This window comes from Salvelinus sp. IW2-2015, unplaced genomic scaffold (genome assembly GCF_002910315.2).
Source record: "Salvelinus sp. IW2-2015 unplaced genomic scaffold, ASM291031v2 Un_scaffold768, whole genome shotgun sequence".
NCBI lineage: Eukaryota > Metazoa > Chordata > Actinopteri > Salmoniformes > Salmonidae > Salvelinus > Salvelinus sp. IW2-2015.
In genome coordinates this window covers 1-144,179 of record NW_019942607.1, presented here as the reverse complement: position 1 = coordinate 144,179, position 144,179 = coordinate 1, and the positions used below count along the sequence as shown (strand labels likewise).

General features: G+C 43.3%; 2 protein-coding genes across 3 annotated transcripts; one reads left to right on the top strand and one right to left on the bottom strand.

Moving 5' to 3' along the window:
• Positions 1-80,706: 80,706 nt before the first annotated feature.
• Positions 80,707-83,113, top strand: LOC112068846 (cbp/p300-interacting transactivator 3). 2 transcript variants are annotated; one of them, XM_024136059.2, is made up of 2 exons: positions 80,707-80,846; positions 81,784-83,113. In XM_024136059.2, the coding sequence occupies exon 2, from the start codon at positions 81,789-81,791 to the stop codon at positions 82,524-82,526; it is 738 nt and encodes a 245-aa protein (XP_023991827.1). In that variant the 5' UTR covers positions 80,707-80,846; positions 81,784-81,788; the 3' UTR covers positions 82,527-83,113. The 2 variants fall into 2 exon arrangements, with proteins under 2 accessions (XP_023991827.1, XP_023991826.1); XM_024136058.2 differs by having other exon boundaries at positions 80,736-80,846; positions 81,780-83,113.
• Positions 83,114-94,014: 10,901 nt separating this feature from the next.
• Positions 94,015-140,934, bottom strand: LOC112068849 (polycomb protein SCMH1). The gene is given in 20 exon segments (XM_070438316.1): positions 94,015-96,362; positions 97,536-97,669; positions 97,873-98,004; positions 99,679-99,800; positions 100,033-100,189; positions 100,473-100,577; positions 100,580-100,620; positions 100,622-100,676; positions 100,939-100,981; positions 100,983-101,045; positions 101,141-101,306; positions 101,529-101,628; positions 101,631-101,768; positions 114,997-115,243; positions 132,369-132,457; positions 133,050-133,284; positions 134,410-134,480; positions 136,027-136,107; positions 136,392-136,460; positions 140,850-140,934. Coding segments are annotated over 19 exon segments (2,133 nt in total). The 5' UTR covers positions 136,417-136,460; positions 140,850-140,934; the 3' UTR covers positions 94,015-96,233.
• Positions 140,935-144,179: the final 3,245 nt, after the last annotated feature.

Genomic DNA, 144,179 nt, shown 5'->3' with positions numbered 1-144,179 from the left:
TTGTGGGTGTTCATCCGAGCTTGTTTGACCGTGTTAGCCAGTGAGCTATCGTGTTGCGAGTTGCAGAACCACTGATTCTAATTTCAAAGCTGTGGCAAGTTTAGCGTAGTCATTTAGCACGTGTTGCTCTTGTAGGCGAATGAACCTTGTCACGTGTCTATTCGATGTTCGCTTCAACAGGTAAACCCTGTCAGAACCCGTAGCGTTCGGGTAGCCATCCAACGCGTCCTCTATGTCAGCTAGGAACGTCTCAGTATCGTTGGCTGACCTGGAACGGGGTCAAAGGTGGGGAAATACTTGACGAGTTTGTCAAGGTATTCCGCGTCAAGCGGGCGGAGAGGGTGGGCTTTATCCTGTGGGGAAATGGGGCCAAAAGGCCAAGAGGAGAAGCCAAGCTTTGGCTTTGTTGGCCAAGAGCGCCATATTACTCAATGCCGAATGGCCAAGCGGAGAAGACTGGGGGACACCTGACGGAGGCAATGTCTGAAACCTATCATCTTCACTCCTTTGAGTACCGGGCTCCGGTTGCTTGGATGGATAGTCACGCTGTAGAGCGTGACCCTTCTGGACTTCCTCCAGATGGTACCTAAGGGTGGTATTCTGCTGCATTGCAGAGTCCACTTGAGCGCTTAGAGTACTGAATTTGGACACGTGAGTGTCGCACTTGCTCCTTTCGGTCTCAAACTTATCTGTCATGGCTTACAGATAGATGTCTTGAGTACGGAGCGAGAGATTCAGTGATGAGATTTCTTCCGCTTGCTTAGAAATCAAGATTTCCATCTTCATCACCCGAGTTCTCTCATCATTAATTGTTCAGCGACTTCAAGATTTCTGCTGATTTGTCATCCAAATTCGTCATTGTGTTCATCAACTGATCGTCTTTGGTCTGCAGAATTTTGAGTAGAACCGTGTTACTCTGAGTAACGTTCAACAAAACTGCCTGCATGTTATCAAATTGTGCGCTCCTATTTGTAGATAACTCAACGGATTTATCTAGTTTGGAGTGGACTACCTCGTATTTAGTTTTGGCTAATTCGAGTTGTTCCTGGAGACAACGATTTTGTTGAAGAGTTTGTGCTCGTTCATCGTCATAAGTATTTGCAATTACTTTCAATTGTTCAGATTTCAAACGCAGTTCCTCGACTAGCAGAATGTTTTCATTTCCTGCTTTTGTCAATAGTTGCTCAGTTTCTCTCCACCTGTCCCCTCATGTTAGCCATGACTGGCACGTGCTTCAGCGTGCACGGTGGTATGACCGATGCCACCTTTTTATGGCGATACATCAGTGCAAAAGTGGGGAGAACCGTCACAAAGCCTGTGTTTGATGGTGGTTGTTTGGAGAGCGTTCGCAATTTCGGCTGTTTTTCGCTAATGGCATAATTAGGGTTGGTATCGCTGCTGAGGTCAGAGATCAATCCTTTTATGGGTGGAGGTTCACTACTTAGCGGAGGAGTGGTGACCACCTCCTTTGATAGCTTGCACATTATTAGAAAAAGTTAGAGGAAAAAAGTTTGGGTTTGTACTTCATTGGAAGCTGCAGAGACAAGTTTAATCTATTTATAGATGTTGACGAACTACCAGTACTGTACCAGTAATGTGGAAGTTGACGTGAATGAATTTACAAAAGCAAATTGAATTAATTAATCAATGCCAATGATTAATCCTACCTGTGTAGGCTATCTGGGTATTAAACTTTAATTAACATGAGATGTGGCTTCATCTAGGTTAATATGATAAGTTTAAAAAGTGTCTCATTTGATTGAAGAACATTAAATTATGTTCAACAATTTATTATTAAATTGAATGAGACGATAATCCATAAAATCTCGTGTGATTGGATATCATAAGTGTAAACAGTAGACCAAATGTTGGGCACATTCAACACTGTGGCACTTCTCCCTAAGCCGAAACCACATGGGATTCCCACTGGAGCGGGGCTCTGTCAGTACTGGATTACTGAATGGGTTTTGAAAAACCCACATTTTACTATTGATCAATTTAATGATAAATCAAACCTGTATAGGCAATTTGTGAATTAAACTTTAATTAACCTGAGAAGTGCTTAATCTAGGTTAATATGAGAAGTTTAAAAGTGTCTCATTTGATTGGAATAACATTAAATTATGTTCAAAAATTTGACTTATGAAATTGAATGAGACGATAATCCATACAATCTCCGTTGATTGGATATCATAAATGTAAACAGTAGACCAAATGTTGGGAACATTCAACACTCTGTCAGTGTGGATTACTGTCAGTACTGGATTACTGAATGGGTTTTGACAAACCCAAATTTTACTGATTGATCAATTTAATGATAAATCAAACCTGTATAGGCAATTTGTGAATTAAACTTTAATTAACCTGAGAAGGTGCTTCATCTAGATTAGTTTGGAAAAAGTTTGCAATGTCTTATTTAGAGAACTCAACAATTTGGATATTATTTAAAATATCTATTTCAGAATGTAAATGACCAGATTTACACTTATTAGTTCAATTGGATAAGAACATTGATATCGTCTGGATATCATAAGTAATGACTTGAGAGTGACCTGAATAATTCTGAAATAAACGGAACTACCCGGTGCGGGACTTCTGTTCCGCGAGGCGGAGGAATTTCAACGTGGCACCAGACATTTTTTGCTATTTTCCCTTGTTAGCTTTAGCACCTCGTGCCAGCTAACCCTCCTTTGTGCCTGAAAATGTAGCACGTAGATTCCCTTGCAAGGGAAAGGTTTTACTTATAACTTATTATGTTCAAACCCTTTTCGGCGTTTTTTGACGATGTTTTAACCGGAACACGCGGCAAACACGAAATGCACCGTGGTCTCCTCGCGTGGAATCGCGAGAGAGAGAGATAATTATCGCTGGTCGCGCTATATCTCCTGAATTTCAATCGGCTGGCTCTTTGTCCTCGCTCGAGAAATCAATAATGACCTCGCCTACCCGCGTATGAAACGCGCCAGGCAGAAATAGCCCTGCGTTTGGCCAAACGCTCTATTTCTCAGATTTATATAATTAGCTTTCTCAGCCTCTTACAAGAAATGTATTCGCTTACGTTATCCACTGACTGCGTCAGAGAACAACGCGGGCGGGGAATCTTCAGCACACACACCCAACAATGCTTGTCTATCACTCCAAAAATGTGTATAATAAACTTGGTATATTATGTCATCTGCTTTTCAATTATTACAGGCTGAATCAAAATGAAAGCGTCATTCTATCTTAGACTCCTCACAACGGGCAGCATTTATGTCGTGTCTTTGGCTATGCCAGATTAATTGCTATGACATGCTATTCTATAAAAAATTTCTCCGTAATTAATATTACCTGATTGAACTAATCAGGTAAATGTAATTAACTAGAGAGGGACACCATGAAAAATATTTATAGAGCTGTTATCTTCCGAAAAAACTCTTAAAGATTTAGTAATATTTTACATCCATAGCAGTCACATAATCGTCATTTTATTCAGTCTCATCTGAAAGTTGTAAATCCTTGGTTATCTGCAAGAATCCTGGCTAACAAGTTGAATCAGCAATACAAAATTGGGTTTAATTATTTATTTACTAAATACCTTACTAATCACAGAATCACACATACACAATTAAATCATAACTTGATCACAAATTGCCGTCGTAAAGGAAAACGTCCCTAGCGGGCGGAATAGATATGACAGCTTGTTACACAAAGGGAAGGGGCTGAGTTTTATGAAAGGGCGGAGACTGGGACAGGGCCGAAGCTGTGCTATCGTAAATACAGTATCTTATGCATTCTAAATTACTGCCCATTTAGAAAAGGAAAATGCAATAAATATTTACTCTGAGCTGCGCTTCAGTAGGCTGGTGGTAGATGGAGGACCGTATCGCCAACCCGAGTCCTCTTTCCTTTGAAGAATGTCTCTGGTGGTCACTGGATACGTTGGAGTAACGTCGTGTGTAGTAGACGGGATACTCTGACTGTCCTTCCTAACCTGCGTTTGTAGCAGCTGTTGCCAACTCAACGGCTAGGAGGTATCACTTCTGTAGTGAATACGAGTTCAAAGTTCATACCATTTACAACCAAAGCATGCTGAGGTTGGCTTAGTTCTGTAGTTATTATCTGAACCATTCTGACATCGGATCATCATCCTAAATGTACCCGGAACAGGAAGTTATATTTTTGTCAATGGCTTTTATAGTGGAGGGAGAGGGGTGTCTGAAAAGTTTATAACCCATGTCTTTCACAGGGGCGGGCCCCTGGTTGAGCAGAAGCCAAGCTTATGAAAACCCAAATCTCTCATTTGGAAGCTAAAATTACATTTCATCTCTTCACAAATAATTTCATATTCAAACATTTGAATTAAACAACAATTCCATGTGAATCCGATACCTCTGACGTTTAGACTTTCCACAGTAGAGTTTATGTCGTTCCATCATTGATGAGAATGTGTCAGAGGGCAACCGAACTGACATAATATACCTTAAGTACCACCGCATATGTTCAGTTGGTCGGATTACCAGAATATAGTTCATTTCCCCCCCAACTTCTGATGTTCTCAGAATCTCTATGTTAACCAATGGGTTTTCTTATGTCACATCAGTTATAGTAGGGAGAGAGAAAAAGACTTGCCAAAACTATAGTTTGTTAACAAGAAATTTGTGGAGTCGTTGAAAAACGAGTTTTAATGACTCCAACTTAAGTGTATGTAAACTTCTGACTTCAACTGTACGTGCAGCGTGAGTGGAATACGTTGAAATGGTTGCAATTTAAATACAGGCCAGGCAGCGTGGGACTGTGGCTACATGGCTGACAAATGGATTGAAGCAACAGACCAGAAAATTGTAAGACTCTGATACTCTCGAGTGAAGAAGATCGAGACTACATCGGAACATTCAGTCTGCAGCTGTTTAAGTAACTCGACCAAAGACCACCGCGTGTGGAACATTTGAAGGATCCAGTCTAACGAAGATGAGAGGAGAAGAACATTTCCCTCTCACCACCATGTTGTACATCTGAAGGATCCGGTCGAACGAACACTTTGACTTCGACGAGCCCGTCATTCGCGTGAACAGAAGGCGGAGAAAAAGGGGCCAGAGGGCGGGCTGCCTTCTGAGAATTCGTTGGCGATCAAATAAACCCCCACTTCCTTCCATTCTGCAAACGTGCAAACGTGCAATCTTTGGAAAATAAAATTGATGACCTACACGGAAGATTAACTTCTTATGGCTGCAGGGGCAGTATTGAGTAGCTTGGATGAAAAGGTGCCAAGAGGTGCCCAGAATAAACTGCCTGCTCCTCAGTCCCAGTTGCTAATATGTGCATATTATTATTAGTATTGGATAGAAAACACTCTGAAGTTTCTAAAACTGTTTGAATGAGTATAACAGAACTCATATATGGCAGGCAAAAACCTGAGAAAAAAAATCCAACCAGGAAGTGGGAAATCTGAGGTTTGTAGGTTTTCAACTCATCGCCTATCGAATACACAGTGGGATATGGGTCATTTTCACTTCCTACGGCTTCCACTAGATGTCAACAGTCTTTAGAACCTTGTCTGATGCTTCTACTGTGAAGTGGGGCCGAAGGAGAGGGGATTGAGTAAGGTCTATCATGAGCTGAACATGCGCTGACCATGCTCGTTCATGTGAGAGCAAGCTCTGTTCTATCGCATTTTCTGAAGACAAAGGAATTCTCCGGTTGGAACATTATTGAAGATTTATGTTAAAAACATCCTAAAGATTGATTCAATACATCGTTTGACATGTTTCTACTGACTGTTACGGAACTTTTTGACATTTCGTCTGCTTTTAGTGAACGCGCTTCGTGACTTTGGATTTGTTTACCAAACGCGCTAACAAAAGTAGCTATTTGGACATAAATGATGGACATTACCGAACAAAACAAACATTTCTTGTGGAAGTGGGAGTCCTGGGCGTGCATTCCGATGAAGATCAGCAAAGTGAAGATTTATAATGCTATTTCTGACTTTTGTTGACTCCACAATTTAGCGGGTAACTGTAAAGCTTGCTTTTGTGCCTGAACACAGTTCTCAGATTATTGAATATTGTGCTTTTGCCATAAAGCTTTTTTGAAATCTGACACAGCGGTTGCATTAAGAACAAGTTTATCTTTAATTCTATGTAAAACATGTATCTTTCATCAAAGTTTATGATGAGTATTTCTGTTATTTGATGTGGCTCTGCAATTTCTCTGGATATTTTGGAGGCATTTCTGAACATGGCGCCAATGTAAACTGAGGTTTTTGGATATAAATATGAACTTTATCAAACAAAACATATATGTATTGTGTAACATGAAGTCCTATGAGTGTCATCTGATGAAGATCATCAAAGGTTAGTGATTCATTTTCTCTATTTCTGCTCTTTGTGACTCCTGTCTTTGGCTGGGAAAATGGCTGTGTTTTTCTGTGATTTGGCAGTGACCTAACATAATCGTTTGTGGTGCTTTCGCTGTAAAGCCTTTTTGAAATCAGACACTGTGGTGGGAATAACAAGAAGTGTGGGATTAACAAATGGTGTGAAATACTTGTATGCTTGAGGAATTTTTATTATGAGATTTCTGTTGTTTGAATTTGGCGCCCTGCACTTTCACTGACTGTTGTCATATCGATCCCATTAACGGGATTGCAGCTCTAAGAAGTTTTAAGCTACCAACATTACATTCAAAACTGTAATATCTTATGCTTCACAGAGTTGTGGCTGAACGACGATACGCTGTATCACCAGGATAGAACAGCAGTGTCTGGTACGACAAGGTGTGGCGGACTATGTATTTTTGTAAATAACAGCTGGTGCACGATATCTAAGGAAGTCTCAAGGTTTTGTCGCATGAGGTTGAAAATCTCATGATTAGCCGTAGACCACACTAGAGAGTTTTCATCTGTATTTTTTGTAGCTGTCTACATACGTACCACCACAGACTGATGATGGCATTAAGACCACAGTGAATGAGTTGTATTCCGCCATAAGCTAACAGGACAACGCTCACCCAGACACGGCGCTCCTTGTAGCCAGGGACTTTAATGCAGGGAAACTTAAATTCGTCAGCATGTTACATTTTGGAGTCGTGCCTGGCCGTGTAGTCATGAGTGAACAGGGAGTACAGGAGGGGACTGAGCATGCACCAAAATTTCTAGGGGAAAAGGGGTGAAAAAACTGGACCACCTTTACTGCACACACAGAGACGCATACGAAGCTCTCCCTTGCCCTCCATTTGGCAAATCTGACCATAATTCTATCCTCCTAATTCCTGTTTACAAGCTAAAATGAAAGCAGGAAGCACCAGTGACTAGATCAATAAAAAAGATGGTCAGATTAAGCTGATGCTAAGCTACAGGACTGTATTGCTAGCACAGACTGGAATATGTTCCAGGATTCATCCGATGGCATTGAGGAGTACAGCACATCAGTCATTGGCATCATCAATAAGTGCATCAATGACGTCGTCCCCACTGTGACCGTACGTACATAGCCCAACCAGAAGCCAAGGATTACAGGTAACATCCGCACTGAGCTAAAGACTAGAGCTACCGCTTTCAAGGAGCGGGACTCTATCCCGGAAGCTTATAAGAAATCCCACTATGCCATCCGACGAACCATCAAACAGGCAAAGCATCAATACATGACTAAGATCGAATCATCCTACACCGGCTCTGACACTCATCGAATGTGGCAGAGCTTGCAAACCATTACAGACTACAAAGGGAAGCACAGCCAAGAGCTCCCCAGTGACACTAGCCTACCAGATGAGCTAAACTACTTCTATGCTCGCTTCAAGGCAAATAACACAGAAACATGCATGAGAGCACCAGCTGTTCCCGGAAGACTGTGTGATCACCCTCTCTGCAGCCGATGTGAATAAGACCTTTAAACAGGTCAACATTCACAAGGCCGCAAGGCCAGACAGATTACCAGGACGTGTACTGCGAGCATGCGCTGACCAACTGGCAAGTCTCTTCACTGACATTTTCAACCTCTCCCTGTCCAAGTCTGTAATACCAACATGTTTTAAGCAGACCACCCTGGTGCCTGTGCCCAAGAACACTGAGTTAACCTGCCTAAATGASTACCGATCCGTAGCACTCACATCTGTAGCCATGAAGTGCTTTGAAAGGCTGGTCATGGCTCACCATCATCCCAGAAACACTAGACCCACTCCAATTTGCATACCGCCCTATCAGATCCACAGACGATGCAATCTCTATTGCACTCCACACTGCCCTTTCCCACCTGGACAAAATTAACCCCTATGTGAGAATGCTAGTCATTGACTACAGCTCAGTGTTCAACACCATAGTTTCCTCAAAGCTCATCAACAAGCTAAGGACCCTGGGACTAAACAGCTCCCTCTGCAACTGGATCCTGATCTTCCTGACGGGCCGCCCCCATGTGATAAGGGTAGGTAACAACACATCCGCAATGCTGATCCTCAACACAGTGCATGCTCAGTCCCCTCCTGTACTCCCTGTTCACTCATGACTGCACAGCCAGGCACGACTCCAACACCATCATTAATTTTGCTGATGACACAACAGTGGTAAGCCTGATCACCGACAATGACGAGACAGCTTACAGGGAGGAGTTCAGAGACCTGGCCGTGTGGTGCCAGGACAACAACCTTTTCCTCAACATGATCAAGACAAAGGAGATGATTGTGGACTACAGGAAAAAGAGGACTGAGCACGCCCTCATTCTCATCGACGGGGCTGCAGTAAAGCAGCTTGAGAGCTTCAAGTTCCTTGGTGTCCACATCACCAACAAACTAACATGGTCCAAGCACACCAAGACAGTCGTGAAGAGGTTATGACAAACCCCCTTTAGGAGACTGACAAGATTTGGCATGGGTCCTCAGATCCTCAAAAGGTTTTACAGCTACACCATCGAGAGCATCCTGACTTCTGCATCGCTGCCTGTTATGGCAACTGTTCGGCCTTGTCAAAGACTCCAGCCACCCTAGTCATAGACTGGATAATAATTGACTGTTATTGATGTAAGAGATATTTATATCTTTAGAGTTTAAGTCGGGAGATAGTAACTCGTTAAATAACTTTTCCCGTGTTGCCCCAAGATTGCTAATGAGCTAATTGTTACATGATTAATTTAATCACGTAACAATTAAACATAGTTAATTGATTTGATAAAATAAAAGTCATCACATTGATAGTCACGTCTGTAATGAATACTCAGGGAGAAAAAGGTGTAGATTCACGCGCAGAGCGCGGCAGATGTTTATTAAGCCTTCACAGAAGGCAGTCGCAGGCAGTAGTCAAACACAGGTAGGCAGTCAAAAACAAACAATACCTCACAACCATACAAACAGAAAGAACTGAACTAAATAGGGAGCTGATGAGACCATGTGAGAAACGAACACAGGTGAAATCAATGAACAAAAATGAAAGACAGGGCTAAGTTCCAGAACACAAAGAAACAGGGCTATGTCCAAGAACGCAAAGAGAAAGAACACAAGGTTGACTAAGAAAAGAAAAGTCTTTTTCAATGACAACTCCATTGTGTCCTCCTCCCAGAGTGCTAAGAACCTTGGCGTGATCCTGGACAACACCCTGTCGTTCTCAACTAACATCAAGGCGGTGACCCGTTCCTGTAGGTTCATGCTCTACAACATTCGCAGAGTACGACCCTGCCTCACGCAGGAAGCGGCGCAGGTCCTAATCCAGGCACTTGTCATCTCCCGTCTGGATTACTGCAACTCGCTGTTGGCTGGGCTCCCTGCCTGTGCCATTAAACCCCTACAACTCATCCAGAACGCCGCAGCCCGTCTGGTGTTCAACTTTCCCAAGTTCTCTCACGTCACCCCGCTCCTCCGCTCTCTCCACTGGCTTCCAGTTGAAGCTCGCATCCGCTACAAGACCATGGTGCTTGCCTACGGAGCTGTGAGGGGAACGGCACCTCCGTACCTTCAGGCTCTGATCAGGCCCTACACCCAAACAAGGGCACTGCGTTCATCCACCTCTGGCCTGCTCGCCTCCCTACCTCTGAGGAAGTACAGTTCCCGCTCAGCCCAGTCAAAACTGTTCGCTGCTCTGGCACCCCAATGGTGGAACAAACTCCCTCACGACGCCAGGTCAGCGGAGTCAATCACCACCTTCCGGAGACACCTGAAACCCCACCTCTTTAAGGAATACCTAGGATAGGATAAAGTAATCCTTCTAACCCCCCCCCCTTAAAAGAGTTAGATGCACTATTGTAAAGTGGTTGTTCCACTGGATATCATAAGGTGAATGCACCAATTTGTAAGTCACTCTGGATAAGAGCGTCTGCTAAATGACTTAAATGTAAATGTAAATGTAAAAGCAGAACCTTACAACATTACGACACTAGTTAAATAAAGGTTGAAATATATTGTAAAAAAGCAAAATGAGTAGAATTGAAATTTGTTATAAAATTGCTACATTTTCTCTCTGTCTCATGGCATAATTGCAGGAAATTAAGATTAAAACTAAATAAAAATGTTCTATGGCATCAAGACGGGCCAGTAAAATGTTTTGCCCGCTAGTGACACAATTCCAAAAGTGGTGATTGAAGGAGTCAGGCACAGAGAGGAGACGGCAGGACTTAGAGAACCGATCCACAACGACCAGAATGGTAGTGTTTCCCTGAGATGGGGGCAGATCAGTAAGAAAGTCCACCGATAGATGAGACCAGGGCCGTTGTGGAACAGGGAGGGGCTGTAACTTCCCTCTAGGCAGGTGCCTAGGAGCCTTACTCTGCGTGCACACCGAACAGGAGGAGACATAAAGCCTCACGTCCTTAGCTAAGGTGGGCCACCAGTATTTACCCCTAAGACCACGCACCGTCCTCGCAATCCCCGGATGACCTGAAGAAGGTAGTGTGTGAGCCCACCGAATCAATTGATCACGGACACCAAGCGGCACGTACCTGAGGCCGGTCGGACACTGTGAGGGCGCAGGTTCCAACCGCAATGCCCGCTCGATGTCCGCGTCCACCTCCCATACCACCGGAGCCACCAGCCTAGAAGCTGGAAGGATGGGAGGTGGATCGATGGACCGGTCCTCAGTGTCATAGAGACGGGACAGCGCGTCGGCCTTAGTGTTAAGAGACCCTGGTCGATAAGAGATGGTAAAGAAAAGAAAAGAAAGCGCAGGGGCGGAGCTTCGGTGGCGTGCCCGAGCGCTGTGACAGCACGGCTCCAACCCCAGCCTCGGACGCATCCACCTCCACTATGAATGCTAACGAAGGGTCCGGATGCGCCAACACGGGCGCGTCAGTAAACAGAGCCTTCAGCTGGCTGAAAGGTATGGCGCTCCTCACCCACTGCGGCCCGTCATGAGGAGTTATGATTTTTTAATGGCCCCCACCCAGTGGTGATTTTAGCATGAAAATCTTGGTTGGGGCAAACTCAACAAAAACAAATGATGTATGCCAGCAAAGCAGCTGCACAACACAACACTAAACAATACATTAAATGCACTATAACGATGTCAAACGGTGCCTCCAACCTGTTATGGCCCAACAGCAGTCCCAAAACCTTATCACTGCTACACCTGGCTATCAGCGTAGCCTTGTCTGGCAGCAAAACAGTTCAATCAGCCTCATTTTATGTTATTTTGGCATTAATACGTGTCACATATCAGTTTACAAACAATGTAATTTTTGTTTTTTATATAATTGAGTTAATAAAGCTCTGCCCCACCTGTCCTGAATGACGGGTTGCCACTGCCCCTACACCATTCCTGGTCTAAAAAGTGTGCTCAATGGAGGATAATTTGCATTCTTTCTATAATCTGAGCAGACAAAGCCTCTTGGACTGTTGACTCAAACTCATGTTTCCTCTCTCTCTCTTGCTCTCTCTCCTTTGCTGCCAGACTAGCTTGGAATGCACTTGTGTGATCACTCTCCTCTGAGGATAGCAGTTAAGTTGTTGGTTAATTGTCTATTACATAAGAGTGCATTTGCACATACGACATGTAATAACAACAACAGGGCCACAGCGAGAGAATGCAGTCCGCTATTTGTAATGGCGATTGGGGCGTAAGAGAAATGGGTATGATGTTTCCGCAGATCCTTTTTACCATATGCTATGAGGCTTTTTAACACAAACTTAGATTATTATATTTATTGATGATGTGCTGTTTTTTAGTGTCTGTGTGTCCTTGTTGTGTTTTAATGGTGTATTTCTTGGTAATATATAGTTGAAGTCGTAAATTTACATACACTTAGGTTGGAGTCATTAAAACTCGTTTTTCAACCACTCCACAAATATCTTGTTAACAAACTATAGTTTTGGCAAGTCGGTTAGGACATCTACTTTGTGCATGACACAAGTAATTTTTCCAACAATTGTTTAGAGACAGATTATTTCACTTAAAATTCACTGTATCACAATTCCAGTGGGTCAGAAGTTTACATACACTAAGTTAACTGTGCCTTTAAACAGCTTGGAAAATTACAGAAAATGATGTCATGGCTTTAGAAAATTCTGATAGGCTAATTTACATAATTTGAGTCATTTGGAGGTGTAYCTGTGGATGTATTTCAAGGCCTACCTTCAAACTCAGTGCCTCTTTGCTTGACATCATGGGAAAATCAAAATAAATCAGTCACGTCCTCAGAAAAATATATATATGTAGACCTCCATAAGTCTGGTTCATCCTTGGGAGCAATTTCCAAACGCCTGAAAGTACCACGTTCATCTGTAAAAACAATAGAATACAAGTATAACCACCATGGGACCAAGCAGCCGTTATACCACTCAGGAAGGAGACGCGTTCTGTCTCCTAGAGATGAACGCACTTTGGTGCGAAAAGTGCAAATCAATCCCAGATCAATCCCAGATCAATCCCAGAACAACAGCAAAGGACCTTGTGAAGATTCTGGAGGAAACAGGTACAAAAGTTTCTATATCCACAGTAAAACGAGTCCTGTATCGACATAACCTGAAAGGCCGCTCAGCAAGGAAGAAGCCACTGCTCCAAAACCACCATAAAAAAGCCATACAACGGTTTGCAACTGCACATGGGGACAATGATCGTACTTTTTGGAGAAATATCCCCTGGTCTGATGAAACAAAAATAGAACTGTTTGGCAGTGGTGTGCCGTGGGCCTGGGGCCTGGGCCTTCAGTGAGGTCCTACACAGTCCCACCCGAATTAATCCACCTCTTATTACCATCATTATGATGCCATGGCTCTAGACACTATACATTTAGACAGAAACGCAGTATAACCAGGCGTTGCGTCACCTTGAAATTGACATTTTTATTCAGAGAATTGCAGGGGAAGAGTACAATACAGTACAGTTCAACTAATAGGCAAGAACATAGTCGAGTGCAACAGAGTTATATTAATATTCTTCTTCTATCCATTTCTGGTCCACAAACTTTGAGCTTTAAGTCCCAAAAAAATAATATACAGTGTGTTCACTAAACAGCGCATTGTCGCACCCAAAGCAGTTTCACCGTGATGATAAAGACACATAACTATTCACTGAAAATAAAAGAAAGAAAACAAATAATTTGCAACATAGGCTATTTGCCATTTTATTTTGTTAATATATAGGCTATTTAATATTAACGAAATAAAATGCGAAACATACATACACATTTAATAAAAAATAAAATGCATTGTATGCCTACTCACCAAAGACTGATTATTTGAACACAAAATCCTTCCTCCTTTCTTTCCTCAAGAAGACTTCAATGACTCTGTTGTACAGTCTATCTGTGCGTTTTAGTTCCACCAATAAGATCCCATAAGTCCTTTTCTATCGACATGGAGCTAATGCTGAAGCCGAGTCTGTCCAGTGCATTTTGGAATACGTTTTGATTCGCTTTAAGCCGAGAATGACCGCTCGACAGAAGCCGTGGACACAGGATAGTCACTGTCACACATGTCCAATGTGTAAGTTGCCCCATGTCCTCAATTCAGATTTTTCTGCTTAAGGAAATCAAGGAGATCAGAGGGACTTTTCCTTCAAAATCAGTCATAGCATACATTCAGTCAGTTCTGTTTTAGCTTGGATAGTGAACAGTGTTCCGTGACTCTCTGTTAAGCTGGAGAAGGCTGTTTGCAGGATTTTTTCCGGTAGGTCTGAAAGTGCTGGGTCCAGGAGGAGAGAAAACATACATTTTCGTGGTCTTGAACCTGTTTCGTATCTGGCAAAGAATGTTGTCCAGAATATTGCTGTGGAGTTGTTGTAGTATGTGCGAGGTCTCCTTGTCTGGGTGAACTTGAGATGCGCGCTGTGTCATCGTAGATTTGACTGAACCTGCGCCTCTCTTGCTCAATTGTGTCACAAAACTCATTCACCCTTGTCAGGCAGAATTGTACATCCAAAGTTTGTTTCTTGTAGAATTCAAAAAGCACATCTGATAATTAAAAATCCCATTGAATGTTTCAAAGCAAAAAACAAAACTCAAAATCATCCAAACGTGCATTAAATCCATCAGCCATAAGCACAGTATCCCCCGTCATGGTCATCAGGATGCTCCAGTAAGTGGTTAAACAGCTCCTTTAGGGCAACTCTCTTTTCAAAGACTGCATTGACCAATCTAGATGCTAATTGCCACCTCGTTGGTGCAACCTTAGGAAGACGACGCTTTGCAGATGTCAATCCAGCAGTTGCGTGCGCTTAGGGATCGTGAGAAAAATGCTGCAAGGCCATTGAGGTTGGCAAAAGAAGACCTGCATTCTTAAGCTTTAAGGCTCCTTCGATCAGTACTAAATTTAGTCTATGTGCTAGCAGTGAATGAATAAGGCCATCGGTGCCCTCTCCTTAACTTTAGCCTGCACCCATTGAGTCCAGATGCATGACTGCTGCGCCATCAAAACACTGTGCCACAACTTTAATCCAGACCAATTCATTTTCCTCCAAGAAACGGAAAATAAAGCGGCAATGTCATCAGCTCGCTTGCCGCTTGTCAACATCTTCAAATCGATACATCGCTCCTTGACTCCTGTGTCCGTCACATAACGCAAGACGAGTGAGATCTCCATTTTGATCTCCAGGTTTAATCTCCATTTTTCTCTTCTCCCATCACTTCAGCAATAGCATTAAATTAGGTCATTTTGTATTTTGCTGACGTCCCGAATGAACACTTTGTTAGTGGACAGGTGGTATTGTAATATCTGTGTTGCTTTCAGAAGAAAAGAAAGAAGCTCCACGTAGTTCCCTTTGTTGTGGAGTCAGCATTCATCGTGTCCCCTAAATGAAAGTTCCTGTTTACCCAAAAACATGACACAATCAATGAGTCTTTTCAATATTTCCCTATTTTTCTTCACTTTTTTATTTTATTTTTATTTTTTTAATTTTATCCCCTTTTCTCCCAATTTTTCGTGGTATCCAATCGTAGTATTACTATCTTGTCTCATCGCTACAACTCCCGTACGGGCTGGGAGAGACGAAGGTCGAAAGCCATGCGTCCTCCGAAGCACAACCCCAACCAAGCCGACTGCCGTCTTAACACAGCGCGCTTCCAAGTCAGCCGCACCAATGTGTCGGAGGAAACACCGTGCACCTGGCCCCCTTGGTTAGCGTGCACTGCGCCCGGCCCGCCACAGGAGTCGCTGGAGCGCGATGAGACAAGGATATCCCTACTGGCCAAACCCTCCCTAACCCGGACGACGCTAGCCCAATTGTGCGTCGCCCCACGGACCTCCCGGTCGCGGCCGGTTGCGACAGAGCCTGGGCGCGAACCCAGAGACTCTGGTGGCGCAGTTTTCTTCACCTTTTCATTGTGCAGCTCCGTTGCCCTGCGCGCTTGTTCGTTGAGCTGTAGATCCACTCGGGTGTCCCAAAAAGTTTTCAAAAGCACCATTGCTTGTAAGTGCCCAGCCGTACTTTGGTGTCTCGTTGCTGCCTTGGTTAGACAACTCAAGTTTGCAAAGCCAGTGTGGCTCCAAATACCAAATCGATCACTTGCAAATAATAGGCATTCCCAGCAKTACAGTTTGCAGTGCTTCTCGGAGCCTGTGAGCCATTGATAGCGCTCGTAGTTGGAACTTTGAAAGTGGCGAACGAACCCCTTTCCCGCCTGTGACAGGCTTTGTAGCGTTGGCGTCGGGCGATTTCTCCTTACAATGTCTAACTTTTCTTGAAAAGTTTGTCTTGAGAATGGCGTTTTAATTATATCCTTGACCAAATCGATATCTTCTCCTCCTTCCGCCATTGTGGGTTGAAAAAACAGCTTAGTAGTACGCAAATTAATTTGTTTATCAAATTCAATTTCCTAGTTCTGAGGTTCTGCATAGACCTGCCCATAGGACCTGCCTCTCAATATTGGTAATCCAATCAAAAGACGTGCACGCACTACGCCTGCTAGCTGGCTCCTGTGTAACACTGGAGCCAGCCAGCAGGCGTAAAATAGCCAACTCTAAAGCTGATTGGTTGACACAAAATGTTCATTTCCATTCACTTTAAGCTACAAGCGCCCGCACTGTTGATTCTGAAGGCCTGAGGGCAGATTTTAGACCCCTGGCAACACATGATGGCTGAATATGATTGGATAAAAGATCTAACATAAAGACCAGCCCTCCAAATCTCAACCTGGGGCTGGAAGCAGTGCAACCAAGAGGAAAGCTATGAAATGAAGAGTATAACTCTTACTCTGGGGAATAATTTAATACATATTTGTGGGAAAATATATTTTAAAAATGTTTTTATATTCTGATGATGTTTAGGCCAGCAGAGAAGGCCTTGTTGGCCCTGACGGCCCACCACTGCTGTTTGGCCATAATGACCATTGTTATGTTTGGAGGAAAAATGGGGAGGCTTGCAAGCCAAAGAACACCATCCCAACTGTGAAGCCCAGGGGTGGTATCATGTTGTGGGGGTGCTTTGCTGCAGGAGGGACTGGTGCACTTCACAAAATAGATGGCATCATGAGGTAGGAAAATTAGGTGGATATATTGAAGCAACATCTCAAGACATCAGTCAGGAAGATAAAGCTTGATTGCAAATGGGGTCTTCCAAATGAACAATGACCCCAAGCATACTTCCAAAGTTGTGGCAAAATGGCTTAAAGACAACAAAGTCAGAGTTTTGGAGTTGCCAACACAAAGCCCTGAACTCAATCCTATAGAAGATTTTTTGGCAGAACTGAAAAAGCGTGTGCGAGCAAAGAGGCCTACCAACTTGACTCAGTTACACCAGCTCTGTCAGGAGGAATGGGCCAAAATTCACCCAACTTATTGTAGGAAGCTTGTGGAAGGCTACCCGAAACATTTGACCCAAGTTAAACAATTTAAAAAAGGCAATGCTACCAAATACTAATTGAGTGTATGTAAACTTCTTATCCACTGGGAATGTGATGAAAGAAATAAAAGCTGAAATAAATCTTTCCCTCTAATATTATTCTGACATTTCACATTCTTAAAATAAAGTGGTGATCCTATCTGACCTAAGGCAGGGAATTTTTACTAGGATTAAATGTCAGGATTTGTGAAAAACCGAGTTTAAATGTATTTGGCTAAGGTGTATGTAAACTTCCGACTTCAACTGTATGTGGTGGCTGGTGCAATCAAATTTGTCCTCTGGGTGATTAATATAGTACTTATCTTATGGATGTGATTTCACATTAATTGCAGGCGATTGGCAAGAGAGAGAGTGTCTGTGTGTGTGTGTCCATGAGGTGGTAGGTGTTAGTCAGAGGAATTTCATAGTTATGCTGATTCCACATTTCACAGACATAGCAGTCGGTGAAATGCTTGGGTGCTTGGGTGTGTGTGCATGAATTTATTTAGCTGTGTGTGTGTTTATTTTTTTATTTTTTTTATTTCACCTTTATTTAACCAGGTAGGCAAGTTGAGAACACGTTCTCATTTACAATTGCGACCTGGCCAAGATAAAGCAAAGCAGTTCGACACATACAACAACACAGAGTTACACATGGAGTAAAACAAACATACAGTCAATAATACAGTAGAAGAATAAGTCTATATACAATGTGAGCAAGTGAGGTGAGATAAGGGAGGTGAAAAAAAAGGCCATGGTGGAGAAGTAAATACAATATAGCAAGTAAAACACTGGAATGGTTGATTTGCAGTGGAAGAATGTGCAAAGTAGAGATAGAAATAATGGGGTGCAAAGGAGCAAAATAAATAAATACAGTAGGGAAAGAGGTAGTTGTTTGGGCAAAATTATAGATGGGCTATGTACAGGTTCAGTAATCTATGAGCTGTTCTGACAGCTGGTGCTTATTAAAGCTAGTGGGGGAGATAAGTGTTTCCAGTTTCAGAGATTTTTGTAGTTCGTTCCAGTCATTGGCAGCAGAGAACTGGAAGGAGAGGCGGCCAAAGGAAGAGTTGGTTTTGGGGGTGACCAGAGAGATATACCTGCTGGAGCGCGTGCTACAGGTGGGTGCTGCTATGGTGACCAGCGAGCTGAGATAAGGGGGGACTTTACCTAGCAGGGTCTTGTAGATGACCTGGAGCCAGTGGGTTTGGCGAAGAGTATGAAGCGAGGGCCAGCCAACGAGAGTGTACAGGTTGCAGTGGTGGGTAGTATATGGGGCTATATGGTGTGTGTGTGTCTGTGTGCATGCTTGGGGGTTGTCCGTGGAATTTCAGGAGTCTGAGGATTAAAGGAACCCAGACTAAGGACAGTGACTATCTATTCTACGTCAACACAATTCCTTGCGAGGGGAGTGCCTTGTTTCTAGGAACCAAAACATCTCAGCAGCATTCAGGTAAAGATTGAAGTTTGCCACAGCCTCAACCTTTTGGTTCTTTTCTCATGTGGATGTCCTGTTTTCTGACCTGAATTTCTCTTTCTGCCTTCCATCCCTCCACTCACTGGACACCACACTGAAAACAGGAATCTTTATGCCTGGTAATTATGTAAGTAAGTGATATACAGGACAATGACACTACATTTCTAGGGAAATAAACCATGACACAGGGTTGTGATGTGGATGAGATGTATAGATTCTCCACATGTCTGTCAGCTTCTATACTTACAGTAGTACACACATCTGTACAGGTTTGAGTACTTAGGGTTACCAGGGAAGTGGACACTATTCAGTGAAACAAACAATGACTTACCATAGTTATGCAGTTAGTAGAATATAAACATTACTTTCCCTCAGTCGGAAGATCTGCTATAAGCATAACCATTATCATCAAGGTATCATTAATCGAATTGTATCCACTATAACTGGAATTATTAGGGATAGGTTAGTTTGCATTTTCACTTGACTTAATAATGTGACTGGACTAAGCCATCTGTGCTCGTGCTGTGGCCTGCGTGTTGTCAGTGTATGGTGCCCATTCTGCTGGTGGTGCATTCATCTCTTAGTCACCCAGAAGCAGACGTCACCAGGATGACGGAGCGACAGACTGCAGTGGCCAGGTTGAAGGTGTCTCCTCCCTGCAGCAGCCCACAGATGGAAGATGAGGTCATTATTTGTTGTGGAGCTTTTCTGTTCTCTCTCTGTTCTCTCCCCGTTTTCTTTCTGTAATTCCAGGTGATGGTAGTCAGATGGTAAATTCATGGAAAGTTTGAATCACATCACTGCAAAGATAAATCAATTAAATTACAATACTATGCGTCTTTGCAGACTTTAGAAAAGAACAAGCATTATCCACCAATTAATTAAAAGGATGTGAAAAGAAGCAGTGTCCGTATAAGCGATTGGAAAGTGTCCAAATATAATAAGTGTGTGTTTATTTGTTTGTTTCTCATAAATCATCACTGTGTCCCATGCATCAACACAGTGAGTGATTTCTCCCACAGCATTTTTTATAGATGGTGAGCAGGTGAGACTACAATGTTCAAAAGGTGTGTATTTTGAATAAACCCCCTGTTCAAAACAAATATACCCTGTAAACAATAGACAGGCAAAAGTGGGGCAACCTGTGCTGCTCTAGCCACTGTGGGTGGGCTGTGATTGCCATGGTGCCAGCCAGGTCCTCCAGATAAGCTGAGAACAATGAGGAGGTCATGGTGCTATGGGAGGTTGCTGTTGATCTCTGGCACACAGCCTTGCCCAAGACTAGTTCATTGGAGCTGTGGTGTTTTCTCCTTTGTTTTATTCAGCAACTGAAATGGCCAGAGAGGTGATGAGGTATAAATATTGTGCCCACATTTGAAAATGAATTCATTTATCTCTCTTTGCCTGATGGCCAGACAGCACCAGCAACATAGCTCTCATCTCAGAGTAGGAATTTACTGTTTTTATATGCCCTCACGCTTAACATTGAGCAACTTAGCAAAATAACAACTTACTGGTACTTCTACAGATTTCGATCTAGAGGTAATGGTCTAAATTGTGCTATATGTGGAATGGGACACAGGTCCACTTTGAGTTTTGATTCAATCAGTAATTATTTAGTTATCAATTATGTTGTAGCTATGCTTCTTCAATATAACTGTTTTGCTTGAAGGGTTTGATGTCAGAAACAAGAGTTATTTTCATAATTCCTGACTTTGTGGCTCACTTCAGTCTGCGCTAACGGTGGGCCTGCATGGTCCCGTCCCCCGTGGATGTAGCCTACCTTCAGGGGCAGTAGTAACCTAAAGCTCTGGGTTAAGAGGAGTGTGTGGTGAGCCCACCGCCGCGGACACCACATTAGCATGTCAAAGCCTCCCCAGGCTCTGGATATATTTGGAAAGCCAATTTGGAATGACAAAGCGCAAACAGACACAGCTGATCCACAATATAGGCCTGGTTAAGTTCTTCCTCCCATGGACCAGCTGCTCCACTGACTCACCCATCCCACAGCAGCATCTCACAATATCTCACAGCAGCATCTCACAATAATTCACAAAGTCCATGTAAAGAAAAAAGAGGGGATATTCATCCACGTGGGTAGCAACAGAGGAAGGGAAAGCAATTTTTTACACATTAAAGATGTTCTTTCCCCATGTACTCTAAACATTCATCTGATTTAAAATCTGGGACAATTGAATGGTCCTCTCGGTTTAAAAAAATATTGGTTGTCTTGTAATTGTCAAAAGGTGCTTTCATCGAGAGAAAGTTATCTTTGGTGGTGAGTGACATTATTACCCTTCTCCCTAGGCTAATGTAAATAGATGTGGCAGCTGAGATACAAACAGGCTGCTGTTTCTACTGAGTTTTATGACAGTATTTAGAATGGAAGTGATCCTTGTCTTGAGTGATTTCACCCAAGGCCGTTGCAGCTTCTGTCAGTTGGGACACTGTACATACCTTCCTCCTATTTGGGAGCACTGACACAAACTGGCTATGGGATTTGTCACTTCCCTCACTGTATTGTGTGCTGAATGACAGGATACCAGTTGGGACCTTGAGGTCCCAACATGTTTTCCTGGATTTGTGTTTGACGTCCAAATGGAAATGAACTGCTTCCTCCACTCTCAATTTCCAGCATGCCACATGCACCTGACCTATTAGACTAGAGCTACAGGAACACACACACACACAGAGAGAAATTAAACTCCTAAATAATGAACATAGCCTAGTTCCTAAGACACACACAGAAAAAGACAAACGATGAGAAGTAGAACATGTATTGGATCTGCCCCAGTGGTGCAAGCAGCTCTTCTTGCTACAAGGGGGGCATTACATAAGTGGATTTGAGCCAGGGAGAAGGGGACTTGTTTGGAATCATTGATGCGGTGATCTATATTTGGAGCCTGAGCCCGGAGAAATGGACGTGCACGGCTAAAAATAGCCCTAATACACCAGTTTGGGAAGCTTTGTTCCATTCCACTTTCCGGCCACAAGGAGACTAACTGAGCGTGCTCTTGAGAACTGCTTCTGATTGACCAATAACAGCACAGGCAGCGTGGGAGGGAGTGTGGGAAAAGCGAGAGGGGGATATGGAGGAGAAGAAAGGAGAGGATGTGGAGATAGGAAGAGGCTTGTAGTTCTGTGTTGTGAATGGCCAGTGAGAAATGGAACAGAAAGAAATGGTTGGCTCTAGTTAGATCAATTACATATGAAGATGCAATATTGAGTATACCAATACAAAAATACATGCAGTCCCCAACATTAGCCAATCATTACGGAAAGTCAGATCAGCCTTTGCATTATTGCTATTTCAGATGAATTTCATCATAGTCTACCACACATCAAATTAATTGTTTGTGGTACAATTACATTGTGTTCTAAGGAATTGTCAAACATGAAACACTTCTAAGTGGGCATTTTAAGGATCTCTGTCTTGATTCCTTGTCACAAGTAGTTACACGCCCACATAGCAAATTTTTTGAAAAACAAGATAGCTGCAGGGTCCAGAGAGAAGTTGTCTCAAGGCCTCAGCTTGCTTCAGTTCGGCTGGCGCCTAACTCAGCCGAGCAAATCAAACAAGTGTGCTCATATACCACAGGAGGTTGTTGGCACCTTATTTGGGGAGGATGGGCTCGTGGTAATGGCTGGAGCAGAATCAGTAGAACAGCATCAAATACATCAAAAACATGGTTTGATGCCATTCCATTCACGCCGTTCCAGACATTATTATGAGCCGTCCTCCCCTCAGTGGCTTGCCTCCCTTAAAACCTCTCTGGGATATGTGGGACGGTAGAGTCCCACTTGGCCAATAGCCAGGGAAAATGTAGAGCGCCAAATTCAAAAAAATGATATAAAATCAAACTTTCATTAAATCACACATGTAAGATACCAAATTAAAGCTACACTCGTTGTGAATCCAGCCACCATGTCAGATTTCAAAAAGGCTTTTCGGTGAAAGCATACGATGCTATTATCTGATGATAGCACAATGTCAACAAAGAGAGAGTAACATATTTCAACCCTGCCGGCGCTACTCAAAACGCAGATATAAAATATAAAACATGCATTACCTTTGACAAGATTATTTTGTTGGCACTTCAATATGTCCCATAAACATCACAATTGGTCCTTTTGTTCGATTAATTCCGTCCATATATATCCAAATTGTCCATTTATTTGGCGCGGTTGATCCAGAAAAAAACAGCTTCCAATTTGCGCAAAGTCACTACAAAATATCTCAAAAATTACCTCTAAACTTTGCCAAAACATTTCAAAGTACTTTTGTAATACAACTTAAGGTATTTGTAAACGTTAATAAATCGATCAAATTGAAGACGGGTCTATCTGTTTTCAATACAGGAGAGCAACAAACTAACGCTACTTTTTTTTGTCTTGGGCAACTCTCAAACAGTACACATGACGTTACATTGCTTCCTGATGGCCTTCTTCTTCATTGCACAAATGAATAACCTCAACCTATTTCCTAAGACTGGTGACATCCAGTGGAAGCAGTAGGAACTGAGAACAGAGTGATTAGAAATCTGGCTTCCCAATGAAACCTCATTGAACAGACAGTGACTTAAAAAAATAAAGAAATTAATAGTTAGTCCTCGGGGTTTTGCCTGCTACATAAGTTCTGTTATACTTACAGATATGATTCAAACTGTTTTAGAAACGTCAGAGTGTTTTCTATCCAAATATACTAATAATATGCATATCTTATATTCTGGGGATGAGTAGAAGGAAGTTGAAAATGGTGCCCGCTATTTATCCAATAGTGAATTTGCTGCCCCCTATCCTAGAGAAGTTTTAAAAGACCTTCACTTGAAAAATGAGAAAAAAGCAGCAATAGTACTGTTTCTGCATTTTGAGACGCCGTAGCCACTTCCTCAAAATAGTCAGAATTAATCTAAGATAATTACACTCTTTTGGTATTTGTTTCGTTAGTTCGTTATTGACATAGTCCAAAAATGTTTTGCTTCTCAGCAATTATTTTTTTAATGACAGATTTCTTGAGTTATCTATTTATTAATTCTGACTATTTTGTGGAAGTGTATACTGGTAATGGTGTCTCAAAATGGTGCTATTGCCGCTTTTAATTTTTTTTTCAAGCAAAGGTCTTTTAAGGGAGTACCCAAGCACCCTCGTTCAGCTCGCATAGCTAGGCGCTAGGCGCTAGCCGAACTGAAGCATGCAGACTCCTTTAAGTCACAGTCAACGCTGCTGCTGCAGATGTGGGGTTGGGTGGGTGGTATAAACCCAATCTCTGCCCATTGCCCCCAGAGAGGGGAGCAGAAACAAGAAGCCCAGCTGTCATTAACAATGGACCTGCCTCTCACCATCCAGGTCTCAAAAGGCCTCATTCACTCCCCATTTCACCAGGGACGCTTCCAATGGAGGCTCGGCAGGACATGCTCATGTGCAAGGCAGATAGGCAGACGTGTGTGTGTGTGCATAGGCGTACGTACATGTATGTGTCTGTATTGGGAGGAAAGATAGAGAATGTATTCTTGAGATGCATGATGCCACATAAAACCACTTAACAACATTTACTCTATACTGCACATACTTACTGAATGTTCATACTTCTTTCCTCCCTAAAATATTTAACTATCTGCATTATTGTAGAACTGCCCTCTCTACTTAGCAGTCATATGAGGAGACTAGACTTTGACCTTTAATCATGTCACAATCACCTCCAGGCTTTGGACCCTAATCACATCGATATGGGAGGAGGGGTCCTAGATCTGCACAGTCATGCTCTGGCAGTTGGTCCCACCCAGCCAGCCCAGAAATCACAGGGTAGACTTATTTTCTCCATTGACACGAAGTAGAACATATGTTAGTAACCTCTCTTTCTTACTTTCAATGTATCTGTCTAACATACAGTGCCCTCCGCAATTATTGGGACAGTTAAGCATTTATTCTTCTTGTTCTCTATACTCCAAAAGTTTAGATTTGAAATCAAACAATGACTACGAGGTTAAAGTGCAGACTGTCAGCTTTAATTTATGGGTATTCATCCATATCGGGTGAACTGTTTCGAAATTACAGCACTCTTTGTACATAGTCCCCCCATTTTAGGGGAGCTAAAGTATTGGAACAAATTCACTTATGTGTATTATAGTAGTAAAAAGTTAAGTATTTGGTCCCATATTCATAGCACGCAATGACTACTTGTGACTACAAATCTATAGAATATGTTTCTAAACACTTCTACATTAATGTGGATGCTACCATTATTACGAATAATCCTGAATGAATCGTGAATAATGATGAATGAGAAAGTTACAGATGCACAAATAGCATACCCCCAAGACATGCTAACCTCTCACCATTCCAATAACATGGGGAGGTTAGCATTTTGGGGGGGGAGTATGATATTTGTGCGTCTGTAACTTTCTCACTCATCATTATTCACAATTCATTCAGGATTACCCGTAATTATGGTAGCATCCACATTCATGTAGAAGTGTTTAGAAACATATTCTATTGTTATTTACAATAAAAGTGTCTCCAAAATGACACAATATGGCTCCTGACCGCGACCGTGTGGTGCCAGGAAAACAACGTCTCCCTCAATGTGATCATGACAAAGGAGATGATTGTGGACTCCAGGAAAAGGAGGACCGAGCACGCTGTCACGAATACCAYCGAAGGTGGCTCCCCTTCCTGTTCGGGTGGCGCTCGGCGGTCGTCGTCGCCGGTCTACTAGCTGCCATCGATCCCTTTTTCCTTTTCGTTTGTTTTTGTCTAATTGTTTTCACCTGTTCCTTGTTGGGGTTTTGGGATGGGTGTTATTTAAGTTTGTTTAGCCCGCTGGTGTTTGTGCAGGCTTGTTGTTATTTGACGTATGTGGTGTTTGTGTTCTTTTGGGTTTTGGGTTTGTTTGCGCCTGTGTTTTGGGCTTCACCCATGTTTGTAACTGGTTACTTTACGAAAGGACATTAAAGCGTTTTTCCCGTCAACCTTCTGCTCTCTGCGTCTGACTCCACACCCATCACTCTCCAGATGTTACACACGCCCCCATTCTCATCGACAGGGCTGCAGTGGAGCAGGTTGAGAGTTTCAAGTTCCTTGGCGTCCACATCACCAACAAACTAACATGGTCCAAGCACATCAAGACAGTCTGAAGAGGGCACGACAAAACCTATTCCACCTCAGGAGACTGAAAATATTTGGCATGGGTCCTCAGATCCTCAAAAGGTTTTACAGCTGCACCATCAAGAGCATCCTGACGGGTTGCATCACTGCCTGGTATGGCAACTGCTCGGCCTCTGACCGCAAGGCACTACAGAAGGTAGTGCGTATGGCCCAGTACATAACTGGGGCCAAGCTTCCTGCCATCCAGGACCTCTATACCAGGCAGTGTCAGAGGAAGGCCCTAAAAATTGTCAAAGACTCCAGCCACCCTAGTCATAGACCGGAGCGCCACGTCTAGATCCAATAGGCTTCTAAACAGCTTCTTCCCCCAATCCATAAGACTCCTGAACAGCTAATCAAATGGCTACCCAGACTATTTGCACCCCCCCCCCCCCCGCTACGCTGTTGCTACTCTCTGTTATTATCTATGCATAGCCATTTTAATAACCCTGCCTGCATGTACATACAGTGGGGCAAAAAAGTATTTAGTCAGCCACCAATTGTGCAAGTTCTCCCACTTAAAAAGATGAGAGAGGCCTGTAATTTTCATCATAGGTACACTTCAACACCTGTCTCTTATACACATCTAGATGTGTATAAGAGACAGGCCCAGCCACGTTTCATCTTCAATGCCCTTGCTGATGGAAGGAGGTTTTCACTCAAAATCTCACAATACATGGCCCCATTCATTCCTGTCTCTTATACACATCTAGATGTGTATAAGAGAGGTGTGTTTGGGATCATTGTCATGCTGAAAGACCCAGCCACGTTTCATCTTCAATGCCCTTGCTGATGGAAGGAGGTTTTCACTCAAAATCTCACAATACATGGCCCCATTCATTCTGTCCTTTACACGGATCAGTCGTCCTGGTCCCTTTGCAGAAAAACAGCCCCAAAGCATGATGTTTCCACCCCCATGCTTCACAGTAGGTATGGTGTTCTTTGGATGCAACTCAGCATTCTTTGTCCTCCAAACACGACGAGTTGAGTTTTTACCAAAAAGTTMTATTTTGGTTTCATCTGACCATATGACATTCTCCCAATCTTCTTCTGGATCATCCAAATGCTCTCTAGCAAACTTCAGACGGGCCTGGACATGTACTGGCTTAAGCAGGGGGACACGTCTGGCACTGCAGGATTTGAGTCCCTGGCGACGTAGTGTGTTACCGATGGTAGGCTTTGTTACTTTGGTCCCAGCTCTCTGCAGGTCATTCACTAGGTCCCCCTGTGTGGTTCTGGGAGTTTTGCTCACCGTTCTTGTGATCATTTTGACCCCACGGGGTGAGATCTTGCGTGGAGCCCAAGATCGAGGGAGATTATCAGTGGTCTTGTATGTCTTTCATTTCCTAATAATTGCTCCCACAGTTGATTTCTTCAAACCAAGCTGCTTACCTATTGCAGATTCAGTCTTCCCAGCCTGGTGCATGTCTACAATTGTGTTTCTGGTGTCCTTTGACAGCTCTTTGGTCTTGGCCATTGTGGAGTTTGGAGTGTGACTGTTTGAGGTTGTGGACAGGTGTCTTTTATACTGATAACAAGTTCAAACAGKTGCCATTAATACAGGTAATGAGTGGAGGACAGAGGAGCCTCTTAAAGAAGAAGTTACAGGTCTGTGAGAGCCAGAAATCTTGCTTGTTTGTAGGTGACCAAATACTTATTTTCCACCATCATTTGCAAATAAATTCATTAAAAATCCTACAATGTGATTTTCTGGATTTTTTTTCTCATTTTGTCTGTCATAGTTGAAGTGTACCTATGATGAAAATTACAGGCCTCTCTCATCTTTTTAAGAGGGAGAACTTGCACAATTGGTGGCTGACTAAATACTTTTTTGCCCCACCGTAATTACCTGATTTACCTTGACACCGGTGCCCCCACACATTGACACATTGTCTCTGAACCGATACCCCCTGTATATAGCCCCGCTATTGCTATTTACTGCTGCTCTTTAATTATAGTTTTTTCTTCTCTCTTACTTTTTTGGGGGGGTATTTTCTTAAAACTGCATTGTTGGTTAAGGGCTTGTAAGTAAGCATTTCACTGTGATGTTGTATTCGGCGCATGTGAGAAATAACATTTGATTTGATTTGAGTGGCGCAGGGGTCTAAGGCACTGCATTGCAGTGCTGAGGTGCCACTACAGCCTCCGGTTCGATCCCAGGCTGTTTCACAGCCGGCTGTGACTGGGAGACCCATGGGGCGGCGCACAATTAGCCCAGCATCGTCCGAGTTAAGGGAGGGTTTTTGGCCCGGCTGGGATTTCTTTGTCTCATCGTGCTCTAGCGACTCATTGTGGCAGGCCGGCTGCCATCAAGCTGACYTCGGTAGTCAGTTGGACGGTGTTTCCTCCGACACATTGGTGCGGCTGGCTTCCGGGTTAAGCGAGCAGTGTGTCAAGAAGCAGTGTGGCTTGGCAGGGTCATATTTCGGAGGACACATGGCTCTCGACCTTCGCCTCTCCCGAGTCCATAGGGGAGTTCCAGAGATGATACAAGATCGTAACAACCAATTGGATATTTATTTATTTAACCTTTATTTAACTAGGCAAGTCAGTTAAGAACAAATTCTTATTGACAATGATGGCCTACCCCGGCCAAACGCTAACCCGGACGACGCTGGGCCAATTGCGCAGATATCACGAAATTGGGGAGAAAAAAATGGATAAAAGTAAAAAAGATTATAAAAAATAGACACTACATTATTTACCATTCATTTCTATTGGGCACCAAATCTTCTGAAACACAACCAAAACATAAGCAAATGCATCCAACAAATGTGTGGAGTCACAGGCTTGATGTAGTCATTGCACGCTATGAATATGGGATCAAATACTTGAATTCTTACTACTTTAATAGACATAAGTGAATTTGTTCCAATACTTTTGCTCCCCTAAAATGGCGGGACTATTGTATGTACAAAAAGTGCTGTAATTTCAAAATGGTTCAACCACTATGGATGAAAATGCCCTCTAATTAAAGCTGTCAGTCTGCACTTTAACCTCATAGTCATTGTTTTATTTCAACACAAACTTTTGGAGTATACAGGCAACAGAAGAAAAAATTAGAGTTAGAGAGCGCACTGAGAGTTAGAGAGGGCACTGTAAATATGACTGAATTTTGATTTCTTTGATTTCTCTTTCTCACGATCATTAGGCAGTTTAGGTTTATGATAGTTTGTGTCTGGGGAAGTGCATGACAGAGCGTGCGTCTGGGAGACAGAGTAGAGACTAGACGTGTGACGTGTGTGTGTGTGTGTGTGTTTGATGGTGTTTGATGTACATGGCAGTCCCATAGGAAACTCTAAAGAGAGGTCTTTCTCATACAATACAAGCACAGGCCAGTGTTCCCCTGGGAGTCCACCAGCCTCACATACCCCTCCACCGCTTCCACCAGGAACTCCTCCTTCACATACACACATAAGCACACCCTCTTACACACATATGCGCATGCACATACACTACAGGAGGTGGCACCTTAATTGGGGGAGACGGGCTCACTACAATTAAGGTGGCACCTTAATTGGGGGAGACGGGCTCATGGTAATGGCTGGAGCAGAATTGTATCAAATACATCATCAAACACATAGTTTCCATTATGAACCGTCCTCCCCTCAGCAGCCTCCATTGACATACACACATATGCATGTGCACACACACACAGCGTGCCCCTCTCCTTCACACTCAGCTGTCCACAATGCCCTCCCTCTGTTTATTCATCTCATAATAAACCCCCCTAGTTGTAGGGGTTTATTCAACCCCTACAACTCATCCAGAACGCCGCAGCCCGTCTGGTGTTCAACCTTCCCAAGTTCTCTCACGTCACCCCGCTCCTCCGCTCTCTCCACTGGCTTCCAGTTGAAGCTCGCATCCGCTACAAGACCATGGTGCTTGCCTACGGAGCTGTGAGGGGAACGGCACCTCMGTACCTTCAGGCTCTGATCAGGCCCTACACCCAAACAAGGGCACTGCGTTCATCCACCTCTGGCCTGCTCGCCTCCCTACCWCTGAGGAAGTACAGTTCCCGCTCAGCCCAGTCAAAACTGTTCGCTGCTCTGGCCCCCCAATGGTGGAACAAACTCCCTCACGACGCCAGGACAGCGGAGTCAATCACCACCTTCCGGAGACACCTGAAACCCCACCTCTTTAAGGAATACCTAGGATAGGATAAAGTAATMCTTCTGACMCCCCCCCCCCCCCTTAAAAGATTTAGATGCACTATTGTAAAGTGGCTGTTCCACTGGATGTCATAAGGTGAATGCACCAATTTGTAAGTCGCTCTGGATAAGAGCGTCTGCTAAATGACTTAAATGTAAATGTAAAAATGTAAATGTAATGTAATGTAAATCTCGACCCTGCCAATGATACCAATCTCATTCTATATCAACTACACAAACTCAATCACTCCCTCTCTTCCCCTGAAAAACTATGTTTTCCTTCTTTTCTATTCTTCCATTCTTTCCATTCTGTAGACTCAGTAGAATATTTTGGTTTGGAAAAATAGATGTCAAACTGAGACAAGTAGTGGCCCTGAGAAAACTGAAATTGACATCTCTATTCATGCACATAGGCATAATCCTGATGATGTTGAAATTGAATCCAAACAAAGAGATACAGTACCAGTCTTCTTCAAAGTAGCCACCCTTTGCCTTGATGACAGTTTTGCACACTCTTGGCATTCTCTCAACCAAATTCACCTGGAATGCTTTTCAAACAGTCTTGAAGGAGTTCCCATATATGCTGAGCACTTGTTGGCTGCTTTTCCCTCACTCTGCAGTCCAACTCATCCCAAACCATCTCAATTGGGTTGAGGTCGGGTGATTGTGGAGGCTAGGTCACCTGATGCAGCACTCCATCACTCTCCTTGGTCAAATAGCTCTTACATAGCCTGGAGGTGTGTCGGGTCATTGTCCTGTTGAAAAACAAATGATAGTACCACTAAACACAAATCAGATGGGATGGCGTATCGCTGCAGAATGCTGTGGTAGCCATGCTGGTTAAGTGTGCCTTCAATTCTAAATAAATCACTGACAGTGTCACCAGCAGAGCACCCTCCCACCATAACACCTCCTCCTCCATGCTTCACTGTGGGAACTACACATGCAGACATCATCCATTCACCTACTCTGCATCTCACAAAGACACGGCGGTTGGAACCATAAATCAAAAATTTGGACTCATCAGACCAAGGACAGATTTACACCATTCTAATGTCCATTGCTCGTGTTTCTTGGCCCAAGCAAGTCTCTTCTTATTATTGGTGTCCTTTAGTAGTGGTTTCTTTGCAGCAATTCGACCATGAAGGCCTGATTCATGCAGTCTCCTCTGAACAGTTGATGTTGAGATGTGTCTGTTACTTGAACAATGTGAAGCATTTATTTGGGATGCGATTTCTGAGGCTGGTAACTCTAATGAACTTATCCTCTGCAGAAAAGGTAACTGGGTCTTCCTTTCCTGTGGCGTTCCTCATGAGAGCCAGTTTCGTCATAGCGCTTGATGGTTTTTGCGACTGCACTTGAAGAAACTTTCAAAGTTCTTGAAATTTTCCAGATTGACTGACCTTCATGTCTTAAAGTAATGATGGACTGTTGTTTCTCTTTGCTTATTTGAGCTGTTCTTGCCATAATTTGGACTTGGTCTTTTACCAAATAAGGCTATCTTCTGTATACCACCCCTACCTTGTCACAACACAACTGATTGACTCAAGCGCATTAAGAAAGAAAGAAATTCTGGCTCAAGCGCATTAAGAAAGAAAGAAATTCCACAAATGAACTTTTAACAAGGCACATCTGTTAATTAAAATGCATTCCAGATGACTACCTAATGAAGCTTGTTGAGAGAATGCCAAGAGTGTGCAAAGCTGTCATCAATGCAAAGGTTGGCCACTTTGAAGAATCTCAAATATAAAATAAGTTTAGATGTTTTGGTTACTACATGATTCCATATGTGTTATTTCATAGTTCTGATGTCTTCACTATTATTCTACAATTTAGAAAATAGTAAAAATTATGAAAAACCTAAGTATGTGTGTCCAAACTTTTTACTAGCACTGTATATATATTTGTTTTTATATAACTTCATAAGATTAATGTCTATGACCATAACTTGATGGCTTAATCAAAAGGATTGTGTACATCAAGGGACATGATCATGTAGTTGCATCAACACCCAACCTAGTCAAAACCATCAGGACGCTCAGCAGTTTGTACAGTATGTAAATGAGTAAATTATGAAAGAAACTGTGTGTGATCGTATTTATGCTTATGGGGATTTCACTGGTCTTTATAAATGTATTTAGTGTTATTACTTTTTTCTCATCAAAAAACATACGGAACGTTGTAAGGCAACCAAAGCAACATTATATCACCTATGTTATTTACATTGTCTCCATTAGGATATCTGTTTCATCCCAGCAATATTCCCACATTTGGCTAATCTTTACCTGCTGTATTATACCATGCTCACTTCTTCCTTGGACTTCCCAGGAGGTCCACAAAGTGACACCAAGCATTAGCACCTCTCCCACACCTGGTCTTCTCTATAAATCCCTTTTATAGATAGGATGTGTGGGATTCCCCATAATGGTTTAGATTGCCTTCAAATAGATTCCTCTCTCAGTTATTGTCTTATCAAATTGCATTTATTGGTTTCGTGCTGCTACAATATCAATAATGGCAATCTATCCAATCCATCCTATTGTTACTAGCTGTCTCGTTTGGAGTATTTTATCAATCATTGACAAAGTAACAACAAAAGCAAGCCCATGCCTGCTTCCTTCAGCCTATAAACACCTTCTTTGCCACAAACGTTATGCATGACACACACACACACACACACACACACACACACACACACACACACACACACACACACACACACACACACACACACACACACACACACACACACACACACACACACACACACACACACACACACACACACACACACCACACACAGCACACACACACACACACACACACACACACACAGGGAAATTGAAAGTCTGCTATTGAACCCCGGCAATATCAGTGCCCATCCGCATCCTCAGAGAGACAATAACAGGAAGTGATTAACAAGGTCTACGACAGCCATCCCTTCACTGGAAACACTGCAATTCCTTCCAGAGCAACATGCCTCTTTCAAACCAGAGGGTGGGCGGGTGACAACTAGAGACTCCTCCTGAAACTATTATGTTCCAGGAAAAAGCCAGATACAAAGCCATAAAGCTTGAAAAGGTGGAGTCTCACTTGTGCTCAAATAAGTTGTTTCTGTTTGGAAAAAAAGAATAGCAATGTAGTGTTTTTAGGCAGCCAGAGGCATTTGCACTCACAGCAAAAATGCAATTCACCCCATGGTTGGGGTGAACCATGATACTATATGGGAGAGCTTTCAGCTGCTGTGGGGCTCTAGGCTAGATTAGATTGTGCCCGCTTCCTAATATGTGTTACATACCAGAAAAATATCATTCATAAACAAGCTATAGGATAAACGTTTCCATGTGAATCTAATATTTGATAATAATCCTCAGGTAATTCTATAAGGGACATGATCATGACAATACAGCCAGCACATAGCCTATAATACAGCATCTTAACAATCTTCTATATGTGTCTGTAGAACGTGTGGAAAACAACTAGKGCTTCATCATTTATTTAAACATTTTTATTTAACTAGGCAAGTCAGTTAAGAACAAATTCTTATTTACGATGACGGCCTATCCCGGCTGACTTTGGGCCAATTGTGCGCGCCCTATGGGACTCCCAATCACAGCCAGCTGAGATACAGCTTGGATTTGAACCAGGTTACTGTAGTGCACTGAAATGCAGTGCCTTAGACCGCTTCGCCACTCTGGAGCCCCAGGAATAACTTCTCTCTCGTCTTGTAATTAATGTTTTTGGGGATGTGTAAATATAGTTGCTCGCTCTTTTAGCCAATTACGTAGAACATAGACGGCAGTAGTCAGCAAAAATGTCCGTGCTCAGGGACTCACAGAAACACGAGAGATGACCTTCTGAGTTTCATGCCCCCTCCTTTTCCCCACAACAGGGATTTGTTTATTATGTCATTGGTTCCTGCCTATTTCCAGGGACTAGTTGGGATACTTTGGAATCATGCGGGAACTCAAGCCTTCAATTTTCTCCTCCATAACTAGCTTTCAAAATGCACATAATGTTCTGAGAACCATTATGTTGCTTAGAGCTTGGTGAGAGTGTGGTTGTCCTATGGTTATTTTGCATTCAGCTTTTCCACAATGTTCTGGGAATGGTGCAGGATAGTTACTTGACTTTGGAACATTCTCAGCACATTTACGGAACTTGACAAAATAACATAATTTTCTTGGTATTTAACTTTAACAGAACGTATCCTAAACGTTCAAACATAGTTACATTGAATTACATGTTTGGTCATGTTCTAGGAACGTTTTCCAACTGGTTTGACATTGGGAATGTTCTCAAATAGTTAAGAGAATGTTAAGAAACAACATTCTTGTCACGTTCTGACCATAGTTCTTGTGTGTTTTACTTGTTTTAGTGTTGGTCAGGACGTGAGCTGGGTGGGCATTCTATGTTGTGTGTCTAGTTTGTCTGTTTCTATGTTTGGCCTAATATGGTTCTCAATCAGAGGCAGGTGTTTTGTGATTAGGTGGCTTGTTTTGTGTTGGGATTGTGGGTGGTTGTTTCCTGTCTTTGTGTTCGTTTCACCAGAGAGGACTGTTTCGGTTTGCCACGTTTGTTATTTTTGGTATTTTGTAAGTGTTCACGTTATTCGTCTTTATTAAATCATGTTGAGCACAAAACTACGCTGCGTTTTGGTCCGATCCTGCTACACCTCCTCTTCAGACGAAGAGGGGGAAGGCTGCCGTTACAGAACACCACCCACCAAACTCGGACCAAGCAGCGTAGTAACGGGCAGAGCGACGGCACAGCAGCAGCGGTCATTAACAGGACTCCTGGACATGGGAGGAAATTCTTGGAAGGGTAAGGGACATGGGCTAAGATTGGAGAATATCGCCTTTCTCGTGAAGAGCTGGAGGCAGCTAAAGCCGAGGAGCGGTGGTTTGAGGACGGCAGCACGGAAGCGTGGCTGGAAGCCGGAAGAACCCCCCGAAAATTGTGTTGGGGGGGGGGGGGGGGGCTTAAGGGGGGTGTGGCGAAGTCAGGTAGGGACCTGCCGCCAACTTCCGGGCTTTACCGTGGAGAGCGAGAGTGACGGGAAAACACTGTGTTATGCGGAAGAGCGCACGTGTCTCCTGTACAGGTGCATAGCCCGTTGCGGTATCCCAGCTCCACGTATCGGCCCGGGCTAGATTGAGCATTTGAGCCAGGTGCCATGAAGCCGGCTCAACGCAACTGGTCTCCAGTGCGTCTCCTCGGGCCGGTTGTACAGAGGCCTTACGCATGGTGTCCAGGTTCGCCAGCACAGCCCAGTGCGGGGGTTATTCCACCTCCCCGCACTGGTCGGGCTACGGGGAGCATTCAACCAGGTAAGTTGGACAGGCTCGGTGCTCAAGGGAGCCAGGACGCCTTCACGGTTCCGGTTGTCCGGTGCCACCGCCTCGCTCCAGTCCAGTACCACCAGTGCCAACACCACGCACCAGCTTTGTGCGTCTCCAGAACTCTGTTCCCTTCCCTGTGGTGCGTGTCTCCAGCCGTACCACCAAGCTCCGGCACCACGCACCAAGCCTACTGTACGTATCCAGAGCCCTGTACGGCATTTGTTCTCATCTCCCGCACTCGCCCTGAGGTGCGTGCCCTCAGCCGGTACCACCATAGTGCCGGGTACCACGCACCAGGCTTTAGTGCGCCCCGAGAGTCCAGTGTGCCCTGTTCTCCTGCTCCCCGCACTAGCCTTGAGGGTGCGTGTCTACAAAACGGTACCACCAGTCCGGCACCACGCACCAGCGCCTATTGTGTGCGCCTCAGCAGGTCAGAGTTCGCCGCCTGCCCAGGCATCGAGCTGCCTGCTGCCCAGCGCCATCTGAGCTGCCCGTCTGCCCAGCGTCATCTGGAGCTGCCTGTCTGCCCAGCGGCCATCTGAGCTGTTCCGTCTACCAGCGCCATCTGAGCTGCCTGTCTGCCCAGCGCCATCTGAGCTGCCTGGCTGCCCAGCGCCATCTGAGCTGCCTGCCTGCCCAGCGCGTCTGAGCTCCTGCCTGTCCCGAGCCGTCAGAGCCGCCCGTCCTGTCCCGACCGTCAGAGCGACCCGTCTGTCCCAGGCCATTAGAGCCTTCACGTCAGTTCAGGAGCCCGCCAGTAGCCGTCTGTCAGTCAGGAGCCACCAGAGCCGCCCGCCAGTCAGGAGCTGCCAGAGCCGCCAGGCCAGTCGGGAGCTGCTAGAGGCCGCCGCCAGTCGGGAGCTGCTAGAGCCGCCTGCCAATCGGGAGACTGCCAGAGCCGCCCGCCAGTCAGAGCTGCCGGAGCCGCCCGCCAGTCAGGAGCTGCCGGAGCCGCCCGCAGTCAGGAGCTGCCGGAGCCGCCCGCCAGTTCAGGAGCAGCCAGAGTTGCCTGCCAGTCATGAGCTGCCCGCCAGTCATGAGCTGCCCGCCAGAGTCATGAAGCTGCCGCCAGTCTGGCTCTTCCAGTCATGAGCTGCCCTCATCATGAGCTGCCTCCAGTCCGGAGCTGCCCTCCAGTCCGGAGCTGCCATTCAGTCCGGAGCTGCCATCAGTCCGGAGCTGCCATTCAGCTCCGGAGCTGCCCTTCAGTCCGGAGCTGCACATTCAGTCCGGGAGCTGCCATTTGTCCGGAGCTGCCCTTCTGTCCCGGAGCTACCTCTCTGCCTGAGCTGCCCCTCTGTCTTAAGCTACCTCTCTGTCATAAGCTACCTCTCTGTCCATAAGTACCTTTCTGTCATGAGCTGTCCCCAGTCCGGAGGAGTTTCCTCAATCTAGTGGGGACCTTTGTGAAAGTTCCTAGCCAAGGTCGGCGGCGAGGGTAGCCACTCAAAAGACGCTAAGGAGGGGGACTAAGACAATGGTGGAGTGGAATCCTCGTCCAGCGCCGGAGCCGCCACTGCGGACAGATGCCCACCCAGACCCTCCCCTAGAGATTTAGGTGGTGCGTTCGGAGTCCGCACCTCAGGAGGGGGTACTGTCACGTTCTGACCATAGTTCTTGTGTGTTTTACTTGTTTTAGTGTTTGGTCAGGACGTGAGCTGGGTGGGCATTCTATGTTGTGTGTCTAGTTTGTCTGTTTCTATGTTTGGCCTAATATGGTTCTCAATCAGAGGCAGGTGTTTTGTGTTGTCTCTGATTGGGAATCATATTTAGGTGGCTTGTTTTGTGTTGGGGTTTGTGGGTGGTTGTTTCCTGTCTTTGTGTTCGTTTCACCAGAGAGGACTGTTTCGGTTTGCCACATTTGTTATTTTTGTATTTTGTAAGTGTTCACGTTATTCGTCTTTATTAAATCATGTTGAGCACAAACTATGCTGCGTCTTGGTCCGATCCCTGCTACACCTCCTCAGACGAAGAGGAGGAAGGCTGCCGTTACAATTCTTCTCTGGGAATTTCAGTACTTCAGCATAACATTTTCTACAGGTTCCCTCATGGTTCTATTTAAAGTCATGTTCTCAGAAAATTAAAAAAACTTTCCATAAAAACCACAAGAAAACATTTGTAACGTTCAAAGAAAGTTCTAAGAATGTTAGGGAGTGAACGTTATTTATAATAAGGGTTACATGGAGAAAATCGGACAACTCTGAAATGAAAATGGATGGCCCTCCCTTCAGTGTAATACATTTGACCTAAACCCTCCCTAAATGCTTGAAAAACACAATTTTGACCCTCCCCTAATCCCAAAATAAGAATTATCACAAAGTGGATAGCAAAGAACATGTCTTCCGTTTACCCTCACTTCTTGGACAGACCAGAGCCTTAGCAGTTTTAGAAACTGTTCTTTGTGCTGTAAGGATTACATAGTTACTCAGGAATTTTGATAGCATACAGGGCTGCGGGCCAGAAGGTCGTGGGTTCGCAGACCACCGTGGACAAGAGAAGGGGTGGAAAGATCTACTTTATAGTAAAATAATTGCATGAATCTATTTGCAGGTCCAAGAAAAAAATTGTCTTTATTAAACATGTCATGCCATTCTATGTAATTTGACATTTTAGCGGAATCTGTTTTATACCACACAAATCAACGAAATTACAGGCTAAGAATGGAGAGGGAGATAGGCATATGTGTTCATCTTACCATATTTCTCGAAAGCCAAATCAGTGTGTCTTGTTTGCAACAAAACTGTCCGTGTTTGCAAATAATTAAATCTGAGACGTAATTAGGAATCTGAGCATGTTACTGTACTTTCAAAAGTTAGTCCAACCATTCCACCGCAGACAGAGTAGCCCGACTGACGCATAAAATATTACAGTGCATTCGGAAAGTATTCAGACCCCTTCCCTTTTTCCACATTTTGTAATGCTACAGCCTTATTCTAAAATGTATTAAATTTAAACAACAATCATCAATCTACACACAATACCCCATAAAAGTGAAAACAGGTTTTTAGCTCTTTTTGCAAATTTATAAAAAATAAAACACAGAAAAACCTTAAGTATTCAGACCCTTTGCAATGAGACTTGAAATTGAGGTCAGGTGCATCCTGTTTCCATTGATCATCCTTGAGATGTTTATACAACTTGATTGGAGTCCACCTGTGGTAAATTCAATTGTTTGGACATGATTTGGAAAGGCACACACCTGTCTATATAAGGTCCCACAGGTTGACAGTGCATGTCAGAGCAAAACCAAGCCATGAGGTCGAAGGAATTGTCCGTAGAGCTCCGAGACAGGATTGTGTCGATGCACAGATCTGGGGAAGGGTACCGAAACATTTCTGCAGCATTGAAGGTCTCCAAGAACACAGTGGCCTCCATCATTCTTGAATGGAAGAAGTTTGGAACCACAAAGACTCTTCCTAGAGCTGGCTACCCGGCCCAACTGAGCAATCGGGGGAGAAGGGCCTTGGTCAAGGAGGTGACCAAGAACCCAGTGGTTACTCTGACAGAGCTCCAGAGTTCCTCTGTAGAGATGGAAGAACCTTCCCAAAGGATAACCATCTCTGCAGCACTCCATCAATCAGGCCTTTATGGTAGAGTGGCCAGACAGAAGTCACTCCTCAGTAAAAGGCACATGACAGCCCACTTGGAGTTTGCCAAAATGACTCTCAGACCATGAGAAACAAGGTTCTTTGGTACGATGAAACCAAGATTTAACTTTTTGGCCTGAATCCCTACAGTGAAGCATGGCGATGGCAGCATCATGCTGTGGAGATGTTTTTCAGCCGCAGGGGCTGGTAGACTAGTCAAGATCGAGGGAGAGATGAACGGAGCAAAGTACAGAGAGATCCTTGATGAAAACTTGCTCCAGAGCGCTCAGGACCTCAGACTGGGGGCGAAGGCTCACCTTCCAACAGGGCAACGACCCTAAGCACACAGCCAAATACAAGTGAGCCAAGCTTGTAGAGCATTATACCCAAAAAGACTTGAAGCTGCCAAAGGTGCTTCAAGAAAGTACTGAGTAAATGAAATACGTAATACTTATGGTCTGAATACTTATGTAAATGTTATATTTAAGTTTTTTATTTGTAATACATTTGCAGAAATGTCTAAAAACCAGTTTTTGCTTTGTCATTTGGGGTTTTGTGTAAAGATTGATGTGGACAATTTTAGAATAAGGCTGTAATGTAACAAAATTTGGAAAAAGTCAAGAGGTCTCTGTCACACCCTGATCTGTTTCACCTGTCTTGTGTGTGTCTCCACCCCCCTCCACCCCCTTTTTCTCTCTAGTCCCTGTTTTCTAGTTTTCCCGGTTTTGGGCATTCTGCCTGCCCTGAGCCTGCTTGCCGTTCTGTACCTTGTGACACTGCCCTGGATTACTGAACTCTGCCTACCTTTCGGACTCTGCTCTGGTTTAGTGACCAGCCCAGGAGCTGCCTACGGATCTCGATTCGCTCATCGCCTTGACCATCCGGATTGATGGGCGGCTACAGGAATGTAGGAGGGAGAGGAGGTCTGATTCCGGTACCAATCGCCCGCCCAAGAATCCCATCTTGCCTCCGAGGAACTACGGATGTCCCAGACGTCTACGTCCCCGAGAGGATCCAAGCTTACCCGAGTTCCCCCGAGAGTCTCCGAGGTCTGCCTACTTGCCTTTTTCGGAGAGCTAGGCTGTCTCCAGCTGAACGTTTGTCAGTATTGCAGAACTGCTGGTCATTATGTGTCTATCTGTCCTTTAAAGAGACCAGGCTCATCAGTAGGTACGAGTACTCTGGTGGGGCATATGGAGAGTTTTTCTTCTCCACTTACTCGCACCCCTCTCCATGCCATCCTGCTGTGGAGCGACCAGTCTAAATCTCTCCATGTTCTCATTGACTCTGGGGCCAACGAGAGTTTCATAGATGCCACCCTGTTGTCTGAGCTGCGCATCCCCTCTTAGCCCCTCTCCAGTACCCTGGTCGTTAGAACACTGGATGGGGGCTCTATAGGCAGGGTTACCCACAATACTACTCCTATCCACCTGTGTGTCCGGTAACCACAATGAGTCTATACAGTTTATGCTCATCAAGTCTCCTTAGGTTCCCGTGGTATTGGTGTTTTCTTGGCTCCAGCACCACAATCCCCTAATCAAATGGACTGGAGCCCGTTCTGCCATTCCCACTGCCTGAAGTCGGTGCAGCCTGCCTTGGGACGTCTTCCTGTGGGCTCAGAAGAAGCCTCGGACCTTTCTGCTGTTCCAGCGGAGTACCAGGATCTCCGGGAGGTTTTCAGCAAGGCCCGGGCCACTTCGTTTCCTCCGCATCAACCCTATGACTGTGGGATCGACCTTCTACTGGGCACTACACCACCCCGGGGATGGCTGTATTCACTGTCGGGTCCGGAGAACAAGGCTATGGAGACGTACATCGAGGACTCCCTGGCTGCAGGGGGTATCAGTCCTTCTGCCTCCCCTGCCGGCACAGGGTTCTTCTTTGTGGAGAAGAAGCACAAAACTCTGCGCCCATGCATCGACTACCGGGGCCTCAATGACATTACGGTTAAGAACCGCTACCTTCTACCACTCTTTGCCTCGGCTTTCGAGGCGCTCCAGGGGGCCACTATCTTCTCTAAGTTAGAACTGCGGAACGCCTACCACCTGGTACGGATRCAGGATGGTGACGAGTGGAAGACAGCCTTCAACACTGCTAGCGGACACTATGAGTACCTGGTGATGCCATTCGGTTTGACCAATGCTCCTGCTTTGTTCCAGGCCCTGGTTATGGACGTTCTCCGGGATATGTTAATCGGGTTCGTATTCATCTACCTCGACGACATCCTCGTCTTTTCCCGCTCGGTTCAAGAACACGTTCTCCACGTCCAACAAGTCCYCCAGCATCTCCTGGAGAACCAGCATTTTGTCAAAGCTGAAAAATGCAAGTTCCATCGCTCCACCATCTCCTTCCTTGGATACATTCACTGCTAGGATTGTGCAGATGGATCCGGAAAGGTGAGAGCGGTGGTGGATTGGCCCCAACCCACATCCATATTGCAGCAGCAACGTTTCTTAGGATTCTATTGCCATTTTATCCGGAGTTACAGCACCCTGGATTCCCCCCTGTCAGCACTTACCTCTCCCAAGGTCCCGTTCACGTTGTCCTCAGCTGCTGACCGAGCGTTCCTGGACCTTTGGCACCACTTCACCACAGCTCCCATATTGATCCTTCCGGACCCGTTCCATCAGTTTGTGGTGGAGGTAGACTCTTCGGATGTCGGATTGGGGGCAGTCCTGTCCCAGCATTCTGCCCTGGGCCTTAACTTCTCTAGGGTAGGGGGCAGCATTCAGAATTTTGGATGAAAGCATGCCCAAATTAAACTGCCTGCTTCTCGGGCCCAGAAGATATGATATGCATATAACTGGTAGATTTGGATAGAAAACACAAAAGTTTCCAAAACTGTTAAAATAGTGTCTGTGAGTATAACAGAAGTGATTTGGCAGGCGAAAACATGAGAAAACTCCATTCGGGAAGTCGTTTTTCTTTTGGTTTTGTAGTTTTCTATTCAATGCCATTACAGTATCCATTGACTTAGGACTCAAATTGCAGTTCCTATGCCTTCCACTAGATGTCAACAGTCTTTAGGAATTGTTTCAGGCTTATATTCTGAAAAATGAGGGAGTAAGAGCAGTCTGAATGAGTGGACCCTGTCGTGTCACAGAGCTTTTTCATGCGCACGACCGAGAGAGTACCTTTCATGTTTACCTTTTATATTGACGACGTTATTGTCCGGTTGAAATATGATTGATTATTTAGGCTAAAAATACCTTGAGGATTGAACATAAACATCGTTTGACATGTTTCTATGAACTTTACGGATACAATTTGGATTTTCTGTCTGCCTGTTGTGACTGCGTTTGGGCCTGTGGATTACTGAAGAAAACGCGCGAACAAAACTGAGGTTTTTGGATATAAAGAGACTTTATCGAACAAAAGGAACATTTATTGAGTAAATGAATGTCTTCTGAGTGCAACCATATGAAGATCATCAAAGGTAAGGGATTAATTTTATCTCTATTTCTGACTTGTGTAACTCCTCTACTTGGCTGGTTACTGTTTGTAATGATTTGTCTGCTGGGCTATGTTCTCAAATAATCGTAAGGTATGCTTTCGCCGTAAAGCATTTTTWAAATCTGACACCGTGGTTGGATTCACAAGAAGTTAATCTTTAAACCTATGTAAAATATGTTTTGTTTTCTGAGTTTTTATAATGAGTATTTCTGTATTTGAATTTGGCGCCCTGCAGTTTCACTGGCTGTTGAAGAGGTGGGACGCTTACGTCTCACGTACCCTAGAGAGGTTAACTTCTCTAGGATAGGGGGCAGCATTTTCACTTTTGGATAAATAGCGTGCCCAATTTCAACTTCCTTCTACTCATCCCCAGAATATAAGATATGCATATTATTAGTAGATTTGGATAGAAAACACTCTGAAGTTTCTAAAACTGTTTGAATCATGTCTGTGAGTATAACAAAACTTATATAGCAGGCAAAACCCCGAGGACTAACCATTCAGAATTATTTTTTTGAGGTCACTGTCTGTTCAATGAGGTTTCATTGGGATACTAGATTTCTAAGGGACTTGTTTGCAGTTCCTACCGCTTCCACTGGATGTCACCAGTCTTTGGAAATTGGTTGAGATTATTCCTTTGTGCAATGAAGAAGTATGGCCATCTTGAATCAGTGTAACATTATGTGTACTGTTTGAGAGTTGCGCAAGACTAGAAAATTTGCGTTAGTTTGTTGTCCTCCTGTATTGAAAACAGATAGACCMGTCTTCAATTTGATCGATTATTAACGTTTTAAAATACCTAAAGTTGTATTACAAAAGTAGTTTGAAATGTTTTGGCAAAGTTTACAAGTAACTTTTGAGATATTTTGTAGTGACGTTGCGCAAATTGGAAGCTGTTATTTTTCTGGATCAAACGCGCCAAATAAATGGACATTTTGGATATATATGGACGGAATTAATTGAACAAAAGGACCATTTGTGATGTTTATGGGACATATTGGAGTGCCAACAAAAGAAGCTCGGCATGATTTATATTTTATTTCTGCGTTTTGTGTTGCGCCTGCAGGGTTGAAATATGCTACACTCTCTTTGTTTACTGTTGTACTATCATCAGATAATAGCATCTTATTCTTTCGCCGAAAAGCCTTTTTGAAATCTGACATGTTGGCTGGATTCACAACGAGTGTAGCTTTAATTTGGTATCTTACATGTGTGATTTAATGAAAGTTTGATTTTTATATCATTTTATTTGAATTTGGCGCTCTGCATTTTCCCTGGCTTTTGGCCAAGTGGGACTCAAGCGTCCCCCCTATCCCAGAGAGGTTTTTAAGCGGCATCCCTGCGCCTTCTTCTCCCATTGCCTTAATGCCACAGAGAGGTTAGAGGCGGCGAAACTTCCACTCATATTGTGGATGGATCACAAGAACCTGGAATATCTCTGCACCTCCAAGCGTCTCAACTCCTGGCAAGCTCGATGGGCCCTGTTGTTCACCCAGTTCAACTTCACCCCTGGGGGGGCCCGGCTAACCAGATGTTTGTCCCAGACGCTGCCCGCTCCCCGTTCCTGGACTGGGCTCATTCCTCCAGGCTTGCCTGCCACCCTGGCTCCCGTCGGACCCTGGCCTTTGTGTGACAACGCTTTTGGTGGCCCACCATGGTTCCGGACAGCTCTGTGTCCATCGCCGCCTGCACTGTCTGTGCTCAGAACAAGACTCCTCGGCAAGCCCCGGCTGGCCTCCTTCAACCTCTTCTTGTCCCTCACCGTCCCTGGTCACATACAGTATATCCCTGGAATTCATCACTGGTCTCCCTCCGTTTGATGGCAACACCCCTATCCTCATGGTGGTGGACAGGTTTTCCAAAGACGCTCATTTCATTCTCCTCCCCAAGCTACCTTCAGCCAAGGACACGGCCCAGCTCATGGTGCAGCACATCTTCCGGATCCATGGACTTCCGGTGGACATGGTTGCTGACTGTGGTCCTCAGTTCTCATCCCGGTTCTGGAAGGTGTTCTGCACACTCATTGGGTCGTCGGCCAGCCTGTCCTCCGTGTTTCATCTCCATTCCAATGGCCAGTCGGAGCGTGCCAATCAGGACCTGGAGAAGACTCTTCGGTGCCTCGTCTCGGCCAACCCCACCAACTGGAGCCAGCAACTCATATGGGTGGAGTACGCCCGGAACCTGCTTCCCGGCTCGACCACTGAGCTCTCGCCCTTCGAGTGTTCCACATGTTATCGCCCCCGCTCTTCCCGGAGCAAGAGGAAGAGGTCAGCATAACCTCTGTCCAGGTGTTCGTCCGCCGCTGTCGGCGTACCTGGAAGAGAGCTCAGTCCGCTCTTCTCAAGACCACCTCCAGGTATCGTTGACAGGCGGACCGCCACCGGACCCCAGCTCCAGCTATCGTCTTGGGCAGAGGGCAGGGTTGTCTACTCGGGATCTGCCCCTCCAGGTAGAGTCCCGCAAACCTTCCCCCCGTTTTATCGTCCCTTTCCCCATTTCCAAGATGCTTAGTCCCTCTGCTGTTCGTCTTCTGTTGCCCCGCACCCTCCGTATACATCCTGCGTATCATGTATCAAGGATAAAACCTCTGTCTCACAGCACTCTGTCTCCTCTTTTCTAGTTTTCCCGGTTTTGACCAATCTGCCTGCCCTGACCCTGAGCCTGCCTGCCGTACTGTACCTTTCGGACTCTGCTCTGGATTACTGACCTCTGCCTGCCCTTGACCTGTTGTTTGCCTGCCACCTGTTTTTGTAATAAACTATTGTTACTCCGAACTGTTTGCAACTGGGTCTTATCCTGAGGTCTGATAGTCTGAATAGTTTCCAAATGCACTGTAACTTTAACTGCTGGCTACTCTTCTTCCATGGCTTAACCCAATGAGAGAAGGTCACAAGTGCTTCTCTAAAATCGGTGTTAAAACAACAATCAATTGATAACGACATAATTCTATTATTTTCCAAGCAACGTCAGCCTCTGAATGTCAAAGAAACAAAACAGTGATATCCCCATATGCATCGGAGTCACGTCTTTCCCGGGTATTTTACAGCTTTACAAGTATTATGGACCAAAGGGCTGATACAGATCACTTTATATAATCGGATCTGTTTTATTGATTTTTTTTATCTTAAACTTAAAAGGGATAGGCCTGTGCTTTTTTCCATTTTCTTTAATAAAAGGTAGGCCTATGGCATACCCTCATACCCCCTCAGTTTGAGTCTTGGTTTTAACTTAACAGCCGTTCATTGACAGGCTATTTAAAGAGTGCATGGTGTAACAATAGGTGCAGAAAAACACAGCAAGCAGAGGTAAGGGTAAATCCAGAAATTTTACTTAGAGTCTTAACAGAAACAAGGCAACCACGGGCCACTGAGTAGGCCACTGGATTAATGCGCCGTAGAACCTTGAATGGCCCAATGTACCGGGGTGCAAACTTCCTTGATTCCACGCACAGAAGCAGATCCTTTGTAGACAACCAGACCATCTGGCCTAGATGCAGGAGAGGACTCGAACGGCGATGACGGTTGGCCTGCTGTTGAACCCGAGCTGAGGACCTCAGGAGCACTGAGCGAGCCCTCTTCCAGGTCCAGCAGCAACAAGAGAAGAGACGTTGAGCGGATGGAACCGCCACTTCAATCTCCTGATCTGGAAACAGAGGAGGCTGGTATCCGTACAAAACCTGGAATGGTGACAGGCTGGTGGAGGAACACTGGAGAGTGTTGTGTGCGTACTCCACCCAGGGAAGATGCGGACACACAGCATCGTAAGGCGTTCTCCAGATCCTGGTTCACCCGCTCCGTTTGATCATTGGACTGAGGGTGATAGCCCGAGGACAAACTGGCTGATGACCCCAGAAGAGTACAGAACGCCCTCCAGAATCTGGAGGCAAACTGGGGGCCCCGGGTGGAGACGATGTCCAGAGGAAGTCCTTGAAGAAGGAAAACATGCTGAATAACTAGTCGAGCAGTTTCATGGGCAGATGGAAGCTTAGGCAGCGGAATGAAATGTGTTGCCTTGGAAAAGCGGTCCACAATGACCTGGATGGCAGTGGTGGAGGTGTCCTCCTCTGAGGATGGAAGACCTGTGATGAAATCCATAGAGAGATGAGACCAGGGTCGAGAAAGTGTTGGCAGCGGATGAAGAAGCCCCAGAGGCTGCTGACGAGGAGTCTTGTACTGGGCGCATGTTGGACAGGCAGCCACAAAGATCTGAGTGTCTGCCGAGGGCCACCAAAACCTCCTCCTCAGAAACTCTAGCGTTCGCTGCCCTCCCGGATGAGAGGTGAGACGTTTTGTTGGTTTTGTCTAGAATTGATTTGTTTCAGAGGTCGGAATTGCTGAGGATGTTTACTCCTCTCCATCAAAGTGTAGATAGGGTTGGAGTGATCCAACTTCAGATACAGAAGAATGAAGGAGAAGACTGACATGCAGACAGGCGCTCTGCTAATATATCAGGGAGGTAGGTGCTGATGGCCTGTTTCCAAGGTGACATGGGCCAGTTGGGTTCTGTCTCATTTACAGATGCAAACAAGACCTCATCACTACGCTAAAGCTTCTCTGGAGGTGCAATGAAATCCCAGGAGCAGAGCTTTTAGTGTACCTGGGCTGGGGGTATATTTGCATTTCATGTTTATTTGCGATGTGTTTCTTTTGTTGATTTTTGGTTTAGTTGTCACCCAAATGTCTATCATTGCATTTTCAACTATTTTAAAAGCACAGCAATGTTCAAATGGGACTACAATGTCAGATATTTTGTTTATTTATACAACAGATGAATGTGTTATCACTGTACGTCATCTAACAGCAGAACCAAATGACCTGGATTGCCACTGAGATTACATGAAAAGTACATGGTGCAAGTGATCAATGCAGTTCGAGATTCTGCTCAGATTATTACAGCAATTGTGAAGATATCCACAGACCTGCGACAACCTATGCATGCTATCTTGAAAATGCACGCCTTATATATTTGCATTAGAAGAAATGTATAGTTACAGTAACTTCAAAATGTGGCCATTGATTTGTTACTAATTTTAAGGTTGGAATGTTTGTAAAATAGCCTTAACTTTAGGCTATTTACTGTATTACAAAAGTCATGTTGAATTGTGTTTAGTTGACAACACAACCAAAAATCAACGTTTTAAGCTGCAATATGTAACTTTTGTGACCCAACTAAATTCAAATCAAATCAAGTTTATTTTATATAGCCCTTAGTACATCAGCTAATATCTCGAAGTGCTGTACAGAAACCCAGCCTAAAACCCCAAACAGCAAGCAATGCAGGTGTAGAAGCACGGTGGCTAGGAAAAACTCCCTAGAAAGCCCAAAACCTAGGAAGAAACCTAGAGAGGAACCAGGCTATGAGGGGTGGCCAGTCCTCTTCTGGCTGTGCTGGGTGGAGATTACAACAGAACATGGCCAAGATGTTCAAATGTTCATAAATGACCAGCATGGTAAAATATAATCAGGAGTAAATGTCAGTTGGCTTTTTCGAATAACCGATCATTAAGAGTATCTCTACCGGCTCCTGCGGTCTCTAGAGAGTTGAAAACAACAGGTCTGGGACAGGTAGCACGTCAGGTGGACAGTGTGCAGGGTTGCCATAGCCGCAGTGCATAGAACAGTTGAAACTGGACCCAGCAGTCTATAGGCCAGGTGGTACTGGGTGTCTACAGCCATAGTGAGTCTGCTATCATGCCCGGTTAGTTCCTGACGCATGGTCATAGGGCTCAGGTCCTTCCGAGAGAGAGAAAGATAAGAGAGAAGGAGAGAATTAGAGAGAGCATACTTAAATTCACACAGGACACGGATAAGACAGGAGAGTAGTTACTCCAGATATAACCAACTGACCCCAGCCCCCCAACACATAATACTCTGCAGCATAAATACTGGAGGCTGTAGACAGGAGGGGTCAAGGATTGATCACTTGTGGCCCATTCCGATAATTATATCCCTACGGACAGGAGCCAAACAGGAAGTGATATAAACCTCCACCCACTTTGTCCAAAGCATAAGCCCCCAGCATTTCCACTATTGAAGGATAAACTTCAACCACCAACTTACAATCCTGAGACAAGGCCGAGTATAGCCCACAAAGATTCCACCACAGCACAAAAACCAAGGGGGGGGGGGGGGCGCCAACCACGACAGGAAGATCACGTCAGTAACCAATACCACTCAAGTGATGCACCCTCCTAGGGACGGCATGAAAGAGCACCAGTAACAGCCAGTGACTCAGACCCTGTAATAGGGTTAGAGGCAGAGATCTCAAGTTGGATAGAGGGGGAACCGGCCAGGAGCGACAGCTAGGGCGGTTCGTTGCTTCCAGAGCCTTTCCGTTCACCTTCATCACCTGGGCCAGACTACACAATCAATCATATGACCTACTGAAGAGATAAGTCTTCAGTAAAGACTTAAAGGTTGAGACCGATCTGCGTCTCTCACATGGTAGGCAGACCATTCCACATAAAAATTGAGATCTATAGGAGAAACCCTGCCTCCAGCTGTTTGCTTAGAAATTCTAAGGGACAATTAGGAGGCCTGGCGTCTTGTGACCGTAGCGTACGTGTAGGTTATCGTGCAGGACCAACTCGGAAAGATAGGTAGGAGCAAGCCCATGTAACGCTTTTATAGGTTAACAGTAAAACCTTGAAATCAGCCCTTGCCTTAACAGGAAGCCAGTGTAGGGAAGCTAGCACTGGACTATATGATCAAATTTCTTGTTCTAGTCAGGATTATAGCAGCCGTATTTAGCACTAACTGAAGTTTATTTAGTGCTTTAATCCGGGTAGCCGGAAAGTAGAGCATTGCAGTAGTCTAACCTAGAAGTAACAAAAGCATGATTAATTTTTCTGCATCATTTTGGACAGAAAGTTTCTGATTTTTGCAATGTTACGTAGATGGAAAAAAGCTGTCCTTAAACAGTCTGATATGTTCGTCAAAAGAGAGATCAGGGTCCAGAGTACGCCGAGTCCTTCACAGTTTATTTGAGACGACTTTACAACCATCAAGATTAATTGTCAGATTTAACAGAATATCTCTTTGTTTCTGGGACCTAGAACAAGCATCTCTGTTTTTGCCGAGTTTAAAGTAGAAATTTTCAGCCATCCACTTCCTTATGTCTGAAACACAGGCTTCTAGCGAGGGCAATTTTGGGGCTTCACCATGTTTCATTGAAATGTAGCTGTGTGTGTCATCCGCATGCAGTGAAAGTTAACATTATGTTTCGAATGACATCCCAAAGAGGTAAAATATATAGTGAAAACCAATATGGTCCTAAAATGGAACCTTGAGGAACACCCGAAATGTACAGTTGATTTGTCAGAGGACAAACCATTCACAGAGAGAAACTGATATCTTTCCGACAGATAAGATCTAAACCAGGCCAGAACTTGTCCGTGTAGACCAATTTGGTTTCCAGTTCTCTCCAAAAAGAATGTGGTGATCGATGGTATCAAAGTTAGTAAGAGCGAGGCACAGATCAGAACTCAGTCTGAACGCCAATTAAAAAGGTAATTTACCACCTTCACAAGTGCAGTCTCAGTGCTATGATGGTGTCTAAAACCAGACTGAAGCATTTCGTATACATTGTTTGTCTTCAGGAAGGCAGTGAGTTGCTGTGCGACAGCTTTTTCAAAAATGTCTGAGAGGAATGGAAGATTCGATATAGGCCGATAGTTTTTTATATTTTCTGGGTCAAGGTTTGGCTTTTTCAAGAGAGGCTTTATTACTGCCACTTTTAGTGAGTTTGGTACACATCCGGTGGATAGAGAGCCGTTTATTATGTTCAACATAGGAGGGCCAAGCACATGAAGCAGCTCTTTCAGTAGTTTAGTTGGAATAGGATCCAGTATGCAGCTTGAAGGTTTAGAGGCCATGATTATTTTCATCATTGTGTCAAGAGATATAGTACTAAAACACTTAAGTGTCTCCCCTGATCCTAGGCCCTGGCAGAGTTGTGCAGACTCAGGACAGCTAAGCTTTGGAGGAATACGCAGATTTAAAGAGGAGTCCGTAATTTGCTTTCTAATGATCATGATCTTTTCCTCAAAGAAGTTAATGAATTTATTACTGCTGAAGTGAAAGCGATCCTCACTTGGGGAATGCTGCTTTTTAGTTAGCTTTGCAACAGTATCAAAAATAAATTTTGGATTGTTCTTATTTTCCTCAATTAAGTTGGAAAAGTAGGATGATCGCGCAGCAGTGAGGGCTCTTCGATACTGCACGGTACTGTCTTTCCAAGCTAGTCGGAAGACTTCCAGTTTGGTGTGGCGCCATTTCCGTTCCAATTTTCTGGAAGCTTGCTTCAGAGCTCGGGTATTTTCTGTATACCAGGGAGCTAGTTTCTTATGACAAATGTTTTTAGTTTTTAGGGGTGCAACTGCATCTAGGGTATTGCGCAAGGTTAAATTGAGTTCCTCAGTTAGGTGGTTAACTGATTTTTGTCCTCTGACGTCCTTGGGTAGGCAGAAGGAGTCTGGAGGGGCATCAAGGAATCTTTGTGTTGTCTGAGAATTTATAGCACGACTTTTGATGCTCCTTGGTTGGGGTCTGAGCAGATTATTTGTTGCGATTGCAAACGTAATAAAATGGTGGTCCGATAGTCCAGGATTATGAGGAAAAACATTAAGATCTACAACATTTATTCCATGGGACAAAACTAGGTCCAGAGTATGACTTTGGCAGTTAGTAGGTTCTATAGACATGTTGGTTAAAACCCACTGAGTCGATGATGGCTCCAAAAGCCTTTTGCAGTTGGTCTGTGGACTTTTCCATATGAATATTAAAATCACCAAAAATGTGAATATTATCTGCTATGACTACAAGGTCCGATAGGAATTCAGGGAACTCAGTGAGGAACGCTGTATATGGCCCATAGAAATGTGAGTTATAGATCTGTCATTCTCATTGAAAGCAAATCTAAGAAGCGCTAGATCTTGTGTGCTATTTCTATGCATCCCATTCTTAAGGTTAGTTTTTGTGTTTTTACTTTCGGTTTTGTACACCAGCTTCAAACAGCTGAAAATACAATATTTTGGGTTATTGAAAATATATTTCACAGCGGTTTAGATGTTACAATCATTCTGTTTTGATTGTTTTTCCACATACACTGAAATTAGCGAACTATTAGAATTTTAGCAACCAGGAAATGGCAGAGCGATTTCTGCATATTGCACCTTTTAAAGGAGATATTTACTGCTTGGATAGTTCCAACTGAGCCAGTGGCTTAATCCCATTCTTTAACTTTTATTTTTGGTTGAGTTGGATACGTGAATTTGTTAATTAATTTGTTGACAAGTTAATAGGATTTATTGTATTACAAACGTGATATTGGGCTTTGACCTGTTCGACTAGAAGGCAGAAATAGCACACTCCACACCTATGGTTGCTGACCAAATTCAAGAAGATCATTTAATTTAATAAAAACATCTCAGAAAAAAAAGAAAAACTTTAAGGCTTTCTTTAATTCCAGTTTGTCTACAAACTAATAATTGATATGTTGGATTCACAACATATAAATTATTAGTTTGTAGACAAACTAGAATTAAAGGGAAAAGGGGATACCTAGTTAGTTGTACAACTGAATGCCTTCAACTGAAATGTGTCTTTTGCATTTAACCCAACCCCTCTGAATCAGAGAGGTGCGGGGGGCTGCCTTAAATTGACATCAAAGCCAGACTAAGTCAGCGGCACAGATGGAACCATCGAAGCATAAGATACATTTCCTTCAAATGTTGCGTTGACCACCAAACACAATTCAACATAATGTCAATTTAAATTAAATATCCCTAAATATCATTACATTTGAAATCAACCAGAGCTTGAAGCCCTAAGCCTATTGTATTGTCTATTTTAGTTGAATTCTGGGTTGAGTTTAAACAATAGCTGTTGATGACTTTGAAATGCTATGTAAGGCCTAATAGCCTCATTGATGATACTGTACAGTGGCAATAAAAAGTATGTGAACCCTTTGGAAATACCTGGATTTCTCCATAAATTGGTCATAAAATGTTATCTGATCTTCATCTAGGTCACAACAATATACAAACACAGTCTGCTTAAACTAATAGCACACAAACAATTATAATTGTTCATGTCTTTACTGAACACACTGTGTAAACACTCACAGTGCAGGGTGGGAAAAGTATGTGAACCCTTGGATTTAATAACTGGTTGACCCTCCTTTGGCAGCAATAACCTCAACCAAACGTTTTCTGTAGTTGCGGATCAGTCCTGCGGATCAGGAGGAATTTTGGAACATTCCTCTTTACAAAACTGTTTCAGTTCAGCAATATTCTGGTGTGAACTGCTCTCTTGAGGTCATGCCACAGCATCTCAATCAGGATGAGGTCAGGAATCTGACTGGGCCACTCCAGAAGGCATATTTTCTTCTGTTGAAGCAATTCTGTTGTTGATTTAATTCTGTGTTTTGGGTCGTTGTCTAGGTGCGTCACCCAACTTCTGTTGAGCTTCAATTGGCGGACAGATAGCCAATTGTTTTTTTGGACAGGAGTGGCTTCTTCCATGTTGTCCTCCCATGAACACCATTCTTGTTTAGTGTTTTACGTATTGTAGACTAGTCAACAGAGATGATAGCATCTTCCAGAGATTTCTGTAAGTCTTTAGCTGACACTAGGATTCTTCTTAACCTCATTGAGCATTCTGCGCTGTGCTCTTGCAGTCATCTTTGCAGGACAGCCACTCCAACATAGAGTTGGAGTGGCAATAGTGCTGAACTTTCTCAATTTATAGACAATTTGTCTTATCGTGGACTGATGAATATCAAGGCTTTTAGAGATACTTTTGTAACCCTTTCTAGCTTCATGCAAGTCAACAATTCTTAATCTTAGGTCTTCTGAGATCTCTTTTGTCCGAGGCATGGTTCACATCAGGCAATGCTTCTTGTGAATAGCAAACTCTAATTTTGTGAGTGTTTTTTATAGGACAAGGCCACTCTAACCAACATCTCTAATCTCGTCTCATTGATTTGACTCCAGGTTCATTAACTCCTGACTCCAATTAGCTTTTGGAGAAGTCATTAGCCTAGAGGTTCACATACTTTTTCCAACCTACACTGTGAATGTTTAAATGATGTATTCAATATAGACAAGAAAAATACAATAATTTGTGTATTATTAGTTTAAGCACACTATGTTTGTCCATTGTTGTGACTTAGATGAAGATCAGATCAAATTTGATGATCAATTTATGTAGAAATCCAGGTAATTCCAAATGGTTTGCATACTTTTTCTTGCCACTGTATATGAGTGTTAAAGTATGGTCATGTTTCATTTGCTCTGATTAACCTACCCTTTGGAATGACTTCAATATCAACAGAAATGTACATGATTGTCACGACTTCCGCCGAAGTCGGTCCCTCTCCTTGTACGGGCGGCGTTTGGCAATCGACGTCACCGGCCAAGTTATTCCCTCTGCAAGGCAATCAAACAAGCAAAAGGTCATTATAGAGACAAAGTGGAGTCGCAATTCAACCGCTCAGACACGAGACGTATGTGGGCAGGGTTTATAGACAATCACAGACTACAAAGAGAAAACCAGCCACGTCACGGACACCGACGTCTTTCCAGACAAACTAAACACCTTCTTTGCTCGCTTTGAGGATAATACAGTGCCACCAACGTGGCCCGCTACCAAGGACTGTGGGCTCTCCTTCTCCATGGCCGGCATGACTAAGACATTTAAATATGTTAACCCTCGCAATCTGCCGGCCCAGACGGCATGCGCAGACCAGCTGGCTGGTGTGTTTACGGTGTCACTTCTGCCGAAGTCGATTACGGTGTCACTTCTGCCGAAGTCGATGCCTCTCCTTGTTCGGGCGGTGTTCGGCGGTAGACGTCGCCGGTCTTCTAGCCATCGCCGATCCATTTTTCATTTTCCATTTGTTTTGTCTCGTTTTCCCATACACCGGGTTCTCATTTCCCTCATTATGTGTTGTGTATTTAACCCTCTGTTTCCCCCATGTCTTTGTGTGGTATTGTTAATCTGTTTTCATGTATGCGCACGCTAGGCTGGTTGCGCTGGGTTATGTTCAACCCGTATTGTTATTTCGTGTTTGTTTGTGTCGTGTGGTTTTGGTTCGCCAAATAAAAGGCTCCGTTTTGCTACCAAATATCTGCTCTCCTGCACCTGACTTCCTACAACCCTTCACGCATACCTTGACATACGGACATATCTCCCTATATCGCCACAGTTGTTCCTGTAACCAAGAAGGAAAAGGTAACTTAACTAAATGATATATCGCCACCGTTGTTCCTGTACCCAAGAAGGAAAAGGTAACTGAACTAAATGACTATCGCCCCGAAGCACTCACTTCTGTCATCATGAATTGCTTTGAGAGGCTAGTCAAGGATCAGATCACCTCCACCTCACCCTGTGTAACTGGATCCTGGGCTTCCTGACGGGCCGCCCCCAGGTGGTGAAGGTAGAAAACAACATCTCCCCACAAGGGTGCATGCTCAGCCCCCCCTGTACTCCCTGTTCACCCATGAATGTGTGGCCATCCACGCCTCCAACTCAAGTTTGCAGACGACACAACAGTAGTGGGCTTGATTACCTGATAAAACTCGGTTGAAAAAACCTACTTTATGATGTTATTATCATTTACATTTACATTTAAGTCATTTAGCAGACGCTCTTATCCAGAGCGACTTACAAATTGGTGCATTCACCTTATGATATCCAGTGGAACAACCACTTTACAATAGTGCATCTAACTCTTTTAAGGGGGGGGGTTAGAAGGATTACTTTATCCTATCCTAGGTATTCCTTAAAGAGGTGGGGTTTCAGGTGTCTCCGGAAGGTGTTGATTGACTCCGCTGACCTGGCGTCGTGAGGGAGTTTGTTCCACCATTGGGGTGCCAGAGCAGCGAACAGTTTTGACTGGGTTGAGCGGGAACTGTACTTCCTCAGAGGTAGGGAGGCGAGCAGGCCAGAGGTGGATGAACGCAGTGCCCTTGTTTTTGGCGGTAGTGCTCTGTATCAGAGCCTGAAGGTACGGAGGTCCGTTCCCCTCACAGCTCCGTAGGCAAGCACCATGGTCTTGTAGCGGATGCGAGCTTCAACTGGAAGCCAGTGGAGAGAGCGGAGGAGCGGGGTGACGTGAGAGAACTTGGGAAGGTTGAACACCAGACGGGCTGCGGCGTTCTGGATGAGTTGTAGGGGTTTAATGGCACAGGCAGGGAACCCAGCCAACAGCGAGTTGCAGTAATCCAGACGGAGATGACAAGTGCCTGGATTAGGACCTGCGCCGCTTCCTGTGTGAGGCAGGGTCGTACTCTGCAAATGTTGTTAGAGCATGAACCTACAGGAACGGTCACCGCCTTGATGTTAGTTGAGAACGACAGGGTGTTGTCCAGACACAGCCAAGGTTCTTAGCCTATCTGGAGGAGGACACAATGGAGTTGTCAACCGTGACGGCGAGATCATGAACGGGCAGTCCTTCCCCGGAGGAAGAGCAGCTCCGTCTTGCCGAGGTTCAGCTTGAGGTGGTGATCCGTCATCCACACTGATATGTCTGCCAGACATGCAGAGATGCGATTCGCCACCTGGTTATCAGAAGGGGGAAAGGAGAAGATTAATTGTGTGTCGTCTGCATAGCAATGATAGGAGAAACCATGTGAGGATATGACAGAGCCAAGTGACTTGGTGTATAGCGAGAATAGGAGAGGGCCTAGAACAGAGCCCTCGGGGGACACCAGTGAGAGCACGTGGTGCGGAGACAGATTCTCGCCACGCCACCTGTAGGAGCGACCTGTCAGGTAGGACGCATCCACAGCGTGGGCCGCGCCGGAGATGCCCAACTCGGAGAGGGTGGAGAGGAGGATCTGATGGTTCACAGTATCAAGGCAGCCGATAGGTCTAGAAGGATGAGAGCAGAGGAAGAGAGTTAGCTTTAGCAGTGCGGACGCGCCTCCGTGACACAGAGAAGAGCAGTCTCAGTTGAATGACTAGTCTGAAACCTGACTGATTGGATCAAGAAGTCATTCTGAGAGAGATAGCAGGAGAGCTGGCCAAGGACGGCACGTTCAAAGTTTTGGAGAGAAAAGAAAGAAGGGATACTGGTCTGTAGTTGTTGACATCGAGGGATCGAGTGTAGGTTTTTTCAGAAGGGGTGCAACTCTCCCTCTCTTGAAGACGGAAGGGACGTAGCCAGTGGTCAAGGATGAGTTGATGAGACGAGTGAGGTAAGGGAGAAGGTCTCCGGAAATGTCTGGAGAAGAGAGGAGGGGATAGGGTCAAGCGGGGCAGGGTGTTGGACGGCCGGCCGTCACAAGACGCGAGATTTCATCTGGAGAGAGAGCGGGAGAAAGAGTGTCAGAAGCGAGCAGTGAGGGCAAGGTTGTGGCAGAGCACCAGCGGTGTCGGTTGTAGCAACGTGTGGGCGAGAACGAGGGATCGGATTCCCGACCTTCTTTCGCAAAGAGGTTGAGCGAAGTGCATCCGAGAGAGGAGGGGAGGGAGGAGGGCGGATTCAGAGGAGGAGAAGGTGGCAAAGAGCTTCCTAGGGTTAGAGGCAGATGCTTGGACATTTAGAGTGGTAGAAATGGCTTTAGCAGCAGAGACAGAAGAGGAGAATGTAGAGAGGAGGGAGGTGAAAGGATGCCAGGTCCGCAGGGAGGAGTTTCCTCTCATTTCCGTTCGGCTGCCCGGAGCCCTGTTCTAGAGCTCGCAATGAGTCGTCGAGCCACGGAGCAGGAGGGAGGACCGATCCGGCCTGGAGGATAGGGGACATAGAGAGTCAAAGATGCAGAAAGGAGGAGAGGAGGGGGTTGAGGAGGCAGAATCAGGAATAGTTGGAGAAGGTTTGAGCAGAGAGAAGAGATGATAGGAGTGGAAGAGGAGAGAGAGCGGGGAGAGAGAGCGAAGGTTGGGACGGCGCATACCATCCGAGGTAGGGCCAGTGTGGGAACGTTTGGATAAGAGCGAAGGGAAAAGGATAAATTAGTGGTCGGAGACTTGAGGGAGTTGCAATAGATAGTGGAAGAAACACATCTAGTAAAGATGACGTCAAGCGTAATTGCCTGCCTTGTGAGTAGGGGGGAGGATGAGAGGTGAGGTCAAAAGAGGAGAGAGTGCGAAAGAAGGAGGCAGTAGAAATGAGTCAAAGTAGACGTGGGGAGGTTAAAGTCACCCAGAACTGTGAGAGGTGAGCCTTCAGGAAAGGCTATCAAGCGTCAAGCTCATTTGCATAGAACTCTCCAAGGAACCTGGAGGCGATAAATGATAAGGATGTTAAGCTTGAAAGGGCTGGTAACTGTGACAGCATGGAATTCAAAGGAGCGATAGACAGATGGGTCAGGGGAGAAAGAGAGAATGGTCCACTTGGGAGAGATGAGGATCCCAGTGCCACCACCCCGCTGACCAGAAGCTTCCGGGTGTCGAGAACACGTTGGCAGAAACGAGAAGAGCCAGTAGGATAGCAGGTTAATCTGTGGTAATCCATGTTTCCGTCAGTGCCAAGAAGTCGACGGACTGAGGAAGCATAGGCTGAGATGAACTCTGCCTTGTTGGCCGCAGATCGGCAGTTCCAGAGGCTGCCGGAGACCTGAACTCCACGTGGGCGTGCGCGCTGGAGACCACCAGGTTAGAGTGGCAGCGGCCACGCGTGTGAAGCGTTTGCTATGGTCTGTGCAGAAGGAGAGAAGAAGGATAGACAGGACACATAGTTGACAGGCTACAGAAGAGGCTACGCTAATGCACAAGGTGATTACGAATGACAAAGACAAACATGCAAACCACCAAAAAAAACAAATGACTACACGTCTCGAATGTTCCAGCCAGGTATAAGCTTACGTTGCCAAAAAATTCTTATTGACTAAAATGATACAGTACTGCTGCTGGTGAAGATGGCTAGCTAGCAGTGCTTGGACTACGTTAGAAGACGAAAATAGCTGGCTAGCTAACCTCGATAATACTCTAAACTACACAATATCGTTTTGATACAAAGAACGGCTATGTAGCTAGCTAAGAAAAAATTGCTAAGATCAAACAAATCAAACCGTTGTACTGTAATGAAATGAAATGTAATACTACCTGTGGAGCGAGCGAAATGCGAAATGCGACTACTCGCTCCAACCCGGAAGTACTCTCGCGGCGAGACGAAAATAGCTGCTAGCTAAACCTCGATAATTACTCTAAACTACACAATTATCTTAGATACAAAGACAGCAAAGACAGCAAAGACAACTATGTAGCTAGCTAACACTACACGAATCAAGTCGTTCCGTTGTAATGTAATAGTTTCTACAGTGCTGCTATTCGGTAGGAGTTGGCTAGCTGGCTAGCTGGCTAGCTAGCAGTGTATCAAATAAAATCAGAGCCGGAGATATTCGCCGTGTAAACCGAACGCTTTTCAGAAGATAATGTCGAGCTCCGCCGTGCGCCTTCGAAGACAAATGCCTGTTGACAGATGCCTGTTGACAGATGCCTGTTGACATCTAGTGGAAGGCGTATGAAGTACATGCATATCGATAAATAAAAGCCAGTTGAATAGGCAGGCCCTGAAACAGAGCCTCGTTTTCAGATTTTTCACTTCCTGTATGGAAGTTTGCTGCAAAATGAGTTCTGTTTTACTCACAGATATAATTCAAACAGTTTTAGAAACTTCTGAGTGTTTTCTATCCAATAGTAATAATAATATGCATATTGTATGATCTAGAAAAGAGTACGAGGCCGTTTCATTTGGGCACGATTTTTTCCAAAGTGAAAACAGCGCCCCCCTATTGACAAGATTAATTACCTCATTGCATTGGTCAGGGCTTAAATTCCTATTTCACTGGTTCAAAGTTCAAAACAACAACAATAAAACAGCCATTAACAAGTGAGGCCGAAATGTGCCTTTGAGAACGACACATATGCCACATCCTGAATGGCTTAATGGTCATGAATAATTAGGGCATTCTCTTACAGAGGAGATGTCTCTTTCTACCAAACACAGCCCTACAAAGAATGAACGACAGACAGAACATTTTGGCAGCAAGAATGGGTGGGGCATTCTCTTTTTAACTGGGAGAGGAGTATTCATAGAGATTGGACAGTAGCCTGTAATCCCCCCACACCACACACACACACACAGACCCTGGAACCCCTGAAGTCAGAGCAGAGAGAAGGTGGCAGAGCGAGCCTCCGCTTCACATTGATTTTGCTAGTGAAACCATCAATTATTCAACCTCCACTCAAATATTTATATGGAAATTACCATCTTGTCATCTGACAGGGAATATATAGTTAGAACCAAAACCCTTTTTTAATCTCAAATGTTTACTCACTCTCATTCTCTTCACTGAATGCATTGCCTTCTTTTGTAAACTTCACTTTCCTTAATAACAGATCAATACTGTAGGTCTTGCATAAAACATGGTTGGCTGACTGTGTTAATTCTAACAAAAATAAGTGGTGTGATGTTTTATGGTACACACCTTGGGCAAAGCTGAATGTACAAACCAACGTGATGTATCTCTCAGCAGTAGCAGCTTTGGATGTACTTGCTCGTTGAACATGCAAATGCATTAATATAATGAAAAGTTCATGTCATAATGAATTGAATTGGATGCATTCAATACTCAAGCATATTGACTCAAACTGACTAAATGTCTCCGGATATAGAAGAAAAATAACTGAGGGAAAAATGTGCAGACAAACAGATGACTGTTTGTGAAAGTACACAAGCCTGCGTTTATGATGTAGGGACACTGGGTTTCTCCACCCCATTCACAAGCACTGTGTGAAGGTCAACCAAGGAAAACATGTGACCCTCAAGATATTGACTCCTCTGTTTGGAATATTTTACTTAAGGCATGCATGTACAGGGAGGACTCAAACCTGTGGGTTTGGAGCTGGGGAAACAATAATTGGTCGTTATTTGTGAGATTGAATTACAGATTGTAGATTTGAATGGCGGAAAACATTTTAACACTTGAAACCTAGTGATTTTTCAAAGCTTTGCATATGGTTAAGAATGTGAATAGCTTTAATAGCTCCAGATCTAGTTGTCGTATGATAAGAAACAAAGAAGAGGTGAGCCAGAGGGATTTGTCACAAAGGCATTGGTGTTAGAAAGCTATCCTTTTCAGATTTTGAGTTGTCTGTTGCATTGGTGTTGGTACCTAAAAGTAGTTTGGCTGCCTATCTGTTGTGTAACTCTTTTTAGAAGGAATTCATTCATTGTCCTGATGAAAACAAATGGGTCCAAAAAGGGATACGTTTGTGACACTCCTATCCTGTTACAGGATAACTGTCATAAATCAGACTGTGGGAGAAAGAAATGTTGTTGTTGGTGTGCATGTGGATGTCATTTTTTGCAAGATGGTGACTGTGTTGTGTGAATCAAATATTTGTGAATGGAATTGAATATGTGTGAATTATTAATTTCAATTCTGAATGTGCTTTATCTCAGTGTGACTTTGTGTAATGCCTGTGATTCAAACACATCACACAATCATGTGTGTTTGCCATGGCAAGGTTGGGTGACATTATTGAGTATGTCGCCGATATCAGATAGGAGATATGTCCTGATTAGGAATGCTCCAGGGAATCCCTGTAAGAAGGCTGAGCCACCTCATCCCATCTCTGTAATAATGTCATCATTGTTCATATGGGTCGGAATGGAAATACGCTATGATCCACTCTGATAGCTTGGTAATCAAAATATTATACAATTTCCGCCAACTCCTCTCTCCTCACACTTTTTATCGCCCCTCTTTGCTCCAAAAGTATGTGGACATCTGCTCGTTGAACATCTCATTCCAAAATGGAAATCAATCATGGGCATTAATATGGAGTTTGCTGCTACAACAGCCTCCACTCTTCTAGGAAAGCTTTCCACTAGATGTTGGAACATTGCTGCAGGGACTTGYTTCCATTCAGCCACAAGAGCCTTAGTAAGTTTGGGCACTGATGTTGGGCGATTAGGCCTGGCTCGTAGTAGGTGTTTCAATTCATCCCAAAGGTGTTAGGGTTGAGGTCAGGGCTCTGTGCAGGCCAGTCAAATTCTTCCACACCGATCTCGACAAACTATTTCTGTATGGACCTCACTTTGTGCATGGGGGCATTGTCAATCTGAAACAGGAAACGTCCTTCCACAAACTATTCTCACAAAGTTGGAAGCAGAGAATCGTCTAGAATGTCATTGTATGCTGTAGCGTGAAGATTTCCCTTCACTGGAACCAAGGGGCCTAGCCTGAACCATGAAAAACTGCCCCAGACCATTATTCCTCCTCCACCAAACTTTACAGTTGGTGCTATGCATTCAGGCAGGTAGAGTTCTTCTGGCATCTGTTGGTCAATTTCTTCAAATGATCAGGTCTATATAATTATCAAACATGCATTAGTAATGGAAAGGAAACACAGACTCTTTGTTTAAGTTTTTAAATGATCCTTTAGTAATACAGTTGTAGGCAGAAGTTGGTACAGAGTACAGTATATGATAGCTCTCCCCAGGTTCTGCAAAATGTCTAAGACATCCTGTAACTCATATAGCCTCTCCCAGTCCTCCTTGCGTGAGTTTTCCTGGCAACAATATTTTTATAAATCTAACCGCCCCCTGACAGCAGCAACCATCTTATCAGCAATTAAAAGCTCAGAAGTGGGTTTGACCAAAACTTGGCCTTTCATCACAAGTATAGGGTCATAACAAGGCGAACGAGTCCACGCATCTTCTGACAGGTGGCTGTTTTCATCAGGCCTGCAGCAGTCTTCTGTTCTCAGAAAACCAGTCGTATTCTCAGAACCTCAGATAGCCAGGTGGGACCCAGACAGGAGGAGTATGTATGAACATAGGCGGTTTCCGTCTTCTGAGAATGTCTGAAGGGCACAACACTCAAAACAGGTGTTAATACATACACAGAGGTCTCCTAGAAGAGGAGACCTTACAGTTTATCATAACACAATTTATTAACCCTTTAAAAGGTATGAGGCCTTGGTTTAACCCTCTTCACATTCGCCAAACCCAGATTCGTCTGTCGAATTGCCAGACGGTGAATCAGAAAGTTGACTTTCCATATTTATTTTTTAATTTATTTTTTATTTAACCTGTTTATTCAACACTGAGACCGAGGGTCTCATTTCCAGGTGAGCCCTGTGTACACAATACACATACAATATACACATTTCAAACTACACATCCATACAGTATATTTACGTTAAAATACACAAAGATACACAAAAAGCAAAACACAATCATAAAAAACTTCTATAAAAATGTCCCCTAACAGTCTTTTGAAATGCTCTAGGGGCACCAATTCTTCCAACTTGAAAGTATTTTGGATGTCATTCCACATTTAAAGTACAAAAAAGAAAAAGGCTGATCGTCCCAACTCAATGGCAATCATAAGGATCTCCAGATTTATCAACCCCTAAGACCGGGTCCTGTATCCCGTTCTTCTTTATGTTAATAATGAAGAAAGATATGTCTGAAGTTTCTGAAATAGGGCCTTATAAACAAAAAKAATGTGATGAATCAATCTGGGACTTCAAAGAGGGCTAGCCCAAAATGCAATGAACCTATCGCCCACAACAATGCACTAACCTTTCACCCGTAATAATGCACTATGGTAAACTGCATCCAATGGCTTTAATACAGTGGCAGCTGCATTCATATAGATAATATCGCCATAGTCTGTAACTGGAATGAATGTTGACTGAATTATTTGTTTTCTGCTATTTAGYGAAAGAAATTACATATTCCTATAAAAGAAGCCCATTTTAATTCTTAATTTCTTACCTCCTCAACATGCCTTTTGTAGGAAAGCGTATCGTCAATCCAGATGCGATCAATCAGAGCACCATCCAATGTACAATGTATACATAAATTATCAGAAACATTCGTATGTGATTTAGAAAACAACATATATTTTGTTTTACTCGCATGAAGTACCAATTTTAAATCATCAAGGTCAAGCTGGAAGGCAACGAAATCAGTTTTCAGTTCTAACCTAACCTGGTTAGCAGTTGGGGCGGAAGGCGGAAGTTTACATACACTTAGRTTGGAGTCATTAAAACTCGTTTTTCAACCACTCCACAAATATCTTGTTAACAAACTATAGTTTTGGCAAGTCGGTTAGGCGTCTACTTTGTGCATGACAAGTCATTTTTCCAACAATTGTTTACAGACAGATTATTTCACTTATAATTCATTGTATCACAATTCCAGTGGGTCAGAAGTTTACATACACTAAGTTGACTGTGCCTTTAAACAACTTAGAAAATTCCAGAAAATTGTCATGGCTTTAGAAGCTTCTGATAGGCTAATTGACATCATTTGAGTCAATTGGAGGTGTACCTGTGGATATATTTCGAGGCCTACCTTCAAACTCAGTGCCTCTTTGCTTGACATCATGGGAAAATCAAAAGAAATCAGCCAAGACCTCAGAAAATAAATTATAGATCTCCACAAGTCTGGTTCATCCTTGCGAGCAATTTCAAAATGCCTGAAGGTACCACGTTCATCTGTACAAACAATAGTACGCAAGTATAAACACCATGGGACCACGCAGCCATCATACCGCTCAGGAAGGAGACGCGTTCTGTCTACTAGAGATGAACGTACTTTGGTGCGAAAAGTGAAAATCAATCCCAGAATAACAGCAAAGGACCTAGTGAAGATGCTGGAGGAAACAGGTACAAAAGCATCTCTATCCACAGTAAAACGAGTACTATATCGACATAACCTGAAAGGCCGCTCAGCAAGGAAGAAGCCACTGCTCCAAAACCACCATAAAAAAAGCCAGACTACGGTTTGCAACTGCACAAGGGGACAAAGATTGTACTTTTTAGGAAAATGTCCYCTGGTCTGATGAAACAAAAATAGAACTGTTTGGTCATAATGACATAATGTCAGTCAGGAAAATTATGTGGATATATTGAAGCAACATCTCAAGACATCAGTCAGGAAGTTCCAAATGGACAATGACCCCAAGCATACTTCCAAAGTTGTGGCAAAATGGCTTAAGGATAACAAAGTCAAGGTATTGGAGTGGCCATCACAAAGCCCTGACCTCAATCTGATAGAAAACTTRTGGCCAGAACTGAAAAAGCATGTGAGAGCAAGGAGGCCTACAAACCTTTCTCAGTTACACCGGCTCTGTCAGGAGGAATGGGCTAAAATTCACCCAACTTATTGTGCGAAGCTTGTGGAAGGCTACTCGAAATGTTTGATCCAAGTTAACAATTCAAAGGCAACGCTACCAAATACTAATTGAGTGTATGTAAACTTCTGACCCACTGGGAATGTGATGAAAGAAAGAAATTCTGAAATAAATCTTTCTCTACTATTATTCTGACATTTCACATTCTTAAAATAGAGTGGTGATCCTAACTGACCTAAGAAAAGGAATTCTTACTAGGATTAAATGTCAGGAATTGTGAAAAACTGAGTTTAAATGTATTTGGCTAAGGTGTATGTAAACTTYTGACTTCAACTGTAACAGTGTTGTCTGCATACAGATGAACGTTACAGGTTTTCACAGATTGGACAATAATATTTATTGAAGTAGTAAAAAGAACAGGTCCCAATATTGACACCTGCGGGACACCTTTCGTAATATTGACAAAATAAAAAGCACACTTGGTGTTTTCTGTCAGGATTTTTTTAACCACTTGCAAGACRCCTTGTCCAGGTTCAATTTAGACAACCTTTGAATGAGTAGGGTAGGTCAACAGTATCAAAGGCCTTAGGAAGGTCTATAAATATAGCGGCACAGTGATTTCTATGATCTAAGCAATTTACTTTCTAATAATTTAAGACAACCGTAGCTGCTGAATCAGTGCTTTGTCCAGGTCTAAAAACAGAATGGTGCACATTAAGAATAGATACTTAATGTGTTGTCTTGTTGTCTTGGCTTCTGTCCTCCCCCTCTTTATTGGAGGCTGCTGTACATGGATCTGAACACTGAACACAACACAGCATCTCTGGCACACTAACCAAAGCCAGGGCAAAATGACTTGGGCTTTCCTATGTTTCTGTTTATAGTCAACATTAAGTTTCAAGGCTCTCTTGTTGTATCTTTCCGTCTAAATTAATACTGTACCGACATGACTCACGCGTCAATTCTTGAAAGATCAGCAGGCTGGGACTTTGACGACAATGCTCTGTCCAATTGCCCATGTGCAAAATCTGGACCATCCCATTTGGAAAAAAATCATGAAAATCAAATAAGAATCTTGAATGGCAAAATATTATTTGTACAAACATCTAATAAGTAATCTAATAAGGATCTGGTAAGATTGTGTATGTTTTTCCTTATTTGTCAGTGGTGTATTTTATTTGTATATGTGTTAACTTATGTGCTTATGACATACACCATTGATTACATGATTGATGTGAATTTCCTACAAAGACATGATGTGACATATTTGAGACAAACTATATGAATTATATTAGTCATCTATGAATATTATAAGAATAGTGTATGTTTTGATAATGTAACCTTTACAAAATAACTGCTTTTCTTATACTGCCCTACCAAGAAAAAAGGAAGTAACTGCTCATAGCGTGGAACTGAGAAAAATGGCTTTTATTTACCTTGGTTTCACAGTAACTTTATGCAGTTACTGCTAACATGACCCCCAGGAAACTTTTCCACGTGATTAAGCATGTATTTAATGTAGCAAAAATGACATTAACTCATTGTCGACCAAATGAGCAGCTACTGCCTTTTTGCTTGGTAGGGCAAAGTCAACATGTAAAAAAACAAGACAATTACTCTAAGAAAAATACAACATTTGTATATACATTTAAATGTTCAGGTATGAGTTTCCATGGGCATCACCTCCTAATGGACAGCTGTTACATTAGAGACGTCCACTTGATAACTAAATAGATTCACTGCTGCTATCAAAATCATTCCTCCTTCACCCCCTCCTTCATCCCCTCCTCCTCTTCTTCTCTTCTCTCCTCTCCTCCTGTCTTTCTCTCTCCTCCTCCTCCCCCTACCCCTCCTCCTTGTCTTCTCTCCTCCTGTCCTTTTATCTTCTTACTCCTCTCCTCTTCATCCTTCTTTTCTCTCCACCTCATCCTGTCCTCCTCCTCCTCATCTCCCATCTATAGTGCCTTCGGAAATTATTCAGAASCCTTGAATTTTTCCACATGTTGTTACATTACAGCCTTATTCTAAAATGTATTAAATAAAAACAAATCCTCATCAATCTACACATAACACCCCATAATGACAAAGCGAAAACAGTTTTTTAGACATTTTTGCAAATTAATAAAAATAATAAAACAGAAATACGTAAGCATTCAGCCCCTTTTCTATGAGACTCAAAATTGAGCTCAGGTGCATCCTGTTTCCATTGATCATCATTGAGATGTTTATACAACTTGATTGGATTCCACCTGTATTAAATTCAATTGATTGGACATGATTTGGAAAGGCACACACCTGTCTATATAAGGTCCCACTGTTGACAGTGCATGTCAGAGCAAAAACCAAGCAATGAGGTCGAAGGAATTGTCCATAGAGCTCCAAGACAGGATTGTGTCGAAGCAGAGTTCTGGGGAAGGGTATCAAAAAACAATCTGCAGCATTGAAGGCCGCCAAGAACACAGTGGCCTCCATCATTCTTAAATGGAAGAAGTTTGGAACCACCAAGACTCTTCCTAGAGCTGGCCGCCCGGCCAAACTGAGCAATTGGGGGAGAAGGTGACCAAGAACCCTATGGTCCAAAACTAAGCACACAGCCAAGACAATGCAGGAGTGGCTTCGGGAAAAGTCTCTGAATGTCCTTGAGTGGCCCAGCCAGAGCCCGGACTTGAAACCGATTGAACATCTCTGGAGAGACCTGAAAATAGCTGTGCAGCAACGCTCCCCATCCAACCTGATAGAGCTTGAGAGGATCTGCAGAGAAGACTTGGAGAAACTCCACAAATACAGGTGGGCCAAGCTTGTAGCGTCATACCCAAGAAGAATTAAGACTGTAGTCGCTACCAAAGGCGCTTCAAGAAAGTACTGGGTAAAGGGTCTGAAAACTTATGTAAATGGTATATTTACATTTTTCTTTCTTTTTTTTTTACATAAAAGCTGCTTTTGCTTTGTCATTATGGGGTGTTGTGTGTAGATTGGTGAGGGGGAAAAACTATTTAATAATTGGAATAATGCTGTAATGTTAAAAATGTGGAACAAGTCATGGGGTCTGAATACTTTCCCAAATGCACTGTATGTGATAAAACCTTAGAAGGCTTAGCTTACATGTCTCATGTATGTTTTTGATATAATATATGCAACATTTCTGTTTTGTCTAAATGTTAGCCCTGACTCAGAGGAGTTGTGTTAAATGCGGAAGACACATTACTGTTTAATGCATTCAGTTATGCAACTGACTAGGTATCCCCCCTTTCTCTTTCCCTCTATCATACAGACGCTGTTGCCAATTTAATAAAGCGTGACTTTGTCAACCGTATCTCTCCTACAACTTCCTGGACAAAATGGCAACAGAGTGTGGGTGAGTGTAAAAACAGGAAGTGGACGAGGCKCTGGTGGGCAGACTGCGTTCACATTTTGCCACCTGGACACAGACACGTGCTCATCGGGACATTGCTCAACACACAGAACCCATGGTGGAAGCTAGGTAGCCTCCCCCCAGTCAGGAAGGCAGCCTGGCTGTTTCCTGTAAGTACTGGTGCAGGCTGGCTGTCAGCTCACATGTGGTATTGCTGTACCTGGCGGCAGGTAGCCTAGTGATTAGAGCATTGGGGCAGTAACTGAAAGGTTGCTGGATTGACACCCCGAGCTGAACAAGGTAAAAATCTGTCGTTTTGCCCCTGAGCAAGGCAGTTAACCCACTTTTCCTGGGCGCCAAAGACGTGGATGTCGATTATGGCAGCCCCCGCACCTCTCTGATTCAGAGGGGTTGGGTTAAAGAAGACACATTTCAGTTGAACGCATTCAGTTGTACAACTGACTAGATATCCCCCTTTACCATTTGAGGCATGATGTATTTTGAGGCAACTATTGACCAAGATATGAAGCTCCTTGTCAGTCATTCATATTCAACCATATCTCTTTGTTAACCAAGATGAAGAGGGCAGAGTTAGCAGCATGTACAGTGTATTTACACAGCATATCTTCAAGCCGTAATTGGATTGTGTCATTTTGTAAATAAAATTAGTAATAGTGGATGAAAGGCCGGACTTAGGTGTTTAACACTCCGATAGTACACACACACACAAACTGGGCGGCTGAACTGTCAGCCGTCGGGCGCTCCGGGAGACATTTGAATTCCCAGAAATCCTGTAGTATGTAGATGTCCGATGGAGATCTACCCTGAGCAAATAGCGTGTGATGCAAAACATTGGTTGCTCTATGTAGGTCATATAAAGTGGTGTAGCTACCAGCTAGGATGTCTAAATTACCCTCCTACTATTGTAACTATCTACAAAAACAAGAGCTATTGTCAATGCAGGAGAGCCCAAGTAATTCCCTTTGTAGTGAGTGGAGCGGAGCAGGAGTGGAGGGTAGAGGATGAGGGTTGGCGCCAGTGGGTGCTTTGGCCGTCTTGGCTCCTCCTGACATCTGTGTGTCAATTAGCTGACTGGAGAGAAAACATCCCTGCCCCCTCCACCAAACAACCTTTGGCCAGCTAGCAGCCCCAGCCTGCCATCCGTACTGAATGTGAATGCAGCCTGCCTGGTGAGAGGTTGGTGGGGGAGGGGTGCTATCTAGAACCAAAAAGGGTTCTTCGGCTGTCCCCACAGGAGAACCCTTTGAAGAACCCATTTTGGTTCCAGGTAGAACCCTTTTGGGTTCTAGGTAGAACCCTTTCCACAGAGGGTTCTACCTGGAACCAAAAATGGTTCTCCTATGGGGACAGCCGCAGAACCCTTTTGGAACCCTTTTTTCTAAGAGTCTACAGTAGCTAACCATGGCTCCCCATTGACTCCTGTGTAAAAACCAAAAGGCCCTTGTGCTAGCTACCTTTCTAAAGTAACACACAATGTATAAACAGGATGAACAAATTAACCCACCCACAACATACACTGCTCAAAACAATAAAGGGAACACTAAAATAACACATCCTAGATCTGAATGAATTAAATATTCTTATTAAATACTTTTTTCTTTACATAGTTGAATGTGCTGACAACAAAACCACACAAATATTTATCAATGGAAATCAAATTTATCAACCCATGGAGGTCTGGATTTGGAGTCACACTCAAAATTAAAGTGGAAAACCACACTACAGGCTGATCCAACTTTGATGTAATGTCCTTAAAACAAGTCAAAATGAGGCTCAGTAGTGTGTGTGGCCTCCACGTGCCTGTATGGCCTCCCTACAACGCCTGGGCATGCTCCTGATGAGGTGGCGGATGGTCTCCTGAGGATCTCCTCCCAGACCTGGACTAAAGCATCCGCCAACTCCTGGACAGTCTGTGGTGCAACGTGGCGTTGGTGGATGGAGCGAGACATGATGTCCCAGATGTGCTCAATTGGATTCAGGTCTGGGGAACGGGCGGGCCAGTCCATAGCATCAATGCCTTCCTCTTGCAGGAACTGCTGACACACTCCAGCCACATGAGGTCTAGCATTGTCTTTCATTAGGAGGAACCCAGGGCAACCGCACCAACATATGGTCTCACAAGGGGTCTGAGGATCTCATCTCGGTACCTAATGGCAGTCAGGCTACTTCTGGCGAGCCCATGGAGGGCTGTCGCCCCCCAAAGAAATGCCACCCCACACCATGACTGACCCACCGCCAAACCGGTCATGCTGGAGAATGTTGCAGGCAGCAGAACGTTCTCCACAGCGTCTCCAGACTGTTACGTCTGTCACATGTGCTCAGTGTGAACCTGCTTTCATCTGTGAAGAGCACAGGGCGCCAGTGGCGAATTTGCCAATCTTGGTGTCTCTGGCAAATGCCAACGTCCTGCACGGTGTTGGGCTGTTAAGCACAACCCCCACCTGTGGACGTCGGGCCCTCATACCACCCTCATGGAGTATGTTTCTGACCGTTTGAGCAGACACATGCACATTTGTGGCCTGCTGGAGGTCATTTTGCAGGGCTCTGGCAGTGCTCCACCTGCTCCTCATTGCACAAAGGCGGAGGTAGCGGTCCTGCTGCTGGGTTGTTGCCCTCCTACGGCCTCCTCCACGTCTCCTGATGTACTGGCCTGTCTCCTGGTAGCGCCTCCATGGTCTGGACACTACGCTGACAGACACAGCAAACCTTCTTGCCACAGCTCGCATTGATGTGCCATCCTGGATGAGCTGCACTACCTGAGCCACTTGTGTGGGTTGTAGACTCTGTATCATGCTACCACTAGAGTGAAAGCACCGCCAGCATTCAAAAGTGACCAAAACATCAGCCAGGAAGCATAGGAACTGAGAAGTGGTCTGTGGTCACCACCTGCAGAACCACTCCTCTATTGGGGGTGTCTTGCTAATTGCCTATAATTTCCAMCTGTTGTCTATTCCATTTGCACAACAGCATGTGAAATTTATTGTCAATCAGTGTTGCTTCCTAAGTGGACAGTTTGATTTCACAGAAGTGTGATTGACTTGGAGTTACATTGTGTTGTTTAAGTGTTCCCTTCATTTTTTTGAACAGTGTATATATACAGTCCACTCTTTCTGTTCCTCTATTTATTCTTTTTCTGGCTCACCTCTCTCTCTCAAAATACTGTACATTCACTTTGCTTATCTTTTCCTTCTCCCCCCCGGATGGTGCGCCCCACATTCCCTTCACCGTCTATCCCCGATGTCTTCCTTATCCTTGGGCTACTGCTTTGGAACTATGCTTCAGTCACATCGCTAATTATTTAAGAGCCACCACCTCATTAACAGTGCTGGGAGGTAATACATGATTTATGGGCCATTCTTCACGTCGACCGCTGTTCATGTCCCTCAGCCCTCCTCCTGCCTCACAAGTTATATCTCTGTTTTTCCACCCTGGTGTCTCTCCCCCTCATTCTCCTTGTTGGTCAGGTTCCTGGCTTTAACTCAATATGAGGACTGTGAAAATGTTGCGGCTGGATGCCGAGCAGGAAGTGCAGTGAAGAATAACAAGAGAYAGGTGTGTCTTCCCTCCAACCACCTGGGCAGGAAACACAAAAAGACAATTTTGTGTGGATTGTGGAAATGTCTTCACTACATTATTGGTACAAAAATTGATGACTCTAGCCACGTTTATACCTGGTTCTAATATGCATCTTTGTCCTGATCTTGTCCTCATTCTCATTGTGCCCACATTTTTAGATAGGTGTAGACGATTAAAAGACACAATGTGAACTGATTTTGATCAGATCTTATAGGTGTAAACAGGCAAGATTGGGACAAGATAAGGATGACGGACGCATGTTAGCAGCAGGTATAAACAGGGCTAGAGAGACTGGTCACAGATACAATGCACATTCAGAAACAGTAACTCATCACTAGACAGAATGAAACCGGCAGGCGTTGAACAATTATAAGCTTAATCATTCAAAAATATTAAATAAATGATTCAGCGTTGATATATATTCTAGGATAGACCTGTTAATTTACAACAGATATCCAATGCCTCAAAGAAATCATCTAATTCAATACCAGGCTTTCCTTACTGACCAGGTCTGTCACGCCCTGATCTGTTTCACCTGTTTTTGTTCTTGTCTGCACCCACCTCCAGGTGTCACCTGTTTTCCTCATTAGTCCCTGGGCATTTATTCCTGTGTTCCCTGTTTGTCTGTTGCCAGTTCGTCTTGTCAAGTCAACCAGCGTGGTTTTCCGTGCGCCTGATTTTTCCTTTTCTCTGTTTTTGCTAGGCCTCACGGTTTTGACTACTGCCTGCCTCTACTCTGAACCCACCTGCCTGACCATACTGCCCGTCCTGACCTCGAGCCTGCCTGCCATCATGTACCTCCTGGACTCTGACCTTGTTATGATCATTTTCCTGTCCATGACAGTTCTCTTGCCTGCCCCTTGGATTATAATAAATAGAGACTTGAACCATCTGCCTCCCGTGTCTGCATTTGGTTCTCGCCCTGTGCACTTATAAGGGCACTGTTTTCATTTAGGGATGGAGGCCAGCCTGTAGTGACAACTCAGTGGCACTGAGTATTGATCTCTAGGATTGGCTCATACCCTTTAGCTATTGAGATTGGCTTGATCGATCACTCTGCCTACAGAATTCATAAATCAACACAACCTTCATGGCTGAGGTATGGACAGTATTGGCAAGAACACTGGACTGACATTAGATTGATATCTCTTATTCTATTCCATGGCATTTTTCTGTTTACAACTTTTATGTATTATGAGCTACATAAATCAAACCATGTTTAGCACCTCAACCACTGAGTCAAACTCTTTGAATCACCACAATCAGTTGGATAGTCATTTGTTTTTGTTTTATGAAGGTAATGATGAGTGTTTCTCATGGGGCTTTCCAGACTATGGTAAGAGATTATAGAACTGAATGAAAACATGCCTAACGTGTGTCCCTAATCCTCTCTGGTAGGAATTAATAAAACTCTTGACCACTGACCAGTGATAAGAATGAGAATAACAGTTTAGTTGGCAGTCAGGAACTTCCTCAATTGTAATTGAGAAAATGAGCGCTACAAATTTGAGTGTCATTTCTCCCCCACTTTTGCCCAAGTTCCTCCTCTACCCTGGGGCCATCAAGTGACGCTTAGCAGGTTTCCCCCTATCCAAATTTCCCTCACCCACCCCACCGCAGTGCTCAAGGCAGGCAGGCTGGCTGGCAGGCCCTCCCATCCCCGAGCCTTGACTTAGCCAAACTGCACCCTCAGAGCTGTCTGTCTCACTGAACACAACACTCACTTCTGATTGGGTGCTGGATCCAAGAGGAAACTTTGAGTGTATTTATAGACGTCTCTCATTTACCAGAACAATAACAATTCCCCAACCACACCACCACCCCCAAATGAAGAAGGAGCGAGCATAGCCTGGATTTACAGTACTTTTAGTTTTGGGTTGTTGTTGAATTGCGGAAGCATGGAATTTTGGGGGAAATTAAGTTCACTTTTCTAGATTCAGATTTATTTAAATGTGTTTGGGTAGATTGTAAATAAACTTATATGGCAGCTTAATGACTTTCAAATATGTTGACCATTATGATAACATTGTGCCACAAGTAAGAGTGCTAACACCAATGACGGGAACACCAATGACAAATTTGAGGTAATTTAGGATTTTTTTTACATGGAGAGAAGAATCTCCATATGCTCAAATCTAAGGTTAAAAATAAGTTACAATAATTCACAAAGTAATATGATTAATCATTTTGATAAGAATGTAATTTCACTTAATTTAAAATGACTAAAACCAAGACACCTTTTATTTAGACACACCTAATTATCAATGGAATCCTCAAATTGACAACATAGTTGTCTGTATACAATGTCCCCCATGACCATCACTACTCTTTCTATTGCTCCGTCCATATCGTGAAAATGATTGCATATTGAACGGCCCCGTAAGAATCCTCAGTGCTGCCTTTGGTTGTTCATCCATGTGAAGATTGACTAACTATTGTATTAAAGTGTTGTTCTGTTATTTCCTTATCTCATTAACTCTTTTAAAACCCAGATTCAGTATTTTCTTTTCAGTATTACTAATAATTTTTATTTAATATAGACCCGTCACCCATAACAGTTTTCCACTGGAGGGAATGCTCAAGGTCCATGTATATATTTGTAATTAATGATTTTCAAGGCGGTAACACCAATGACATTAAATGAAGGGATACATATATATATATATTTTTTTTTAAACTGTATTTTAGTAGCCTTCTTTGTTTTTATTGATCAGTACAATATATGAAATACTTTCGAGCATTCAAAGTAATAGATATCTCTAAATCCCCAAAACATGGCACTACAACTCTACTCATCACTACAGTGGCAAGCCAATTTGCTTGTCCTTAGTACTTTTAACAATACATTTAGGTAAAGTTTTGCCGTATGAAGGAGTTTTATTATGTTTTATATTGATAAACAGTTAAATATAAACAAAATCATGTATGATGTATAACTATCTATCATTTTAAAGTGTTTTTCATGGTTACTATGCCGAGGGAGGCAAATGTCACCGCAATTCAAGAATGACCCTTTCACAACCTGTAGAAAACACAACTGGAGATTTGAACACAAGACAAGAAATATAAGACTACAGCTGCAGGATAATTATTGGTAATCTGGCTAGATCTATACTCCCCCAGCTATGTTTTTAGATGAAGTTTTAATATGATACCACATACTTTTCTATTCCCTTTCAACATGTGCTATCACCTGTTTTTATCCAGATACCCATTATCCAGAATTTAACCCATTTACTCAACAATTCAATCTCAACAGTTCACAATAAAACATTTTTACTGTCCAACAATTCACTCATCTGTGTTTTGTCAATATCTTTAACAGGTGGCCAATTAAATGAAAACCGTGGTACTTGTACAGTTTGATGAATAACCTCACAGTGTATAGTGTGTACCCTGATCAAGCGTGACCAAGTTTCTGGGCGTTACAGACAATCCCATTGAAAGAAGTGTGCAATCAGGTTGAAGCATGTGCAAGCTTTTTCCTAACCGCTCCACAATATGGCTGCTATGATAGCATAAGCTCTCCCAACCAACCATAAGGCTCAATGCTACAACTCCTGAGCAACCTTACCGATCAATACTAGCGCTCATTACCGGGTTGAGAGATAGAGTGTGTGTGAGAATTCAAGTTGAACTGCCTGTTCCTAGATCTGTGTCCGCTGGCCAGCTGATTAGCTCATTCTGTGGTGCGGCAAAGTTTCCCATCAGGCTTCCTGTCTAATCCCCTGCTTCACTGTAAACATGAGGAAACTCACACAGGCTGAGCCCATGAAACTAAGCACTTGCAGCCAGAGAGGGAGTCAGTTAGTTACTGTGGAGTAGATTCACCCAGTCAAGACCTTGTCTGCTCTGTCAGCTGTTAAATGTCAGATATAAACTCAAGCAATCAAGGATTCAGGGTCAAAGCTATATCGTTATTCAGATGAAACACGTCAAAATATCAGGAGAACAATTGGTATTTGACTTTCTTACCAAGAGAACATCCCTTCTTCTTAAAAAGAGGATCCACAGATGTAGCATATAAAATCAAATCAAATTTTATTGGCCACATACACATATTTAGCAGATGTTATTGCAGGTGCAGCAAAATGCTTGTGTTCCTAGCTGCAAACGTGCAGTAGTATCTAACAATTCACAACAATACACAAAGCTAAAAGTAAAATAATGGAATTAAGAAAAATATAAATACTAGGACGAGCAATGAAGCGTTGCATTGACTAAAATACAGTAAAATACAATACAGTATATACATATGAGATGAATAAAGCAGTATGTAAACAATATTAAAGTGACTAGTGTTCCATTATCAAAGTGGCCAATGATTCCATGTCCATGTATATAAGGCAGCAGCCTCTAAGGTGCAGGGCTTAGTAGCCGGGTGGTAGCCGGCTAGTGATGGCTATTTAACAGTCTGATGGCCTTGAGAAAGAAGCTGTTTCTCAGTATCTCGGTCCCAGCTTTGATGCACCTGTACTGACCTCGCCTTCTGGATGATAACGGGGTGAACAGGCCGTGGCTCGGGTGGTTGATGTCTTTGATGATCTTTTTGGCCTTCCTGTGATGTCGGGTGCTGTAGGTGTCCTGGAGGGCAGGCAGTGTGCCCCCGGGGATTCGTTGGGCAGACCGTACCACCCTCTGGAGAGCCCTGCGGTTGCAGGCGGTGCAGTTGCTGTACCAGGTGGTGATACAGCCCGACAGGATGCTCTCAATTATGCATCTGTAAAAGTTTGAGGGTCTTAGGGGCCAAGCTGAATTTGCGCCTTCTTCACCACACTGTCTATRTGGGTGGACCATTTCAGATTGTCAGTGATGTGTACGCCAAGGAACGAGGAACTTTCCACCTTCTCGAATGCGGTCCCGTCGATGTGGATAGGGGCATACTCCCTCTGCTGTTTCCTGAAATCCACGATCAGCTCCTTCATTTTGTTGACGTTGAGGGAGAGGTTATTTTCCTGGCACCACTCTGCCAGGGCTCTCACCTCCTCCCTGTAGGCTGTCTCGTCATTGTTGGTAATCAAATCAAATCATTTGTCACATGTGCTGAATACAACAGTGAAATGCTTACTTACAAGCTCTTAACCAACAATGCAGTTTAAAAAAATACCTAAAAAATAAGAAATAAAAGTAACAAATAATTAAAGAGCAGCAGTAAAATCAGATGCCAGTCAGATGCCATACCAGGGGGTGATGGAATCGGTCAGGATGCTCTCGATGGTGCAGCTGTAGAACCTTTTGAGGATCTGAAGACCCATGTCAAATCTTTTCAGTCTCCTGAGGGGGAATAAGTTTTATCGTTCCCTCTTCACGACTGTCTTGGTGTGCTTGGACCATGTTAGTTTGTTGGTGATGTGGACACCAAGGAACTTGAAACTCTCAACCTGCTCCACTACAGCCCTGTCGATGAGAATGGGGGCGTGCTCGGTCTTCCTTTTCCTGTAGTCCACAATCATCACCTTTGTCTTGATCACGTTGAGAGAGAGGTTGTTGTCCTGGCACCACACGGCCAGGTCTTTGACCTCCTCCCTATAGGCTGTCTCGTCGTTGATCAGGCTTAACACTGTTGTGTCATCGGCAAACTTAATGATGGTGTTGGAGTCATGCCTGGCCATGCAGTCATGAGTGAACAGAGAGTACAGGAGAGGACTGAGCATGCACCCCTCAGGCCTACTACTGTTGTGTCGTCTGCAAACGTGATGATTGAGTTGGAGGCGTGCGTGGCCACGCAGTCATGGGTGAACAGAGAGTACAGGAGGGGGCTGAGCACGTAACCCTGTGGGGCCCTTGTGTTGAGGATCAGCGAAGTGGAGGTGTTGTTTCCTACCTTCACCAAAAGTTTCAGTTTTAACACCTGTAACAAAGGTAGTTATAATGCCTGTAACAAGAGAGTGGTCTGCTTTGTTGTATATAATCATCTGATTGCAGCGCCCTCTCAGTGCTTGGGCCAATAAGTGACATGGCTGGCCGTTAAGCAATATCCAACCACACAGATTGTCACGGCTGTGAATGATTCATGATCTACATTGTGAACAACTGTCTCATCATTCTGGACTGCTGACCCTGTTCCTCAGAAAGCAGATCCCTTGTGTAAGGTGGCCTTATTGCGTCCGTCACCATGAAAATATGAATTATGGCACAGTAGAAAACATTTTGCAACAGAAATTGAAAATGAGTGTTTCTCATTGGACAAATTCAGTTATTCTCTCCCGGATTAAATGTTCTTCTGTTTGGCACATAATGAATACGCCCAAGGGCTTGGGAAAAAAGGTGGTAGTATAAGTACTGATGTATGAGAGAGGAGAAAGCTTATTGAGCTGCTCAAAAAGTAGCCACATTGCTATTGTAGGAAAGAGGAACTAAAGGAGAGTAGAGAACACACAGCAAAACAATGTCTTCAGCAGTGTTGGGGAGTAGTAAACTACATGTAGTTCAACTGGTAATTCAACTACATTTTGCAGTAGCTTGGTGGTAGTTGAACCAAATTAAAATCTTGGTCGTTTTTTCAATAGTTAATTACTTTTTTGCCATGTAGCTAACTACTGGAACTCAAACAACAACACTAATAATAATAATAACAACAACAACAACAACACAAGAGACAAAGCTACCCACTGAGCACAGACATCAATTCAATGTCTATTCCACGTTTGTTCAACGTAATTTAATTGAGATGACGTGGAAACAATGTTGATTCAACCAATGTGTGCCCAGTGGGTAAGTACACATGGTGATGATCATTATGCAAATTCAAAGGACACAAATGTGAGAAAGGTACCATCCTGTAGGTTTTTGCTCAAACCCTAATCTAGCTCACCTGATTCTAATAATTGGCTGATTGATAAACAATATCAGGTTAGTTACAACAGGTTGGAGCAAAAACCTACAGGAGGTTTGCTCCTCAGGAACAGGGTTGGAGAGCCCTGATCTAAATTGACTGTGAAGGATGCACTTTCATGACATGATATTACATGAAGCAAGTATGGAAAGGATTTTATTGTCCTCATACTCAAGCTTTGGATTGCTTTTCCAGTCCAGCAAGCGTCAGAAAACCAGTTTTGGCAAGTGAGGTAATGAACAACACTGAAGCTAAACATCTTTCCCAAACAAACAAAGACATGCTTAGACACACACACACACACACACACACACACACACACACACAGACACACACACACACACACACACACACACACACACACACACACACACATACACACACACACAGTGGAGGCTGCTGAGGGGAGGACGACTCTGAATAATGTCTATAACGGAGCAAATGGAATGGTTTGCTGTATTTGATACCCTTCCACTCATTCTACTCCAGGCAGTACCACAAGCCCGTTCTCCCCAATTAAGGTGCCACCAACCCCCTTGACACATACACACAGATAAAATAAATCAATATTTGCTACATGGCTGAGGGCAGGCTCTTTGGAAGCTCCTCCCCCAACCCTTAGGCCACAGTTTACAAGGGGAGGGAAGGAAAGACCAGTGGAGAAACATACAAACAAAGGGCACAAATTATGTTCTGAGATACCTGTGGCACAAAACTGCTGTATCTGTATATCCTATAGTCTACAACATGCCTCAAATGTTGAAGGCAAGCAATATAGAGGATATATTCAAATGTATATAGACCACCCATACTCTCCTTTTCTCTATAATATTTCTTTAACCTTTATTTAACTAGGTAAGTCAGTTAAAAACAAATTATTATTTACAATGACGACCTACTCCGGCCAAAACCTAACCCAGACGATGCTGGACCAATTGTGCACCGCCCTATGGGACTCCCAATCACAGCCGGTTGTGATACAGYCTGGAATTGACCAGGGTCTGTAGTGACACCTCTAGCACTGACATGCAGTGCCTTAGACCGCTGCACCACTCGGGAGCCCTATGACTACTGTATACAAAGATAGTCAGATTGCATTCTGCACTAGATCAAAACAGAGTGGGCAGTGCAGATTTGATTGGAGTATTCGTATCATAGACCTGAATAGGGCACTAACCAATTCTGATGCAAATTCGGGTAAAGGTTTAGGCCCTGGCAGAAAACAAAGACTAGGCAATGCACATGTGAATGTGAATGTAAAAAAACATGTACTTCTCCACATGTACATTTGTGTCAGACAGATATCGCCATGTTGAATGGGGACAGTTAGTAAACAGAAAGAGCCATGTGGATTCTCTGTAAAGCCTAACAGACAGGATTTGTGAGTTTCTCAAAGTCCACACACCTGAGGCCAAAAGTCATTAGCACCTGCTTAAAGTGACAATGACAAAGGCAAGCGTTAGGCATAAGGGTTGACCCATAAAAGATGTGCTCTACACAATGGGTTTCTCAAAATACTAAGTTGTTTTCATTCAATTGCAATTGCAGGCTAGGGTACGTGTGGTAAAAGGCGATCTGATACACGTGCATCTGCGGTCAGAGCACACTATCACAACAGCCAGAATAGCACAGGCATTCCACTGTCCCTCCCTGTCCTCACTCAGGCAATGCACAGCAGACTGGTGTGTCACATGGACTCTCAGTGATCTTCAAGATGAAACACACACACACACACATTTGCATACACACTCATGCACTCACTCACACACTTCAGTAGGTATAGACAAAAACACACACCACCTACCTATCTATTATAATTAAACACATTTCCCCCTGTAACTCTTATGAATTACATTGTATTTGTTAAACCAAAACCCAGCAACATCTTAGAAACAAGATCATGTTATTAAAACACATTGTTGTCCACATTTATCAGGGAAGGAGAGAAACCATAGTGATAGGCTCCCGAGTGGCACAGCAGTCCAAGGCACTGTATCTCATTGCAAGAGGCGTCACTACAGTCCCCGGTTTGAATCCAGGCTGTATCACATCCGGCCGTGATTGGGAGTCCCATAGGGCGGTGCACAATTGGCCCAGTGTCGTCCTGGTTTGGCCAGGGGTAGGCCGTCATTGTAAATAAGAATTTGTTCTTAACTGACTTGCCTAGTTAAATAAAGATTACATCTAAAGTTGACTACTTTAAAATGGCAGAAGCATGGTGGACGTCCTCAATGGCATTGCACATGCTAAAACTGGCCACTAGAGGCCTCTGTCATTCTCTATGGGAGAAACATTGATTATTAAAAAAAATACAGAGGGAGTATTCAAATTGGCTAGTGTACCTTTTTTCTATGCACATGCGCTATATTAAGTAGAGGCAACCGTAGCTCCACCTCTCTCCCACTGAGTTTTTTAAATATTTTTTTTATGTATAATCCCTGAGTTGACCCAGAAAATAAGCAGTCTGTGCATCGGCCCTGCTTGAGCATGAAGTGTAACCCTGTGGAATACATTCTGTAATCTGAARACACCTCGTTTTGCAAAACTAAAATAGAACGTAGCAGTAGCAAAGTCGTTGAACTTTAATCCGAGTAGATACGGGTACGTGTTTGTTTTAATATATTGTAGAATTCGCTGTCTGGCGTTTGTGTGAAGGTCTTGAGGTTGATGTTCCATTGTTAGCATTTTCGTTGTCTTTAGGAGTGTTGGAATAATTAATCGGCAATGCAATTATAGGCTAGACATAAAATAGTGGTGTGTATTAACAAGTGTAGGAAGTTGTAGACGCTATGTATTGAATTTGGGAAGCAATCCTAAATTTGAACAACCGTATAATATAGGCTACAGCTGTTTGGGAATGCATAATGTCAATGTATCGCTTCTCGCTTCTTTGTTGCAACGTGCGTAAAATAACCGAGCTGGTTTCATTTTGTGTTTGATGTGCACTGGTGGAGGGAATATAAACCAAATTATAGTTAATGCATCATCACTGACCGAGACGTCGATATCTATTAAATCAATCGAATATCCAGTTGTAAAGGTAACAAGGTTGATAGCTAGCCTACCCGTGTTTCAATCGGCAAAGCACAAAGAGGAGCATTTGCAGCGAAACTGAGGAAGACGTGGAAAGGCTTTCTAGTGTTCGCGAAAAGGAGCACAAACCCGGCGGTTCTTGACTAGGAAGCGTCTCTTGTGGTTTTACTCTGCCAGTTTAGGACATTGTAGGCCACATTCTTCCAGGAAATAATATTGCGTAATCATAATATTTTGGAGGTTTGAGAAATATATCTAAATGAATTGTCTTGTTACAAAATCAACCCATTTTTTTTCACATGTACTGCTCTTATGCATCCAAACATACGGGTTTCTCTAGTGCAGCCAAGTCAAATATGTCCATGGCATGTCACCTATTCACTAATTGGCTTCAACTGTGCCAAATGTAGGCTACTGCATGCTCACTGAACTTCTACCTACCTACATGATGGGTTGAAAATCAACTGCATCGCTCTAACGGTGTTTCCTCTGTGCTGAAAGACAGGAGCCATGGCGGATCATCTAATGATGCCCATGAACCACAGCTCTGCCGGCGGGGGCCTCCACGGCTACAGACTGGGCATGAACGGAGGCCTGCAGGCAGGCAACCAGCAGCACGTAGTGCCTCAGCCCGGCCTTCGAGCCCTGCCCAATGGCCAGATGATGCACTACGGTGGGGGACCTCAGCAGCAGGCCACCATGGAGGTGGCCATGAGGCAGCGGCAAGGCATGGTGGGGCCCGTGAACAGACAGCTCAACGGGGCTCAGATGGGCCACCACCAGATTACGTCTGGTAACATGATGTACAACAACGGGCAGGCCCAGCAGCAACACCACACCCAGCACCATCACATGAGCCTCCAGCAGCACCCGCAGCAACAACAGCAGTATATGAATGGTGGTCTCACGTCCCAGCAGCTCATGGCCAGCATGCATCTGCAAAAACTCAACACCCAGTATCAYGGACATCCACTGGGRCCCATGAACRGCAACCACAYGGGCAACGGGGCAGCCCAGTACYGCATTKGCCCGGCCCAGCTGGCTAACATGCARCAGATGGCCGGGCCGGCWCTGGCCTTGAAYGGCATGGAYGCRGACATGATTGACGAGGAKGTTTTGACATCCCTGGTCRTGGAGCTGGGCCTGGACCGCATTCAGGAGCTGCCCGAACTCTTCCTGGGCCAGAACGAGTTTGACTTCATCTCAGACTTTGTGAGCAAACAGCTGCCCAGCACCATCAGCTGCTGAGTGAGAGAGGACCTGAGTCAACGATGCTTTGAAGGGGCCTGGAAGGGTGGAGAGTTTGGAAAGACTTGAGTAGTGTGTTGCCCACTGGAAACAACTACTGCTCCGCTTTTCATTTTTGTGTTGTGCCTTTCACTCTAACAGTGCTAGGTCGCAGAGAAGAGTGAGCGAGAGACACTGGTCTGGATAGCCACAGTGCTATGGTGTCATTTTGTGAAGTGACCAGAGGTGTGGTTCTGTGTTGGGTCGCAGCTCGCCTGTAATGGGACATCGTCCTCCAGCATCTCTTCTCTCCAGAGATGAATGTAAACAAAACTGCTGAATTTGTTCAGAGTGGCTTCTCAATGTTAAGACACTGTTGCCTCCTACATTGGACTCAATGGCAGTTTAGTAGTAAGATGTATTTATTTATTACTCTCTCAGAGAAATTAATATAGAACAAACCAGAGACCGACAGATCGTCCAGAGAGAGAATCAAGTTCTGTTGGTGTTTTGGGTAAGGTCAGGGGAAGCTCTAAGTTTGTCTTTTAAAAAACATTTTTTTTTWGTAAATTGGTCTGGGCCTTCTGTTTGAAAATAAGCCCCTCAAATTCATTTTTGATCTTCCAAGAGCTTGGATTTCTCTCCAAGAATGGAGGCGGCAGTACAAGTAGAATGCCATTTCATGGATTTGAATGGAAGTCTATCATAATTGAATAGCTCACTTTTGGCAAGGATTGCTTTTAGTTGTGATGTTCTCAAACCTACTACTTGTACTGTATACATCTGTGTTAATACAGGAAAGTATGTAAGATATAGAACTACATTAATTATGCCAATTTATTTTCTTTACTGGTGGTTTTTATCTTCCCTTTGCGGTCAAGACGGGGTTTTGAGGATCAATAAAAATGGCCTGGATATAAGTGTGGCCTGCTTTTACATTCATTGCAGAGGAGAGCATTAAACGTAATCTGGGGGCTAAAGGGAATTATGCCACTTCAGGGCTTTCCAGCCTGCAGGGTCCAGGATATTAAATAACTTAATACTGAATTAATTTATCTCAAAGGTGTCCCTGTTTCTTAGGAATATCTTTATCTCCCTCAAGGTATGCACAGTCTTATGATGACAGACATTTACTGCTGTAAGCAGCAAATTACCTTCAATCCTGTCATGGAAAATGATGACTGGTGTGTTAAAATCAAACTCAAAGGTGCACTGCTATCCACCAAAAAGCTGAATTTCTAATCTGAATTTTTGACCTTTGATATGGAGAAGGACCCACATTGTGGTTTTAGTCATTGCATTCCTGATCATCCTGACACCATTAATAAAAATAGATTGAGGAATGAATTTCCTGGTTCCTATGAGTTACGGTAACTTTTCTATATGTTGCTGGGTAGAAAGTAGGTGAGACCTGGGGGAGATGGAGCGGGCCAGGGTTAATCTACGCTTACCTTGATGGGGGTTTAACTGAATTCATCCCCTGTAAATTACTACCCCACAGGGGCAAAGAAGTATGGCACACCTTTAGTGACAGTTGTTAGCTCTGAGACTGCACTTAATGGTTGGTTGGGGAAGCAAAATGAGTATAGGTTAGTGCCAATAATAAATGGCATATACAAGCATGGCTTCTTCAAAAAAAAATCTGTATAAATATCCCATGCCTTATGCAATGTTATAGCCACCTGATATTAATTCTATTAAATTCAAATGAGTTTAATATTCTATGGGGTTGGGGTTAGTATTTTACCTCAGGGCATGGAATGCTTGATTGATGTTATATGGGAATATCACCTCCACATCTAACAGTTAAAGTAGCATTATGCAGAAATAACTCAAATTTCCTGGTTGCTAAAACTCATAGTTTGCCTAATTTCAGTTAGTGACAAAAGAAGAAGATAGTGTAGAATCATTGTACCATCTAAGCTGCTGTGAAATATATTTCACATAACCAAAAATATTGTTTCAGCTGTTTGAAGATGCTGTACAAAAACAAAACGGGAAGCATAGAAATAGCGCACATAGAACAGATCTACCGCTTCTTAGACTTGCTTTCCAGTAGATTGATAGATCTATAACTCACATTTTATATGTGCATTTGGTCAGGTTGCCCAAAAAGTTACATATTGCCAGTTTAAGATACATTTTTTTGGAACTTGATGAGTAACAAGTCCTCACTTTTGTCTAACTCATTCTAAAAGAGACATCTATTTTCAGTAGTTCAATTGTGTAGAACAAGTTAGCCCTTAAAGCCAAATTGAAACATGGAATCAACTSGAGGTTTGCTCTAAATGAAACTCACTTGATCTTAATGTAACTTACATTTGTGTTTGCCAAACACAAAAACTCTAGATTCAGCCGAGGGCATGTGGGGTTACTTGGGTTGTCATGAGAAAGGCTGGGGCATAAGCTACAATTGCGCTGCCTCTTGGCACCATCCTTAGTAAAGGTTGCAGGGTCCATGCCCAGTCTACAGGGTCTTCCTGGAAACTGCCAGTGCAGGCTGTGCTGAGGCAGGTTGACTAACTGGCAGACCACTGGCTCCACATACTGTATATCTGAAAACACACTGCATTGCAAGGTCCCTCTTTAGCATCAATAAAAAAAGTGGTTTCTTAATCATTGTGCATCCAGAGTTAAATGGGATTATGTTCCATACACCTGTTTGCTCACTCAATCCCTTGTTATGTCTCAGTCTCCTACAGAGGGGCCAGTCTAGACATAGGCTAAGCAGGGTGTGACTGGAAGAAGTTTACAGTTAGCCTGTTTCTGTTTTTCTCTTTCTCTCAGACAAGGCAGCTCACCCACAACAACTGCTAGCTACGCAACTTGTCTTCTTCCTGTGTCGGCTTGCTGTTTTCTCGATATGTCAAAGCTCAAAACCCACATGTAGAGAAAGACTGATAGAAACAAAATACTGCATATACAGACCAAGGAAATTTTCCAATGTGAAAAAAAGTTACATTAAAAACTACTTCTTGAAATGAAGTGGATGGAGTTTTTGGTGCATGGGGATTTCTCTGTGGGATTTACCCCTAAGAGGCCCTAGGATTCCTGACAAAGACCACCCCTAAACAGTGTTCAGCACCCTCATTTGGGCAGACAGATCGCATTGTTGCATATGGAAACAAGTATAGTGCTAATATTCCTCTAATTCTCTGTTACACATGGTCCATTCTACACAAGCCTATCCATTTGTATCTCTAACAGCTCCTAGCTTCAGCACCCCCRCACTGGGGCTGAAAGATCACTATGGCTGAAAAATTCAGGTTGCATCTTGACACTATTGCATAGTGTCAATATTCTTCTCATTCTCTGCTACACCTGGTCCATTCTACACAAGCCTATCTATTTGTATCTCAAACTGCTCCTAGCTTCAGCACCCCCACACGGGCTGAGAGATCACACTGGGGCTGAAAGATCAGACTGTTGCATCTAGAAATATGTTGCGTAATGTTAATATTCTTCTCATTCTCCGTTACACATGGTAGTCAATTCTATCTACACTTTACATGTCTACCTCCTGAACAGGCCCAAGCGTTCTATTTCCAGGTACTACAGCTGGTGTGGAGGCTTCCCATGAGCTCAGTGTAATCTCCGGGCCCTGCACCAATGAGGGCACAGTGGCCATACCTAGTCACGCATGGGCTGTGGTCCCCACCCCCAACCCCTCTCTGATAAAGCAAGCTGACCAGGCCTGCAGGCTTATCAAACATGCTAACTGGATAACACTAGTATTTCGCTCTCAATAATCTGTCTCATAAAGTGCTAGCAATTCTATGCAAAAGGTTTTTTGTCATTTTTTAAATCATTGTATTGGCCCTCGTCTATACACCCTTATTTGCAGTTGTATCTCATGCTGTAGGCTATTCCCTTTGTAAATAGGACATTGAGTAAGCTTCTCTCCAACTAAAATATCCTATTCAGGGGTTTCAACCATGTAGTAGTGATTGGACCATTTTACTACAATGTTCTACATTGCATTCTTACATAACACTATCCAAACATACATTTGTTTTGGAACTTGTGCCCATTGTTACTATATGACTATATTAGCACTATATTATTCAGAAAAAAACATTGACCCAAAAGTTTGTAGTTTAGTTGATTATTTGATGACTAAGTAGAAGCCTCACGGGAATTAGGACAGAACAAACACAGGATCAGTTGCTGAGTTAATTATTGATAGCAGGGGCAGGTTCCTGAAAGCCTGGTTGAATGTGGGAGGTTGCATTATCATGCATGCCTGCATTCTGACTATTTGCAGAGAATGGTTGTTTTAGGGTTGTTTTAGGACCTGAATCTGAATTAACCTCTCTCCTAGAAGGTAAATAAACAAACTGCAGCTTCACTAGGGTGAGATAATTCAGAGGACCTCAAATTGTATTTGTCACATGCTTCTTTACGAACAGGTGTAGACTTATAGTGAAATGCTTATTTACGAACACTTCCCAACAATGCAGAGATTGTTTTTGTTATATAATAGAAAAATAGACAAATAATAACACAAGGGATAAATACACAATGAGTAGTGATAACTTGGCTATATACAGTGGGGAGAACAAGTATTTGATACACTGCCGATTTTGAAGGTTTTCCTACTTACAAAGCATGTAGAGGTCTGTAATTTTTATCATAGGTACACTTCAACTGTGAGAGACGGAATCTAAAACAAAAATCCAGAAAATCACATTGTATGATTTTTAAGTAATTAATTTGCATTTTATTGCGTGACATAAGTATTTGATCACCTACCAACCAGTAAGAATTCCGGCTCTCACAGACCTGTTAGTTTTTCTTTTAGAAGCCCTCCTGTTCTCCACTCATTAGCCTGTTTAAAACTGCACCTGTTTGAACTTGTTACCTGTATAAAAGACACCTGTACACACACTCAATCAAACAGACTCCAATCTCTCCACAATGGCCAAGACCAGAGAGCTGTGTAAGGACATCAGGGATAAAAATTGTAGACCTGCACAAGGCTGGGATGGGCTACAGGACAATAGGCAAGCAGCTTGGTGAGAAGGCAACAACTGTTGGCGCAATTATTAGAAAATGGAAGATGTTCAAGATGACGGTCAATCACCCTCGGTCTGGGGCTCCATGCAAGATCTCACCTCGTGGGGCATCAATGATCATAAGGAAGGTGAGGGATCAGCCCAAAACTACACGGCAGGACCTGGTCAATGACATGAAGAGAGCTGGGACCACAGTCTCCAGAAAAACCATTAGTAACACACTACGCTGTCATGGATTGAAATCCTGCAGCGCACGCAAGGTCCCCCTGCTCAAGCCAGCGCATGTCCAGGCCCGTCTGAAGTTTGCCAATGGACCATCTGGATGATCCAGAGAGAGGAATGGGAGAAGGTCATGTGGTCTGATGAGACAAAAATAGAGCTTTTTGGTCTAAACTCCACTCGCCGTGTTTGGAGGAAGAAGAAGGTTGAGTACAACCCCAAGAACACCCTCCCAACCGTGAAGCATGGAGGTGGAAACATAATTCTTTGGGGATGCTTTTCTGCAAAGGGGACAGGACGACTGCACCGTATTGAGGGGAGGATGGATGGGGCCATGTATCGCGAGATCTTGGCCAAAAACCTCCTCCCCTCAGTAAGAGCATTGAAGATGGGTCGTGGCTGGATCTTCCAGCATGACAACGACCCGAAACACCCAGCCAGGGCAACTAAGGAGTGGCTCCGTAAGAAGCATCTCAAGGTCCTGGAGTGGCCTAGCCAGTCTCCAGACCTGAACCCAATAGAAAATCTTTGGAGGGAGCTGAACGTCCGTATTGCCCAGCGACAGCCCCGAAACCTGAAGCATCTGGAGAAGGTATGTATGGAGGAGTGGGCCAAAATCCCTGCTGCAGTGTGTGCAAACCTGGTCAATAACTACAGGAAACGTATGATCTYTGTAATTGCAAACAAAGGTTTCTGTACCAAATATTAAGTTCTGCTTTTCTGATGTATCAAATACTTATGTCACGCAATAAAATGCAAATTAATTACTTAAAAATCATACAATGTGATTTTCTGGATTTTTGTTTTAGATTCCGTCTCTCACAGTTGAAGTGTACCTATGATACAAATTACAGACCTCTACATGCTTTGTAAGTAGGAAAACCTTCAAAATCGGCAGTGTATCAAATACTTGTTCTCCCCACTGTACATGGGGTACCAGTACCGAGTCGATGTGCGGGGGTACGAGGTAATTGAGGTAGATATGTACATCTAGGTAGTGATAAAGTGAATAGGCAAAAGGATAGATAATAAACAGTAACAGCAGCATATAGTGTATTCGGAAAGTATTGAGACACCTTCCCTTTTTCCACATTATGTTACATTACCGGCTTATTCTAAAATGTGTGTTTTTTTWAAATCCTCAATCTACACACAATACTCCATAATGACAAAGCGAAAACAGATGTTTATAAATGTTTGCAAATTTATAAAAAATAAAAACTGAAATACCTTATTTACATAAGTATTCAGACCCTTTGCTATGAGACTCAAAATTGAGCTCAGGTGCATCCTGTTTCCATTGATCATCCTTGAGATGTTTCTACAACTTCATTGGAGTCCACCTGTGGTAAATTCAATTGATTGGACATAATTTAGAAAGGCACACACCTGTCTATATAAGGTCCCACAGTTGACAGTGCATGTGAGAGCAAAAACTAAGCCATGAGGTCGAAGGAATTTCCCTGTAGAGCTCCAAGACAGGATTGTGTAGAGGCACAGATCTGGGGAAGGGTACCAAAACATTTCTGCAGCATTGAAGGCCCCCAAGAACACAGTGGCCTCCATTATTAAATGGAAGAAGTCTGGAACTACCAGGACTCTTCCTAGAACTGGCCGCCCGGCCAAACTGCAATCGGGAAGGAAGGTGACCAAGAACCCGACGGTCACTCTGACAGATCTCCCAAGGTCCTCTGTGGAGATGGGAGAACCTTACAGAAGGACAACCATCTCTGCAGCACTCCACCAATCTCGGCATTATGGTAGAGTGGCCAGATGGAAGCCACTCCTCAGGAAAAGGCACATGACAGCACGCTTGGAGTTTGCCAAAGGCACCTAAAGGACTCTCAGACCATGAAAAGTAACATTCTTTGGTCTGATGAAACCAAGATTGAACTCTTTGGCCTGAATGCCAAGCATCAAGTCTGGAGGAAACCTGGCACTATCCCTATGGTGAAGCATGGTGATGGGATCATCATGCTGTGGGGATGTTCTTCAGTGGTAGGGAGACTAGTCAGGATCGAGGGAAAGATGAACGGAGCAAAGTACAGAGATCCTTGATGAAAACCTGCTCCAGAGCGCTCAGGACCTCAGACTGGGGCGAAAGTTCACCTTCCAACAGGACGATGTCCCTAAACACACAGCCAAGACAACGCAGTAGTGGCTTCGGGACAAATATCTGACTGCCAGAGCCCGGACTTGAACTCGATCGAGCATCTCTGGAGAGACCTGAAAATAGCTGTGCAGCAACGCTCCCCATCCAACCTGACAGATCTTGAGAGGATCTGCAGAGAAGAATTGGAGAAACTCCCCAAATACAAGTGTGCAAAGCTTGTAGTGTCATACCCAAGAAGACTTGAGGCTTTAATCGCTGCCAAATGTACTTAAACGAAGTACTGAGTAAAGGATCTGAATTTTTTTATTTTTTATTTCACCTTTATTTAACCAGGTAGGCTAGTTGAGAACAAGTTCTCATTTGCAACTGCGACCTGGCCAAGATAAAGCATAGCAGTGTGAACAGACAACAACACAGAGTTACACATGGAGTAAACAATAAACAAGTCAATAACATGGTAGAAAAAAAGAGAATCTATATACAATGTGTGCAAAAGGCATGAGGTAGGCAATAAATCGAATAATTACAATTTAGCAGATTAACACTGGAGTGATAAATCATCAGATGATCATGTGCAAGTAGAGATACTGGTGTGCAAAAGAGCAGAAAAGTAAATAAATTAAAGCAGTATGGGGGGTGAGGTAGGTAAATTGGGTGGGTAGTTTACAGATGGACTATGTACAGCTGCAGCGATCGGTTAGCTGCTTGGATAGCAGATGTTTAAAGTTGTTGAGGGAGATAAAAGTCTCCAACTTCAGAGATTTTTGCAATTCGTTCCAGTCGCAGGCAGCAGAGAACTGGAAGGAAAGGCGTCCAAATTAGGTTTTGGCTTTAGGGATGATCAGTGAGATACACCTGCTGGAGCGCGTGCTACGGGTGGGTGTAGCCATCGTGACCAGTGAACTGAGATAAGGCGGCACTTTACCTAGCATAGCCTTGTAGATGACCCGGAGCCAGTGGGTCTGATGACGAACATGTAGCGAGGGTCAGCCGACTAGGGCATACAGGTCGCAGTGGTGGGTCGTATAAGGTGCTTTAGTAACAAAACGGATGGCACTGTGATAAACTGCATCCAGTTTGCTGAGTAGAGTATTGGAAGCTATTTTGTAGATGACATCGCCAAAGTCGAGGATCGGTAGGATAGTCAGTTTTACTAGGGTAAGTTTGGCGGCGTGAGTGAAGGAGGCTTTGTTGCGAAATAGAAAGCCGACTCTAGATTTGATTTTGGATTGGAGATGTTTGATATGAGTCTGGAAGGAGAGTTTGCAGTCTAGCCAGACACCTAGGTACTTATAGATGTCCACATATTCTAGGTCGGAGCCGTCCAGGGTGGTGATGCTAGTCGGGCGTGCGGGTGCAGGCAGCGAACGGTTGAAAAGCATGCATTTGGTTTTACTAGCGTTTAAGAGCAGTTGGAGGCCACGGAAGGAGTGTTGTATGGCATTGAAGCTCGTTTGGAGGTTAGATAGCACAGTGTCCAAGGAAGGGCCAGAAGTATACAGAATGGTGTTGTCTGCGTAGAGGTGGATCAGGGAATCGCCCGCAGCAAGAGCAACATCATTGATATATACAGAGAAAAGAGTCGGCCCGAGAACTGAACCCTGTGGTACCCCCATAGAGACTGCCAGAGGACCGGACAACATGCCCTCCRATTTGACACACTGAACTCTGTCTGCAAAGTAGTTGGTGAACCAGGCAAGGCAGTCATTAGAAAAACCGAGGCTACTGAGTCTGCCGATAAGAATATGGTGATTGACAGAGTCGAAAGCCTTGGCCAGGTCGATGAAGACGGCTGCACAGTAMTGTCTTTTATCGATGSCGGTTATGATATCGTTTAGTACCTTGAGCGTGGCTGAGGTGCACCCGTGACCGGCTCGGAAACCGGATTGCACAGCGGAGAAGGTACGGTGGGAWTCGAGATGGTCAGTGATCTGTTTGTTGACTTGGCTTTCGAAGACCTTAGATAGGCAGGGCAGGATGGATATAGGTCTGTAACAGTTTGGGTCCAGGGTGTCTCCCCCTTTGAAGAGGGGGATGACCGCGGCAGCTTTCCAATCCTTGGGGATCTCAGATGATACGAAGGAGAGGTTGAACAGGCTGGTAATAGGGGGTGCGACAATGGCGGCGGACAGTTTCAGAAATAGGGGGTCCAGATTGTCAAGCCAGATTGTGGATACTTATGTAAATGTGATATTTCAGTGTTTTATTTTTTAAACACTTCCAAACATTAATAAAAAACAGTTTTTGCATGTGTAATTATTGTGTGTAGATTGATGAGGACATTTAAAAAAAATCTATTTTAGAATAAGGCTGTAACGTTACAAATGTGGAAAAAGTCAAAGGGTCTGAATACTGTCCGAATGCACTGTATGACAATGGTCTATTTGCATATAGGCATACTGCAGCTCTGATTGTTTAGGTCTGTGTGTAGTACAGGCTGAGTAGTGTGTCAATGCAATAGAATCCAACTCCAATGTGTTCTGCATCCGTTTTCAAAGTCTGGAAAATACATATTTTCAACGTTTGGAAAAGACATATTTTCAGCTTTCATCAGAACCGAAAATGAACCTTGTTTCAACGCCTGGAAAATACGTGTATAATACATATTTTCAACGTAATTTTGCTCAATGGGCAGGGAATTTCCTATTCGGGTCTTTCCTAAAAGTCTCTGGCATTCCCACGAGAATGTCACCATCAGTTAGCTAAAACTGTGGGTGAGTCAGATGGCATTCTGTTAACGCCACTGTCTCTGCTCGCCTCCCTGTCAGCAGTTTAAACCCGACTCATTCATGTTTGTTCAGTTTTTGTGAAACTCACATGATGTGAGCACAACATAAAGAGCAAGGAGCTGGGAGGTCTATAAATAGCTATTTTTTCATGAATGACACCGTGGCTACTATTAGACATCAACAAACATAGCCTATACCCTTGATCTTGTTAGAATTGTCTTGCACACAGGCACACAAATACACACACAGGAACAAGTCTAACTGACACGCACGCACGCAAGCACATACACAAACCTCCCTAATCGGCACTGATCAGTGGGTTTGGTCAGTTAACCCTCACATGCACTTTCCTGTTTTTGCTGTGAGGATGTGGTCACATCCGCACTTTTAATGCTTCTGCTGCAATCGATACGTCACGCACACAGGCCTAACTCTCATTCACACTTTAATTCRTTGGAATAACTATCACTTCAAATTACGATCACTTTCCTAGCTATTTTGTCAGGGAAACGTGAAAATAATAGGCTAACTTTGATGTAAGAATTATGTTACAATTTGCTTTGGAGAATCTAGCTCACCAGTCAGAAAAGAGCTACTAAATTCAATAAGCACCCAGGTGTTACGCAACATATGGGCTAATTTACTTGTAGCATCACTTGGGACACCTCAAAGGAAAAACATTTATGCAAATAGTATGTCCAAATAGTATGTCCAAATAATTTATGCAAATAGTAAGTTGGGTCTCCAATTCAGACTAAATGACTCATGGCAGAACATGTGCCTGAGCCTCAAGGAGAGGAATCAAGGAGACAGGACTGAGTAAATCTGGATGGATGGAGCTCACCTGCCCTCTGTTGGCCAACTGTCGTCCATCAAACATTTCCTGGAGCAATAAAGAGTATGATTTCAATATTTACTCAATCTTGAGCCACTATACCAAAACTGAAAATGTACAAAAACAATTACTGCATAACTCTTCATGCTATTCACTCATCTTGAGACTTTGGCCGAGATTCAATCAGATCAAGCGTTAATGTCGATAACCGAGGTGTAACTTGTGTTGGAGATGTCAAATCGGTGAGCGGCTGTTCTAGATCATTTTCATGAAGCCACACCCGTCCCACTTGTGTTAGAAGTTCAGAACGAGAAAGTGTGGGCCATATGGAAATTACACTCCAAATGAAAATCATTAAACAAAATGAGGACTTCTATCAGCCTAGTCGAGGTGTAAATTACATCTCACATTCCAGTGTTCGAACTTGTAAACAAGGCTTCATGGGGATTTATCTCAATGACAACGTCCGCTTTAGGTATGTGGATTTGACAACTCTAACACAGTTGGACCACCCAAAAACCGCTATGTGGATGTCGGCTAAATAACTTCACGCTATGCCCATACTGTTTACAAATGAAGAAAGTATGACTGACAGATAAACAGTTATTGTATCTTTATTGAACATTAATGCCTATGATAAAGCTCTCAATGTATGAACTCTAATAATATAGTATAAAAATTAAAAAAGTACAAATAAGTCATTGTAAACATCCATAACAAGATAAAAGCAACAGTTTATCATGTCAATATTTCTTCAGCACAGTATAATGTGTTTTGATAATGTAGTGTGTCATACTGTTTGAAAACCATGCCTCCAAACAAAAATACAATTCAGAACAAATCCCAAACAGCTGGGAAAAACCTCGTTTTTTCCCCCCTGGAATTAATTACACTGAACAAAAATATAAAACGCAATGTGCAACAATTTAAAAGACTTTACTAAGTTACAGTTCATATACAGAAAAGCCCTAATCTATGGATTTCACATGACTGGCAATACAGATATGCATATGTTGGTCACAGATATCTTTAAAAAGAAAAGTAGGGGCGTGGATCAGAAAACCAGTCAGTATCTGGTGTGACCACCATTTGCCTCATCTCTTTCGCAAGGAGTTGATCAGGCTGTTGATTATGGCCTGTGGAATGTTGTCCCACTTTCAATGGCTGTGCGACGTTGCTGGATATTGGTGGGAACTGGAACACGCTGTCGTACACGTCAATCCAGAGCATCCCAAATATGCTCAATGGGTGAAATGTCTGGTGAGTATGCAGGCCATGGAAGAACTGGGACATTTTCATCTTCCAGGAACTGTGTACAGATCCTTGCGACATGGGGCCGTGCATTATCGTGATGACGGCGAATGAATGGCGTGACAATGGGCCTCAGGATCTCGTCATGATAAAAGGCAATTGTCTTCGTTGTCCGTAGCTTATGCCTGCCCATACCATAATCCCACCGCTACCATGGGGCACTCTGTTCACATTGACATCAGCAAACTGCTCGCCCACACGACACCATACACGCTATCTGCCATCTGCCCGGTAGTTGAAACCCGGGATTCATCTGTGAAGTGCACACTTCTATAGCGTGCTACTGGCCATCGAAGGTGAGCATTTTCCTACTGAAGTCGGATGCGGCGCCGAACTGCTGTCAGGTCAAGACACTGGTGAGGACGATGAGCACAAAGATGAGCTTCCCTGAGACGGTTTCTAACAGTTTGTGCAGACATTCACAGTAAACCCACAGTTTCATCAACTGTTCGGGTGGCTGGTCTCAAACGATCCCGCAGGTGAAGAAGCCAGATGTGGAGGTCCTGGGCTGGCGTGGTTACACGTGGTCTGTGGTTGTGAGGCCGGTTGGAAGTAATGCCAAATTCTCTAAAATGACGTTGGAGGCGACGTATGGTAGAGAAATGAACATTCAATTCTCTGGCAACAGCTCTGGTGGACATTCCTGCAGTCAGCATGCCAATTGAACGCTCCCTCAAAACTTGAGACATCTGTGGCAAAACAGCACATTTTAGTGGCCTTTTATTGTACCCAGCACAAGGTGCACCTGTGTAATAATCATGCTGTTTAATCAGCTTCTTGATATGCTACACCTGTCAAGTGGATGGATTATCTTGGCAAATGAAAAATGCTCACTAACAAGGATGTAAACAAATTTGTGCACAACATTTGAGAGAAATAAGCTTTTTGTGCGTATGGAACATTTCTGGGATCTTTTATTTCAGCTCATGAAACTTGGGACCAACACTTTACATGTTGCATTTGTATTTATGTTCAGTATACTTATTTCATACAAAAACAGCCAAAATGGCTTAATGCAAGTCCATATTTTCAGGGAGGGTACAAAAAAAGAAATGTACTTGATCAAACAAAAAGAAAGCCATCAAAAACAATGTAATTAAAAACTCTGGCCTAAAATGGCCATTACAGTAAAAAAAATGTCTACACACAGGGAGGGCATCATTGGTAGAGGTTGTTGTAAGAGAATATGGAATAGAAAAACAGGCAAGTAACATGATGGATGAGGAGGAGATGTGGGCGAGTCAGTCAGTCTGCATATCCCATGCTGCCGTAGGGCTGGATTGTGCCACACAACAGAAATAAAATCGAAATAAGAGAAGTTCGCCACAGGGCTTCTTAGATGCGGCAGAGAAAGGGAGGGGGATATATGACACTAGGTATCGTAGCCTAGTGGCGGAAGCTACATGTGATGGTCAGTCCAGTAGTATGCAGTGCATTATATCCTGTAGAGGGGAGGGGGGGTGAGTAGTAGTAGCAGGGTTGCGGGGTGGGGGGACGCTGATGAGCTCAATAAGGGCGTCCATGTTTGAACCTGTCGATGTGGAATGTGAGTTTGAGGGCAGGCCCGAGCTTCAAGCCCATGTATTTCATCATCATGTCGCTGCGTAGTAACAGGAGGGCTTTGCCATCAATCTCCTGCAACACATAGGAGTGGGATAACATTTTAATTTGCTATGGAGGTTATAAACTCAACAAAACACTTAAGAATAAAAACTCCTTCCACTAAAAACAATGGCATAACATACAGTGCATTCGGAATGTATTCACACCCCTTGACTTTTTCCACGTTACAGCCTTACTCTAGAAGGGATTAAAATATTTTTTCCCTCCTCAATCTACACACAATACCCCATAATGACAAAGCGAAAACAGCTTTTATAAATGTTTGCAAATGTATTAAAAAACAAAAATACCTTATTTACATAAGAATTTAGACCCTTTGCTATGACACTCAAAATTGAGCTCAGGTGCATCCTGTTTCCATTGATCATCCTTGAGATGTTTCTACAACTTCATTGGAGTCCACCTGTGGTAAATTCAATTGATTGGACATGATTTGGAAAGGCACACACCTGTCTATATAAGGTCCCACAGTTGACAGTGAATGTCAGAGCAAAAACCAAGCCACGAGGTCAAAGGAATTGTCCATAGAGCTCCAAGACAGGATTGTGTCAAGGCACAGATCTGGGAACGATTACCCAAAACATTCTGCAGCATGAAGGTCCCCAAGAACACAGTGGCCTCCATCCTTCTTAAATAAAATAAGTTTGGAACTACCAAGACTCAGGAGTGGCTTCGGGACAAGTCTCTGGATGTCCTTGACTGGCCCTGCGAGAGCCCAGACTTGAACCCAATCGAACATCTCTGGAGAGACCTGAAAATAGCTGTGCAGCGACGCTCCCCATCCAACCTGACAGAGCTTGAGAGGATCTGCAGAGAAGAATGGGAGAAACTCCCTAAATACAGGTGTGCCAAGCTTGTAGCGTCATACCCAAAAAGACTTGAGTACTGAGTAAAGGGTCTGAATACTTATGTAAATATCAGTCATAAAAATAAAAATAGATGCTAAATGTTAATAAAAACTTGTTTTTGATTTGTCATTATGGAGTATTGTGTGTAGCTTGATGAGAGGGAAAAAATGATTTAATACATTTTAGAATAAGGCTGTAACGTCACAAAATGTGGAAAAAGTCAAGGGGATGAATACTTTCCGAATGCACTGTAAATGTCCTTCTGTGCTGTCAGGCTGACATGTACATAGAGATGCAATAGGATACTACTGTTCTATTCAATTATGTAGATACATACGTGTTTTCTGAAGAGATCTGCGTGGGGGGCCAGTAGGGGGTCTATGTCTCTGATGAACTGCATGACGTCCTCTACCGTCCACAGGTTGGGGTCCTGGCCACTGGGCCGGGGGCTCTCTCTGAAACGCTCAGAGCCTGTGTCGGATGGCGGGTCAGAGTAGAGATACAGAGGAACATTAGTCACCAATCACAAGTGGGTTTTGTTATTATGGAATGACGAGCAACTCCATCTAAAGTGTTGCCGTAAAGCCATACACAATCCATAAATTAGCTTGGCTAAAAATGAAAACACATTTTTGCCTTTAATGACATGCACTGCATTAAAGATGATCCCCTACCTGAAGAGTTGAGATGTAGCAACTTGGTGGGGAACCGCAGGCCCAGAGGCTGCCCTGTCAAGCCCGGGGACAGGGGGCTCTTCTTTAAGTGCTCCGACCCCCCTACACCATTCTCCATGAGGAAGGGCTCACCTGGAACAACGTGGAGGAGAGTCAATGACAAGGCCCAAGTGACACACCTGTAGCCTGTAGTTTAACTGTAGTCAAAAAGTTTGCTTAGTGGGACATTACTGGCTACACCTAGGGCTGTTGCRGTGACTGTATTACCGCTACACCGGCAGTCTTGAGGTCTGACCGCAGTAAAATTCCATGCGACTATTAAGTCTTGGTAATCTCTTATGTCCTAATGGCCTGGTACTCAGGGCCCTATTGTCCCTCTAACCACTCTGACATCAATGCAAATTATATCGAAAATCACATCAAACACTTACTATCAAAACAGTATTGTGCTTTTAAAACTCACCTCACTGTGATGATCAATTTGAAGAAAGAAGTTCAACAGCAGGTTGAAACTGAGTGTAAAACATTGTTGATGTGGATGTTGTTTCAAAGCCTAACATAACAAAATGGACAGCGCTTCTAAGGTGATGATTCATTCAAAACACCAATACGCATTTTAGAGCTTATGCATATGCATTAGTTTATGAGCCCAAGCCCGAAAAATACCGTAATTAAAATGATGATTGTGCCGTTACACAATACATTGCCTACCACATATTACACATGGCAAAAAAACATTTTAAAAAACGTATTTAAGATGTCTTTGGTACGTAATTGGTCTAGCCTATACAAATTTGAGTAATCACCTTTGAGTGTGGACTGTATTATTATGCATACTCCAAAATGTCTATTGACGAGTCTGGGAGAGAATATATAGCCCTAGGCGATGCTGAGGGTTGTGCAGGACTGTTTACAGATAAGCCTACAATTATTGTGAATTTGTATTTGATTTTGATTATCCAGTTAATAGGGAATTTTTATATTTTCATAACTAATTGGGTGACATTACCTTTCGCTATACAGACTACCTCACCACCATGCGTTTCCACATCCTCCCTCTCTCCTTTATTCCTTTCTAGAGCGTGCAGAGGGGCTGTCAACAGTTTAGTGAAATATATTTTGTTGTGAAAACATGTCACCATCAATGTTCCCAAACAGATTTTGCTTGCCTCTGCTATAAAACTGAAGTAGCCTACCAGGCACATTCTGTTCTTCTGAAATACATTTTCTTCATATCATGTTTCTTTAGACCTAACTAAAATAAATAATGGATTTTTTTGTGATGGTGTATTTTAAATTGAATATATACCATCACAATAAATCCATTATAGTCAGGTCTAAAGAAACATTATGATTTGAAGAAAATGTATTTCAGAAGAACAGAAAATGAGTTGGCCTACTGTATGTTATCTGGCTATTCTCCATGCCATAGGCTGTAGGCTTGTTCACTTAGCTGACAAGATACAAGCTGCTGATGCGCGAGCCTTCGGAACATCTACATTTTAAAAATGTAGATGTTCCAAAGGCTCACTCATCAGCAGCTTGTATGCAGCTTGTATTCGTGGAGGCCTAGCTGGAGATGCTAAACGTGTTTATGTTAATTAACGGTCAACTATCGTGAGACCGGAAGACTTTTGCATTACAAAAACTGTCTGACCTCCACAGTCCTAGCTACACCCTAAAATAAGAGTTTTCGTTTGTACACAAATGTTTTCCATTTGTTTGTCCCATTAGAGGTGCATGTTTCTATTTTTATCAATCAAGTTATTTTAAATGAAGCGTTAAGGATTTCCTAAGGAGCTGTACCTTCCGAGGAGAGGCAGAGGTTTTTGGCCAGCTTGTGGGGGAGGGGGCTGTAGTACGATTCTTGAAGGAACCGCTTGGAGCCTCTTCCTGGACCCGTTGTGAGGCCCTCCCTAAAACTTCTCCTTTCTGGAGGGAGTCGTATCAGAAAAGAGAAACAGTGAGGAGTGAAAAGTAAATACATACATACTTGACTCAAATCGACACTGTTACAATGTTGAAAAGGCCAAAAAGAAAGACAACCCTTTTCTGTCCTGAATCAACAGAAAAGCCAAGGTTATGCCCCAGTAGTACAGTGTGTGTGTGTGTGTGTGTGTGTGTGTGTGTGTGTGTGTGTGTGTGTGAGTGTTGTGCGACTGGTAGGCGTGGCTGTCGTAATGCAGCCCCCTCTGGGATGGGCTGGCTCCCAAACAGAGGTTACAGTAGAGGTTGTGACAAGTTTCTCAGAGTGCAGGACGTGCTGACGCTGTTGACCGTGGCAGGGTGAGGGTATGGTGCTGCTGGTCAAAGTGGGCTGACGGACGAACAGAGGGTATAGGTTTAGGCTCAGACCAATACTTTCCTATTTAGTAGCAATGCCAAGTGAATAGGAGATATAGAGCTTTGGTTTGATCAATTTCGAACAAAGGCTTACAGTCTGTTTTAACCACTGGTTTGATGCAGTCATAGGGAGGCTTGAATAAATGAAGGAAACATCATGTTTTTTAGAAATGCAAAGATATTTGATTATCTCTATAACTAAACTTCTAATAAGTGTATAGAGAAAATAGCCAGACAGGAAGCAGGTATCCCAAGACCTTACCTGATATGAACCTCTCCTCCGTGACCTGGCTTGAGGCAGGAGAAGACAGAGCTCTGGTTGTGGGCACCGTCCACACAGGCCTGGACACACTGCTGTAGCCCGAGGAAGCCCGGCCTGGACCAAAGTGGTCGGGCAGCTGCTGCACGCCGCCCATCCAAGTGGGGTCCCACCTTCCCATACTTGTTCAGGTATACACACAGTGGGACACGTAGGTAGATGCAGCAGTCACGGACACAAACAGAGGCATCCAACATCAGCATGTATACCACCGGCTGAAAAAGGCAGATTCGACTTCATGCCTCCAAACATATTTAACAAATACTACATTTTCATCATATTGACTCATAAGATGTCCGAGGGCATACAAGTATTCAGAATAAATTGCATTGCGCTCCAGAAATCCATATGGATAATAATTGCACTGACGAAGTACTACTTTGTGTGTGTTGTTACTGTGCATGCAAGCGGCGCTGGGGTGGTGGCGTTGTCCAGGGGACCGTGGTCTGGTGTCTGGCTCTGGAATTACTGTTGTGGAAACGGGCACGGGTTGGGACACCCGCTGTTTTCTCTGTTCACACAGACCACACACATATACACAATGTTTAGTGGGTGGTATGCGCTCATCTCATACATTTAAAATGATAATTGTGTGTGTGTGGTTACCTTGCTGCCGGGCTTGGGCCCTCTCTTTTGGGGATTGATAGACTCCACTTGTCCCTCCTGCAATGCCATCCTCTGGGCCCAGTTGGTGGCGGCCTCTCTGGGCCGGGACACAGGTCCTCGGCCTGCCTGGCACCCTTCGCCAGCCATTCTCTCTTCGCCCAGCCAACTAACACAGAGGGGGGAGTGAGAGGACACTGTTAGGGTTAAGTCAACCATCTAGTTGTCATTGGAGGGCAAACATTACTTTTTCAGTAGCAGTGGAATTAGAATAGAAGTGAATTCTTGATTTAGTTCAACTTTGACCAATAAGGTCGTTATTATAAAAGAGTATTTGGATGCTGCGACACAGGATGACATCCAACCCTACCCACCACCTACCCTCCCCAACCCGGGTCCTTGGTCTGTACTTCTCCCCGGTTTTGGGGCCTCTCTTCTTGGGACTTGATAGGCTCCAGTCCCTTTCCGGGGGGGGGCCTGTGGTCCTACCGGCCCCTTCTGGCCCAGGGCCTTGTCGCTTGGCTTTCCTGCAGTGGCTTGCGTCCCCGTTGCAGCGGCTGTCCTGGCATGGGGTGCATGGCTGTTCCCTCGCTACCGTCTGAAAGGCAACCGAGGGTCTTGGGTAGCACTGCTGTCCCCAGAGAGAGAAAGAGATAGGGGGAGTGTAAAAAAAAGTTCAAATAGGATGTTAAGGAATCAAACAAATGCAATTTATCCTCTAGTCTAGAGATCAATATATTCATTCAAGTTTTGTAATTCATTATTTCCTTCATTCATTCAAATGCTGCCTGGCAGGAAACAATGAATGTCAGACTCAGGAAGTAGCATCAAATTGACCCCATGACTGTTTGGTAATACACAATAACACATAACAAACCAGGAAAGAGCAGCGACTTAATCAAAATCATGACATAAACAGCCACTGATCAAGTGATGCCTCTAACAACACAACACAGCAGGAGTGGTAGACCCGACCACACACAAGTGCAGATAGAACCAGACAGCTTTTGTGTTAAGGAGGGCCATGGTGACCCAGTTTGCTTTCAGCTGTGGAACAAAGGGGCAAGTTGTGTTACACACTTATGTGTTACACTATTTTACTGCCCTGCCTTCATAGGGAAGGATGAGAGACAGAGGGAGAAAGAGTGTTGCCAGGACTACATATACAAATTCCATCTAGACACTGTTGACCTAGAGCACACAACAAACTATACCTGCCTCAGCTTAAACATCAGCACCACAGGTAACTAAAAAATGAAAAGCTGAAATGTCTTGAGTCAATAAGTATTCAACCCCTTTGTTATGGCAAGCCTAAATAAGTTCAGGAGTAAAAATCTGCTTAACAAGTCACATAATAAGTTGCGTGTGTRCAATAATAGTGTTTAACATTATTTTAAATGAATACATCTCTGTGCCCCACACATACAGATAATTGTAAGGTCCCTAGGTCGAGCAGTGAATTTCAAACACAGATTAAACCACCAAGACTACTGACCAAGATTTTCCAATGCCTCGCAAAGGGCACCTATTGGTAGATTGGTTAAAAAATGTAAAATACATTTTAAAAAGCAGACATTGAATATCCCTTTGAGGATGGCGAAGTTATTCATTACACTTTGGATGGTGTATCAATACCCCCAGTCATGATTTTCAAACTTTCCATAACAAAACCATTACCTATAGAGAGATGAACCTAGAGAAGAGCAAGCAGGTCCTGGGGCTCTGTTCACAAACAGACCACACAGAGCCCCAGGGCAGCAACACAACTAGACCCAACCAAATCATGAGAAAACAAAAAGATAATTACTTGACACATTGGAAAGAATTTACGAAACAACTGAGCAAACTGCAATGCTATTTGGCCCAGAATGCCTGACCACTGTGACTGACCCAAAATTAAGGAAAGCTTTGACTATGTACAGACTCAGTGAGCATAGCCTTGCTATTGAGAGGCCACCGTAGGCAGACCTGGCTCTAGGAAGTGCAGCTCGGTTTCCACCTCATTTTGTGGGCTATGTGCACACTGCGCACAAAATGAGGTGGAAACCGAGCTGCACTTCCTAACCTCCTGACAAATGTATGATCATATTAGACACATATTTCCCTCAGATTACAAAGAATTCGAAAACAAATCAAATTTGTATAAATTCAAAAACAAATCAAATGTTTTATAAACTCCCATATCTACTAGGTGAAATACCACAGTGTGCCATCACAGCAGCAAGATGTGTGACCTGTTGCCACAAGAAAAAGGGAAACCAGTAAAACACAAACACCATTGTAAATATAACCCATATTTCTATTTATTTATTTTCCCTTTTGTACATTGTTACAACTCCATACATAGCCATAATATAACATTTGAAATGTCTCTACTCTTTTGAAACTTTTGTGAGTTTAATATTTACCGTTCTTTTCTGATTGTTTATTTTACTTTTGTTTATTATAGATTCACTTGCTTTGGCAATGTAAACATACAGTATGTTTCTCATGCCAATAAAGCCCTTTGAATGGAAATGAGAGAATTCTTCACTGAGATAGATATCAATGGCAGAACTTGCAATGAGTGATACAAAGAAACCAGCAACCTTGTCACTTCATGCACACACACGGTAAAGGGTGAGACAAACAAATACAGACCTTCCACAACAGAGGCTCCTTTGTAAAGTGGTTCTGATTTACAACCCAACAAGCCCAGACAGACAGACAAAGACAGTGAAAGTAGACAGTAGAGTTCCTCTGCTACCCGTGTGACTCGTCCTCTCTGAACACTTCCTTCCTCCCTTGAGTTTTGATACACTTGCAAGGCCTAGCCAATGGGGACCGGACAAGACCAAATTCCTCATAAACCGCAGACAGTTAACTCTCCCTCGTTGTAATCTCTGTGCAATTCTCACCAGAAGAAAAGGCAAACTAGCAGTCTAGAGGCCCATCAAGCAGACAATGCTGACACTGCCTGGGAAATAAGAGTAGTAGCAATAAAGACACAAACTGCCGACAGCTGTCAGATATGGTGTTTACATGTATCTTTAAACCTCACACCCTGTAGTACACACCCTTCCGTTATTAGGAGCCAGGCCAAGTCTAAATCACACGCTGCCTAAAGTGTACGAAGCAACCACAGCATGCAAAGTCAAACATGAATGCGGACACTCGCACTTAACACTTAGCCTGTGGGGCAATACACCAGACCTGGGTTCAAATACATGTGTATTTGAGTATCTGGTATTTAATATACTTTTTCTGTGTATTTCAGTATTTTCAAATACACAGATTAAAACAATTACTTTTATTTGAGTATTTGAATGGTTATTTGTAAAAAATAAAAAAATAAAAAACACTATTACAATTTGGTAGAGTATTTCCAAACACTTATTTCAAATGCTATTTTCAAATACCTGGGTTAAATGCATGGGAGTGTATTTGAGTCGGTGTATTTTCAAATACTTTGAGGGTATTTCCAAATACATTAAAATATTCAACTACTTGTCTTTTCAAATATAATATATTAGAATACTTAATTCACTTACATTTTAGTAATTTAGCAGGTACTCTGAAGAGGTAGGGTTTCACATGTTTTCGGAAGAAAATACAATGCTGTTCTAGCTTCAGGGGGAAGCTGGTTCCACCATTGTGGTGAAAGAGCTTGGACTGGGCTGGTGGGAGCTGCCAAGAGACCAGAGGTACATTGAATGTATGTAAAAGTAATTGAGACATTTGAAATAGTATTTGAACCCAGGTTTGTAAAATACACACACCCATAATGACATGCACGAATGTACACATACACACTATCATATGTATCCACTTGGATTTCCTTCACATTTTGTGGCGTTACAAAGAGGGATTAAAATTGATTATATTGTGATTTTTTTTGTCACCAATCTACGCAAAATACTCCTTAATGTCAAAGTGAAAACAAAATTCTATAAATGTTTACAAATTACTACAAAATAAATAACAAAAACGTCTTGGTTTAAGTATTAATTTGTTATGGCAAGCCTAAATAAGTTCAGGTGTAAAAATGTGCTTAAGAAATCACATAATAGTTTGCATGGACTCAGTCTGTGTGCAATAATAGGGGGTAACATGATTTTTGAATGACTACACCATCTACACTACATCACCAAAAGTATGTGGACATCTACTCGTCGAACATGTCATTCGAAAATCATGGGCATTAATATGGAGTTGGTCCCCCCTTTGCTGCTATAACAGCCTCCACTTTTCTGGCAAAGGCTTTCCACTAGATGTTGGAATATTGCTGCGGGGACTTGCTTCCATTCAGGCACAAGAGCATTAGTGAGGTCGGGCACTGATGTTGGGCGATTAGGTCTGGCGCGCAGTCAGCGTTCGAATTCATCCAAAAGGTGTTCGATGGGGTTGAGGTCAGGGCTCTGTGCAGGCCAGTCAAGTTCTTCCACACCGATCTCGACAAACCATTTCTGTATGGACCTTGCTTTGTGCATGTGGGCATTGTCATGCTGAAACAGGAAAGGGTATTCTCCAAACTGTTGCCACAAAGTTGGAAGCACAGAATCGTCTAGAATGTCATTGTGTGCTGTAGCGTTAAGATATCCCTTCACATGGAACTAAGGGGCCTAGACCTAACCATGAAAAACATCCCCAGACCATTATTCCTCTTCCACCAAACTTTACAGTTGGCACTATAAATTGGGGTAGGTAGCGTTCTCCTGGCATCCGCCAAACCCAGATTCGTTCTTCTGACTGCCAGATGGTGAAGCGKGATTCATTACTCCAGACAACCAGTTTCCACTGCTCCAGAGTCCAATGGCGAGCTTTACACCGCTTGGCATTGCGCATGGTGATCTTAGGCTTGTGTGCAGCTGCTCTGCCATGGAAACCCATTTCATGAAGTGAGGCACTTTTGGAACTCGGTAGTGAGTGTTGCCACCGAGGACAGTAGGTTTTTATGTGCTACGCGCTTCAGCACTCGGCGGTCCCGTTCTGTGAGCTTGTGTGGCCTACCACTTTGTGGCTGAGCCGTTGTTGCTCCTAGACTTTTCCACTTCACAATAACAGCACTTACAGTTGACCAGGGCAGCTCTAGCAGGGTAGAAATTTGACGAACTGACTTGTTGGAAAGGTGGCATCCTATGCCGGTGCCACGTTGAAAGTCACTGACCTCTTCAGTAAGGCCATTCTACTGCCAATGTTTGTGTATGGAGATTGCATGGCTGTGTGCTCGATTTTATAAATCTGTCAGCAACGGGTGTGGAATCCGCTAATTTGAAGGTGTGTCCACATACTTCTGTATATATAGTGAATGTACCTCACACACTCAATTATCTTTAAGATCCTTCAGTTGAGTAGTGAATTCTAAGCACAGATTTAACCAAAAAGACTAGGGACCTTTCCAATGCCTTGCAAAGAAGGGCACMAATTTTTTACAAAGCAAACACTGAATATCCCTTTGAGCATGGTGAAGTTATTAATGAGGATTTGGATGGTGTAGCAATACAACCAGAACATGTGCAGACCAGCTGGCTGGTGTGTTTACGGACATATTCAGTCTTCCCTATCCCAGTCTGTTGTCCACACTTGCTTCAAGATGTCCACTATTGTTCCAGTACCCAAGAAAGTGAAGGTAACTGAACTAAATGACTATCGCCCAGTAGCACTTACGTCATCATGAAGTACTTTGAGAGGCTAGTTATGGATAATATCACCTCCACCTTATCCGACACACCCCCATCAGACCCGCGATGCAAAAAGAAGAAAGTTACCCCACCCAAATAACGCAAAAGTTACATTTTAACATTCATGAGGAGAAGAGACAGTCAACGGACCATTTTGTGGTGCTGAAATGTAAAGCTGCAACCGCAGTGCAATCATGTGTAGGTGAACAGCGCCTGGTGTTGAAATTATAACTAGCTAACTTGTTATGCAAGTGGCGAACAGGAATAGATATCTTCATTTTAATTTGACTTTATAAACAAGAGAGCTTATTTGCAGCCTATTTCTTCCGAGCCTTACATAAAATAACTTGGATGAGGTAGGCTATGGCTTAACAGCATTTTTCACAAGAAAAAAATGTTGCCTAATAGAAGTGCGAGTTTTTCCAAGTGGGCCTGCTTACAATGGGAACTGGACAAAAATGTAGCATCCTACATAAAACAATAATGTAAAGAAAAAAAGGTGACGTCTGCAAATGTCTGTGTCTGAATGTCTCGGGATAGCTTGCTCCTGTAATGTCAGCATGAGACCTAAATAGCCTTGGATAAGTACTTAGTATTTGCTAAGTCATATAAGGCTACTAAGTTACTTACTCAATGGGAAAAGTTGCATTTATCCTCGGACACGATCTTGTTGATGGTGGGTGAGCTGTGATTTTGATACGCAGGCAGTCCTCGATTGACGTCTGAAATCCAGTTTCTGTCGTGAATCTAGATTGCGTTCATAGAGGAAAAGGAGGACTCACAGGTGTAAGTTGATTCAAACAATGTTAGCACATAAAATGCAAGTTTCTTTATTGTGCTGTATTCCTGAGCTTGCCACCCAAAACGCACTCAGGGACATGGCACTCCTGATTCTTCAACGTGTGTAAGCGCAGCCTTCCAGATGAAAAGTCAAAATCGAACTACTCAAGCTTCCTAGTAAAGGCCTCAAGTTTTTCCACCATGTCCACGACTGTTTTCCCTCTTCCTTGTAACTGCAGATTTAACCCGTTTAAAGTGACAGAACAGGTTAGCCAAAAAAAGAACGGAGAGGAAATCCTCATTTTCCAGAATGCGAAGGTGGTCAGCTGCTGCACATATTTAGCTTTTTCTAAGAAAACCGACAATCTGGTCATGCAGCTCACAGAACCACTCCAGCGCTTTTCCTTTACTCAGCCAGCGATTCTGTCACAAGCTTGCGGAAAAGACGGTGTTGGATGCTTGCTTCCAGACAAACTAAACACATTCTTTGCCCGCATTGAGGATAATACAGTGACACCGACGCGGCCCGCTACCAAGGACCGCGGGCCCCCCCCCTCTCCTTCTCCATGGCCGACGTAAGTAAGACATTTAAACGTGTTAACCCTCGCAAGGCTGCCGGCCCAGACAGCATCCCTTGCCGCGTCCTCAGATAATGCGCAGACCAGCTGGCTGTTTACGGACATATTCAATCTCTCCCTATCCCAGTCTGCTGTCCCCACATGCTTCAAGATGGCCACCATTGTTCCTGTACCCAAGAAGGCTTAAGGTAACTGAACTAAATGACTATCGCTTTGAGAGACTAATCAAGGATCATAATCACCTCCAACTTACTTGCCACCCTAACCCACTTCAATTTGCATACCACCCCAATAGGTCCACAGACAATGCAATCGTCATCCCACTGCACACTGCCCTGTCCCATTTGGACAAGAGGAATACCTATGTAAGAATGCTGTTCATTGACTACAGCTCAGCATTCAACACCATAGTACCCTCCAAGCTCATCATTAAGCTTGAGTTCCTGGGTCTCAACCCCGCTCTGTGCAATTGGGTCCTGGACTTCCTGACGGGCCACCCCCAGGTGGTGAAGGTAGGAAACATCTCCACTTCACTGATCCTCAACAATGGAGCCCCACAAGGGTGCATGCTCAGCCCCCTCCTGTACTCTCTGTTCACCTATGACTGCGTGGCCATGCACACCTCCAACTCAATCATCAAGTTTGCAGACGTCACAACAGTAGTGGGCTTGATTACCAACAACAACGAGACAGGAGGTGAGGGCACTCAGAGTGTGGTGTCAGGAAAACAACCTCTCAATCAACCTCAACAAAACAAAGGAGATGATCGTGGACTTCATGAAACAGCAGAGGGAGCACCCCCCTATCCACACCGACAGGACAGCAGCAGTTCCTCGGCGTACACATCACGGACAAACTGGAATGGTCCACCCACACAGACAGTCTGGTGAAGAAGGCGCAATAGCGCCTCTTAAACCTCAGGAGGCTGAAGAAATTTGGCTTGTCACCTAAAACCCTCACAAACTCTTACAGATGCACAATTGAGAGCATCCTGTYGGGCTGTATCACCGCCTGGTACGGTAACTGCACCGCTCACAACCGCAAAGCTCTCCAGAGGGTGGTGCGGTCTGCACAACGTATCACCGGGGGAAAATGACCTGCCCTCCAAGACACCTACAGCACCCGATATCACAGGAAGGCCAAAAAGATCATCACGGACAACAACCACCTGAGCCACTGCCTGTTCACCCCGCTACCATCCAGACGGTGAGGTCAGTACAGGTGCATCAAAGCTGGGACAGAGACTGAAAAACAGGCTACCAGACTGTTAAACAGCCAGACTCGAAATCATTGGCCACTTTAATAAAAGGATCACTAGTCACATTAATAATGTTTACATATCTTGAATTACTCATCTCATATGTATATACTGTATTTTACACCATCTATTGCATCTTGCCTACGTCGCTCGGTCATCGCTCATCCATATATTTATATGTATATACGTATATTGTTATTCAATCCCTTTATTTAGATTTGTGTGTATTAGGTAGTTGTGGAATTGATAGATGACTTGTTAGATATTACTGCACTGTCAGGACTAGAAGCACAAGCATTTCACTACACTCRCATTAAAATCTGCTAACCACGTGTATGTGACCAATAAAATGTGATGTCTCCCTGACAAAGTTGATTATGCGCATTACCTTATCCATTACATCTTTTAGCTCATCGTTTAGTCTGGCACACAGCACACTCTGATGGATAAGATAGTGCAAGCCATTAATTTGGGGGGCGATTTCCTTTAACCTGCTGACCAGGCCGTGTCTGCCCAACATAAAAGGAGCCCAGTCGGTAACCACAATATTGACTTTTTCGGATGACAGGCATGCTGCGTAAACAATTCTTCCAGCTTTGTGAATATGATGTCCCCGGTGGTGTGTCCTTCGAGGGGAATCCGTGCCAGCAGCTCTTGTTTAAATTCCTTTCCATCAAAATAACAGACAAATACACACACAAACAACTGTGCTACAACAGTGTTGTTAGTACACTCATCAAAAGCCAGGGCAAAAGGTTCAGCCTGATTGAGCCCCTCTAGAACGATCCTATGCACATCATCTGCCAGTGCATGGAGGGGGCGGCGGGCTGTTGATGCAGACAGGAGCACCTGTTTGACAGACGCTGTTATGCTATCCAAATCAAAAATTGTCAAGAAACTGAAGATCTCGTACAACGCTGTGTACTACTCCCTTCACAGAACAGCGCAAACGGTCTCTAACCAGAATAGAAAGCAGAGTGAGAGGCCTTGGTGCACAACTGAGCAAGAGGACAAGTACATCAGTGTGTCTAGTTTGAAAAACAGACGCCTCACAAGTCCTCAACTGGCAGCTTCATTAAATAGTATATGCAAAACACCAGTCTCAGTGTCAACAGTGAAGAGACGACTCCGGGATGCTGGCCTTCTAGGCAGAGTTCCTCTGTCCAGTGTGTGCTCTTTTGCCCATCTTAATATTTTCTTCTTATTGGCCAGTCTGAGATATTACTTTAGCTTTGCAACTCTGCCTAGAAGGCCAGCATCCCGGAGTCACCTCTTCACTGTTGAAATCGATCAATGATCAATTATCCTTTTAAAATAATAAACTTGGATTAGCTAACACAACGTGTCATTGGAACACAGGAGTGATGGTTGCTGATAATGGGCCTCTGTACGCCTATGTAGATATTCCATAAAAAAATCAGCCGTTTCCAGCTACAATAGTCATTTACAACATTAACAATGTCTACACTGTATTTCTGATCAATTTGATATTATCTTAAATGGACAAAAATGTTGGCTTTTCTTTCAAAAAACAAGGACATTGTAACGGTCTTCTACCTCGTCCTCCTCATCAGACGAGGAGAGGCGAGAAGGATCGGAGGACCAATTTGCAGCGTAGTAATTTGACATAATATTTATTCAAATGAAAATGACGAAACACGAAGAACACTTGAATTGATACAAAATAACAAAACGACGTAGACAGACCTAGACATGAGAACTTACATACAACGAAGAACGCACGAACAGGAAAATGACTACACAAACGAACGAACAAACCGAAACAGTCCCGTGTGGCGCAACATACACAGACACGGAAGACAACCACCCACAACAAACAATGTGAAACCACCTACCTTAATATGGTTCTCAATCAGAGGAGATGAAAACCACCTGCCTCTAATTGAGAACCATATCAGGTCACCCATTAACCAACATAGAAACACATAACATAGAATGCCCACCCACACTCACGCCCTGACCGACTAACACATACAAAAACAACAGGTCAGGAACGTGACAGACATTTCTAAGTGACCCCAAACTTTTGAATGGTAGTGTATACATACAGTACCAATCAAAAGTTTGGACACACCTACTCATTCAAGGATTTGTCTTTATTTGTACTATTTTCTACATTGTAGAATAATAGTGAATACATCAAAACTCCAAAATAACATATATGGAATCATGTACTAACCAAAAAAAAGTATTAAACAGATATATTTAGATTCTTCAAAGTAGCCACCCTTTGCCTTCATGACAGCTTTGCACACTTGGCATTCTCTCAACCAGCTTCATGAGGTAGTCACCTGGAATGCATTTCAATTAACAGGTGCGCCTTGTTAAAAGTTAATTTGTGGAATTTCTTTCCTTCTTAACTTAAAACCTCTACAGGATCGGTGGGTCCCCCGTGGGACAGTTGAGCCAACGAAGGCTAACGGGATTAGCATGAGGTTGTAAGTAACAAGAACATTTGCCAGGACATAGACATATCTGATATTGGGAGAAAGCTTAAATTCTTGTTAATCTAACTGCACTGTCCAATTTACATTAGCTATTACAGTAAAATAATACTATGCTATTGTTTGAGAGTGCACAGGTATGAACTTGAAACTGTATTAATAAACCAATTACTGACATTTGGGCAGTCTTGATATAACATTTTGAACTTAAATGGAATGGTTCATTGGATCAGTCTATAACTTTGCACATACACTGCTGCCAGCTAGTGGCCAAAATAAAAATTTAGCCTGGGCTGGAATGATACATTATGGCCTTTCTTTTGCATTTCAAAGATGATGGTACAAAAAAATACAAAGAAGCTTTGTATTATCTTTTATAAGAGCTAATGTGTTATATTCTCCTAATTTCCACAAACTTCAAAGTGTTTCCTTTYAAACGGTATCAAGAATATACATATCCTTGCTTCAGGTCCTTAGCTACAGACAGTTACATTTGGGTATGTCATTTTAGGCGAATATAGAAAAAAAGGGTCCGACCCTTAATAATGCATTTGAGCCAATCAGTTGTGTTGTGACAAGTGAGGTGGTATACAGAAGATAGCCCTATTTGGTAAAATACCAAGTCCATATTATAGCAAGAACAGCTCAAATAAGCAAAGAGAAATGACAGTCCATCATTACTTTAAGACATGAAGGTCAGTCAATCCGGAAAATGTAAAGAAAGCTTCTTCAAGTGCATTCTCAAAAACCCTCAAGCACTATGATGAAACTGGCTCTAATGAGGACCGCCACAGGAATGGTTTTTGGTTCCAACCACTGTGTCTTTGTGAGACGCAGGGTAGGTGAACGGATGATCTCCGCATGTGTAGTTGCCACCGTGAAGCATGGAGGAGGTAGTGTGATGGTGCTTTGCYGATGAACTTTTGACTGGTACTGTATATTGCTTATATAATTTTCAAGATGAAAAAACATTTTCAGTGTAAACTTATTAAACAACTAAAACTAGATATAATCTACAGTGCATTCGGAATGTATTCAGACCCCTTGACTTTTTCCACATTTTCTTATGTTACAGCCTTAATCTAAAATGGATTAAATAAAAATTATCATAAATCTACACACAATACCCCATAATGACAAAGCGAAAACAGGTTTTTAGAAATGTTAGCAAATGTATTAAAAAACAAAAACAGACACCTTATTTACATAAGTATTCAGACCCTTTGCTATGAGACTCAAAATTGAGCTCCTGTTTCCATTGATCATCCTTGAGATGTTTCTACAACTTGATTGGAGTCCACCTGTGGTAAATTCAATTGATTGGACATGATTTGGAAAAGGCACACATCTGTCTGTATTAAGGTCCCACAGCTGACAATGCATGTCAGAGCAAAAATCAAGCCATGAGGTCGAAGGAATTGTCCGTAGAGCTCCGAGACAGGATTGTGTCAAGGCACAGATCTGGGGAAGGGTACCAAAAAATGGCTGAAGCATTGAAGGTCCCCAAGAACACAGTGGCCTCCATCATTCTTAAATGGAAGAAGTTTGGAACCACCAAGACTCTTCCTAGAGCTGGCCATCCGGCAGAACTGAGCAATCGGGGGAGAAGGGCCTTGGTCAGGGAGGTGACTAAGAACCCGAGGGTCACTCGGTCCTAAAGGACTCTCAGACCATGAGAAACAAGATTCTCAGGACCTCAGACTGGGGAGAATGTTCATCTTCTAACAGGTCAACAACCCTAAACACACATCCAAGACAACGCAGGAGTGGCTTTGAGACAAGTCTCAGAATGCTCGTGTGGCCCAGCCAGAGCCCGGAACCTGATCGAACATCTCTTGAGAGACCTGAAAATAGCTCTGCAGTGACGCTCCCCATCCAACCTGACAGATCTTGAGAGGATCTGCAGAGAAGAATGGGAAAAACTCCCCAAATACAGGTGGGCCAAGCTTGTAGCGTCATACCGAAGAAAACGTGAGGCTGTAATTGCTGCCAAAGGTGCTTCAACAAAGTACAGAGTAAAGGGTCTGAATGCAAATGTGATATCAGTTTTTAATACATTTGCAAAATGTTTAATCCAATTTAAAAAGGCTGTAACGTAACAAAATGTGGAAAAAGTCAAGGGGTCTGAATACTTTCCGAATGCACTGTATGTAGAAAAGATAATGGACCTATATATTTTTTTATACGATTATCTTTGAGAACTAACAATCACCTATTTACAAGCTAGACAATCAGGGAAAACCCAAAAAAATTAATAATTATACATTCAGGAGCATTTTGTCTTGGGGCCGCCATTGATTTTGTAAAAATGTCAGAGTCCCTCAGATAGCATAAGCCATAGCAAAATGTGTAGAACTGCAGGAAATTAGCTTTAAAACAGCACTTTTGTCACTGTGGCTAACAGGAGGGCCTCTAAAATTTTATATCACCCTTTATTCATTTCAACTTACCCTTCTGCGGTGGAAAACCCACCCTCAATCTGCTGCACTGCTGTCCTCTCCTTCACTCTCTACTCTTTTCCAACTCTTACTCCTCTTCTCTCCTTTCCTGCCCTCCTTCACTCTCCTCCCCTCTGCTGACAAGATAATGTAAACAGCCGCTTTTCACAGACAGCTCCTTTTCCCTATTGTTTTTTTCTCCTTCTTTCTCTCAGTCTCTGGTTATCCTGGATGCCGCCTTTGCCTGGGCCCCTTTTAGTGCCAGCATGAGGACCATAGAGTGGGGCATACACTCACATAGCTTTGCCTGATCCCCCCCCTTCACAGTCCTGTGCCAAGGTCTCATAAAACACACTCTTACAAAAGTGACCCTTTCTCTTTCTCACCCTTCTGTCCTTCCTCACTCATTCACTCACATTATGTCTTCCTCCAACACAAGAGAAGGAATTTCAAAGGTGCGTTCTATTGACCTAATAAACCACTCATCTCATTCAGAGGAAATTTCAGAGCCTAACTTCAGATTTTAATTCTTTCAGTTTCTGTAAAATGTTATTTTATATGAATTAATAATGTTTAAGTCAATACCACAGGTACAAATAGCTGACAAGTCTAGAGGGTGGCAAACAAACAAACAAACAAACAAACACACATACTGTACATACACACAGACACGCACAGACCTTTGGTGCCGGGCGGCTGCAGGTTGTCCCCGGTGAGAGAGCACCAGCCCACGGGGAAGATGTCCCGGGAGTCGTAGCGGCAGTAGTAGTCGAAAGCACCCCGCCAGCCGTCGAAGGTGACGAGCACCTCCACGCCACGCAGCGCCCCCACCGTGGCCGGGCAGATGAAGTGGGGGTTCTTGCGGTCCACTGCCTCCAGCTTCATGCCCACCTGGAAGGAGTTCTGCTCTGGGACCGGGGGCTCCTGCTGGGGTATGAGGGGAAGGGAGGTGGCAGGGATGGGAGAAGTTAGTGACAACCTCCCAGAGGTTAAGATAGTCATGTCTCTCCTTGGGGGGGTGCATAGTTGTCACATGAAGTGAGGTCCAACTGCATAATGGGTGAGTGAAGACACCATGACAGGAAGCGGAGCGAGAGACAGACTAGATTCCATTGTAAGACATAGATGGGTTGGGTCTGGGAACTACTATGAACATCATAGTTGGTTTGGGGTTTAGCTGCTTTATGGGTTGATGCATCATATGATAGAGGATAGAGGGGTAATTGTACTGTGAACAATATCTTGAAGGCATTGATGTAAAAGCAGATACAGTGCTGAGTTCCCTCAAGAGGATGGAACGTGGATTATGGATACGCACTTGCATATCAGGTATGTGTGCCTATCGGGTGAAATGGAGAAGATGGGGAACAAAGTGAAAATGACATGACTTGGGAACACTTCTCGGAACCTGGGGCCTAAAGGGCAAGTCTGGGTGAAAGCATGAGGAAGCTTTTTAGAGCTTTCATTTTTGTGGAACTTATCCTGGAGGCATAGAGTCAGGTGAAGAGAGTGGGAATTGTCATGGTTTCAGACTTTGGTTTTCATGCATATATAAATATGCATAGCTTATCACGATATTAATGCTGTTATCTGTGTGTGTCGTTTTGTTGCTTTCCAAGTCTTGTGCTCTCTTAGGAACCAGAAGGGGGAAGTGGAGAAACCACAGCCGCTCCATCTGCCATTGAACAAGACGGCAGATTCAGCTGGAATGGCAATTAAATTGTGTGATCATAGTACAGAGGCCATAAGTCTCTTACATATGTAAACCTYGCGGTGTAACTGGTTGTTCATTTGTTTGTTTAATTCATGTTTTATAATAATTTGTTAGTTTTTTTATTCATGTTTTCAAGTTTATGTAAATTTTCAAGTTTATGTAAAGTGAACATTAGGACGCTATTGTTCAAGAGGAAGGACTGTTGGAWTCGGCTAAACTTTGAACATTGAGATATTAAATGAATGATAGGAAATTAAAGAGACTATGTTAGAAGTTAATGGTTCTCTGAAGAAAGACAGAAGGCTTTGGAATGTGTTTGATGGAGGAGAGGAGAGCGATGGGTTGATATAGGGAAGACAGGTGGACATCTGTGTCTTAGATGAAAGAGGGGTTGAGGTCAGGAGGTGAGGACAGATTCTCTTAAGAGAGTAATAAATGTTTGGAATCCTGTTACCCTCTTTATTAGCTTCCTGTAGAGCCATAAAATGTAAGGATTGGAGAGAAAGAGGAGTGTCTTAAGTGGGATGTATATAAACTGTGATGTCTGAAATGTTTTGCTGTCTGATTTCAGCTGTACAGAACCTTTGGGAAGAATACATCCGGTTAAAGCTTCTCTAGTGTCCGTGGGTTATTTACTCTGAAAAATAAGAACCTAACAATACGCACAAGTACACATGGGTTTTGTGTTGTAGATACCTGGTAGTGGAGTATGGGCCTAAGGGCACACAGTGTGTTGTGAATTCTGTTATGAATGTATTGGAATGTTTTTAAAATCGTATAACTGCCTTAATTTTGCTGGACCACAGGAAGAGTTGCTGCTGTCTTTTTGGGGGATTTTTTATATTATTAACCCCTCCACTCCCCCCCCCTCTTTGGAGGAAAAATATATATTTTTATAGCTTTTCTGCTACATATACATACATTGTACATATTCATATACATTTTACATACACATTTTGCATACATGGTACTTTAACATAAGCAGTCACATAACAATAATACATTGCCAAACATAGGCTCTTTAATCCCAACCCTCAGCCACTCTCAGCCCATCCCACCTATCACCATAGACCACCCTCGTTTGTGTGTCATATATTTTTCAATTGTGCCGTTTCACCAAATGTTTTACCTTTTTTAATCGTATAGTATCCACAGATGAGCTTAAGATGAAAACCTTTCCTACGAGTATTATTATATTATTTATTGACTGACTATGGGTTTCCAAATCGCCCAACACTGCTATTTGTAAGGTTCATTTAAAGTGCATAATGTGACTTTTTTTTAACCATTCCTGAACCTGTGACCAGAAACAAGATACATAGATCATTTATTCTGGTATTGCCTCTATTGATTCTGTTACTTCGCAGCAAAATCTATAGAGCTGAGATTGTTGTATGCCCCATATATATATAGTATTCTGTTGGTGGAAAACTAAGTGTTCAATCAAGTGTTGTTTTTTGTACCAGTTCATAAACAATGTGCCATGGAATCGGTTCATCAAAAATCGCTTCCCATTTATTTTGCAACCTGTATGGCTCAGCTGTCAAAATTTTGGTCCTCAAATGAAACTGGTATATTTTTCTATTTATTCCAGTACCTTTCAGCTAATTTGTATCTTTAATATATGGCAGGCAAACAAGTTCCCTACCTTCTCCATTTTCAACTTGCCGCCTTCATTTTTGTGGTAATGCTGCAATCAGTTGATTGTAATTTTTGATTGAGCAGATATTCCCATATATTTTCGATAGCTGCATATGTGACATAACTCCTCCGCTTCTATTCATAATATCATTAATAAATATAATACAATTTAAAAAAAGATTCCATAATGAATGTTTAATTTATTAATCAGTATATTTGAATTTAACCTTAACATTTGTTATATCTTTTCTGGAGGATAAAACTGAAATTGTATGGCTTGTTTAAGAAAGAGTGATACTTTAAACAAAATATAATTTCCAATTAGTCGGAAATGAGAAGTTGTAATCTATATAAGGGCTAAAAGGCAATTTTTGAACAAAGGATGAGCCTTTCTTAAAAATCTACTGGAGAACCATTTTGGGTTTAAGTATAATTTATGTATGAGTGAAGCTTTTAGTGAGAGGTTTAAAGCTTTAATATTTAATCATTTTAGTCCCCAAACTCATATGCATTATATACAGTTGAAGTCGGAAGTTTACATACACTTAGGTTGGAGTCATTAAAACTTGTTTTTCAACCACTCCACAAATTTCTTGTTAACAAACTATAGTTTTGGCAAGTCTGTTAGGACATCTACTTTGTGCATGACACAAGTCATTTTTCCAACAATTGTTTACAGGCAGATTATTTCACTTATAATTCACTGTATCACAATTCCAGTGGGTCAGAAGTATACATACACTAAATTGACTGTGCCTTTAAACAGCTTGGAAAATACCAGAAAATTATGTCATGGCTTTAGACGCTTCTGATAGGCTAATTGACATAATTTGAGTCAATTGGAGGAGTACCTGTGGATGTATTTCAAACCCTACCTTCAAACTCAGTGCCTCTTTGCTTGACATCATGGGAAAATCAAAAGAAATCAGCCAAGACCACAGCAAAAAAATTGTAGACCTCCACAAGTCATGGTTCATCCTTGGGAGCAATTTCCAAATGCCTTAAGGTACCACGTTCATCAGCAGTCATACCGCTCAGGAAGGAGACGCGTTCTGTCTCCTAGAGATTAACCTCTCTAGGCTAGGGGGGCGGTATTTTCACATCCGGATGAAAAGTGTGCCCAAAGTAAACCCCCTGCTACTCAGGCCCAGAAGCTAGGATATGCATACTATTAGTAGATTTGGATAGAAAACACTCTGAAGTTTCTAAAACCGTTTGAATAATGACTGTGAGCATAACATAACTTATTTGGCAGGAGAAACCCTCTTGGTCACTCTYTTTTCAATGGGTTTTTTATGGGCACTTGCTTGCAGTTCCTATTGCTTCCACTAGATGTCAACAGTCTTTAGAAATTGGTTGATGTTTTTCCTTTGAGAAATGAAGAAGTAGGGCTGTTCAGAACGAGGGTCGAGTCTAGTGTACTGTTCGTTAGGGGCGCACGACCTGAAAGCTTGCTCCACATTCCAGAGAGACATCAGAGACTGTAACGTTCTTTGCTTCACGGAAACATGGCTCACTCGAGAGACGCTAACGGAGTCGGTGCAGCCAGCTGGTTTCTTCACGCATCGCGCCGACAGAAACAAACATCTTTCTGGTAAGAAGAGGGGCGGGGGGGTATGCCTTATGATTAACGAGACGTGGTGTGATCATAACAACATACAGGAACTCAAGTCATTCTGTTCACCTGACTTAGAATTCCTCACAATCAAATRTCGACCGCATTATCTACCAAGGGAATTCTCTTCGATTATAATCACAGCCGTATATATTCCCCCCCAAGCAGACACATCGATGGCCCTGAACGATCTTTATCTGACTATGTAAACTGGAAACCACACATCCTGAGGCTGCATTCATTGTAGCCGGGGATTTTAACACGGCTAATCTGAAAACAAAACTCCCTAAATTCTATCAGCATATCGATTGTGCTACCAGGGCTGGTAAAACCCTGGATCATTGTTATTCTAACTTCCGCGACGCATATAAGGCCCTCCCCCGCCCTCCTTTCGGAAAAGCTGACCACGACTCCATTTGTTGCTTCCAGCCTACAAACAGAAACTAAAACAAGAAGTTCCCGCGCTCAGGTCTGTTCAACGCTGGTCCGACCAATCTGATTCCACGCTTCAAGACTGCTTCGATCGCGTGGATTGGGATATGTTCCGCATTGCGTCCAACAACAACAAATACGCTGATTCGGTGAGCGAGTTCATTAGAAAATGCATCGGCGACATTATGCCCACAGCAACGATTAAAACATTCCCAAACCAGAAACCGTGGATTGATGGCAGCATTCGCGCGAAACTGAAAGCGCGAACCACTGCTTTTAACCAGGGCAAGGTGACCGGAAACATGTCCGGATACAAACAGTGTAGCTATTCCCTCCGCAAGGCAATCAAACAAGCTAAGTGCCAGTATAGAGACAAAGTAGAGTCGCAATTCAACAGCTCAGACACAAGAGGTATGTGGCAGGGTCTACAGTCAATCACGGATTACAAAAAGAAAACCAGCCCCGTCGCGGACCAGGATGTCTTGCTCCCAGACAGACTAAATAACTTTTTTGCTCACTTGGAGGACAATACAGTGCCACTGACACGGCCCGCTACCAAAACCTTCGGGCTCTCCTTCACTGCAGCCGAGCGTGAGTTAAAACATTTAAAAACGTGTTAACCCTCGCAAGGCTGCAGGCCCAGACGGCATTCCCAGCCGCGTCCTCAGAGCATGCGCAGACCAGCTGGCTGGGGTGTTTACGGACATATTCAATCAATCCTTATCCCAGTCTGCTGTTCCCACATGCTTCAAGAGGGCCACCATTGTTCCTGTTCCCAGGAAAGCTAAGGTAACTGAGCTTAAACGACTACTGCCCCGTAGCACTCACTTCAGTCATCATGAAGTGCTTTGAGAGACTAGTCAAAGACCATATCACCTCCACCCTACCTGACACCCTAGACCAGGGGTGTCAAAGTCAAATGGACGGAGGCCAAATAAAAAATTTAGCTACAAGCCGAGGCCGGACTGTTCGAATGTTCATTGAAAAAATTTTAAATGACGCATATAGTCTAGTGAACCTAATTGAACCTACTGAAAACCTAACAAATATATTCCAATATGATCAGATAAATAAAGCAATATTTTCTTATGGCTCTGTCAGTAATCTTTAATTTTCAACAGACACAAAAGACAAATTTCCTTTATATAAAAATCCCCATAACATGAACATTAAATGAAAGAAACCGGTATTCAAGGCACCATCAGTAGCCTATATTTTCTATTTTAGCAAAAGTGGGCTAAATTTACTTCAAAAAAAAACAATAATAGCAATTTTCTATCATCCACTCAACTGAAATATTTTTAAAATATATTGGATTGAAATACAATAAAATAAAGTGCAAAAATCTATTAATCAAAAAACACACTTTGTTTAAGAGAAGTAACATGCAGTGAAAACAAATATTAAACTTTAACTTTTAAACTTGAACTGAGTAAAAACTCTAAATATGTGATTGCACAGTAATTTCACTTGTTTGAGGTTGAGGGTGATACTTGGTGGTGTCCCATCTTTTCCACAAGTTCATCAATGTTGGGTAAGGCTCTGAGCTGAGGAAATCCTCAGAATTGAGTGGAGGTGTTCAGCAGTAAGTCGACTTCTGTGTTGATGTTTTGTTCAGGTTCATCAAAGAAACAGTTGTTCACACAGGTATGTGCTGCCAAACATAGACAAACGTTTGAGCAGCCTGGATGCGCAGCTGGGGCATTGTGGGGAGGAAACGGGCGAACTCCGCAGCACCCACTGCCGCATATTTTGCCCTCAGTGCATCATTGCATGGAGGTCAATCAACTCCATTTGGAGTTTGGGTTGAGCTTTCCACGTCAACAGCAAATGGGTTAACCGAAGCAGTTCCAACCTGCTTTTTTGTGCTTCAAAGTCAGCAAATCGGCGTCGAAAGGTCAGCGGCAGCATACCTATTTTATCAGCCAACTGTGCGCTCGGGAACGCACTGGTAGAGAGCTTTCTCTTCATGGTCTGGCAGCTGGAAAGTGGCTCAAATTTTCTTTCGCATCTGCGTCTCCCACAGAGTCAGTTTGGTTTTAAATGCCTTTCACTGTACTGTACATATCAGAGATGACATGATCCCGACCCTGCAGCTGCAAGTCATTGCATTCAGATGACTCGTAATGTCACACAGAAAAGCCATTTCACACAGAAACATTTCGTCTCGGAGTTGTGTTGTGTCTTTCCCTTTGCTGTCCAAGAACAGACAAAATCTCCTCACGAAGCTCGAAACATCTTTGAACACCTTTCCCTGGCTTAGCCATCGCACCTCTGTGTGTGATAAGGCAAATCACCATGCTCCGTTTCTAACTCCGTCAGAAATGCCTTGAACTGGCGTGATTCAAACCTTTGGCTCTGATAAAGTTAACTGTGCGCGTGATGATGCTCATTACATCGCTCCATTTTCAAGGCTTTACCGCACAACGCTTCCTGGTGTATGATACAATGATAAGCTGTCAGCTCACCTGTCGCGTTCTTCCTCTTGCATCTTTTCCCGTATCTTCGCCCCAGTCCGCTCCTGTGTCCACACATCGCAGGTGCTCCGTCGGTTGTCAAACCCACGAGTTTTTTCCCAAGGCAGCTCCATCTCATTTACACATCTTGACACCTCTTTCATACAAATCATGCCCCGTAGTTGTGCCATGCATAGGACGTAAAGCCAAAAACTCCTCTGTCACGCTTAGGCTGGAGTCCACTCCGCGATGAAAATTGACAACTGGGAATGTCAGAAATGTCGGTGCTCTCATTCCACAGCCAAGAATATGCAATGAAATCTTTTCCCTTTTCACAAGCTGCTCTTTAGATTGATGGACAACTGGCTCTACTCTCTCGGCAATGGTGTTTCTGCTCAGACTCACATTTAAAAGAGTTGCCTTTTTTCTGGGCAAACTTCGTCACAAACTTTAATCATGCAGTTTTTGATGAAATCCCCCTCCGTAAATGGCCGGGCTGATTTAGCGATCTCTTCTGCCAAAATAAAACTTGCCTTGACAGCAGCCTGGCCTTGTGATTTGGCTTTTTTGAACAGAGCCTGTCGAGATTTGAGGCTCGTTTTAATTCCTCTGCCTTTTGTAGCCTTTGTTCCATGTCCATATTCTTGTTTTGTCCGCGTGTTTCGTTTCATAATGTCGTCTCAGATTATACTCTTTCAGTACCGCCACACTTTCTCCAACAAGAAGACACACAGGTTTTCCAGCTACCTCCGTGAACATATACTCCGACTCCCACCTTGTTTGAAACCCCCGGTTCTCAGTGTCCACCTTCCGTTTTGCCATTTTTGATGGGTATCTGAAAGTTAATTTTACTGTGATGCTGACGACTGCTGTGCCAATAAATATTGAAATGAAGCAGCCTACCGCTCGGTGCGTCACGTTGCATTGTGGGAAATTGAGTATTGGTGCGTGTAAAAGATCTGCGGGCTGCCGGCTTGCTGCGGTCTGCGGGCCGTTCTAATAATAAATCAAGATCATCCAGGGGCCGTAAAAAACCTTCTCGCGGGCCGGATGTGGCCCGCGGGCCTTGACTCTGACATATGTGCCCTAGACCCACCCCAATTTGCTTACCGACCCAATAGGTCCACAGACGACGCAAATCGCAACCACACTGCACACTGCCCTAACCCATCTGGACAAGAGAATACCTATGTGAGAATGCTGTTCATCGACTACAGCTCAGCATTTAACACCATAGTACCCTCCAAACTCATCATCAAGCTCGAGACCCTGGGTCTCGACCCCGCCCTGTGCAACTGGGTACTGGACTTCCTGACGGGCCGCCCCCAGGTGGTGAGGGTAGGTAACAACATCTCCACCCCGCTGATCCTCAACACTGGGGCCCCACAAGGGTGTGTTCTGAGCCCTCTCCTGTACTCCCTGTTCACCCACGACTGTGTGGCCATGCACGCCTCCAACTCAATCATCAAGTTTGCGGACGACACTACAGTGGTAGGCTTGATTACCAACAACGACGAGACGGCCTACAGGGAGGAGTGAGGGCCCTCGGAGTGTGGTGTCAGGAAAATAACCTCACACTCAACGCCAACAAAACAAAGAGATGATTGTGGACTTCAGGAAACAGCAGAGGGAGCACCCCCTATCCACATCGACGGGACAGTAGTGGAGAGGGTAGTATAGTTTTAAGTTCCTCGGCGTACACATCATGGACAAACTGAATTGGTCCACCCACACAGACATGTTTGTGAAGAAGGCGCAGCAGCGCCTCTCAACCTCAGGAGGCTGAAGAAATCGGCTTGTCACCAAAAGCACTCACAAACTTCTACAGATGCACAATCGAGAGCATCCTGTTGGGCTGTATCACCGCCTGGTACGGCAACTGCTCCGCCCACAACCGTAAGGCTCTCCAGAGGGTAGTGAGGGTTGCACAACGCATCACCGGGGGCAAACTACCTGCCCTCCAGGTCACCTACACCACCCGATGTCACAGGAAGGCCATAAAGATCATCAAGGACAACAACCACCCGAGCCACTGCCTGTTCACCCCGCTATCATCCAGAAGGCGAGGTCAGTACAGGTGCATCAAAGCAGGGACCGAGAGACTGAAAAACAGCTTCTATCTCAAGGCCATCAGACTTAAACAGCCACCACTAACATTTAGTGGCTGCTGCCAACATACTGACTCAACTCCAGCCACTTTAATAAGGGATTGATGGAAAGTTATGTAAAAATGTATCACTAGCCACTTTAAACAATGACACTTAATATAATGTTTACATACCCTACATTACTCATCTCATATGTATATGTATATACTGTACTCTATATCATCTACTGCCATCTTCCATCTTTATGTAATACATGTATCACTAGCCACTTTAAACTATGCCACTTTATGTTTATATACCCTACATTACTCATCTCATATGTATATACTGTACTCTATATATATAATCTACTGCATCTTGCCTATGCCGTTCTGTACCATCACTCATTCATATATCTTTATGTCCATATTCTTTATCCCTTTACACTTATGTGTGTATAAGGTAGTAGTTGTGGAATTAATAGGTTAGATTACTCGTTGGTTATTACTGCATTGTCGGAAYTAGAAGCACAAGCATTTCGCTACACTCGCATTAACATCTGCTAACCATGTGTATGTGACAAATAACATTTTATTTTATTTGACTTTGATTTTATCCGCTATTGAACGCAGTTTACACCGTCTGAAATTTGATCGATTATTTACGTAAAAAAATACCTAAAGTTGTATTAGGAAAGTTGTTTGAAATGTTTGGACAAAGATTACAGGTAACTTATTAGATATTTTGTAGTCATGTTGCGCGAGTTTGAACCAGTGTTTTTCTGGCTCAAACGCACCAAATAAATGGACATTTTGGAGCTATAACGACGGAATTAATCAAACAAAAGGACCATTTGTGATGTTTATGGGACATATTGGAGTGCTAACAGAAGAAGCTCATCAAAGGTAAGGCATGAATTATATCGTTATTTCTGAGTTTTGTGTCGCGCCTGGAGGGATGAAATATGATTGTCTGTGTTTGTTTGAGTGGGTGCTGTCCTCAGATAATAGCATGGTTTGCTTTCGTCGTAAAGCCTTTTTGAAATCTGACACGGTGGCTGGATTAACAAGAAGTAAAGCTTTAATTTGGTGTATTACACTTGTGATTGTATGAAAGTTAAATATTTCTAATAATTTAATTTGAATTTGGCGCTCTGCCATTTCACCGGATGTTTTTAAATCGATCCCGTTAACGGGATTTGATCCCTAAGAATTAACGTACTTCGGTGCAAATCAATCCCAGAACAACAGCAAAGGACCTTGTGAAGATGCTGGAGGAAACAGGTACAAAAGTATCTATATCCACAGTAAAACAAGTCCTATATCGACATAACCTGAAAGGCTGCTCAGCAAGGAAGTAGTCACTGCTCCAAAACCACCATAAAAAAGCCAGACTACGGTTTGCAACAGCACACGGGGACAAAGATCGTACTTTTTGGAGAAATGTCCTCTGGTCTGATGAAACAAAAATAGAACTGTTTGGCCATAATGACCATCGTTATGTTTGGAGGAAAAAGGGGGAGGCTTGCAAGCCGAAGAACACCATCCCAACCTTGAAGCACGGGGGTGGCAGCATCATGTTGTGGGGATGCTTTGCTGCAGGAGAGACTGGTGCACTTCACAAATAGATGGCATCATGAGAATTAAAATTATGTGGATATATTGAAGCAACATCTCAAGACATCAGTCAGGAAGTTGAAGCTTGGTCGCAAATGGGTCTTCCAACTGACAATGACCCCAAGCATACTTCCAAAGTTGTGGCAAAATGGCTTAAGGACACAAAGTCAAGGTATTGGAGAGGACATCACAAAGCCCTGACCTCAATCCTAGAAAATGTGTGGGTAGAACTGAAAAAGCATGTGAGAGCAAGGGGGCTACAAACGCTGACTCAGTTTCACCAGCTCTGTCAGGAGGAATGGGCCAAAATTCACCCAACTTATTGTGGGAAGCTTGTGGAAGGCTACCCGAAACGTTTGACCCAAGTTAAACAACTTAAAGGCAATGCTACCAAATACTAATTGAGTGTATGTAAACTTCTGACCCACTGGGAATGTGATGAAAGAAATAAAAGCTGAAATAAATCACTCTATTATTCTGACATTTCATATTCTTAAAATAAAGTGGTGATCCTAACTGACCTAAGACAGGGAATTTTTACTAAGATGAAATGTCAGGAATTGTGAAAAACTGAGTTTAAATGTATTTGGCTAAGTTGTATGTAAACTTCAGACTTCAACTGGAAATAGACACGTTTAATTTTGTCTGGCTTAGCATTCCAAATAAAATGAAAATGTTTTTCCTCATATGATTTCAAAAACTAGTCGTCTGGAGTAGGCAGTGCCATTAGTAAGTAAGTAAACTATGATAGAACCAAAAGAGCTACGCATATAGATTTTTCAATAAATAGACAAGTATTTACCTCTCCATGTTTTTTGTTGTTGTTTTTTTTACCTTTATTTAACTAGGCAACTAGGTTATCAGAATCTTATCTATTTTTGCTAACATTCTATTGAAATTGATTGTGGTAAGTTCATTTATATTTTTGGAGATGTGAATACCAAGTACGTCTATTTTATTGGTAAACTACAAGGTAGCGTAAACACTATTTTTTAACGATCTAAAACGTAATATATCCAACACTTGTCATTAGTTTTTAGTACAGAGAGGCTAGAAAAGTKATCAAGATCTTCAATGAGACTGTGCAGGGATCCAGAATGCAGACTTAAGAAAAAACTAGAGTCATCGGCAAACATTGACACTTTTGTTTTCATCCCCTGGATTTCTATCCCCTTGATGATGTTGTTGGATCTAATATTAATAGCTAGCATTTCAATGGCCATAATATATATGGCGACAACGGACAGCCTTGTTTTACTCCTCTTAAAAGCTCAATACTTTCTGAGAAGTAAACATTATCTACTATTTTACATCTGGGATTGCTGTACATAACTTTAACCCATTATATAAGAGATTCACCAAAATTAAAGTAATCCAGGCATTTATTTATAAATTCTAGTCATACTTTATCAAACACCTTTTCAAAATCTGCTCTGAAGACCAGGCCTGGTATCTTTGATGTTTCATAATGTTCAATTGTTTCAAGTAATTGTTGTATATTATCTCCAATATATTGTCCATGTAAAAAAAAAAACTGTCTGATCAGTTTTTTTTATTCTATGTGCTATGCATTTCACCAGGATTTTCGCATCACAACATTGAAGTGTAAGAGGCCTCCAGTTTTTTAAATGGACTGGATCTTTATACTTACCACCTTGGTCCTGTTTTAGTAGTAATGAAATCCGACCTTCTTGGTGAGTACCTGAAAGTCTACCATTTGTATAGGAGWAATTAAAACATGCTAATAATGGATCTTTGAGTACATAAAAAAAGGCCTGATATACCTCTACKGGTATACCATCAAGCCCTGGTGTTTTTCCTGACTGAAAAGATTTTGTTGTCTCAAAAAGTTCCTCTTCTGTAAGTTGGCCTTCACACAGGTCTTTCTGTAAATTTGCTAATTTTACATTATTATTATGAAAGAAATCCTTACAGTTAACATCATTCAGTGGAAATGGAGGAGACTGAAAATAAAACATTTGCTTAAAATATTTTGCGTCCTCTTTCAAAATATAATTTGGTGAATCATGGATGACTCCATCATTTGTAGGGAGTTTCTTTAAATTCTTATTGGTAGCATTTCTATGTTGAAGCTACAATATTTTTTCCCCCTCACAATTTTCCATCCAATTCGCTATATTTTTCTAATACATTACACTTGATCGTTCTTGAATAACTACCTCCATTTCTTTTGGTTTTTCCTTTTGTGCCTCTATAGTACAGTGTCCATTACTAAACTGCTTTTGTTTTAATGATGAGTATTGTATTGAAAAGCCTCTAAAAGGTACATTTAAAAGTGTCCCATACAATAAGGGAACTGCCGTACCTATTTTGTGCAAAAAAAAGTCAATTATGAATTATTTTGTCTTAGTTAAGAACAAATTGTCATCAAATAGGCTTTGATAAAATGTCCAACATCCCTGTCCACGTGGAAATTCTGTAGAGTTATAAGGAGGCCAATTATTTGCATTCGTTCTCCTATTAACACTTTTAAAAAACCTTTTACTTGGAAGTAATCAAGACAGCTAGCTTGATTAAGCCTCCTTCATGTATATATCTCACTAGGCCAGGGTTTTTCAGCCTACATATAACCACTAGTTCAAATGTATACATGATCTCCTTAAGTGCTTGAGGATAGTTTGTAGAGTGATTTCCTTTACGATTCATTGAGGTACTTAAAACCGTATTATAATCTCCCACCATAATAATAGATTAATTTGTTGCTTGTGAGCTCAATAGATTATTATATACATTTTCAAAGAAGTTTGGATCATCATTATTTGCCCCATATAAATGAATTAGACAGATCTGTTTTTGGTCCAATAGCATATTTAAAATAATAATAATCTTCCTTGCAGATCTGTTTGCATAGTCAGATCAAAATGTGTATTAATTAGTATAATCACCCCTTTTGAGTTTCTTTGCCCATGACAAAAAAATATTTCTCCCTCCCAGTCCTTTTTCCACCCAACCTCATCTATATTTGTAGAATGAGTTTCTTTCTCTTTTAGCCATGTAAAAAATATATATTTTTTATGATCTGCTAAGCCATTACAATTATAACTGGCTATACTTATTTCCCCACTTACCATAATGATACTCAAGTTTCAATTATACTTACCACAACCAATGTTTGTAAACTTACCATTAAAAAGCACCATGATGATTAAGTGTCAATATAGCTGTACCATAATATTTGCACTGTTAAGCATACCGTAGCTGCAACTTGGTAAACTTTCAATTGTCCTAATATTCCATCCACTAAAACCTCCCCCCATATCTAGGTCTGTTGTCACTAAGACCATCAGACCATCTCCCTGACTCATGACGCACATTTGTGCCCTAATGCAAACCCTTGGCCGCCAATTGGCGTTGGCCAGAGGGAAATGAGGGTAGTCCCATGATAACATAAATATCTATGAGGGTGCTTTTTAGGAGAACTAACGAAATAACACAGGGAAAACAGTCTGAAAAAAAAGTTACAATAATAGATAATAGAAATAATAACAGCACAATCTTATAAATGCATGCTCATATTTAGAAAGTCCTAGCAAGGCTATAAGCATGTTAGCCCCAGCCTGCTCAGTTCAATGGATACAATTGTTTGTGAACCCTTTAGAATTACCTGGATTTCTACATAAATTGGTATCTGATCTTCATCTAGGTCACAACAATAGACAAACACAGTCTGCTTAAACTAATAGCACACAAACAATTATAATTGTTCATGTCTTTATTGAACACACTGTGTAAACACTCACAGTGCAGGTTAGAAAAAGTATGTGAACACTTGGATTTAATAACAGGTTGACCCTCCTTTGGCAGCAATAACCTCAACCAAATGTTTTCTGTAGTTGTGGATCAGACCTGCACAGTCAGGAGGAATTTTGGACCATTCCTCTTTATAAAACTGTTTCAGTTCAGCAATATTCTTGGGTTGTCTGGTGTGAACCGCTCTCGAGGTTATGCCACAGCATCTCAATCGGGTTGAGGTCAGACTGACCTGCAGAAGGCATACTTTCTTCTGTTCAAGCCATTCTGTTGTTGATTTACTTCTGTCTTTTGGGTTGTTGTCCTGTTGCGCTTCAATTGGTGGACAGATAGCCTAACATTATCCTGCAAAATGTCTTGATAAACTTGGGAATTCATTTTTCCATCGATGATAGCAAGCTGTCCAGGCCTTGAGGCAGCCCCAAACCATCATGCTCCTTCCACCATTGTTTACAGTTGGGATGAGGTTTTGATGTTGGTGTGCTGTGCCTTTTTTCCTCCACACACAGTGTTGTGTGTTCCTTCCAAACAACAACTTTAGTTTCATCTGTTTCATCTGTCCAGGTGCTCTTTTGCGAACTTCAGATGTTTCTATTTTTGGGCAGCGGTGGCTTCTTCCATGGTGTCCTCCAATGAACACCATTCTTGTTTAGTGTTTTACGTATTGTAGACTCGTCAACAGAGATGATAGCATCTTCCAGAGATTTCTGTAAGTCTTTATCTGACACTCTAAGATTCTTAWTAACCTCATTGATCATTCTGCGCTGTGCTCTTGCAGTCATCTTTGCAGGACGGCCACTCCTAGGGAGAGTAGCAAATGTGCTGAAATATCTCAATTTATAGACCATTTGTCTTATCGTGGACTGACTTTTAGAGATACTTTTGTAACCCTTTCCAGCTTTATGCAAGGCAACAATTCTTAATCTTAGGTCTTCTGACATCTCTTTTGTTCGAAGGCATAGTTCACGTCAGGCAATGCTTCTTGTGAATAGCAAACTCAAATTTTGTGAGTGTTTTTATGGAGCAGGGCAGCTCTAACCAAAATCTCCAATCTTGTCTCATTGATTTGACGCCAGGTTCGTTGACTCCTGACTCCAATTAGCTTTTGGAGAAGTCATTAGGGGTTCACATACTTTTTGCAACCTACACTGTGAATGTTTAAATTATGTATTCAACATAAACAAGAAAAATGCAATAATTTCTGTGTTAGTTTAAGCACACTGTGTTTGTCTATATTGTTGTGACTTAGATGAAGATCTGTTCAAATTTTATGTCAAATTTATGCAGAAATCAAGGTAATTCCATAGGGTTCACATACTTTTTCTTGCCACTGTATATATATAATCGCAAGACCAGTTCTTAACGTCCATTACATGCAGGACAAATTTCATGTAGTCATCATTATATCCTGTTTAATTCTGACAAAAAAACAAAGAAGGAAAAATAAACACATTCTAACGGCAATGCCGGCAAGTAATCTTGGGCATCACACTACCCATAAAGGAATACACAAGTTTAACTTACAATCGACTCTGACACAGCCATGGCACGATAGCCAAGAATACATACAGTACTGACAATCCAGAGCGAGTAAACCTGTAAAAAACCTGTAAACCTCTCTCCACCCATACACATTTAGATTTTTATTCCAGGGTCGTTGCTCTATCACCTCGGCTGTTTTACAGCTAGGCCCAGTGGCGAATTTAGGTATAGGCAACATGGGCACCCGCCCAGGGCATCGTGCCGGGGACAGCACGGTGCGGTTGCGCGATTGAACAGACATTTGCGCGATCGGTTTTCTATCGCTCATTTGCAGGTCACGTCAATGATATCATGTCACCGTGAGGGACTGTGGATCAATTAACCTTGTCGGAGTGGGCACCCTGATTCTAGTTTGTGAGCTAGGCAGGCTATGGCCTGGGAAGGTCTCCCACTCAGAAGTGTGAGATGGGGAGAGAGACGGGGGTAGGTTGACCTCAGGTCTCCCCACTGGAAGCCCGAGGTAGGGGGAGCGGGGGAATCTATCAAATAGCGCACCTCTAACTTTGTACAGTACTAATGTAATTAGTAAAATCAGTCACACTACAAAATGCTACCAATTAAACCAAAATTAATTCATTATACTGTGAATATATAGTTTCACAGACATATTGTTGCATTTTTTTCTGGTTTGTGCAAAATCGTTAAGTATAATATAAAACCAGTCTGCACACCACCAAGGTGAATTGGTTTAGTCTTGACTCCTGGTTGACAGTGTTGGGGGATGGGTAATGTATTGATGCTCAAGTGCCAAATCAACACACGTTTCCATTTGTCTTTGTTACTTCTTTTTGATATTTATGAGTCTTATTTTTGTATATATTTTTAGATTTATATAGTTTTAAAAGGTATGATTATTTATTTGTGTTGTTCCAAATGTCTGAATAAAAATTTGTTAGTGCCGAATGGTGCTTTTTTTGGGGTGGGGGGTTCGCCCTGGGAGCCATACAAGAAATATATAATATACCTCTCACTTAGAGAAGTGCTTCCATAAGCCAGTTATTGTGTTAATTGTACCGTTAAACTGATTAAAGTTATCTACAGCCATAAATACAAATGGCCATCAATGGAAAGTTTAGCTACATAGGTGTATATGCTGGGAAAGAGAGTGTGTATATGTGTACAGGTATGCCTTATAAACAGGTCTATATCGAGAGCGTGTGCAGCTTTGTGACAGGTACCTTGTGAAAGATGCGTGCTGGGGCCATTTCGGCTCCGTTGAGTGTTTTTAGAAGGAACATGGGCCAGGAGGATGCGTTCAGACGGAAGCCTGTGGGAGAAATACAGACTCTTGTCAAAAAACTCTCATCCATACACAGTAGACGAGACCCTTTACACTATTACGCAAAGGTCTACTTACTTTTTTTTTTATACCTTTTTAACTAGGCATGTCAGTTAAGAACAAATTCTTATTTACAATGACGGTCTACAACGGCCAAACCCGGACGACGTTGGGCCAATTGTGCGCCGCCCTATGGGACTCCCAACCATGGCTGTTTGTGATACAGCCTAGAAAATAAATACAGCATAGAAACCAAATGGATGCAAWTGGGCCAAAACAGGGAGGGACTTACATTAATTTGTCCAATAAGAAACTCTCATTTATTTACAAAAATATTTTCCGTTGCAAAACGTTTTGCTACAGTGTGCACTAATAAATAGACCCCAGTATATATCAGTCTGGTGTAAACCCAACTGAGGAAGATCAGTAGCACTGTGTGATAGCAAACAATTTAAAGAGCCAAGATTTTAAAAAATAGGGCGCATCATATCCATAATAGGTATGTAGTATCGAGAGTCTGACTGTGTGTGTGTGTGTGTGTGTGTGACTGTGTGAAAATGTGTTTCTCTCTCCTCCTCACCCAATGGCGGCTGCAGCATGCCCGTGTTCTTCTCGCAGTTGCCGATAGGCTGGATTTCAGACGAGTCCACCAGGCGCCAGAAGTCATTCTTGTTGTCGGAGCCGTCAAGGCGCAGACGCAGCCGCGATCCCGTCAGGCCCACCACTGTAGCAATGCAGGTTGACGTTGTATTCCGAGGGTCCTGCGCCTCCAGCTTCATGCCCACCTTGAACTCATTCACTGGAGGTGTTGCACCCTGGAGAGGTAGCGGAAGGTCAGAGAGGCATGCAATGATGCTGGACAGATTCAACATGCTGAGATAGGAAGACAGCATCAAGCAAGACTACGTATCGAAGGTGAGTTGAACTCACGCTGTGGTGATGAGGTAGCCCTGCACGCAACTTGAAATCAGTGTCACCCCTCGACCCAAGAGGGAATTTCTTCTTAGCCTAATGGTTCCCTAAAAAAAATCCCGCCACTTAGCAAATTTCAGGTCTTGTGAGTGGAAATGTGAATGTTGTGAGCATTCTGTGCAACTTGTACACGTTTACTGTGAACACTGGCTGTACCCGCTTTAATGATAGTTTTAGTCAGTGGCCAAGCAGGCTATTAGGGCATAATATAGGCCTATCAAAAAGGCCTACAAACAAAACCAATGGAGCAACATGGAAATAGCTATTGATTTCTATTATATATATATCCTACAGTCATGAAACATTATGCAGGGCTTGACATTAACCTTGACATTAACCTCCTTCAGATCAGGAGGACAGATTTTGTACCTGTCCAAAAGCTCAAGTCACCAAATAATAAATGGTTTGTAGCCTAAACACCAAATAGGTGACTGAACATTGTGTTGCATGATGGAAGAAACCACTTTACAAAATAACATTAATTATTATTACCATACAGAGAATCAAACAAAAACGCAGGCTACCCATTAGCTTCCTTGCATATTCAAGCCTGTCTCAAAATACAACACTGACCCACTTTTCAAAGAAGACTAGATATATACAGGTTTTCTGCTCTTGTAGGAAGCTATCACTCCCCCATTGTAACCCTTGCACCGCCTGTCAATTCATCAGTGCGGCAGTCCTGGTGTTGCGCAGCCAAGCAGCTTAGAGGGAACATTGGTTAAGACGTTGGTCTTCCTGAGCTACATATAGATGCTGCTCATTGTCACTGGTGAGACTTAGGCTGCCAGGGTTAACTTATATCTCATATTGCTTGTTGGTCATAATTCTTACAAACTCTGTAAATGCCATGGTTTGGAATGGCTTAAAATAATTTCAGGAGCAGAAGTTTCACATAGGGTAGTAGCATGCCCTGACATGAGATTTTGGTGAGGAGGATATACTGTAGTCTGATTAGGGGGGCTTACCTGTCTGAAGCAGTGGGCAGGTGCAGCACTAGCACCTGTTTCCTTCAGGTATTTGTCCCAACTGAAGTGCCCTGTGGGACAGAAAAAGTACAATGGCTGCTTTATGTTGTCTACCGTTATGTTTTGTGTGAATGGGTGTGGTTTTGGGGTTCAGTGTTATGGTATGTGCTATTGTTAAAGTGTCCCCATCCTTCCCAGCCGAAACCGTTCGGAAGAGTTCGTGCATATATTATGGCAACATTTTGGGACGTGTTTGTTCGTTTTGAACTTCAGTAAGGTTTTTTTCTCTCGGTTGTTCGGGGACACATATTTTTCTTGAGGCAAGCCGAAGTCGGTAGCCAAAGTCTACGCCCCTTTGTTGGTGAACAGTAGGGATTCTTCAGTAGTCTTTGCTGTCATTCAACGAGAGACGACTCATTTTCATGCACATTTTTTCATTGAGAAATACTGCACCAAATATCTTATAAAATTGCGTGACTAAGATCGCCTCTGCAAAAACTTCGAAATTAATTACAGATTTCTTGAGTTATCTTAGACTAATTCTGACTTTTGTATACTGGCTACGGCGTCTCAAAATGGACAAACAGTACTATTGCCGCTTTCTTCTTATTTGTCAAGCGAAGGTATTTTAAGGTAGAATGCTTAGCACACTTGTTTGGTTCGTCTAGCTGACTTCAGCTAGCCGCCAGTCAAACTGAAGCATGCTGACGCCTTTAGAACAGTGTTATAGCCAGGGGTTAGAACCGGTTCAGGGAACAGAACCGAAAACAACAACATTTTTCAAGGAACAGAAACGGGTTAGAAAGTGATCCATACTGTTCCGGAACAGAACCGATATTTCAAAACAATCTAAGCAAAGCCCTCACTCAGTCACGCAGAAACATATTCCAGTATCTGCTTGCAAGTTGAAAATCTTTGCCAGTGTGTGTGTGTGTTTAGCCTACCTGCCCCTCCGAAGCATAGGCTACTGTACTGACATTACAAGCGTGATTCAGATGATAGGGAGAGATTTTTAATTAGCAAGAGAAGAACGGATTAACTTTTCCAATGCTAGTTAAGGATACTATAGGCCTAGTTATCACGTTTCGCGTTAGATTTATTAACTACAAAAAGGTAAGACATGTTTTTAATTCTTGTGCCGCTTTGCTTTTTAGCTATATAGGTCAAAGGATATTCAAAGTTCCTCTATAGAAGCCGCTCCTCCTAGGTATAATTCTGGGGACCCAGATAATGCATGTCATAAGATGCCCAGCGCTTCAAGCCTCCTCCTCAACTCTCTCTTGCTCTCTCCTCACCCCGCAAAATTTCAGTCGCAATAATTTAATGAGCTAAATGTAAAAATAAATAAATGATTTAACAGGTTAAAAAAAGGAACAGAAAATAACAATATAAAGCAGTACTTTTTGGGGATTCGAACCGGTTCAGAACTTTATTTTGCTGGTCGGAACAGTGGAACGGAACAAAAAAAATGGTGGTTCTGTTCAGAACGAAACAATTGGAAAATAATTTGTTCCAACTCCTGGTTATAACTGAATATGAATGCGTTTGATTCAGAATGTTGTTTTCATTCAGCAGTGATTAATCTGAGAAAGTTGGTGTGTGTGGTAATTAATGTACCTCCTTGGTACTGCGATGGGACCCGGGAGGGACGGCCACTTCGGGCATGCTTGATCCGCCTGCCATCTCTCCACTCAACAGCTAGAGGAGAGAGCAGGGCACAACATTTCAGAGACACACTTAACCTCAAAGGCTAGCCGACACCATTCAATGAAACTATCTATTCATAACTAGAATAAATACACTTGATCTTTAGCAACAGTCAATGAGATGTGTGAGGCCAAACTATCACATCAGCATCTGAGACTTCTATACAGACATTAAAGTAGGCTAAATAGAGGACCCTTCTTGAGCAGCATCCTTAGAAGATGTACATTATGCTTTTGAAATGGACAATTGCATTCCATTTCTTAACATGACATTACCTTTTTGTGCCACTGGCTTCTTCATGCTCCAGTAATACTGACTAAGTTCAAGACACAATAGTCCACTCTCTAAAGAAGGGAAACGAGAGGGGGAAAAAACATTGAAGTAAACACAAACCATTTGATACTTCCCTCTTCATGTTAGGTTGGAATTTAGGTCCAATTTGGACCTTTCTTGTACATTATTGTGTTCAAGAAGCCAGTCTGGTGTAGCCTATACTAGTGCTAGCCTGGTTAGCCTTTTAAGGGTGATTCCAGCATTATGGACATCACATTTACACGCAAAAATCGAAATTTAATTTCTAACAGAATGGACAAAAAACATTTGAAATTAAAGTTTTGATGTGTATGTCTGTAGGGGAAGTGTATAACCCCGAAATAACTGACTTCTAAATATTGGCATGTTGGAGAAATGAAGCAAAAATTACCGTTATGGATGTTAGAGTCTATGGTGTCCAATAAAAGGTTAATCTTTTGACCAATGGGTATGTTACTTGTGTAGATACTCCCCTAAGAAAGCTAATGGTCCAAACCACATCTCTATCCTAATCCATTAAAAGGTTATTGGAGTTTTTACTCCTGTAGGATGACAAAGATTAGGGTGACTAAATCAACAAAGGCCAGAGAAGAAATGTGGTAAAAAATCTGGAAAATAGCATCGCGTCAGCTAGGCTGGATGCTGTGTGAGAACTAAGGCACTGTTGAACTTATCTTTCTTCTCAAATCCGGAGGACATAAAACAATATAATAAATGATCCCAGAAATTACCCATACGCACAAAAAGCTTTTCTCTCAAATTTCGTGCACAAGTTTTACATCCCTGTTAGTGAGCAATTCTACTTTGCTAAAGTAATCCATCCACCTGACAGGGGTGGCATATCAAGAAGCTGATTAAACAGTATGATCATTATACAGGTGCACCTTGTGCTGGGGACAATAGAAGGCCATTCCAAAATGTGCAGTTTTGTCACACAACACAATGCCACAGATGTCTCAAGTTGAGGGAGTGTGCAATTGGAATGCTGACTGCAGGAATGTCCACCAGAGCTGTTGCCAGAGAATTGAATGTATATTTCTCTACCATAAGCTGCCTCCAAACTTATTTTAGAGAATTTGGCAGTACGTCCAACCGGCCTCACAAATCACAGACCACGTGTAACCACGCTGGCCCAGGACTTCACCTGTGGAATCGTTCACCTGGACAGCTGGTTAAACTGTGGGTTTGCACAACCAAAGAATTTCTGCACAAACTGTCAGAAACCGTCTCAGGGAAGCTCGCCTGCATGCTTGTCGTCCTCACCGACTTCATAAGGCAAATGCTCACCTCCGATGGCCACTGGCACGCTAGAGAAGTGTGCTCTTTACGGTTGAATCCCAGATTCAACTGTATCGGGCAGATGGCAGACAAGCATGTATGGCATTGTGTGGGCGAGCGGTTTGCAGATGTCAATGTTGTGAACAGAGTTCCCCAAAGTGGTGGGGTAATGGTATGGGAAGGCATAAGCTACAAAAATATAAAATGCAACATGCAACCATTTCAAAGATTTTACTGAGTTACAGTTCCTAAGCAAATCAGTCAATTTAAATAAATTCATTGGGCCCCAATTATGAATTTCACATAACGGGGAATACAGATATGCATCCGTTGGTCACAGATACCTTAAAAAAAAAAAGTAGGGGCGTGGGTCAGAACCTGTCAGTATCTGGTGTGCAGCGTGACACATCGCCTTCACATAGAGTTGATCAAGCTGTTGATTGTGGCCTGTGCAATGTTGTCCCACTCCTCTTCAATGGCTGTGCAAAGTTTCTGGATATTGGCGGGGAACTGGAACACGCTGTCATACATGTTCCAGAGGATCCCAAACATGCTCAATGGATGACATGTCCTGTGAGTATGCAGGCCATGGAAGAACTGGGACATTTTCAGCTTCCAGGGATTGTGTACAGATCCTTGCGACATGGGGCCAGGCATTATGCTGAAACATGAGGATGGTGACGGATGAATGGCACGACAATGGCCCTCACAATCTCATCAGTGTCTCTGTGTATTCAAATTGCCATTGATAAAATGCAATTGTGTTCGTTGTCTGTAGCTTATGCCTGCCCATACCATAACCCCACTACCATGGGGCACTCTGTTCACAACGTTGACATCAGCAAACCGCTCACCCACACTACACAATACACGTGGCCTGCGGTTGAGGCCGGTTGGACGTACTGCAAGCTTCTTGATATGCCACACCTGTCAGGTGGATGGATTATCTTGGCAAAGGAGAAATTCTGACTAACAGGGATATAAACAAATTTGTCCATAACATTTTAGAGAAATAAGCTTTTTGTGCATATGGAAAATTTCTGGGATCGTTTATTTCAGCTCACAAAAAAAAATCTGTGTAATAAACATATATWTTTTTTTGCAGTGGCGGCCCCGATTTAGCAGCAGTGTTGACTCGCTGCTGAATGCATATAAGGGAAACACTGACAGTATAAAACTCTGGATACCGTCCAACCTTAGGCCATGCCCCTCCCCCCCAAGCCCTTTCGAAAAGCCATGAAATACAATTGACTGAAATATCTTTGCGACTTGGCGTCCTGTAATGGTCAAAATTCATACAATTTCCTACTTATACGTTTCAAAAAGCATGAACTCCAACATATAGACCGTAAGGATAATTATGGACGTGTTTCATTTGGAAATGACTAACTTAATTTGTGGATGCTCAGGTTGACTTCCCCACGGATTCGCGCTTAACGCTCTCCCCTTCTGTCAGCCAGGCAGGGGGGTTGGCGTTGGAGGCAGACGACAGGGTACAACAAAGAGGTGGCCCCAGCTGTCAGCAGACCTCAGTCACCCACCCAAACACACTCAGGGCTCACTGTTGACAGAGCAGCTCTGGGAGAATCAGAAAACTCACCCGTTGGGGTATTGACAAAACAAGAGGACCCAGACTGGAGAAACAGAATGGGTAACATTATAGCCAATATAGGGTATTAATTTCAAGTGGTCACCATCTGTTTTGGATCTTAAAAATTATCTAAAGTCAGTGTTGTTTATGACACAGTACACTGTGAATTAATTTTCTTTTATTTAACTAGGCAAGTCAGTTAAGAACAAAATCTTATTTACAACGGTGACCAGGCAGGGGATGTCTGACTGGCTATCCTTGACTTGAGATGCTTTGGCCCCTAACCCTGAGCCTAGGTTAACTACCAGTTGGCTACGACACATAGGTCATTAGGTCAGACAAACAAGTGGCTGAAATTATATTGGTCCTCAAAGTAGACTAGATTTGTTTAGCATCAAAACACAGCTACTCACAAATCCTGTGTTTATAAAATGCATGCAGCCAGGACATTGAAATTAATAGCAGATAAAGGCAAATTGACTAATTAATGCATATTTACCAAGTAGCCACACTAAACACACTAACCATTTAAAGATATATCAACAACAAAGTAACCTTGCAGCCTTTCTGTTTTTTCTCCTTAACTGGTTTAGAATAACAGATTGCTGACTATTCATACACACCAGCAGCACTGCATCRGTAACTGTATCAAGCTAGCAAAGTAGCTAGCTACATTATTTCAGCTGGCAATCCAATAGACTTCTAAATTAAGCTAGCCATAAACTCAGTTACTGTAAGTTTGCATGCTAGCTACCATTAGCTAAGTTTACATTGGACTGACAAGTGTTCATAAATAACGGTTTAAAAGATGCAATACTAGGCTATAACGGTTTCAAATATGTAATAGTAGGCTATAGAAATGGAGAATGCGACAAAAAACAATAATCATAATATGCTATAAAAAACCTTAAAAGATCATAACAGTCTTCAAACGTGTAATCAGTTGGTTCTCTCAAAAGAAGTGCGCCTTTTTCATTGCGTCAAGGGGAAGTCGACCAGCTCCCTCCTTTTTCCTTCCCAGAAAAAAAATAACAGCGTCATTAACTGCTAGGTAGGACAGACCAACCAGCTCGCTTCTACTACCACTATTATTGATAATGACCCACGTCAATGCAGTACTATCTATAAGGGAAATTGGCTACCATCATTAGTCTGTTTAATATGACTAAAATACCGATTTTTAAGTTAGCCTAGCTAGGATAAGATAAATGGTTCCATTCAAAACACAGAGCCAACACATGGGAAAACACAAAAGCCAAGCAATTCATCACGGTAGCAAGAAATTCAGCCAGCAAATATGTTTATTTAAGAGTGAGGATAAGAAGTACCTACCTCCAAGCCAATAACATGGGCATGCTCGAACAGATAGCTAGCTCCAACAGATAGCTAGCTCCGTCGACACAGCATGCTAACGGGAAGACTTTATGTTAGCTATCTATCGTTGGCCTGATTATAAATACATCAGCATCAATAAATGCTAGCTAAATTACCAGCTAAAAAATGTGTTTGTTAAAAAGAGGATAGCGTGTAAACAATATATACGTCTGTTTACCTTGCTTTGAAATGTTTGTGTATTGTTTTATGTGGATTGAGCTAGTGGCTGTCCGCCATGTTTTTTCTTCTTTAAATTTGTATCGGCGGTTGGCATCCAACGTTATGGTGCATTACCGCCACCTACTGTACTGGAGTGTGGGCCAGAGACAGGGAGAAACTAAATCCTACCTGCCAGCCCCGTTGCTCTAAAAAAGATAACACACTTTCCCGTTGGATGCTTTCCTATCACATTTAAGGACTTATTCATCTGGCTTATTCAACTGGCTATTCAACTGGTTCGAATCCAGGCTGAATCACATCTGGCCATGATTGGGAGTCCCATAGGGTTTTTATTTATTTTATCGTTATTTTACCAGGTAAGTTGACTGAGAACACGTTCTCATTTGCAGCAACGACCTGGGGAATAGTTACAGGGGAGAGGAGGGGGATGAATGAGCCAATTGTAAACTGGGGATTATTAGGTGACCGTGATGGTTGAGGGCCAGATTGGGAATTTAGCCAGGACACCAGGGTTAACACCCCTACTCTTACGATAAGTGCCATGGGATCTTTAATGACCTCAGAGAGTCAGGACACCCGTTTAACGTCCCATCCNTAAGTGCCATGGGATCTTTAATGACCTCAGAGAGTCAGGACACCCGTTTAACGTCCCATCCGAAAGACGGCACCCTACACAGAGCAGTGTCCCCAATCACTGCCCTGGGGCATTGGGATCTTTGTTTAGACCAGAGGAAAGAGTGCCTCCTACTGGCCCTCCAACACCACTTCCAGCAGCACCTGGTCTCCCATCCAGGGACTGACCAGGACCAACCCTGCTTAGCTTCAGAAGCAAGCCAGCAGTGGTATGCAGGGTGGTATGCAGGGTGGCGCACAATTGGTCCAGGTTTTGCCGGGGTAGGCCATCATTGTAAGAATTTGTTCTAAAATGACTTGCCTAGTTAAATAAAGATTAAATAAATTAAATAAAAATAATAATTCTAAGCAGAGCACTGGGTCCATAGTTCTCCTTCCTGAACCCACTCTGATGTGGTGATACTAGCACCCTGCTCTCCAGGAAGCAAGTTAGCCTCTCTGTAATCATACATTCCATAATATTACATACATGTGATATTAAAGCTATTAGCTGACAGCTTGTTGGCCTCGTTGTGTCCTTCCCTGTCTTCCGGATTGGGACCACTACTGCCTCCTTCCAACTGCCTGGTAGTTTCCCCTCCTCCCACACTGTGTTGTACAACACCAAAACCTTATCCAGTGCCTCATCACGAAGATGGGACAACATAACATAGCACCACTCATCTTTCCCAGGTGAAGTTAACCCAGCCTTACCTATTGTCCTTTTCATCTCTGCCGTGGTAAATGGTGCATTTAACGCATAATTTACATCCTCCCTCCTACCCAGCACTCCAGGATGCTGCTTTCTCGTTCTCTCTCTCCCCGTCTGCCGCTCCTCTGACAAATTTGCCGAGCTATGCAGGGAAGGGTGTTGATTGCGTATTCCACCCACACCAGCTGCTGGCTCCAGGTGGTGGGGTTGGCGGAGACCAGGCAGCGCAGGGTGATCTCGAGGTCCTGGTTGGCTCGCTCCGACTGGCCGTTAGACCGGGGGTGGAACCCGGAGGACTGGCTGGCTGATGACCCAATGAGGGTGCAGAACGCCTTCCAGAACCGGAACAAGAACTGAGGGCCGCGGTCAGAGACCATATCCACGGGCAGTCCATGGATCGGGAAGACATGCTGCACCTTGAGCTGGGCGGTCTCCTTGGCAGAGGTTAACTTGGAGAGAGGAATGAAGTGGGCAGCCTTGTAAATGCGATCCACCATGGTCAGGATGGCTGTGTTACCATCAGACGGGGGAGACCCGTGACAAAGTCCACGCAAATGTGAGACCAGGGCCGATGAGGGATGGGCAGCCGGAGGTTGGAGGAGGCCAGCCAGAGCTTGTCGAGGGGTCTTGTTCCTTGCACAGACCGTGCAGGTGGTGACAAAGGCGGCAAAAGCCGGAACCATGGTAGGCCACCAAAAGCATTGTCGCTCGAAGGCCAGGGTCTGCCAGGAGCCCGGGTGGCAGACAAGCCAGGACCACGGAGCGGACAGCGTCAGTCACGAACATCCGGTTATCAGGGTTCGGCTGGGACCGCTGCGCCTCCCGGACCTGTTTCCCGATACCCCAGCTGAGTGCCGTCGCCAGGCACGAGTTGGGAAGGATGGTCTCAGGCTCCGGGGTGTTAGCCGTGGGGTTATAGCGGCAAGACAGGGCATCCGATCTTGATGTTCTTTGGACCCCGGCCGGTAGGAGAGGGAAAAGTTGAACCGGGTAGACAGCAGGGCCCATCTCGACTGCATGGATTTGAGGCGCTTGCCTGTGCAGAGATACTCCAGGTTTTTGTGGTCGGTCCACACAATGAACGGATGTTACGCCCCTTCAAGCCAGTGCCTCCATTCCTTCAATGCCATCTTCACCGTGAGAATCTCCCGATTCCCCACATCGTAATTGCTCTCCGTGGCGGTGAGGCGGTGGGAGAAGAAAGCGCAGGGATGCAGCTTAAGGTCCAGGGTAGAACTTTGGGACAGAACAGCCCCCACTCCGACATCCGAAGCATCGGCCTCCACCACAACTGACGGGAAGGGTCCGGATGAACCAGGATCGGTGCCGTGGTGAAGCTGTGGTTAAACAGTACCGCAAAAAGTTTACTTACAGAGTGCATCAAACATGATTTAGACCTTGTTTATGGAAAAGTCTTTATTTCTGTATTTCAATGTTGCAACTTGCTGAAAATTGTCCACAGTGTTCCTATCATCCAGTTTTAACAGTTCTACAACAAAAAAATTACGCCCAGAGTGCATCAAACATGATTTGAACCTTGTTTATGGAAAAGTGTTTATTTCTGTATTTCAATTTTGCAACTTGATGAAAACTGTCCACAGTGTTCCTATCATCCAGTTTTAACAGTTCTACAAAAGAAATTACATCCAGAGAGTGCATCAAACATGATTTGGACCTTGTTTATGGAAAAGTGTTTATTTCTGTATTTCAATGTTGCAACTTGCTGAAAATTGTCCACAGTGTTCCTATCATCCAGTTTTAACAGTTCTACAAAAACATTACATCCAGAGTGCATCAAACATGATTTGRACCTTGTTTATGGAAAAGTGTTTATTTCTGWATTTCAATGTTGCAACTTGCTGAAAATTGTCCACAGTGTTCCTATCATCCAGTTTTAACTTCTCACGAGTCACCAACCCTGATCCGGTAGCACCCCCCCACTGAGTAGCATAGCTAGCATAGCGTCACAAGTAACTTGTAGCATCTAAATATCATTAAATCACA